This window comes from Miniopterus natalensis, chromosome 9, assembly GCF_054644295.1.
Source record: "Miniopterus natalensis isolate mMinNat1 chromosome 9, mMinNat1.hap1, whole genome shotgun sequence".
NCBI lineage: Eukaryota > Metazoa > Chordata > Mammalia > Chiroptera > Miniopteridae > Miniopterus > Miniopterus natalensis.
This window is the reverse complement of record NC_142089.1, coordinates 58,711,872-58,843,990: the sequence shown is the minus strand read 5'-3', so window position 1 is coordinate 58,843,990 and position 132,119 is coordinate 58,711,872. Positions and strand designations below refer to the sequence as shown.

The following is a 132,119-nucleotide window of genomic DNA, read 5'->3' as shown; positions in this document are numbered from 1 at the left end:
AATACCATTTATAATAGTGTGAAAAATATGATATTCTTGGATGGGCTGGGGCTCCGCCGGCCTCACTATGTCTGCCATTTTCAATTTTCAGAGTCTGTTGACTGTAATCTTGCTGCTTATATGCACTTGTGCTTATATCTGGTCCTTGGCACCAAGCCTCCTGGACAGAAATAAAACTGGACTGTTGGGTATATTTTGGAAGTGCGCCAGAATTGGTGAACGGAAGAGTCCTTCTGTTGCAGTTTGCTGTATAGTGATGGCCTTCAGCATCCTCTTCATGCAGTAGCTTGGAAAACTACCTGGATTTAATTGCCATCAGATTTCAATATAAAAACGGGACTTACCTTGAAAATAATGGAAAGAATGGTTAACTTTATCTCTCAACATTGAATGAGATAGATTCCCAGCTGCTGTTCTCTATTTCATTATTGGAACAATGTTCTGTATAATTAGGATGTAACCATTTAATACTCAATGAGTTTGTAACAATCAATCTCAGTATTGTCACTACAATGTTATATTCTGTAAATGTCATTTTGTCATGTCTGATACCAGTTTTTAATGAGGTATCTCTAAGTCACATAGTAGAAAAAAAATGGTAAATTATTCAAGTTCCTTTCATTGTGATTTGAAAGTGATATATCTTTATAGAATGAGACTGTATATTGGACTAGCTTTTTTTATTGGGAAAAAAGGTTCAATTTATGTTTGATAAGGATTGTGCTTTTTAAATAATACTTGCTTTACCTCTGGTCATACCATTTTGCCCATAAACCAGAGTGAATGAACTCTGTAGTTTATTACATGTTTTTAAATGAACTCTTAATGAACTCTGTAGTTTATTACATGTTTTTAAACTATTTAAAATAAGCCTATGCCATTCTAAAGAGGAAGACAAATGAAATGTGACTTAAGAGTATTGTGGGGAAAGTATGTGTATTTAACACAAAAGGATTTCGAATAGCAGATTGGTGTAGTAGCTTCTGCACCTTCTCTAGTTAAGTATGGATAAGTGTCTTAAGCATAAATTTGACCAGTTAACTCATTCTCTAAATAAAACTACAGTCTTAGAATGAAAAGAGCAAAGTAGAACAATTACCAAATGAAAAAAAAAATGATATTCTTAGGGATAAATCTGACATAAGATGTGAAAGACCTGTGCTCTGAAAACTATAAAGCATTGTTGAGAGAAATAAAAGAACAACTAAGTTAATGGAAAGCCATACCTTGTACATGGGTCAATTCTCCCCAATTTGTTGTAAAGATTCAGTGTAATTCCAACAAAAATCCCAGTAGGGTTTTTTCATAGAAACTGACAAGGTGACTCTAAAATTCATGTAGAAAAGCAAAAATCCTTTAATAGCCAAAATAATTTTGAAAAAAGAAAAAAGAGAACAAAGTTGGAAGGCAAACACTACCTGATTTCAAGGCTTATTATAAAGCTACAGTATTAAAGACTGTGTGGTATTGGGGTAAATATAGACAAATAGATCAATAGGATGGAATAAAGACTTTGAGAAAAAGATCCACACATTATAGACAACTGATTTTCAACAAATGTATAAAGTAGACCACGTGGAACTAGGATGGTCTTTTCAAAAAATGGTGTTGAAACGATTATATATCCAGATGCAAAACAATGAACTTCAATCCACACATCATACCATGTGCAAAAACTAACTCAAAATGGATCATAGCCTAAATGTAAAACCTAAAACTGTAACACTTCTGAAAAAAGGATGCAATCTTTTTTATCTTAGGTTAGATAAAAAAATGTTTTAGACCAAAAGTACAGTTCATAAAAAGAAAATTAATAAAATGGACTTCATAGAAATTAAAAACTTCTGCTCTTCAAAAGATATCATTAAGAGAATGGATAGGGAACTCACTGACTAGGAGTAAACATTTTCAAATCATATATCTTATAAATGACTTGTAGTCAGAGTACATAAGAAGCTTTTACAACTCAATAAGAAGACAAACAATCCAGTAAAAAATGGGCCAAAAATTTGGGGCTTCAGCAAAGACACACAGATGGCAAATAACACATGAAAAGATGCTCATTATTGGTCATTAGGGAAATGCAAATTAAAGCCACGATGAGATACCACTGTGCAGCCACTATAATAAAAGAAGACAGACAATATAAAGTGTTGACAGAGATATGAAGAAACTGGAACTCTGTACACTGCCAGTGGGAATGTGAAACAGTACCAATCAGTTTGGAAGTCTTTTAAAAAGTTAAACATACACCTATCACATGATCCAGCCAACCCCTAGGTATTTACTCAAAAGGAAAGTAAGCCCAGCTGGGCATGGCTCAGCGGTTGAGCATCGGCCTAGGATCCAGGTGATTATGGTTCGATTCCGGGTCAGGGCACATGCCCCGGTTGGGGCTGCAGCAGATCAATGACTCTCTCATCATTGATGTTTCTATCTCTCTCTCCCTCTCTCTTCCTCTCTCTGAAATCAATAAAGATACATATTTTTTAAAAAGTTTTAAAAATTTTTTAAAAAAAGAAAAAAAAAAGGAAAGTAAGCATATGTTTATACAAATACTTCTATATTAATTTTCATAGCAGATTTGTTTGTAATAGCCCCAAACTGGAAGCAGCCCAATGTGTATTGATGGTTGAATGGATAAAGAAATTGTGATATGGGCATACCATGATATACTACTCAGAATAAAAACAATGAACTATTGATACACACAACAGCATGAAGAAATCTCAAAATAATTACACTGAGTGAAAGAATCCAGACCCCCCCAAAAAGCACATATTTCACTATTCCATTTATATAAAACTCTAGAAAATACAAGCCAATAGATATAGAAAATAGATGAGTAGTTACCTGGATAGGGAGTGGCTGGCACAGGGGTACATGGAAAAGTGTGCAGGTGATAAATACATTGCCTGTGTTGATTATGGTTATTGCTTCACAGGTGTATACATGTATCAAAACTTACCAAACTGTACACCTCAAATATGTGCAGATTACCATATATCAATTATAACTCAGTAAATGTGTTTAAAAATTATAAAAGTGATAGTTTAGCAAGGACTTGAAGGAAGTAAGGAAGTTAGCTTTGTGGGTAACTAATGGGAGATTATTAAAAAATCAACCAAATCTTTACAGTGGACGTTCTTTTTCTTCTTTTACTCAGCAACGTTCCCTTTGTCTGGCATAATAGTGCCTCCTGCATCAGTTAGATTGAAACCATTTTGGCTGCAAGTGACAGCAAATTCAAAACACTAGGAGCTAAAACAAGTTAGAGTCTTATTTTTCCCCTCCACAAATTTAGGCAGTTCAGGGCTGGAATGACACTATGATCATCAGGGACCCAGATTCCTTCTAATTTGTTGCTACAGCTTTTGTTTTTGTGATACTGGTTATTCCAGGCCCAGCCAGAACATTTCCATTCCAGGTAGCAGGAAGGAGGAAAGGGACATGTCCCTCCTGTTGAGGACACTTCCTAGAAGTTGCATACACTCTTCTGCTTATATTCTGTTGGCTAGGACTTAGTTGCAGAATCACAGGCAGGCAGGGAGAGCTTGGGAATGCTGTCTTCATTCTAAGCTGCCATGTGTCCTGATAAAAGTCAGAGAAAGAAAGACAATAAGGATATTGAGAGACATTTAATTAGTCCTTGCCGTATGCACCTCTTTTTTGGAGACCCCTTCTCTTCTCTTAAAAGCATGTGGTTCTACTGAGGATTGTCAGTCATCTTAACGCCTCATTAGTCACAGAGATAGGCACATGACCAAAGCTGGACCAACGAGTGTGACAAAGATGGGAACTTGGAAAGTCATGGAACCATCCTCAGGAAAGCCAATATGCACAGGGCAATGAAGAGTGAAAGAAAGGTGCTGAAGGTGTTCAAATCCCGGCTCCGGTTGCACTTGAGGCCTGCTTGGCTACAATACTCACCCCCACTTTTGTTATCTGAGATGATATACTTCTACAGCTCAATTGTTAACCAAAGAAAACACTAAGGGACCAGTTTGACCTTTGAGCTGGCTTCCTGTATTTCTCTAAATAATTAACGTAAGAAATATAAATGGCACCCTGGCCGGTATGGCTTAGTTGGTTGGACCATTGTCCGGTACGCTGAAATGTTGCTGGTTCAGTTCCTGGTCAGGGCACATGCCCAGGTTGATGTTTCTCTCTCTCTCTCTCTTCCTTTCTCTCTAAAATCAGTGAAATGTATCCTTGGGTGAAGGTTTTTTAAAAAAGATATATAAATGGTTAGTAAACATGTAAAAAGATGCACTATCTTGCTTCTAATTAGGGAAATAATTGTTAAAAACAAAGGAGAATACATTTTTGTTTGCCTAGTAGATTGACAAAGTTTCAAAAACTGAATAATACCCAATCTTACTGAGAAAATAGACATTTAATATACTATTATGAGAATGTAAATTGGTACCATATTTGTGGGGAAAAATTTTCCAATACTGCCAACAATGTAAAATGAGTGTATCATTTGACCCGAAATTTTACTTTTTAGAAACTGCACTCCAGAAAACTATGCATAAAGATATTCATTACATCAAATTACATATAATGATATTTATTATAGCCTTATCTGAACAAGTCAAACTTGGAGTCAAAGTGAAATATTAATTAATTTTAAAATTTCAATAAATTATGGTACATTCACAGGATGGCTCATTTTATAACAAATTTTATAACGAGGTCATTTATAACATGTGGTGTCCATGACTATACATATAAAACTATTATAAAGAATAGGATGAATTTAGGTGGTAGCATGTAGGTGATATACTATTAAATGAAAAGAACAAATTGCAGAACAGTATACAAAATACAATTTCATTTATTTAAAAAACACACATATAGAGAACCTGTCAAAATTTGGGATTCCTTAGCTCTCTGAAACCCTATTTTCACTTAAAAAAAAAAATCACAATGACACAAAAATCAAAGGATACCAAGATAGAGACACGTAAAAGAGATTTGTTTTGTTTTACTGCAGGCGATGTGTGTGTGTGTGTGTGTGTGTGCGCGTGTGTGTGTTGTTTTGTAGCCCTATGAAGCATCGTCCTGGTATCAACCGCACTACTAGGCCCTGTCTGTCTGCCAGAAGGTGATCTTGCTCATTGATCTGAAAAGGATTGGGCCCCAGAGTGAGCTCCGCTTGCTAAGCAATGAGCGTCAACTACAGGAGAGATGTTCTCTCCCTCTGTTGAACCTTTGCCAAACCAAGTGAGCAAAGGTTCCAAAGTGGGGGAACGTTCTGATGCCTTCTGTTAATTTCCTCAGAGCATAAATTGTGACCCCATGATAACAGCCACCCTTGGCCTTTTACATGAGATCTGGAGAGACAGACAGATTTCTCCCCAGTCTTTTGTAGAAACACAAAAGGCAAGCATTGCACTTTATACAAAGAGGCTTAAAGCAGGGTATTAATGGATGCTCCATAAATTCTCCTTTGTTGCAGCTATGAGTTCTATCTTTCTGGAATGACCACACCACAGATCTTGGTGTACCTTGCTTAAGAATAATAGATGAGATAGTCTGTTTATCTCATCGGCTCTCCGTGAAAAAAAAAAGTCATTATACAATAGTGTTAGGGGCATAAGGCTCCCTGACCCACCCCCATCCCCCCATTACCCCCTTCCTCCAGGGGATTTCCTTAAGGTTGTACATAGACAAAGGTCTGGAAGGAAACACAAGAAACCATCTCTGGTGGTTACCCAGGGGCAGCAAGAATAGAGAAAATGGAGGTAGGAAGTATTTCTGTGTGGCTTGAATATTTTACCTGTTTATTACTTTTGTAATTAAAACTCTTTTCCCTGCTGAGAATTCATGCTGTATGCCCACTGCGTGTGTGTTGAAATGGAATCCCCCCCAAAATCTGAGGAACATCTTGGCCCTGTTTTCCAGTCCATCTCCAGGGAAAAGATGGGTGGCTCTCTATTTCGGTATGCATACTACTTAGGTACTTTCTTTTCATAAGGGTATCAGTTTTAGGTTGATTATCCTTAATTACATAGAATTTCTACACTTCAAACTCCTCTAAAAAAGTATAACCTTAAATTATCTGGTGTTGAATTATTAGCAAAAATTTAGTTGTAAAAACATGTTCAGGGAGAACTGCCTGATGGGAATGGACCCATTCTTTAGTCGTTCTCAATTTTGTCAGGTTTACAGACAGATCCTATCCTTGGAAAGGTTTTTTGGGCCACATTATCTCAATACCTCTCTCCCCCATGACATGGCCCTTTTCTGGCATACATTTTGGCATTTTGCCTTGGGTCCACACTGAGAGATGTTTTAAGAAACAGCCACATTACAATCACCATCGTATATATTGCAGGATTGTTATTGACAACATTTTCTAGATATCACAACAATATTGGAAAAGCTATGTTTCTTCCAGAGGATCTGGTCCTCTCTTTATCTTATGGACACTGTGAACCTTGTGGTAGCTTTGCTTTCCTGGGGCACTAGAAAACTCTGAGTCAAATTTGTGTGCTTCTCAGTGCCTATATAGAGGTTCATGAATGAATTTTTAGTGCTTAGATATTATATTTTTATGCGTAGGTATTATATTTTTGTACATTTTTACTTTTCCTTTGCCCCCTTTCCTCATTTATACTAGTACATTTTTATTGTTACATTTTATGTACTTGTATAAATGATCTAAAATCTTTTTTTTTTTTTTTGATATAAGGTACTAAAGTACTCACTTTATCTTTGGAGCATATAATTTGCTAAGCCTCACAGGATTCAAACCAGGATTCCAAAGTGTTCTACAAGGTTTCTGATTATACCATATTAACAGCAGTGTCCTGAGCAGTGAACTCTGCTGTCACAACTCGAGAGTGACCATGAGAATTACAGACCTCTGTGAAGTCAACATAGTGTAGTTCAAGCTATTGTGTTTTTGGTTAGTGAAAAAAATCATAAGACTTGAACTCTGTATTATGCTAAGTGAAATAAGCCAGTCAGAGAAAGACAAATACCATATGATTTCACTTATATGTGGAATCTGATGAACAAAATAAACAAACAGAATAAAAACAGACTCATAGATACAGAGAACAGACTGACAACTGTCAGAGGGGAGGGGGTTGAGGGGCTGGGTGAAAAAGGTGAAGGGATTAAGAAAAAAACCAACCTTATAGACACAGACAACAACAGTATGGCCATTACCAGAGGGAAAGTGAGGTGGGGGAGGTAGAAGAGGGTAAAGGGGGGATAAATGGTGATGGAAGGAGAATTGACTTTGGGTGGTCAACACACAACACAATCTACAGATGATGTATTACAGAATTGTACATTTGAAACCTACATAATTAACCAATGTCACCCCAATAAATTTTTTTAAAAGATTTGAACTCTAGACCCGGTTAATTTATTCATTTACTTAAATATTTATTACTGGTTTACTATGCACCAGGCATGCAGTTAGGTTCTGTGGGTACAATGTAAACCAGACATGGCCTATGCCTTCACAGGGTTTATAATATAGAAACGAAGGAAGACATTAATTAAATAATCCCACAGATGTAATTACGGATCATAAATAGGTTCTAGGAGAGTATGATGTGGAATCGGAACTTGTCTTGGAAGTCAGGGAAGATGTCTTTCAGTTGAGATCTGCAGGATAAGTAGGAGTTGGGGGAAAGAATTGGGAGAGGCAAGAAGCACTTGGGGAAGTGAGAACAGAAAGTGCAAAAGCCATGTGGCTGGAGGGAGCACGGTGCAGTGGAGGAACTGAAAGAAGACCAGGGCTAGATGCAGACATCTGAGGGACAGTGGTGCCAGTCGAGGCAACAGCAATAGCAAATGGAATGCCACTAAATCACCGAACCATTTTAAATAATGACTAACCATGTGAGCTATGATAAATGATTCAACCTTTCCAAGTCTGTTTTCTTGGGTGTAACTCTTTGATCCTTAAGCGCATGGTGATGCCAAGCTATCTAACTGAGCTAGCTACCATTAAAGTTACAAGGGGATTTAAGCTAAACTTTCTCTAGGGATCAGCACAGTGACATTTTCTGTTTACTCAAGAGAAAGCCATCTACACAAAAAGGGCTCTTGGGGAATTTGGGGGGGGGGTTGAGAATCAAATTATGCACCATGGCTCGGCCAGTGTAGCTCAGTGGCTGAGCATCGACCTAGGATCCAGGAGATCGAGGTTCGATTTTCAGTCAGGGAACCTGCCCAGGTTGCAGGCTCGATCCCCGTAGGGAGCATGCAGGAGGCAGCCGATCAGTGACTCTCTCATCATTGATGTTTCTATCTCTCTCTCTCCCTCTTCCTTCCTCTCTCTGAAATCAATAAAGATATACTTAAAAATATATATATGCACCATGAAAAAAAGTCTTAGTTGTAAATAGTCTTGTGATGGGTAGCCTAGAGGGACTAATGTCTGCCCCATCACCTTCAGGTACTGGGCTTTTTTTTTTTTTAAATATACCTTTACTGATTTCAGAGAGAGGAAAGGAGAGGGGGAGAGAGAGATAGAAACATCAATGATGAGAGAGTCATTGATCGAGCCCACAACCAGGCCATGTGCCCTGACCGGGAATCAAACCTGGATCGCCTGGATCCTAGGTCGATGCTCAACTGCTGAGCCACGCCCGGCCGGGCAGGTACTGGGCTTTTACTTATCAGTTTTGTTAACATCCACGGAAAGCTTACAAAATGCGTATCACTTTCAGATATATTTAATCCACACAACAAGCCTGTGACTTAAGTATCATTTTTTATTTTTCAGAGATGAGGAAACTGGGGACCAGAGAAATTAGGTAACTTACTCAAAGCCATAGAGCTGGAAAATTACAGAGCTGGAATTCAAACTCAGGTAGTCTGATCCAAAGCCACATAAATAACCTCACCACAGGGGTCTCAACACGACCAAATGTGGCCCAGAATTGCCTATCAGACCTTGTAGTGACTGTGAAGTTTGGTGGGGGGTGGAGGGGGTATGGAAAAACTGGATCCACCAGTTCTCATTCCATGAACCCAATGTAAATGAAATCTTATCTTCTAAGGAAAGGCCTTCAACTTCTGCTATCAGCCCAGTCAGGTAAGGATGAGCAGAAATTCATTTATTTATCAAAGTAACTGCATGGCATGGTCCCCCACTTAAAAGAAGGAAGTGAAAAGACACATCCTTCTGCCCATAGAAATAAAATACTCTGTTTCCACAGATGATCTTTACAGGGGGTGGGTTCTGAGAGACTTATACTTTATAAAAAGAAGCAAAATGTCACCAGACTTTCCTATCAGTAGAATTTTATCGGCATTCTGTAAAGAGGGAGAATATACCATGGTACCAGCTGTCAATAGTTCTGTTTTAGTAAGAAAAACACCTTTGGAACAAAATCAGACCCACATTACAATGGGATAAGATGTCCTAGAGACGGCAAGTTCTGACTTGCTGTGGGATTATTAAGAAGCAAGCTCTCCAATCCTGCTGAGTCAATGGGCAGGATCTATTTTCAGTTCTCAACTTGTCCTGAGAAGCTGTAAGCCTCTTGCCAAATTGAATCAGTGTAGCATCTGTGGGAGCCGATTAAGAGCTCCACATTACCCAGGGAGAGAGCGACAGAGTGCTGTGAACTCTTATCTGGATAAAAGTGCCCCAAAGTGAAGAAATTAGCAAGCAATCTAGTCACGGAGTCAAATCTTTTGTTAACAGAAAGAAAAGAGAGAGCCTGTTCTGGTTGGCCCAACTCCATATTCCCTGAGCAACTAAGGTTTCCTTTTTTCTACTTCTCCTGACAGTTCCGAGATGAATGCCATTTGGCCTGAAAATCAAGGTTTCTTTGTAGACTTCTTTGCCTGAGTGCTTGACTTCTGCTTTCCAGGCCTCTTGCGGAGGTTGTGCTCTCACCTCCTGACCACCCTTTAGCTCACTGGGTTCCTAACCACTTGCCTGGCTTTTTTCATTTCTGGTTTCTTAAAGCATTCCTTTGGGATTTTCAGCCAACTTGGGTGCTGTCTGCTTGCCTAGTTTCTGGCAAGCTCTAAATTCTACCTACCTTTGGCTTCTGAATCACTGATCTTTCCTGTTCTTTGGTTCTTGTGTACGTCTGGACTCCTGTTTTTCCATGCTTGATTGCCCACTGCCTAGCAGATATCCACTGCCAGCTTCCCCTACCTGTTTGACTTTTTTTTTTAAACCTGTTTTTGGAAATCACCACCATTGTTCACAATCCCAGAACTAACATTTTCAGAGCTTAAGGTGGAACAATCAAGAGGAAATACTCCTTTGGAAAGAGGAAATGCAAATTAAAGTCAAGGGTTGCTCTCAGGAAGGCAAAAACAGAGAACATACAGTTTAAAAGATCTACATTCAAATAGAAAACTTTATTGTTGGTAACGCAAGTAATAAAATAATAATCATCTAGGAAGAATTTAAAATAAGAACTCTGATAGATCATTAATTCTTTTTTTTTTTAATCCGCACCCAAGGATATATTTTTTCCATTGCTTTTCACAGAGAGAGCAAGGGAGAGAGAGAGAAAAAGAGAAAGAGAGAGAGAGAGAAACATTGATATGAGAGAGATACATCGATTGGTTGCCTCCCGCACACCCTGACAGGGGCAGGGGATCAAGCCTGCAACCAAGGTACATGCCTGGCTGTAATCAAACCCAGGACCCTTCAGTGCGTGGGCCCATGCTCTAACCACTGAATCAAACCGACTAAGGCAGATAATTAAGTCTTAATAAATTTTTATTTTTCATATAAGGAAAATGTTGTTCCTTTGAAATAAGTGTTTTTAGCTTATTGCCAAATTTTGAATGTGTGAATTTAGATTTTTTAAGTGGGTAAAATATTTTAACATTCACAAACACTTATAATAGAGAATTTATTTTTTAGTGTCCCAAGTTTGAAATCAGTGTTTAATTAACCTAACTGAACTGTACCATTTTCATAGGGATACACTGACTCTTTTTTGAAAGGTTGTAGGAATTTAAGAGATTTAATTCTTAAGGTATATATAGCCAGCTGTTCATATCAACAATATATTTTTCTTATAAATAAATACATAACTCACTCTAGTCCCTTAAAAATTTGTGAATTATGTGACTCTAGGACTGTACAGTTGTAATTTTCCTTGGAATCAGAAAGACATATCCAGACATTTTTATATTTTCTGGAATAGTATGTAAATGTTCCAGTGTGCCTTCTTATTGTTAACCCAAATTCAAACTGCACGGTAACTTCAAGTCTCTGCAAATGCAGTGGGAGCAAGTCATGCAGTAGCTCATTGGATTCCATTATACAGGACTTCAACTTCTTTTTTTTAAATAATAAACTTTTCTTTAGTTTCTTTCTACCCACTCTTTGGCGTCTTCATCTCCTCATTAGCTCCTCCAATAGGACAAAACTGAGGCATGAGGGAAGCTAGGACACCCGAATTCTTTTCTCCACATAAGGTTGGGTGGTGGCGAAGCACCAAATCCACCACCTAAAACACAGACTCGTGAGCAACTGGGTTTCCCAAATCCATGCACTTCTCTAGGACCGGCGGCACTTACCCAGGTCTGTTTTCTAGGTTTGAAAAAGACGATAATGGTTTTTCCTGATTCCCTGACTTCTCTTATTCTCCTGAGGCTTAACATTCTAAGAAAAGAGGCACATTCACTGGGGCTTTTTTCTCCATTAAGAGGGTAGATAAGATAACCCGTGTAAAGGTTTATTGTCGCTGTACTCTATAACCTTTGTTTTATTTTCATGCGAATGGAGCAAAGCAGCAGTAGGGAGCCAGACAGCCTGCGATAAAATTCTGTCTGTGCAGCTTCACAGCATGACCTTGGGCAAATTTCTCAACCTCTTCTCACCTGAGAAAGATTTTTAAACAATTCCAAGCCCACAGTCAGTGACCTATGGTCGAGTCACACTTGACAGTGGTTTCACCTTCATAATAGTCTAAACTTTAGCTCTTTCCATGCCTCCCATTTCTTATAATTACACCTTGACCTTTGTTCCTATTCCAAAATGTATCTTCCAGTTGCCTGTCTAGCACAGATCGCCTCTAGGTTCACACAGGCGGTGGTAATAGGACTGACAGTCTTTGTCCCGACCTTCCAGTTACCACTTCCTACCTGCTCGCCGGATCCCGGAGCGCTGGCTCCCCGCGGGCTACTTGAATTTGTGCCAATTTGACTCAGAGTTCAGCCGCTGCCTCGGGCCATGCATTGACAACTGCTTTGGTGAACTATGGCCTGATACTCTGAAATAGTTGGAACACTCGTTGGCAGGGCAGTATTCCCAAGCTCCAATCCTACCCCACTGGCTGTGTTCAGACTGGTTCTCTTTCCCTCTCTGGTATTAGCAGGCCATACCCAACCTACTCCCAAGTGCCAGATACATGATTCTGTACTGTATGGTCCTATGGCAGCAAGAAATTGTTAAACTCTGTTCACTATATTCTGTTTATTAAGACAGGAACATAGGTGACATTGCTCAAAAAGATCTCTATTAATGTGATACAAAAGTTGGTACGTAAAGGAACTAGTACTGTTTACTAAGAAAACAAATTTGTGTGGAAAAGCTCATTCCCCTAAAACTCAAAAATGAGGTGTGGTTTTTATCATTAATTTTTTTTGAGAGAGAGAGAAACATAGATGCGAGAGAGAAACAGCGATTGGCTGCCTCCTGTAAGTCCCCCAACCGAGGATCAAACCTGAAACCAGGGCATGTGCCCTGATGGGAACTTGAACTGCCACCTTTTGGTGAATGGGATGATGCTCCAACCAACTGAGCCACCCAGCCCAGGCAAAAATGAGTTTTTACCTAAAGTTATTAGCAAAGGCTTGTTGAAGATGGCTCCCCATGAATTTGTTCAATAACAAATTTCACAAGAATGGTAGTAAACCAATCTACTTATCCAGTTACACCTTTGAATTTAAAAAAAACAAAGCTACTTTTATTGTCCTTAAGTTAAAAAAAAGTCATCATACATGCCTTCCAGGATGACATTTTATACATCTGTGTGCGGATAGCGATTACTCTGTGCTAGGCATTATGCTCAGAACTTTATAACATATACCCTCATGTAACCCACACACAGGTTTATCAACCTGTTACTACAGATGAAACTTGTCCGAGGTCACACAGCTAGAAAGTGGCAGACTTAGACAAACAGATGCTGTCTCTGGATAGCTCCTAATTACTACGTGGAAACAAGAAACACTGAAAGGAAGAAAACCACAACAAAACCTCAGGAAAGATAAGGAGTATCTTTCTGCACAAGAAGTTTGAAACCCTTACTACATTTTCTGAATTGGTTGTTTCTAACTGAATTTTACTGGGGGTCATCAGTGAGGAAACATCTGGGCTCTGGAAGATCTCTGTTGTCATCTAGAGAATTGGATGTTTCCTGCATTTGGATGGTTTATTCCTGTGTTCAAGAGAACTGGGAAACATTTAGGGCTGGTCTTCAGAAGGAAGAAAACACTACAAATCACCCAGTGAACAGTGCTGTGGCAGTGCTACCAGATAATTTCTTGCTGCATGATGTCTCTATGCAATTTTCCCCTTGGTGGAGAACATGGCATGGCCTTCTACACAAATTAACAGGGCAGTGAAACTGTATTGTGGAATGCTGTTTGAATATTATGACAATGACAGTTTGTCTACACAAAACCCCGAGACTTTTGTCAGAGGCTGAAAATATACTCAGTCTCGGGACAAATTCCATACCCCACTGTTTATAACCTGTTCATAACCCACTATAATAAAGTAATCCCTTCAATAACTCCCATGTGACAGGTTTTATGTGATCATTTCTGACACATTTGCCACAGCCATTTCAAATTCTCAATGTGAGTCTTTCAGTGCAACATTTTCATTAAAGAGAATTTCAATTTCCAGAATTATAATGTTATGCCTCAAGTCAGAAACAAACAGGTAGATAAAAAACCCAATACTTCTTCAGAACCAATAAGAATAAGGAATGGAATAAAGATTATTATTCATGAAACTGTTTCAGATTTTGAATATTGTTTTTAAGTTAAAAAAATTATTAAAACCTATTCTAATTTTATACTTTTTATCATCTTGGCAGCCTCATTTTTTTTTTTTTTTTTTAAATATATCTTTATTGATTTCATAGAGGGGAAAGGAGAGGGAGAGAGAGAGATAGAAACATCAATGATGAGAGAGTCACTGATCGAGCCCGCAACCCAGGCATGTGTCCTGGCCTAGAATCGAACCCCGATCGCCTGGATGGATCCTAGGTCGACGCTCAACCGCTGAGCCACGCTCGGCCCAGCTTGGCAGCCTCATTTATTCAGTCTTTTATTCTTTCAACAAATGTTTGTGGCCTGGCTGGGCGTGGCTCAGAGGTTGAGCATCGACCCAGGATCCAGGAGGTCACAGTTCGATTCCCGGTCAGGGCACATGCCCAGGTTGCGGGCTCTATCCCTGGTCGGGGGCGTGCAGGAGGCAGCTGATCAATGGCGACTCTCTCATCGTTGCTGTTTCTATCTCTCTCTCTCCCTCTCCCTTCCTCTCTCTGAAATCAATAAAGATATATTAAAAAACACACACACAAAAACCCACAAATGTTTGTGTATTACCTTCTATATATCAGGTGCTATGCTACGTATTAAGGACATAGCAATGACTTAGAATTTGCCCTCAAATTCTAATCATTCCTTTTTTTTCCCTTCTGAAAAATTCCATGTTAAAACCAGATACAGAAAATACCTGCCCTATTTCATATTAAGTTTCTTGTGTTCTACACTCTTAACATCGTAACATTTTGGACACAATAGATTCATAATGTTTGGTGATTGTGTTAGTGGAAAATAGGAGAACCATTGTATTTTTTTATTCAATATCCAATTTGTCTTTTAATAGAAGATAAAAGAGATCTCTGTCTCTCATTTTAGTCTATGTTCTCATGACTTAAAACAGACTTCATTTTTCCTGGGGTGCAAATTCAGTCACCTCCTTGCCTTACCAATACCTTATACTATCTAGTGGATGTAGGTTAAACAGTGTAAAACTTATTTGTCTAGTCTGTTCTTGGGAAAACTTCATGTAAAATGTGGACTCTTTTTAAATGATTCATTAATCCAGAGCCTAATCACTTCTCTTTTATTCTCTTCAGTAGTCCATTTCTTGCTTCCCATTTTGAAACCTCAAAGAAGTTTCCGATTGAGTCAAGTTTCCCAAATCACTCACTATGAGGTTAACTTAGAGGTCACCAAGTGAAATGCCTACAGGGATCAACCTGGAAAAATAAGTAAGTTCTGGGGCCTGGAGCAGGAAAATTAGGGAGTCAGGGGGACTGTGGCAAACTGCAGAGCACAGGCCCCACATAGAGGTGGATGGGGTACTCAATGCCAGCTCATTGTTGAAATTACCCAATCAGCTGACTTTTAAAAGTGTTAGAAATCTTGATCTTTATGTAAACTGTTCCAATCTATAAATGTTGGACCCACAAAACATGCCTGCCTACGGTTGCCATTTGCAGCCTCTGCTTTCATTGGTATTGAACTCGAAGAATGAAAAGCACCATAGGTTTCTGAAATGTTCCTGAAGAATGTGAGGTGAATTCTGTGATCCAACCCCACTACCTAGGGAAAGGGAAAGGAAGGGCTCTTACCAGGAGTGTGATTTGATATTGGTCTAATTAGTACACTTTCATTAGTCTAATTAGTAGATTGTCATTCTGCAGTTTTTTTTTAAAAAGAATGTAGTAAAATAACCCATTTTTTAATATACGAATAGAGAGGTGAAATATATGTTTAATTAAAAAACACATATTAAATTTTGCTTTTATACAAACATACACGCACACACACATATAAAGGAACACTGACACTGGAAAAAATGCATTAAAAATGAACAGAAGTAGCCTTGCTGGCATAACTCAGCAGTTGAGCATCGACCTATGATTCAGGAGATTGCGGTTTGATTCCAGGTCAGGGCACATGCCCAGGTTGCAGGCTTGATCCCCAGTTGGGGGCATGCAGGAGGCAGCTGATCAATGATTCTGTCATCATTGATGTCTCTATCTCTCTCTCTCCCTTTCCCTTCCTCTCTCTGAAGTCAATAAAGACATATTTAAATTAAAAATAAAAGTAAAAGGCATTAAAGTGTCAGTTTATGATATCAGTGGATGAGCACATGCCATAGAGAGGTCCCCACCATAATGTGTGCTCATTCATTGGTATCAGTGTGCCCCAAAAAGGGGAGAATCATCTGGAAAAAATGTCACTTTGCCAATATTGTGAACTTTGTAAACCAACTTGTGCCAAAACAGCAGACAGACAGTGCTATTGCCAGTGAATTGGCAGGTCATTGAACCAGTACTGAGTTTTGGGGTACTGGCAGAGCTATGACTCAGATTCCCAAAGTTCAAGATGGTGGGAGTCATTGTTCTGGCCTAGGTACTTTTGTCGTGGGGGCCGCATATTTGCAGCAACCAAAACTTGGCGCTGTTGGCACCTCAGGGTGAATAAAACACTGAAGAGATATATCATCTGCTGTCCCCTGGCTGCCTCGGCCTTACTGGCACTAATCATGTCTATAGATCATCAAATTGAGGAAGTTCCTAAACTTCCTTTGGTGGTTGAAGGTAAAGTCGAAGGCTACAGGAAAACCAAGCAGGCTGTTTTGCTTCTTAAGAAATTTAAGGCCTGGAATGATATCAAAAAGCTCTATGCCTCTCAGCAAATGAGAACCGACAAGAGCAAAATGAGAAACCATTGTCAGATCCAGCGCAGGGGGCCTTGCATCATCTATAATGAGGACAATGGTATCATCAAAGCCTTCAGAAACATCTCTGGAATTACTCTGCATAATGTAAGCAAACTGAACACTTGGAAACTTGCTCCTGGTGGGCATGTGGACCATTCCTGCATGTGGACCATTCCTGCGTTTGGACAGCCCTCCGAGCACCACACAGGAAGATTCAGCGCAGAGTCCTGAGGAAGAATCCAGTGAAAATCCTGAGAATCATGGTGAAGTGAAATCCATATGCAAAGACTATCACCGGAACACCATTCTTGTCCAGGCCAAGAACCACAGGCTCCAGGTGGATAAAGCAGCAGCAGTGCTAGAAGCCAAATCAGATGGGAAGGGGGTTCCAGGCAAGAAGCCTGCGAAAGGGAAGCAAGAAAGAAGGCTGCTAGCATTATGAAGCAGAAGCCTCTGGTGGTAAAAAAGGCTGCAGCTGCTAAGAACCAGCAGCTGAGAAGAAGCCCACAGAAAAGAAACCCACCACAGAAGAAGCCTGCAGCATAAACTGAAATTTGTTTATTCCGTGAAGGTCAAATCGCTTGGACAGCTAATTTTGAATAAAAACATGATCAAAGAGGCAGTGAGGGGAAAAGAGAGTCAGTTTATTTTTTATTGCAGAGAGTATGGAGGTTGAAAAGTAGATTAAAATTAATGAAAAAATATATAAAAGAATAAAATTCTATAAGGGAAGTGGAATTTTAAAAGTTCAAGAAGAAAATCGATAGTTACAAAATAGTCATGGGGATGTAAAGTACAGCATAGAGAATATAGTCAATAATAGTGTAGTAACTATAGGGTGCCCCCCCAAAAGTATACATACTTTAATAGCTGATTTTATTACATTTTGAAAATGCAATGTATTTTAATAAACACTGCCTTTATAATTATTCAGTGTGTATATATTTTTTTGGGACACCCTGTACATATGGTGCTAGATGGGCGCTGGGTTTATCAGGGTAATTACTTCGTAGGTTAAATAAATGTCTGATAACAAGGTTGTACATCTGAAACTAATATAATATTGTACATCAACTGTAACTAAAAAATAAAAAAATATTTTTAAAAAGTTCAAGAAGAAAAGGGTACAATGTTACATATCTGATAGCTAAAGAATTAATTTTTCATTTACTCTTTAAGTGGTATCAAATTGCCACGGCATTGATATTCCACACTTAAGATTTGTATGAACATTTTATTTTTAAATGCCAATATTTACAACAGAACAATGGAAGTTACTTCCTTTACAATTATTTAATTTTATGAGAAAAATTTTAGATGTTGATATGAAAATGGGGAAGGGATACATGTATTTTTCAAAATTCTTTTAGTAGTATGTAAACAAAATGTTTGAAGACCACTGATCTTGATTTTCATACATTTGAAACCAATGGAGTTACACCTTTGTCCCTGGAAGACCAATGTTACATTACACGTGGCGACTAAGAGGCCACAAATTAGTGCTCTGAACACAACCACGTGGATTAATTTTGGATTAGCTGGCTTTTACTTAGAAAAACAACTTATAAGCTTCATAAGGATGGATGCAAGGTAAATTTGGATGTTTGTAAGGTAGGTCTCACAGGGCCACTGTAACAAGAGTGGAAAGAAGGGACCAAATCAAGAGGTAGAAAGTTTTCTACCTAACTTTGCCACAGGTCAGCCTGCTTGGATCCATCTTGGGATCCACACAGGTGGATTTAAAACCAAAAGTGCAAGTCTACCTATAAAAATGTTCTAAGGCTCCTGGGGCATGTGATAACAAGGGAAACAGCTCAGATTTGAACTGAAAATGATCTAAACCAATTTCCCCCTTTCAAATAAGAAAATTTTAACTACATTTAATCTTTTTTTTTAATCTTCACTCAAGTTTACTTTTTCCATTGCTTTTCAGAGAGAGAGAGAGAGAGAGAGAGAAACATTGATGTGAAAGACGCACATTGATTTGTTGCCTCCCACCAGGCGCAACCAGGGCCAGGGATGGAGCCTGCAACTGAGGTAGGAACTGGGACCCTTCAGTCCACAGTCCGATGCTCTAACCACTGAGTCAAACCGGCCAGGACTTAACTACATTTAATCTTTGTTGATTCTAAATGGAAACTGAACAATCGTTTCTTCTCATTTGGTTGAAACTTTGTCCTTATTATCCATTGATAGCCCTTACCAAAAGAAATCCCAGACACCCATCATCTCCCACCCACTGACCCAGTCAAGGCTCTTCATATCACCCATTTTGAACCCTTTCCCACCACTACCCAATTTCTGAGAGTCTTCCACTGTGTCCTCTGGAATTCACAAGCCATCATCAGCAAAACCCTCTGTATCCTCAGTCTCTCCTCTGAACATTTCCTTCCCCTTTTTGGTCTAAAGCAAACCTGGCTCATTCTCCATGGATGCCGTTGTCTCTGCAGCCTTCCCAGAGCCTCGTACCACTGGACTTGGATGTGGAAGAGGTATGGATCCTCTTTGCTCTTCATTGCTTCTTTCAGGCTATTCTCCCTCTTTTTCTCTTTCATTCTTCCTCCTGACCAATATTTGTTTTTTAAAACTCATGTCCTTTGATGTTGTCACTGTCTTTATTGTGGTAGTCTCCTACTCGCTCATAAATCAATCACTCTGTCTTATTTCTCAAGGACTTCACATTTTGTCTAGTGGGATCCTCTCCAGCACCTCCCTGTCCTAAGCCTTGTTGTTTTCAATATGAGATAGTTAATCCTTTTGACACTCTCACCTTGACTCTCTTCCAGAACCAGATTCCACACTCCTCAGCCATTCGACTGTCATTGTTGCATTCCATCCCAGATTCCATCCTATCTTCATAATCTTAATTTCATGCATTCCACTCTAATTACCATATTGTTGTGGTAACTCTTGCAGAAGGGAGGTGGACTCCATCTAAAATATGGTTTGGATATTGAGACTGATGATGCTACACATGTACCAAGAGAGTACGAAAAGGTGTATCACTCACATAAAGATGTTTCCTGGGAAGAGCAGGGCAGGCTCCAAGATAGTATGAAAATGGCTTGAGGGGACAGACAAAGGAGACATCTTAGGGTTTTATGGTCTTTGGGATAGGGGTGGGACCAGGGTGAAGGTTCCCTCCCATGGTCTGGGTCTTGCATGGTTTGAAATTACTGTGGGCACCAAAGGAATGAGCACCTGGGCTTTCTTACCAGTTTTCCCAGGGTGGGGCAGAGGGAAAAGGGGAGTACTAGGGCTTAAAAGCTGTCAGCAAATATAAAAAATAGATCCAGACTCTTTATTATATACCTCCTATCTTTCCAGATCACTCTGTCTTTTCTGACTCCTATTACCCCTCAACCCCACAAGAACTTGCAATTCATTGATCCTACCACCTTTTCTCTGTCCTTAATCTCTCCACAACCACTCCTTCCTCATCTTAAATTCCACGGTGAGTCATAACCCTCCCTTACACCCTCAACTTCCTTGCTCCTCTCTCCTAGCTCTTATTTCCTTGGTAAAACATGATTAAATAGAATTCTAAGCCTACTCTGAGCCTCCACTTTGGCAGCTGATTATTGCTGGAGTTAAAAAAGTACAATCAGGCCATGGCTCAGTTGGTTACAGTATTGTCCCCATAAGCCAAGGTCGAGGGTTTGATCACCAGTCAGGGCATATACAAGAATCAACCAATGAATGCATAAATAAGTGGAATAACAAAGTGATATTTCTCTCCCCACCCCCTCTAAAATCAGTCAATTAAAAAAAAAAAGCACAATCGCACTGAGTTGTCCCGCTTAAATTTATGACCATGAACTCAAGTGGGCCCTTTATGACACTCAGCAGACATGTATTTTTTCCTAGTCCATTCATCTTTCCATTCTCCTACGTGCTATTTTACACCTTTGCTTCTCTCCCCAAGTTTCCATTGCTCTTCTGCACCTTCTTTCCACTGATGACCTTGCTTCCTGTCTCTGAGGAAACGGAAACAATCAGAAGAGAACTTCCATAGATTCCCACAACCACTTCTACCCAACTGCTTGCCTCTTTCCATAGATGAACAGTCATTCTGTGCTCCTGTCTGCAGATTATTCACTCACTCGTGTGCTGGATTCTAAACTCTTTCCTTCTCAAGGACACCTTTCCAACAATTCTCTCTTCTTGCTCCTACATAAATTTTTCCTTCTCTTCCAGATCATCAGAAACAAATATTTCTCCCAATTTTTTTGTCAACCTACTTTTTAAAAAAATCCTCATTGAGCATATGTTTTAATTAATTAATTAAAAATATATCTTATTGGTTTCAGAGAGAGGGAAGGAGAGGGAGAGAGAGATAGAAACATCAATGATGAGAGATTCATTGATGGGCTGCCCCCTGCACACCCCCAACTGGGGATGGAGCCCACAACCTGGGCATGTGCCCTGACCAGGAATTGAACCCCGATCGCCTGGATCCTAGGTCGACGCTCAACTGCTGAGCCACGCCCAGCAGGGCTAATTGATTTTTTTTAGAGAGAGAAGAAGGGAGGGAGAGAGAGAAACATCGATGTGAGAGAGAAACATTGATTGGTTGCCTCCCGAATGTACCCCCACCAGGGATTGAACCTGGAACCTAGGTATGTGCCCTGATTAGGAATCAAATCCCCAACCTTTTGGTGTACAGGAGGACACTCCAACCGAGCCACCTGACCAAGGCGATCAATCTACTTTTGACTTCACTTCCACTGCCAGTTACTCTCTCATTTGGGGGCTCCTCTTTGCGGGAGAACTTCTCAAAAGAATTGCCTATAACATTAGCCATCTCCAAATCCTCTCCTCCCATTTTTTCTTCAACCCACTCCAATCAAGCCCCTCCACAGACACACACACATCTTGCTCCATTGATATGTTACCATTGGCCTCCACGGTACCAAGTCCAATGGTCAAGTCTCAGCTCTCATTCACATAGGGGACTCACTCCTTGGTACCCGGCCTTCCCTCGGCTCCTGGGCTCTCTCTCTTGCTCTCCTGCTCCACTGGCTGCTCCTTCTCAGGCTCCTTCACTTCTCCCACCTTGAAGTTGTAAGACTTCGCCCTTGGTTCCCTTGTCTCTGTTTACACACTCCCTTGGTGATATTGTCCAGTCTCCTGGTTTTACACATCATCTAAACGCTGGTATCTTTCATAGATCCCTAGCCTGGACCACTCTCCTTAACCCCACACTCATACAGACAACTGCCTACTCCCGATCTCCACTCGGATTTCTAACAAATATCTCAGACGTAAATGCCCCAAAATAAACTCTTTATCTTTCTCCTCAAACCTACCCTTCCTCATCTCTATTGTTTTCTTTTTTCATATCCCCTACCAGCTTTATTATTCTATTTGATTTTTATATTTATTTACATTTATTACTTATTTCCTGTCCCCCCCCCCAAAGTAATTATCTGCAAGGGCCAGATTTTTTTGTGTCTTGTTCACATACATAACCCAAACAACTAAAACAATGTCTGGGCGCTCAATTAATATTTATTTATTGACTCAATGAAAGAATGAATTAAACCATAGGATCCATTCTTAGCTTACTCAGAAATTACTGGTCTCTTAACCCAAACGGAAAAGCAATGAAAAATGGGTTGACCTGCCAGGTGAAACACCCCCCAGGTTTAAAACCTGTGAGCCCCAGACCCAGGCTGAGGGAGAAGCCACTGGGAGAGGTGCCGAGGTTTGCTCCTGGGGAAACCGCCGCCCAGAGCCACGGGCCCTGAGCTCCCGGCCGCCCCAGCCCCGCTGGAACTGCGGGGGCGGGGGCGCGCGGCGAGCAGCCGCACACACCCTCTTCCTCCACTGGAATCACCCGCATCCACAGCTGTCCTCGCGCCAGGGTGTCTGTCGGCTCTCCTCCGGACTTCACCGTCCAGAGGAGGCCACCACGCCCTGCGCTATGCAGCCTCAGCTGCGCGGCTCTGCCAAAGCCCGGGTCACCCGCCTGTCTTCAGGACTCGACTTAATTCAGTAATAGTTTTCTTTTCCACCGGGGTTCCTGGGTGGCGCCAGGCAAACGGTAAAGCTGTTTGAAAGCAAGACAAACAAAAGGTCAGAATTTTTTAAAAGTATATTTTAAAAATAGATGAAGGCCCTTCGAAACAAACTGCATTTGGGGGGTCACGGCGAGTTCAGCACAGAGGAGCGCCGTCCGCATCCGCTCGGCTGTGGGGTGCAGAGCCCAGTCCTGGGGGATGCGCCCGCCGGCGTCTCGGGCTGCGGCAAACGCGCCCTCCCGGGGCCGCACCCGCCGCCGTGCGCGAGGGAGACGGGCCCGTCCGCAGGAAGGGAGCCCCGAGCCGCCCTGCGTGTCCGTGCTGCCGGCCCAGGCACGGCCCGACTGGGAGCGGAGTCCAGAGGGGGCGTCGGGACCGCCGCGCGGGGTGCGCAGAGGGCGCCGCTCGGGGAGCCCGCGGCCCGTTCGACGCCGCCCCGAGGTGGGCGCTCCCAGCCCCGCGGCGCGCGCCCTCGCCCCGCCCGCCCGCCGACACCCCGGCTTCCGCGGCGCCCCCGCCCTCCTCCGCACGCCTCCCCTTTAAGCGCGGGGCGCAGTCGGATTTGTGTCGGCCGAGGCGCGGCGCGACTCCCTTATATGGCGGAGTCCGCAGCGGCGGCTCGGGCGGCCACGACGGCCGGGCGAGCGGCGCTGGAGGCCGGGCCTCGGGCCGCCGGCCGCCGTCAGCGCCGCCGAGCCGGGCGGAGCCGCGCCGCGGCGGGGGCGGGGGAGTGGGCGGGCCCGGCCGGGCGGGGGCGGGAGGCGGGGGAAGGCGGGGAGCGCGGCCGCCCGCGCTCGGGTCCGCCTCTGACTGCGGCGCGGCGGGGCGATGTGTGATTACCATGGCGAGGAGTCTCTGTCCGGGGGCCTGGCTAAGGAAACCCTGTTACCTCCAGGTAGGCCGGGGGCGAGCCCCCCGCGCGCCCTCCGTCGCCGCGCGGGACTTGCCCGCCTCCCTCCTCCTTCCCCGGGTCAGCGCCGCCCGAACCCCGCTGCCCCCTGCTGTCGGCACCTGGCGGCGCGCCCTCCTCGCCGCCCGCGCGCCGCAGCCCCCGGGGCAGCGCTGCCCGCGACCCCCGCCGCCGCCCCCGGGCCGGCCAGGCTCGGAGACCCAGGCCCCCCCTCCCCCGGCCCGGGCTCGCCCTCGCACCCCGCGCACCCCAGGAACCCCGAGACGTGACTGACTGGGGTGCGACCCTGCACCCCTAGCAGCCGGGGCTCGGCAGTGTGGGTTCGGGACCTGCCTCGGTCTCTCCCTGGCCCGGCGCGCTCCCCTTTCCCTGGTGGGCCCCGCAGGTCGGCCGTTCCCGACTCTGTTCCCGGGTCTCCAGTCGTGGGTAGGTGAGGTGGTGTGTCATGCCTCCATATTTTAGAAAATTACGGCAATTTGTCACATCAGTGTTTCCCCAGACGCCCGAGGAGCGGCGTGTGCCTCGTGCTGAGCCCCTGGGCTCGGTCTTTCCATCGCCGGGGATTTAAATGGGAAACAGGGCTCGGAAACCCGAACGAGTCGGAGGGGTGTTTTGTTTTTTAAAAGGACAGGGGACGGTGTCTGGTGGCGATCTCAAATACCCCAGCAGTGCCAGCGTTATTCTCAGTCATGTCATGTGTGCTGTTCGCGTGTTAATTTTTCATGATTTCCGTTCCACCCGCTGTTCGCCGCCGGTCTGTCTTCGAGCCCCGCTTCTGCCTTCATGCGCGGTCGGTCACCAGGGGGACCTAGTAGACATCGTGAGTAGCTGAGCGCAGATCCATCACCCCATTGGAAAAACAACTACAGATCAGTGCCCGGCGTGGGCCGGCAGCATTGTCCTCACTCAAAGGACAGTGTTCTTTCATGAAAAGGCTGAAAGGGATTGATAGATAATTTTGGGACAGGAATTCAGGCTCAGCTGGTGCATTTATAAATTATTTTAAAAGTCGAGAAGAAATCATCGTGGGGCAAGGAAATCTTAACATTTTTGTTTGGACACTGCATGTGTAAGTCAGTACCCTGCCATGAATGATGTGCTGCAGATTGGAAGCATGATTTGACAACCCGTGATATGATGGGTACAGGAGTAAAACTGAGCGCCCTGCATCTTTGTAGCAGCTCCACAAGTAGTAACTGTGCCTTGAGTAACCGTGGAGCAGCCCAAGCCAGGTGGTACCTTTATGTGAGCAAAATAATACCTTTCCAGATTCTATCTCCAAAATACGTATATTGGGTTATTTAAAAATTAAAAAAAAACACAAAAAACAACTAAAATTATTTACTATTTACTTTTAATGTTTTAGATTTCATGGCAGACTTTTAGACTTTGATTTGTTTGGCTTAAAATGTTCACAGATATGGCTGTGGAATTTTTTTTTGGTACCATAGCATAAGAGCTTTCAGATTGGCTGAGTTAAGATTAGTTTCACAAATATTTGTTTTCATTAATGGCAAACATTTGGTATTTCTGCCTTTCTTTTATATTGTGCACACTATTATCTGTTACCAAATTAAGGTAAACACAGATTTTAAGCATTTCAAAAGGATTTGAAGGCATAGTGATATTTTAGTAGGCTATTTCTATATAAAGTAATTATTAAACAGAAACTTTATTGATTATGGGGTTTTTTTTAGATAAATTTAAAACTTGGGAACCCAAGGGACTGGTGTTTTAAACATTGTCTTGGTACTCATATTTTTCTCTTTACGAATTTCCTTGTTAGTTGTTATTTTAACCAGTTAAAATAAAGGCCTTCAGATTACTCAAGTGTCATGTCTTCTTCCGTTCCCCATTGCCTAAATGCCTCACCTTCTGCTTTTTATATTTCCTCTACCAGTAGGTGCTTCAACCTCAAAAATTATTTTGGGCAAAGTCAAAATAAAATATTTTAGCTGAGCCTATTATACAGCTACTCAGTTTTTCAGCCACTGAAGGTTGGTTTAATATATACCATACTACTTTCCTTTCTTATTTTTACTTTATTTTTCTTGAGAATAAAATGATGTTCTTTTAAAAACATGAGGCATGAACAGGAACTGAGTTTTGTTCATTTGTGTATCTCTTTCATTATGACCTTGAAAAAATTTTATAACTTGGTTCCATAGTTTCCATATCCTAAAGTGGATATTGTAGTTCTTAGCTGAATACATTACATGAATGTAATAAGGATAAGCTCAATGAAGTTAAATCTATTACATCTTTACTACATTTTAAATAGAAGAGCATTTGAACTTAAATGGTAAATACATAAAGGTAAATATGTTGAATTCCTTCAACCAAAAGTCCCTGGCTCTCTACTCCCTCCTTCCGTTATTTATTGAGCATTTACTGACCTAGGTGCATGATATAACTTATTTTATTGACTCAGTCAGTTAATAAAGATTTGTCACATGTCAGAAACTTTGTGAGGTGGTAGGGATTCAATGGGAGCTAAGCAAACACCTTTGTGGTCCTTATGGAGCTTAAAGTCTAGTCAGAGGGACAAACATTAATCAGATAGTCTCAGCAATGTGTAGTATTGGGAGATAAGTGTCATTGAAAATAAATGTCTCAGTTAAGTAACATTTTCATGTAAATGTATTACTTTAAAGTGAGGCTGCAACTAGTCAACAGGTATAAAAGAGCTTGTTTTGTTTGAGGATAGGGGAAGGAGTGAGGCATACAGAAGGGATTGTATTTCAAAGATAGAGGGAAGAGCCCAGGCCAATGTGGTTCAGTGGTTAGAGCATCGGCCCACACACCAGAGGGTGGAGGGTTCAATTCCTAGTCAAGGGCATGTACCTGGGTTGCAGGTTCAATCCCCCTGGGCGGGCATGTGAGGGACACAGTTGATTGATGTGTCTCTCTCACAACAATGTTTCTCTCTCTCTCTTTCTCCCTCTGTCTCTCGGTCCCTCCCTTTTATCTAAAATCAATGGGAAAAATATATATATTTTTATATATAAATAGATATATATTTATCTATCTACCAGTGAAGATTAACAACAACAACAAAAAGATAGAGGGAAGAGATGAGAGGCCCAGCAAGAAGAGAGGGAGGTTATAGAGACCAGCTTTGTATACTTGCAGTTTTGCAGCTTGTCTTCAACTGGGTGGGGTCAAAAAAAAGTTATGTCCTCAGGTGTACAGGCCTTAGGGCTTGAAATTAATTGCCTTTTCCTCCTACAAATTGGAGGGGGGAAATTTTAAGCAGTTGACTTAAATATAAAGGAGCTTCATTCCCAGTATTTTCATTAATCCAGTTGTCACTGTGGTAATTGATAACTCTTCTAGAGAACTGTAGTGTTATGCAATTAATAATATCTTTTCAGCTATAATATGGATTAAGTAGGCGTTTATGGACTAATGTGGGACCTAATCACTGTTTATAACTTGGTTTATATAGCAAAAGAGATTCTACTGCTTGTGAAGAGTCTACTGCTTGTGGTATATCCATAGAGTAGAATATTATTCAGTGATGAAGAATGAAGAACTGATACATGCTATAACATGGATGATGCTTGTAAACATTAAATATATGAAAGAAGCCAGTCACAAGAGACCACATGATTATATGGTTCCACTTATATGAAGGGTCGAGAGCAGGCAAATCTGTGAAGACAGAAAATAGATTAGTTGTTGCCTGGGGCTGGGAGGGTTTGGGGGAAATGGTTCTGAAGTTTTTTTGGGAGTAATGGAAATGTTCCAAAATTGATCCTGGTGATGGTTGCACAACTCTGTGAATATACTGAGAACAATGAATTGTATACTTTAAGAGAATAAATTGTACGTTATATGAGTTATATCTCAATAAAGCTGTAGAAAAAGGAACTAAGTTTGTACCATTGATGTGGTCCCTCTCTCTGCCTCTTGTTGCACATTCTACCAATGCCACCTCTTTGGTGCAGGGAGCACTTCTTCCAGAGCGGTGGTTTGCACACTGATTGCCTCTTTAGCCTCTCTCTGAGCCGGGAGGGCTTGTGACGTGCCTGCAGTAGGTCGCCAACAACATTTACCTGAACAACAAGCTTCTCATGGCAAAGCATCCTTCTCGGAGTCTACTAACTTACACTTGCATCCTTTCCAGCAATTTTTTTTGAAACCTTACCAGGGAAATAACACTTCCTAGTTTGGCTACATGTACATGGAACAGAGTAGATCCTGCCTCTGAGATCAGAAATTGGATGTGTTAACCAGGTTAAACCATTTTTAGGCAATGTTTTTCTTCCACTCACCATTATGGTGATACTACTTGTGGCCTGCTGGGTGTGGTAACTGGGACACCTGCATTTGTCTGTTTTTAGCAGTGTATTTTCTACAAATTAGAATTTACTTTGTTTAGGATTTACTCATAGTCTGAGTGGGACTGATAACACAGCAGCCCTATAATTTGTTGGTTTTGGTTTTGAATACTTTCTTCCTTCTCACTGTCATTAAGTCCTGAAGAATGAAAATTAAGACAGTTTAGGGTAATTCTCTATACTTAGGTTATACACATTTTCCATTCCAATCATTTTGCCTGCATGCCCTGTTGCACATCAGAAGCTAGCAAAATTCTCCATTTATGCAAAACTTATAGCCAACATCATACTCAATGGGTGAAAACTAAGAGTGTTTCCCTTAAGATCCAAAACAAAACAGATGTCTGCTTTCACCACTCTTATTCAGCATAGTGTTGGAAGTCCTAGCCACAGTGATCGGACAAGAAGAAGAAATAAAAGGCATCCAAATTGGAGAGGAGGAAGTAAAACTGTCATTATTTGCAGATGACATGATATTTTACATAGAAAATCCTAAAGACTCCACCAAAAAATTATTAGATATAATAAATGAATTTGGCAAAGTAGCAGGATACAAAATTAGTATCCAGAAATCCGTGGCACTTTTATACACCAATAATGAACTATCAGAAAGAGAAACTGAGAAAACAATCTGATTTACTATTGCAACAAGAACAAAAAAGAGTACCTAGGAATAAACAACCAAGGAGGTAAACTATAGGGTATTGAAGAAAGAAGCAGAGGAAGATACAAACAAGTGGAAGCATATACCGTGTTTATGGATTGGAAGAATTAACACCATTAAAATGTCCATACTACCCAAAGCAATCTAGATTCAACGCAATTCCTATTAAAATATCAATGGATATTGATATCCATATCTAACAAATATTACAAAAAATTTATATGGAACTCGAATAGCCATGGCAGTCTTGAGAAAGAAGAACAAAGTTGGAGGGATCACAATACCAGATATCAGACTATACTACAAGGCCATTGTAATCAAAACAGCCTGGTACTGGCACAAGGACAGGCATATAGATCAATGGGACAGAACAGAGAGCCCAGAAATCAACCCACACCTTTATGGTCAGTTAATATTTGACAAAGGAGGCAAGAGCATATAATGGAGTAAAAACAGTCTCTTCAATAAATGATGTTGGGAATATTTGACAGGTACATGCAAAAAGAAAAGGAAAAAAAAGAAAAGAAACCAGACCACCAACTCACACCATACAAAAGAATAAACTCAAAATGGATAAAAGACTTAAGTGTGAGTCGTGAAACCATAAAAATCCTAGAAGAAAACATAGGCAACAAAATATCAGACATCTCATGTAGCAGAATATTCACAGATACATCTCCTAGGGCAAGAGAAACAAAGTTAAATGGGACTACATCAAACTAAAAAGCTGCTGCACAGCAAAGGAAACCATCAAAGTGAAAAGGGAACCCACTGGATAGGAGAACATATTTGCCAATGGTACATCTGATAAGGGGTTAATTTCCAAAATATATAAAGTACTCATACAATTCAACAAAAGGAAGAGAGACAATCCAATTAAAAAATGGGCAGAAGGCCTGAATAGACACTTCTCCAAAGAGGACATACAAATGGCCAAGAGACATATGAAAAAATGCTCAGCGTCAGTACTCATCAGAGGGATACAAATTAAAACGACAATAAGGTACCACCTCACAGCTGCCAGAATGGCTGCCATCAATAAATCAACAAACAACAAGTGCTGGTGAGGATGTGGAGAAAAAGGAACCCTAGTACACTGTTGGTGGGAATGCAGACTGGTGCAGCCACTATGGAAAACAGTGTGGAGTGTCCTCAAAAATTAGAAACGGAGCTGCCATTTGACCCAGTGATCCCACTTCTAGCTATATATCCTAAGAAACCAGAAACACCAATCAGAAAGAATATATGCACCCCTGTGTTCATAGCAGTGTTATTTACAATAGCCAAGATCTGGAAATAGCCCAAGTGTCCATGAGTAGATGAGTGGATAAAAAAACTGTGGTATATTTACTCAATGGAATACTATGCAGCTGTCAAAAAGAAGGACCACTTACCCTTTGGGACAGCAGGGAGGGACTGGAGAGTATTATGCTAAGTGAAATAAGCCAGGCAGAGAAAGACAAATATCACATGATCTCACTTTTATGTGGAACCTAATGAACAAAATAAACTGATGAGCAAAATAGACCCAGAGACGTTGAAGCATGCAACAGACTGATGTATAGCAGAGGGAAGAGATTAACCAAAGAACTTATATGCGTAACCCATGGACACAGACAATAGTGTGGTGAAAGGCTGGGGAGGGGGTGGGTGGAGGGTGGAGGTAGTCAATGAGGGAGGGAAAGGGGACATCTGTAAAACTTTCAACAATAAAGATAAAAAAATTTTTTTAAATCCTAGAAGAAAACACAGGCAGTAATATCCCAGACATCTTGCATAGCAATATTTTTGCTGATGTATCTCCTAGGGCAAGGGAACAAAGGAAAAAAATAAACAAATGGGACTACACCAAATTGAAATGACTGCACAGAAAAAGAAACTATCAACAAAATGAAAAGGGAACCCACTGTATGAGAGAACATATTTGCCAAGAGGTTAATTTCCAAAATATATAAAGAACTTATACAACTTAACATCCAAAACCCAAACAATCAAATTTAAAAATGGGCAAAGGACCTGAATAGACACTTCTCTAAAGAAGACATATGGATGGCCAATAAAAAATGTTTAACATCATTAATCGCCAGAGAGGTGCAAATTAAAATGACAATGAGGTATCACTTCACACCTGCTGGAAAGGCACCATCAATAAAGCAACAGACAACAGTGCTGGTGAGGCTGTGGAGAAAAGGGAACCCTAAGTGCACTGTTGGTGGGAATGCAAAATGGTACAGCCACTGTGGAAAACAGTATGGAGTTTCCTCAAGAAATTAAAAATGGGGCTGCCTTTTGACCCACTGATCCCATTTCTGGGAATATATCCTAAGAATCCCAAAACACAAATTAGAAAGAATATATGTACCCCTATGTTCATAGCAGTGTTACTTACAATAGCCAAGATCTGAAAACAGCCCAAGTGCCCATCAGTAGATGAGTGGATGAAAAAGCTGTGGTACACTTACACAGTGGAGTACTATGCAGCTATAAAAAAGGAGCTCTTACCCTTTGTGACAGCATTGATGGACCTGGAGGTTATTATGCTAAGCAAAATAAGCCAGTCAGAGAAAGACAAATACCATATAACCTCACTTGTATGTGGAATCTAATGGACAAAATAAACTGATGAATTAAATAGAACCAGAGGCATGGATACATGGGACAGACTGACAGAGGTCAGAGGGGAGGGTGTGGAGGGATCTGGATAAAAGGTGAAGAGAGTGGCCAAAGAATATATGTACATATCCCATGGATGCAGACAACAGTGTGGTGAAGGCCAGGGGAGGGCTGGCAGGGCTGGGTGGAGGTGAGCAAAGGGGGGTGGGAATGGGGGACATCTGTAATAGTGTTAACAATAAAGAAAAAAACCTACCAAAATTATAATGATATTTGAAGTGTCAGATACTCGGGTAGTACTTCTGAAGGTTGAGCCCTTTGGATCGCAAAAATTTTAAATTTCTCGAGGTGTTGTCTTCTTAAAAATGACTACTCTAGCAGTTCCATTGTGTGTTCAATAAGGCTGTCATGAATGGATAGATGGCGTGTTCTAATTAGGGTGTTAGCACTTGTTTAACTTTTCTGACACCTGGCTCTTTGGCTTATGTTAGTACTATTTTTCAAACATGACTGCTGTAAATGGTTTGGTTCTTTATGACTTAATGTGGGTATTTTGTCGGATTCAGTGCCAGATAGGATTACTGATACAGATTAACTGGTAATAGTGGCAATGTTGATGAATACTGTAGTAAGAGTAATATGGCTTCTTGCCCATTTTCAGCCTCCAGGATTGTTTTAAATCTAAGGATAATTGGAGCAGGTGGTTGTTTCCTGTTCCCCAAAGGCTTTAGAGGGGGAAGGACTATAGGTGGTGCGGCTCTCATCAGCTTTATCAGACTTGTTCTTCGGAGCTAAGTTTTTGCCTTTGCTTGAAACTAAATCTCCAGAACTATGGTTAGCTTTCTGACACTGATGTGTATGCAGAGAGCATATGCATCCTGTAATGTCTGAAATTCAAGCATAGAATTGTAATGCAACCATTTGATATTACCATTAATTGCTTTTATACCCCTGTTGGAAACTCAAATAAATGGCGAATTCTCAGGCAGATTTCATCCTCACCACAGTTTCAGGCTGGAACACACAGTGAAAGTGTTCTTCATTTTCACCTTCCCAGTGCCCCAGTTTTTCATCTTGATGGATTACAGTATTGCTTCATACTCTCTAGAGAAGTTTTCTTTCTTTGCTTTTTAGTAGTTAGGTATACTTTAAGGTTTTCATTTCTTAAAGTTGACTCTAAAAACAATACTGTACCACTCTGTGAAATACCACCTTTTTATATTATCTGATTAAAAAGATAAACATCTCACATTTTGAACATACCTATTTCTAGACATTCAAATAATTTGTAAATAATTTTCCTTTCAAACTTTTTAATCTACAAAATATATGAGTTTAGAAAAACCAGGATATTATAATGTGAAATGTTTTAAATACCCAAAATATATTTTCTTCCAAAGTACGTAGTTTTTTTATTTTTTGGTTGATTATTTAATGAAATTAAATAATTATCTTTTTTAGATGTGATCATGGTATTGTGGTTATGTTTTTGGTTGGTTTGTTTTTTATTGTGGCCCAAAACACATGTCATAAAGTTCACGATCTTTACAGTTTTTAAGTGTATAATACAGTAGTGTTAACTATATGCACATTGTTGGCAACAGGTTTCTAGAACTTTTTCATCTTGCAAAACTGAAACTCTGCCTATTGAACAACTCCCTCTTTTGCCCCACCCCCCCCCAGCCTCTGTTAACCACATTTTACTTTCTGTTTCTATGAGTTTGACTTCTCTTTAGATAACTCATATAAGTAGAATCAGGCAGTATTTCTTTTTGTTTTTTTTTGTTTTTGTGTGATTAGCTTATTTCACTTAGCATAATGCCCTCCAGGTTCATCCATGTTGTCCCAAATGGTAGAATTTTCTTTTTTTTATAAAGGCCAAACTGTTTGTAAATAATGCTGCAGTGAACATGGGAGTGCTGATATCTCTTTGAGATCCTGCTTTCAGTGTGTGTGTGTGTGTGTGTATATATCTTGAAATGGTATTGCTGGGTCATAGGGCAATTCTATTTTTAAATTTTTGAGGAACTTCTGTACTGTTTTCTATAGTGGCTGCACCATTTTACGATAGTGCATAAGGGTTCCAATTTCTCCATATCATCACCAGCGTTTATTATTTTCTGGTTTGGTTTTGTTTTTTTATAGTGACTTTCCTAACAGGCGTAAGGTGATATCTTGTGGTTTTGATTTACATTCCCCTGGTGCATAGTGTTTGGAGTCTTTGCATGCCTCAGTCATCTTTTTTTGCACTTGTTGGCCATTCTTTGGAGAAATTTCCTTCTCTGTATTACGGTTCTGTAGGTTAGAAGTGTGGGCCCAGCATGGCCCAGCAGGTTCTCTGCTCTAGGTTTCACCAGGTTGAAAATGAAGGTGTTGCTAGGGTTGATTTTTTGTGTGGAGCTCTGGGAATGAATTGGCTTCCAGGCGCTCTCAGGATGTTGTCAGAATTCAGTTCTGTACAGTTGTAGAACTGAAGTCCCTGTCACTTGCTGGCTGCTGGCTTTCTTCATCTTCAAAGCCAGCCTCGGTGGTTGGAGCCCTTTGCATGCTTCGAGTCTCTCTGACTTTCTCTTCTGCCTCATCTCTTGAACTCTTCTGCCTTCCTCTTCTGTTTCAAGGCCTCATATGATTACACTGGGTCTGCCTTGGGTAATCCAGGATAGTATCTCTATTTTAAAAGTCAGCTGATTTAGTAACCTTAATTTCAACTGCAGAGTTCCTTCACGGCAAAACCTAGATTAATGTTTGATTAAATAACCAGGGCTTGGGAATCAAGAGGGGAGACATCTTTAGAATTCTGCTTGTCACAGAGAGAATATGAGTGAATTCTGACAGTTAAAAATCAGTCATTTCCTAAAATATTTATTTGTTTCTTTCCCATTACTCTTAGGTTTAAAGATGTTGCCATAGAAGAGATTTTATAAGAGAATTATTCTTGTATTTATCATTCCAGCAGCTATTGAGAGGAATTTGGGGTATTTATTAAAAGGAAAGAAAATGCAAATTGCTGAACAATCACATGTGGAAATACTTGCTTTTATAATACAGTTGACCCCTGAACCACATGGGTTTGAACTTATCAGGTCCACTTATACGTGGATTTTTTTCAATAAATACAATAAATGTATTTTTCCTTTTTTGTGGTTTTCTTAGTAACATTTCCTTTTCTCTAGCTTACTTTAATGTAAGAATTATACAGTATATAATACATGTAACATGCAAAATATGTGTTAAGTGACTGTTTGTTATTGTTAAGCCTTCCAGTCAACAGTAGGCTATTAGTAGTTAAGTTTTGAGGTTAGTCAATAGTTATATTCAGATTTTCGGGGGCGGGGAGAAGTCAGTGTCCTTAACCCCATGCTGCTGAACGGTCAACTGTAGATGCACTTCTTAAATCTTTTGTACCCTTATACAAACTAGAGTAAGAGTTTGAACACTAAGAAAAGATTCTTTAAAATGTAACCTATTTGTTTCTGTTTATCACTATAATTAATTAAGGTTGTTTTTTCTTTACCCCCTAAAGAAGACAATTCTTTGTTTTAATGAGTCAACTTACAACATTTTCAATCACACCTGATCCAGTAGAACTAAATTTGTCCCCAGTGAAAGCAGAGCCTGCTTATTACCCTGGTCTTGTCCTTTATCCTGAGCATATATACACTGAGGATTTGCAAAATAGGACACATATTTTACATATATTCAAAAGTGTTCTGTAATCACACTAAGCTATTGACCACCAAGCACACACTCCTCTCTTGCATTCGTGCTCTGAATTTACTGTTACTACCACCACACTCACACGGTCCTCATCATTGTCATCATCACTGAGGTCCCTGCCTCTCCAGTTTTCTCTATTCTGTCAGCCTCCTCGGGCTTCCCTCCTTGTTCCGTTTTCAGTCAGGATCCCACAGTCTGTCATTTCAACTCCTCTTCTGTGCTCACTTACCGCTTCCTTGCTCCTCTGACCTTCTTTCATTCTTGCTCCGATACCCCCCAGTTTCCTTTTGGTCTCATCTTCCTTTGCCCCCTGCTTTCTCCAGGACTCCAGCCTTCGTCTGCTTCTCATTTTGTGTATTCTCCTTGGGTGCTGGCATCTCTTCACATGGCCTCCACTGCCACCCAAGTACTGATGGGTCACAACTGTGTGTCACCAGCCCAAACCTCTCCTCGAGAACTTCAGATCTGCGTTTCCAGCTGCTTGTTTTATATCTACTAGCACTTCATAGTCAACATGTCCAAGTTTAAACCCACTCCCCACCTTGCTCCTTTCCCTGTTTCAGTTGGTGAAACTCTCCAGTTACTCAAGAGAGACATATATCTAAATCCTTTTAGATTCTACCCCTTTCCTTACCCTCATATTTAATCCCTCAGCAGGTCCTCTGGTGCATCTCCTAAGTAATACGTGATTGTAGCACTTCTTTCTTTCTCTTATCCAGTGTTATCAACTATAGTCACCACGCCATACATTAGATCTTCAGATCTTTTCTATCTTGCAGCGGAAAGGTTGGACCCTTTTACCAACCTCTTCCTGTCTCCCCCAACCCCTAGCCCCTAGCAACCATTTTTCTACTCTCTGTTTCTATGGATTTGACTTTAAAAACATTTTTCTTGTTTTAGGTTTCACATATAAGTGATAACAGTATTTGTCTTTTTCTGTCCGGCTTATTACACTTAGCATAGTGCCCTCAAGTTCCATCCATTTTGTAGGAAATGGCAGAATTTCCTATTTTCTCATGACTGAGTAATATTCCAGTGTGTGTGTGTGTGTGTGTGTGTGTGTGTGTGTGTGTCATACCTGTTGATGGACACCTAGGTCGTTTCTGTGTCTGGGCTATTGTGATAATGCTGCAGTGAACCTGGGAGTGCACATATCTCTTTGATCTCTTATTTTCATATCCTCTGGATATTTACCCAGAAGTAGGAATGCTGGATCATGTGCTAGTTCTAGTTTTGATTTTTTTTTTTGTAGAACCTCCGTATTGTTTTCCGTGTTGGCTGCACCAATTTACATTCTCACCCACAGTGCGCAAGGGGTCCCTTTTCTCCACTTCCTTGCCCACACTTGTTATGTCTTGACTTTTTTCTGATAACCATTCTGACGGGTATGAGGCGCTATCTCGTCATGGCTTGTGACGTGCATTTGTCTGATGCTTAGTAATAGTGAGCATCACTAAGCGTCAGACAAACCTTTTCAGCCGTTTGTCTCTGCTGGTACCATGATGCTCTCCCTTTGTCTCTGAGGCCCACTGCAGTAGTCTCCAGGGTGTTCTTCCTGCATCATTTACCCCTTTCCTTCAGATACAGCCTTCGCATTGCTTTCCGAGTGATCTTCCCCGGAGTGCAGATTGGACCAGGCCTCCCTCCCTGCTGGGGACAGCCTTCCTCGGCTTCCCACTGCCTTCAGGAGACTGAAGCATGGCCCTCCGTGTCTGGTCCCTTCCTGCCTTGCCGCTTCATTCCCACACAGCATCAGTGTACCTCTTCTGTGCCCCAGGCCATGTGCGCATCACATCCGGCACATACTTTTCTTAACAGCACTTACGATATTGAATTATCACTAGTGGTTTCATGTCCTTCTTCCACCCCAGACTCTGATCTCCTTGCGAGTCGACATGGCAGTCTCCTCTCTCTGTCCCCTGCGCCCAGCTCAGAGTAGACGCTCAATGTGTATTTTTTGAATGAATATGTCAGCATGCACACTTGTTAGAGACATGGAGTTTTATGGAGCCAATTAGATTGCCTTACTCCTTAGTGAGAGAAACTGTGTACACAATAAGTAAAATCTCCCGCCCCACTTCCTCCCTCCCCCCGCCTCTTTGAAACACTTGTCCTTTTGGATGTCCTGGTGGCTACAACTCTGACTTCTGGAACCAGGTATCTAAAGGGACTTGTACACATCCTAGAAGGTGCATAGGATGCTGAATTTGGGTGCTGGAAGAAAATATTTGATATTTTATTTATTCTCATATTCTTTTTATATCTTAAAGTGTTTATTTTTGTCAGAATAGCTGTTGATTTTCTGTTTTGGGTTTACTATTATAATAAGCATTCCTCCCTTAAAATCTATTCAAAATTATTCTTATGTACTTTTAGCTTCTATTTTTGTATGTTATAATATACATGTAACAGATCATTATAGTTATAAGTTTATGTCGAATATAAATAAGTAAATATGTAGATGTTAAGAATTTACGCTTTAAAATACTTTTAGAGAGTTGTACAATAAAAAAGGGTTAGCCCAGCTGGTGTGCCTCAGTGGCTAAGCGTTGACCCATGAACCAAGAGGTCATAAAAAATAATAAATAAATAAATAAAATTTAGGGCCACTGCTCTATATATAATAAACTTTACCTCTATTTCTTGATTTATCAACTTTAGATAATAGCTATTGATTTTCCACCTTTAAAAATGGGTGTTTATCTTTCTCACACTACAGTCATCTTACTCTCTTCCAGTGTTTGACAGTTGTGTCATCAATTTTATTTGTTCTGTTGCTTAACCGAGTAACTTCAGACAGTGACAGCTCTGTTTCTCCTTTCATACACTTTTGACAGTCTTCACGGACTGACCCCCCCTTTTAAGAAGGGACGTTAGGGCACATGCTCGTTTTTCTCGTTTTCCCACTTTGTGTCAGCTTTTACAGGTTGTCCTCTTACCGCAGCCAAGTCTGTGTATAAATTGAATCTGAGAGATGAGACTCTAAATAGGATTATGCTGTTATGACTTACTTGTTAATTCTTATAAAGAAAAATCTTCCTTGTGAACCTGAGACCCATTGACTGCAGCATGAGGTTGTTTTCTCCAGCAGATAGAACTAACAGACCAGTACAAATGCCTCCTGTTATTAAGCAAAGTACTGCAAGGATTTATTCCTTTCCAGAAGCTAAACCATATTTCTGCCAGTAGGGAAAAGAGCACGTGATGTCTGCACACTCCCTATAAAAAGTTCCTTTCTGCTTATAAGTCATGATTGCTTGCTTTTAAATTCCCCAACTAAAAAATAATCATTTAAGGCCGAGCTGGTGGGATCTGTATTGAAGTAACAGAGTAATGATTTGCGATCACAATGGGCCACAGTCTCTCCCGAGAGCAGTCGATACGCATTTTCTGGCGTGGTTACCTTGTTATGCTTAGCTGCCGGGAGTAGGTATTTCTTCTGTCATTCACCCTCCAGTCCAAGTGACTGAGTTTAGTTTTGGGGTGCTGGACCATCTCTATAATGAGAACAACTCTCACCTTCGGGGAGAGCATCGCAGGTAGGAATTGGCTATCATCTGGTGCCATGTTTATAGGAAATAAAAGGAGAGTGAAACACTTTTGGCCCATCTTTCTCTCAGGGTCCTGACATTTGTCTTGAGACCGAACGTATCAAAGTTAGTTCTAGCCTAAGATGAAGAGCGTCTCTATTTTTAGTGCTCCCTGGAATCTTATTCTATAAATACTTGGTGCAGAGCCAGTTTGTGTGCTAGGATTACATTTTCTTGTCTCCTGGGCCAGGGTCATGATTACTGGGCTCTCAAGATTCTAAGTTCAGTGACAACTAGATAGACCCTCTTTTCTCATATTCCATTAATTCCTCTTAATCGGGGTGCGTGTAAGCTTGCTTCATATTTGAAATCTAGCTTTTTTGTGCCATTTGTCTTTTTTCTTTTCTTAATTTTCAGGGAGTTTCTTAATTGCCTTTCTTCGTCTATTTTTTTTTGGGGGGGGGATAATATGCCTTTAGCATGGCCTCACTTTTCCCATACTCTCAGTTATGTTTTCTGTTCTGTGGAATCCCCCTTTGTGACCAAATGCTTTTCTAAGCCACTGCACAGCTGTCTCCCAAGCATTTCCCTCCACTCGTCTCTGTGTCTTCCACTGTCCTGACTTATGCTGTCATTTTACTAGAGTATATCCTGAAATAAGTTCTTGAGAAAAAATGTGTGGGAAGCAAACTTTCTGAGTCACGTCTAAAGCTGTCTTTATTCTACCTTTAGTACTTGTTTATAGTTAGGTTGAGTGTAGAATCCTGGGCTGAAAATAATTTTCTCTAGAAAATGGTTCTCTAGAAAACGGCATGGTTCCCTTGTCTTCTGACATCTTCTCTAGCTGATCAGAAGCCAGTTTGACTCCCAGTCCTTTGTCGGTGACTTGTTTTTCCTGTTCAGAGTCTCCTTTTTATATCTGTTTTGGAATTGCATTAGGAAACGTGTAGAGGAATGTCTTTTATCCGTTGGTTTTATTGAGCAGTCACTGAACCCTTTCAGTCTTAAGGCTTGCTTCCCTTCTTTGCCCTGTTGAATTTTATTATTTGTTGAATAGTTTCTCCCCATCTCTGTTCTGTTTCCTCTTTCTGGGGCTCTTACAAGTCAAATGTTGTACTTCTTGGATTAGCTCTTTGTCTCTTATAGTTTTTCTGTCATTTCTAACCTTTTATCTATATGCTCTCATTCTAGGTTTCTCAGTTTTGGTTTCTAGATCGTCTGTTAATTTTCTTTTTGCATCATCTTCAAATTCTAAGATTTTTAATTTAACTTAAAAGAGTTCTTCTAAATTCTTTGTTCCTTTTTTGTGGGTTCCTTCTCCTATTTTCTATGGATGCATTGCTCTCTTGAATCTTTTTTTAAAAAAATATATCTTTATTGATTTCAGAGAGAGGATAGGAGAGGGAGAGAGAGAGACAGAACCATCAATGATGAGAGAGTCATTGATCGGCTGCCTAGCTCACAACCCGGGCATGTGCCCTGACTGGGAATCGAACCCCAATTGCCTGGATCCCAGGTCGATGCTCAGCCGCTGAGCCACGCCCGGCCAGGCTTGAATCTTTTGATTATTGTAGTTTTAAAAAATGTTTTCTTATGTCCTTTAATTATATTGTTCCCCTCAGGGTTCCTTTTTCTGTATGTTTTTCTTAGCTCTTTTTTTTATGCTGCTGATTTTCCTATGTGCCTGGTAATCCTTGGTTGTTTACTTAAAAATTTTTAAGTAGATTTTTAGAGAGAGGAAGTGGGAGAGAGAGAAGGGAAGAGAGCTGAGAGAAACATGAATTTGTTGTTCCACTTACTTATGCATTTATTGGTCGATTCTTGTGTGTGCCCCGACTGGAATCGAACCTTGGCCTATCGGGACTACACTCTAACCAACTGAGCTACCTGGCCAGGGCCTGTCTATTTATATTTTAGAAAGAAGGACTGAGAAACTGGTGTGGATTTCCTCTGCTGTTTTATTTATTTATTTTTATCATTGCTGTGTTTTTTAAAAAATATATGGGTTTTAATTGATTTCAGAGAGAGGAAGGGAGAGAGATAGAGAGAGAGAGAAACATGAATGTGAGAGAAAAACAACGATTGGTTGCCTCCAGGCACCAAATCGAAACCTGGGCACGTGCCCTGAGCAGGAATTGAACTGTCAGCCTTTCGGTGCATGGGAGGATGCTCAGCCAACTAAGCCACACCAGCCAGGGCTCCTCAGCTATTTTAAAAATCGGTTTCTTGCCCGGCCGGGCGTGGCTCAGCGATTGAGCGTCGACCTAGGATCCAGGCGATCAGGGTTCGATTCCCGGTCAGGGCACATGCCCGGGCTGCAGGCTCGATCAGTGACTCTCTCATCATTGATGTTTCTATCTCTCTCTCCCTCTCCTTTCCTCTCTCTGAAATCAATAAAGATATATTTAAAAAAATAAAAATCGGTTTCTTTTCCCCTTAAATCTGTCACCTGAGTGGATGGCTGACTGAGCCCTCTGTGCAGGGTAGGATGCCTTGGCTGGCTGGCTGGCTTGCTCTGGGGTGAGCCTGTGCTCAGGCTTTGGGGGCCCTTGTGCCAGAGGAGTGCTTTACTCTGGGAAGACTGTACTCCCACCAGAAGCCTTGGCTTTCTCCAGGTTGTTTGTTCCTTCAGCTATCTGTTTTTTTCGGCTGAGGATTAATGCCAGGCTGCCTGTGATCTATGTGGGGGTGGGGGAAGCAGATGGGAGTGCCAGCCAGCACAGTTCCAGGTACAGACCTTCAATTATCCCACTGTCTTCAGCCTGCTTCTCACTGCCACCGTCCCTTGTACCTGCTGGCCCAGAGCCCAGAGCCATCAGGTATTCCAGGGCAGATTGACTCTCTAGATTCCTCTAGCATTCCAAAAAGCAGTTTGGTTTCCATCTCCTTTCAGGTTGCCTTTTGGAGTATTCTCGGCTGTGGCTTCCTCTGCCTGTCTCACCCATCAACACAATTTCATCTGATTTTTCATCCACTGGCGAACCCCCTACTTCCCTTTTCTTTTGTGATTAGAAGATTATTGCTGCTTTTCCTCTCTTAGTTGAGTGTGGTTTTGTAAACTGTATGCAGTAAGCATATATATCCTCAGTCTAGCATCTTGAACTGAAAGTCCTGTAGTGAATTTAAACTACCATCTGTCTTCTGGGTATTTACCGACCTACCCTGTTTATCTTCATGGCTGCAGTGTCTGTTTAAGCATTGCACAGCTAGTAAATTATTTCAATAAAATGAGGCAAGAGAATCAGAGTAAATAATTTCAGAGGCATGAAGATATGATGACACCCTTTACCCCCCCCAGAAAATCTTGTATAATAGCAACAGTTTATTTTAGTTAAAAAAGAAAAAAAAACTATTAAATTAAATATTAATCTTAAATTAGCACCAATTTTGTGCCTCATTGTGGGTTATAAGTCAACAGGATATTACCTGCTATGTACCAGTTAAGCACTGAACTTGTAGCAGGGATGTGATAGATGCCTTCATAGAATGTGTGCGTTGTTTGGGGGGAGGGGCACTGATAGATAATAAATGAATTTTTTAAAAACCAACAAAAATGTCAGGTAGCCTTGTGCACAATACAAATAATTAAAATAGGTAATGTGGTAATGAATGTGAGGACATCTATGTTGGCCATTTGGTTGGAGAACCTCGCAGTAGAGAGGTAGTCACCTGAGACCTAATAAGCAGGAGTCAGCCAGGCAGACACTGGGGACCTGGCGTTACCATCAGAGCGTACCCTTTCCACTTTATTCAGGGCTGCCCACACTTCAGTTTTGATCATACTTCTGTCCTATAAAAGGTTTGTATATTAATGTAATCAATTGCTTAAACATTTCATCAGCCCTTAAATAGCACTTTGATGAAATAGAAAGACTCATGAGATAATTTACTCCCCTAGGACAGAGAAGGGATAAGTAAGTCTTTTTAGTCTGTGATAGCAGAATGGTTTGGTGAATTTAAAGGCCTTAATTATTATGCTTTAAGCAACAACTTAACTTGCTTCAGTCTGATTCTTAGCTTTCAAAGTGGAGTTCTTCCTTTGATACACTGTATTGTACTTTTCCTCATCAAAAAGTATTTACTGTTCGCTTCTATATAGTCCCTGTGCTGATGTTGATGCTGTGGGCTGCAGATGCACATTAGCTTTTGTCTTTCAACTGGGTACACTTTTCAACAAGCAGAGGGCATGGATAGTTTAAGGGAGCCAATTGTAGTTCTTTAAACACCCTATGTACTTTTTCTAACGTCGTTCAGCCTGAGAGTGCGCAGCAGGGTCTGCTTTCCCACCTTCTCTTTTCCAGTTGCTCTTCGCCCATTATTACAAAAGACAGACACATTGCACATCCATCTCGGATCTTACAGAGGTCCCTGGATGTAAAAGCCGCCCGGCGCCAAACAAAAGGCAATTGAAAATATTGGTGCCTGTGTTAAGATAGTGAATGACTAAGTAACACTATCTCGGGGAATAACTGGATAACAGTTTCTTTCGCAATTTAACTACTTTCTAATTTTTTGCTCTCAAAAAACTGAAAGAGAACCTAAGTGGGTTGTTTGCTAATTAACTAATAGATTATTAAGTATATTTCTGATGGTTGATTACTGTTATTTTTGTCACATTGCTCAAAAGATTTCAAAAAATTGAGAAATAATTGCTCTAACAAGACTTCCATTCTCATCTTCTCATTTAGGTGAAGAGGCTTCTTACCACTTAGAGTTATAAAAACAACAAGTAGGGATAGAATTGGTGCTGAGCCCTATTTCATTCTGGCAGTCAGTAATAGTCAGTGTATGAAAGCATGAGCTAATAATATAAGAAAAATTTCACTCATAGCTTTAATAAAGTTTTTTCTTATGTTTAAGAATTTTTTAAATGAAAATTTGCAGTATATTTGTATTTTAATCCATTGGGTAGTAATAATCATTATAAAGAAAACTCAAAACAGAAGAAATTGTTTTAACACATAGAGTACTTTATTACAGAAAATAAAGAGAAATTTATTTTCAATTTATAAACAGATTTTTGTTGAGGAAAATATAATAGAGTAGCCAATAAAAGACTTTCAAACATAGAATATATTATATTAAAAATAATTTGTGTGGGAGGAATCACATTTCCTGATGTTAAGCCTTACTATATAGCTTCATTAATCAAGATAGTGAGATACTGGTGGAGTGATAGACACATAGATCAATGGAATAGAATAGGATGCCCCAAAATAGAGCCCCATAAATATAACAAATTAACTTTTGACAAAGGCTCTAAAAGCAATTCAAATGGAGGAGGGATAGCCTTTTTTTTTAAAGAATAGTTTATTGATTTTTAGAGAGGAAGGGAGAGGGTGAGAGAGAGAGAAAAACATCCATGTGAGAGCAATACATTAATCAGTTGCCTCCTGCACACCCCCTACTGGGGATCAAGCCTGCAACCCAGGCATATGCCCTGACTTGGAATTCGATCAGCAACCTTTTGGTGCATGGGATAGTGCCCAGCCAATTGCGCCACCACAGCCAGGGCAAGGGATAGCCTTTTTATTAAGTGGTGCTGAACAATTGTATATCCGTTGACCAAAAAAAAGAAACTTGGCCTAGATCTTATACAATAATTACTCAGAGTGGATCAAGGACATAAATGGAAAACATAAAACTATAAAACTTCTAGAAAAAAAGGAGAAAACCTTTGGGGTCTAGTACTAGGTAAAAAGTTCTTAGACTTGACATCAAAAACATGATCCCTAAGTGGGAAAATTGATAAATTTGATCTCATCAAAAATAAAACCTTTTGCTCTATGAAAGACTTTTAAGAAAATGAAAAGACAAGCTACAGACTGGGAGAAAATATTTGCAAAAGCCATGTATTTGACAAAGGATTAGTATCTAGAATATATGAAAAACTCTCAAAACTCAACTGTAAAAAAACAAACAACCTAATTAGAAAATGGGAAAAAGACATGCACAGACATGTTCCCAAAGAGGATATGATATGGCAGTTAAGCACATGAAAAGATGTTCAACCTCATTGGCCTCTAGGGAAATGCAAATTAAAACCACAATGAGATACCATCAGAATGGCTAAAATGAAAAAATAGTGACAACACTAAATACTGGCAAGAATCAGAGAAATTGGATCATTCATACATTGATGGTAGGAGTAAAGTGATACAGCCACTCTGGAAAACAGTCTGACGGTTTCTTAACAAAAAACTAAACATGCAACTACCATATGGCCCAGCAATTAAACTCCTAGGCATTTATACCAGAGAAATGAAAATTTATTTCTTGGATTGAATTGTGTCCCACGCCACCCCCAAATTCATCCGTTGATGCCCTAAACCCCAATGCGTAGAATTTGGTGATGAGGCCTTTAGAGATAATTAGGTTTGATGAGGTCATAGGCAAGGTTCTCATGATGGGATTAGAGCTCTCGTGAGTAGACCAGTGCTTTAATCCCTGGTTTTTGGAGAAGTTCTTCAAGGGGGCAACTCCGGGGACCTGTGCACTGACCTCTTCAAGCGCTACCAGCAGTGTGTTCAGAAAGCAGTAAAGGAGGAGATTCCCATTGAAGGACTGAAAATGGACTCCTCAGATCAGGAAATTGAGCACTCTGGATTTTGTCAATTAAGTCTGTGAAGATAGCCATCAATTTAATGAGTTTAGGGGGGGAGTTTTTCCTCCTCCTAGATGTTCCCTCTCACTTGTAAAAGATGACGAACCATCACTTTTTACTTTGGGATGATTTCTCACTTGCTACTTTATTTGTAATAGCCCCAAACTGGAACAATCCAGATGTCTGTCCTTCCAGTGTGTGAATGGTTAAACAAATCGTGCTACGTCCAAACCGTGGAATATGACTCAGTAATAAAGAAGAATGAGCTATTGACACATGCAAATGCTTGGATGAACCTGGAGGAAATTATGATTAGTAAAAAAAACAATCTCCAAAGGATACATACTGCATGATTCCATTTATAACATTTGTGGAATAACATAATTACAGAGGTGGAAAACAAGATTAATGGTGGCTAGTGTATAAGGAAGGGACGGAGAGGAAGGCTGCAGCTATAAAGAGGTGATACAAGGAGTCTCTTGGTGATGGTTACAGTTAAGTATCTTGATTGTGGTGGTAGTTACACATAGTTACATATGTGATAAAGTTGCATAGAGCACACATGCACTTGCACACACACAAAATGAGTGCTTATATACCAGTGAAACATAAATAAGCTCTGGGTTGTACAAATGTCAATTTTCTGGTCTTGATATTATGCTGTTGTTAGGCAGCAAGTTAATGTTGAGGAACACTGGGTGAGGAGTACATGGGACCTCGCTGTGCATTTCTTAGCATCTTCCTATTGATCTATAGATATTTCAAATTAAAAGTTAAAAAAAATTTTTGATGAAAGTGGAAAGGAAAATAAGTTCAAGGAAAAAATATGAGAAAATTTCTGACCACTCTGAACCCGTTGTCCACCACTTCATGGATAATGGTGGCTATCAAATGGTCGTAGAAGTTAAATTCCATTTGATACATTTAAGGTGCTATAAGAGCTTTTAAAAAATATCAATATCCATAATATGTTACAGATTACTCCTTTGTAACTATTTAAACTTAGGATGAAAATATTTAGATGTCAATTTAAAAATGTAGGAGGGGATGTATAGTTGGCAAAATTCTCTTGGGGCCCACAAACAAAAAGCTACAGTTTAATAGCATAATATCCCTACTGATGAAGAGATACAGTCCAAAAGTATATTTTTTAAAAAGCAAAATTTAATTACCAGAAGTAGTTGAAATATTAAATAACTTGGGAGTTACTGGTTAAGGGTAGGATTGTAGTACCAAAATGCCATTAAATAAATAATACAAAATATGGCTCAGGAGAATAAGAAAAAAAAAGGGGTTGTACTGTGTTTAGATGATGTTATTGGCCTTAAATGCCCATTTTTTCAGTCAATACAATTGTGTTCAATACTTGTGTTTTCAACAGGCAAGAGAAGCAAAGGGAAGGGAGGCAGAAGAGGGTTGTGTTTTGAGCAGTCCATGTTAAGAAAGGCAGAGGGTCAAGGGCTATTTACCTCCACCCCCAGCAATCACCAGGAAAGGTCTACGCCAGGTTTGCCTTTAGATAATGCCCTTCAGAATTCCTTTTTCTATTGTCCCGTATCCCCCCCATCTCTTTATATGCTTGATGATGTCGCTGCCTTAAGCAAAGGATTAAGCCATTAACTTTGCCAGCTAAATGTACCAGTACTTGTAGAATTAGTTATAATGTAAATGAATCTCTGCCATTTGATGTATGTAAATTGTGTCTGACCATATTCTAGTTGACCGAGGAGTGGGATGTGGAGGAAGGGTACATTTGGGAAGGTTGGGGGAGCAGAGAGTTAAGCTTTGAAAGCTGCAAACAGAAGCAGAAAATGAGGTATTTTGGTCTTGCTAATGCATTGCTTAACATGATTTATGAATGTTTTCGGTTAATAGTTAAAAATACCGCACACTGCTTTATTAAGGAATTTGTATCTCTGAGGATTAATTAACCTAAAATAGGTCCCATTAAATCAGATTAACATAAAAATGGCCCATAGCTACATCTACCAAGTAAGTGTAAAATTCATTGTTATGTAGACCTCCCTCCCCAAAGATGATAGAAATTAACCATACAAAATGATGGTACTGGGCTATAAATGTCTTATGTAGCAAGTATTTTTATTGAAGTGATTTTGAATTTAAAGCAAAGTGGAAAGAATTCTCATGTTATATGATTTTAAGAGGAGTAATAAGTATACTTTAGCATGAGATTTCAAGCATGTGATTTGATTTGTATCAAGCACTTATCTTTCTTAGCTTTATTTTGTTCATTTGCTGGTGAGATGATAATGATTGAAAGGACAGTTTTTTCTTATCTCCCTAATAACAGTATTTTCTTTTCTTTTTAAATATATTTTTATTGATTTCAAAGAGACGAAGGGAGAGGGAGAGCTGGAAACATCAATGATGAGAGAGTCATTGATCGGCTGCCTCCTGCACGCCCCCTAATGGGGATCGAGCCCGCAACCCGGGCATGTGCCCTGACTGGGAATCGAACCCCGATCTCCTGGATCATAGGTTGATGCTCAACCACTGAGCTATGCTGGTCGGACCTAATAACAGTATTTTCACTATTGAAAGAAGAATGCTTTAGCTTCCTCATGAAATGCTATGATATCCACAAATTATAAATTTTAAAAATACATTTTTTTATTGACTTTAGAGAAAGGGAGAGAGAGAGAGAGAGAGAAACATCAATGTGAGAAACACCAATCGGCTGCCTCCCGCGCACTCCCTACTGGGAATGGAGCCTGCAACCCGGGCATGTGCCCTGACCAGGAATCGAACGGGTGACCTCTCAGTGCGTGGGAAGACATTCAACCAACTGAGCCACACTGGACAGGGCCACAAATTATAAATTTTTCAATAACTTCCAAAAAACACATTATAGCTTTCTATTTAGGACTCTTGCTTATTTTAAGCACTTTTTGAGGTCAAATTAGTGAAATGACCAACTTCTCCCTGGAAATAGATTGTCTATCTTGGTGTCTGTTTATGATTACCGTGGAGGAATCAGTATATTATTTCTTATTGAGAGCTGTTAACATATCTATTACAGCCTGGCCAGAGTGGCTCAATTGGTTGAGCATCACCTTTTGTACTAAAAGGTTGCCAGTTTGATTCCCGATCAGGGCACATACCTGGGTGTCGGGTTCAATCCCTGGTCGGGGCACATACAGAAGTCAACCAATCGGTGCTTCTTTCACACATTGATGTCTCTCCCCCCCTTCCCTCCCTTCCTCTCTCTAAGCATGTCTTTGGGTGAAGATTAAAACAAACAAACACACAAACAAAATATCCATTACATAAGGATTTCTAAAAAGCTCACACATCAGTTATTTTAAAATTTGTCATCTTGAATATAGAAAATTTCATTGTTGTGTATGAAGGTAAACAAGCGCTTTAACAACCTGCAAAGTTACACGGAATTATTTCTTCACTTTCAGTAAGTAAGTAGGAGCATATTTATGTTACCAAATGAAAAAGATTCTTCCAATATTTTCATAGAACTTTGAATATGAAAACAGTTTTCATTTTCATTTGAGGAAAGGGCCCAGATAGGATAACACAGTGGAGATATAAATGGATACTATCTGTATTTACTAAAGAGAGCCACATGTGAATTTTTTCCCCCCTGTAACTAGAAATCCTTTTAAGAAGCAAGTAGTAAATATTTATCTGGATGGGATGCCCTCCACCCAAGCTGATGGGTGTAGCTTGGATTCTAACGTTGGCCTGCCTCCATAGGGACGCTGTGGGGAGTACAGCGCTACCAGGAGGCTGCTTTACCTGTCGATGTTGGGAGGGATGGAAGTGGGAGCACCCCCTAGTTTATATTTTGATTATGACTTTGTATGAAAAACTCTAACAGTCTGTTGAGCATATAGTTCTATAATATAAGCAAGTACATTTTCTCCCTACTATAAAGGGTGGCATTTAAGTTTTAATGACCCTCTTGTTGAGTGGTTCAAAAGTAAACTTTGAAATTTCTTATAAATAAAGGAGGAAGATGGAATTGCCTTCAGGTCAAGGTGCAATTTTTAACTCGAAAGTGGACCTTTGACGCAAACTGACAGTTACCTTTTTTTTTTTTTTAAAGATGCAATTGACTTTACTAAGCAATTCATAAATCAGACAGCATCCCCTCTGGCAACTAGAAGGGTGTTCCTGACTGTTACTTTTTAAGTTTAGGGTTTTCCAAATGAAGTGCCTGTTTCCTCTGAGGCACCATATCTCCAGCTTGGGGAAAGTATCTGCTAAGTGATACTTTTCTGAATAGAGAAATAACTGACTAAAGATCAGGAACTGAGTAAAGGCCAGTATTCCGGTCAATTATATTTTTCCTACCAACCAAAATTTATTAAAGCTTTGTGAGTATCTATATTAAATAATCAATACTTGTTAGCATAACTTTCAGAAATAATAACATTATCTGGAGCAATGCAAACAGTTACACACAATCAAGAACCTTCTCACTGATCTTCGTTTTTGACAGAGTTGCTTAATCTATGTGTTTCTCCCATTATGGCCTGAGACAGTCACTCTGAATTGTCTCATTTCAGACCAGTCTCCTGAGACCTCTAACTAGTTTCCCACTTAGCTAGTTGTTAAAAGCTGTCAAACATTTTTATCATAGGAGGCTGACGCGTGGCATGGGCTATCTTCACTTGTTAATGTCCACCTTTCACTCCTTAACAGTCCAGTGCCTCTATGAGTCTTTATAAAAAAAGGTGTTGGGGGGGGCGGAGTGTTCTGTTCATATATAACTGTCTAATGTAATTAGGCAAAAGCCCAAGAAGATTCTCATCACCCCGTGCTGTGAAGCCCCAGTATGACAATGAGGCAGTGTGAAATGGTGGTTAAGAGTATGAGCTTCACCCTAGCTGATTTGGCTCAGTGGTTCGAGCGTTGGCCTGTGGACTGAAGGGTCCTGGGTTTGATTTGGGCCAAGGCACGTACCAAGGTTGCAGGCTTGATCCCCAGCCCAGGTTGGGGCATGTGCAGGAGGCAACCAATCTCCCTCTCTCTCTCTCTCTCTCTCTCTCTCTCCTCCCTCCTCTTCCACTCTCTCTGAAAAGCAATGGAAAAAAATATCCTTGGGTGAGGATTTAAAAGAAAAAAAGAGTATGAGCTTAGGAGTCGGACGCGCCAGGATCAGATCCTGGCTCTACCACATACGTGCCATTTGCCTTTAGGCAACATGCTCAACCTAAATCTTAATTGTAAAATCGTGCAAATAACTTTTTTATTTCATGGAGTTATGAGGATTAGGTGAAATAACATATGTAGTGTACTTTGCTCATAATAACAACAATGATACGGGGAGGGGAAAGAAAATCATTTTTTATAATGCCCTTTTAATTTTTTTAAATCAGAAAAGAGCATATTCCTTCCATTAGACTGTTACTAGATCTCTAATTCTTTGAAGCTGTGAATTTGGTAAAGGCTGATATGCCATTAGCTGAAAATTAGTTTCATTATTTGCCTTTATAGTGTACTTTGGTGTTGCCTGGCCAGGCGTGGCTCAGCGTTTGAGCATCGACCTAGGATCCAGGCGATCGGGGTTCAATTCCCGGTCAGGGCACATGCCCGGGTTGCAGGCCTGATCCCCAGTCGGGGGCGGGCAGGAGGCAGCCGATCAATGACTCATCATTGATGTTTCTATCTCTCTCCCTCTCCTTTCCTCTCTCTGAAATCAATAAATATATATATTTTTAAAAAATACCCTTTATAGTGTACTTTGGTGTTTTTTTAAGGTGGGCTGATTGTTTTATGTGAAAGGCCAGACCCTTAATATTAAGTAGGAAAAAGTACCGCTTCTTAACTTTTTATTCAAGTATCAAATGCATTGAGAAAAGTACATATATGATCAAAAATAGAACCTGTTCACCCTGAGAAGGAAAATACCTGCCAAAAAGGAACTCTTGTGGTTAACGGGGCCAAATTCACAACCAGTCTAACAGCCATTGTTTACAGAGGCCTCTCAGGCACACCCTGCATTGGGGAAAAGCCTCAGACTGAGCAGCCAAGCCTCCTGCACCGCATTCCTGAAGTCTGAGCCCCACCCTTATGAAAAAGCTCCCAGCCACCCGGTAGCTCAGTTGGTCAGAGCATTGTCCCCATAGGCCAAGGTTGTGGCAGGATCAGGGCACATGTAAGAATAACCCAAGGGCCCTGGCTGAGTGGTTCAGTTGGTTGGACCATTGTCCTGTGCACCAAAAGGTTGCAGGTTCTATTCCCCATCAGGGCACATACCTAGGTTGTGGGTTCAATCCCCTGTTGGGGCACTGTGCTGGAGGCAACTAGTCTATGTTTCTCTCTCACATCTATGTTTCTCTCTCTCTCAAATGAATTTTTTAAAAAGCATATCCTTGGGTGAGGATTTAAAAAAACCCAGAAGACTCAACCAAGGAATGCGTAAATAAGTGGAACAACAAATCGGTATTTTTCTCTCTCCCTTTCCCTCCCCTCCCCCCTTTCTCTCTGTCTCTGTCTCTCTCTCTTCCTCTCTAAAATCAATTAAAATTAAAAAATTGTCAAAGAAGCTTGGGTATTTAAACTAATGGCACTGAGACCATACCCATCCAATAAGAAGCTATATCCCTATTTGCATCTTTTCCCACCAATCATAGTCGTGCCATAACAACTGACCAGGACAATGCAATTAGGACCAATTGCATTTCCATTATTTCCATTAAAGTGGATCAGTTAGTGGCCAGGACAGGAGCTTACTCTGTGTAAGCCAGTTTCCTCTGGAGGCTGTATTACGCTGGTTTGCGAACTGTTTTACCTAAATGAAGTTTCTGGTTTTACTGCACCCCCGACTGGGAACTCCAGTTGGTATTGGATTGGTGGCAGGAACCTTTTGTTGACAACCTTACCAGCATTCTAGAAGCCCCCTTCATGTTCTCGCCCTGTCACTATAATGGTGACATGCAATGGTAAACTACTTATACTGACTTCTAATGGAATAGACTAGTTTTGTCTGTTTTTGATTTTTATATAAATGGACTCATATCTTTTGAATCTGGCTTCTTTTGCTTAGCATTATGTTTGTGAAATTCATCCATATTGTCATGTGTAGTTATACATATTTATTCTCATTGCTGTATAATATTCTGTTGTGTGAGGAGCATACTCCAACTTGTTTATACATTCTACTGTTAATGGGTGTTTGAGTTACTTCCAGTTTTTAGCTCTTACATATATTCAAGCTGTGAACATTCTAGTACCCCTTTTTTGGTGAATATATGTAAGCATTTGTGTTGGACTGGAATTGCTGGATCATAGATATGTCTACACTCAGTTTTATTTATTTTTTCACATTCAGCTTATTTTTTTATTTTTAAAAATTCTTTTTGTAGGTTTTTTTTTTTTTAACATATCTTTATTGATTTCAGAAAGAGGAAAGGAGAGGGAGAGAGAGATAGAAACATCAGTGATGAGAGAGTCATTGATTGGCTGCCTCCTGCATGCCCCCAACTGGGGATCGTGCCCGGGCATGTGCCCTGACCGAGAATTGAACCCCGATCGCCTGGATCCTAGGTCGATGCTCAACCACTGAGCCATGCCTGGCCAGGCTACATTCAGTTTTAATAAATCACAGTTTTCCAAAAAAGTGTACCAGTTTATACCACCTGCAATGTATGAGAGTTCCAGTTGCTCCATGTTACCAATACTTAGTATTGTATGTCTTTTTCATTTTAGATGTTCTCATGGTTGTAAAATGATATCACGTTGTGGTTTTAATTTGCATTTCCCTGATGACTAATGAAATTAGACATCTTTTCAGGTTTATTTGCCATTAGCCATTTTTGGAAAGTCAGGAAGTTCAGGTCTTATGTTTACATTTCTATTGTTTGTTCTATATTTTCTTATTGATCATCCCTATGATCAATCTAATCCCTGTATGTCATTTTTCAAATATATTATTGTTATTTCTTCCACTTTTGCAGTTTGTCATTTTACTCTATTAATGTTGTTCCTCGATGAACAGAAATTCTTAATGTAATTAAATTTATCAATTTTTTTCTTTATGCCGAGTTTTTATGTCCAGTTTAAGAGGAATACAAATACTTCAGATGCCCTAAGAACACTGATGGAGATATTTTAGGTTTTTCTCTGAAAGCTTTATTGCCTTATCTTTCACATTTAGAATTGTCGCCCACCAGGAACTGATTTTTGTATATGCTGTAATTAGAGGTTAAGATACGTTTTTTCCTTAGTTGGACATTCAGATGACCTTTGTTGAGATTTTTTATGAAGCAGCATGAATACTTTGGTAATAGTTGGGTCATTCACTGCTAGAATGAGTTCTAATCCTGCACAACGGAGGCTGAAAGAGCATTTTAAGACCATTTTCTCTTTCCTGGTTCACCATGTGGTTTCCAGCACAATAAAGCAGGAAGGAATTTCTGTCAAGATATCCATAAGCTGAAAGTCATGTCTACTGGAATTTGGTAGAAGTGTTACATGCAGTAACTGCACACTAATACTTGTAAATTATTCATGATGGGTTAGTTACCAGTTGTTAACATTCTGTGAGGAAGTTGGGGTGATTGGAGAAAGACATAGATTTGATGTATGAAAGGTTTTTAAAAAATTAAGCTTAGTAATAATATTGCCTTATATTTATAGAAAAGTTTGCACAGTACTTTCATTCACACTATTTCATTTTGGTCCTTATGGTAACTAGCATTGCAAGGTTTTCAAGACAGATACTGTTGAGGAAGAAAACTCAGGTCAGTTTATTCGCTTTATCAATAATGTGATAAAACTGATAACCTAGGAGTCTTATTTCTCTGACCCAACCATCTTTACAAGACTGTTCTAGGGAAATTGAACCAGAGATACAGATAACCCCAAAATATGATTTATTCTTTCAAGGGATATAAAGCTTCAGTGTTTAATAAAAACAAAATATTTTAGGTCTGACGAATGAGCTGGAGCTTGGAGGGGTTTCGGCTCAATCACGGAGCTTGATAATCTCACATTTTCTTATTGTCTTTTTACACCCATCAGTTGAATTAGCCCCTTATGATGCCTTAATCTCTCTCTCTAGCACTTTACAAAATGCACTTTGTGTTTGATGTCTGCTAGCAAACAGACGTAGAACCTAAATGCAATTACATAATAAAGTGGACATAAAAACTGGTAAGAGTTTAATTCTAACAGTATAACTCAGAGGTCATAAAATTTGTATTATCCTGCTCAGCTCCTGGCAGTTGGTGGGTAAAGGGACTGTGTATATGATTTTTGGTTTTCCCTAGAATAGCCTACAGTGAGTTGCATATAATGAACCTCTGTAGTCTGTATGAACTAATAATTATCTCAAGTAGAAAAGTTAAAGTTGCTTCTACTAATGGTAGATTTTTAATAAAAAAGATCTAAATTACCTATTCATTAAAAGGCTCAAAGTTAAATCATCCAGGGCCATATATAACAGTATTCAATAAAGTAATAGATCAAAGTTCTTGATATCTGACAGAGGTGCATGGTACTTGCTATGGTGGTTCTAGCGGAACTGGACTAAAGCAGCCACTCCGAGCTGCTTTTATGTTCTCCTTCACTGTTCCCTATGGGGTTTTGTAAACTACTTGGGTTTTTAAAACTACTACTACTACTTAGCCCTGGCCGGTATTGCTCAGTGGTTAGAGCGTCATCCCTGAGCACCAAAGGGTCATGGGTTCAGTTCCCGATCAAGGGCATGTACTTGGTCGTGGGTCTCTGCCCCCCGTTGGGGCCTGTGTGGGAGGCGACCAGTTGATGTGTCTCTCTCACATTGGTGGTTCTCTCTCCCTCCCTTCTACTCTCTCTGAAAAACAATGGAAAAAATATCCTCAGGTGAGGATTGAAAAAAAAAAATTAAAAAACAAACTGCTATTACTTAGTTAAATGAATGCAGAAAGACGGAATCTAAATCGCCATCACTTCAGCTGTGTACTACAATTTTCTAACAATAGTGTTCTTCTGACTATACAGAACCAAATCTTTTTTTTTTATAGTAGAAATGATAATTCCTGTGTTTTAACCTGTTTAATCGAGTATGGAATGATGTGTTTATATCTATGCTCTATTATTTGAGTAAATTATAAGATAATGGGGTAAGATAAAGATCTTTTCCTCCAGTTATCTAGAATCGTATAGCAAATGATGGAATTAGATTTAGTGATCCTGATCCAACCTGCTTACTTGTTTTATAGGTAAGGAGGAAACAGGCTCAAGTCACAGCTAGTCAGTAACAGAGCTAAGGTTTAATTTCTGGTCTTATGATCCTGACACCAGTGCCCTGCCACTTTTAAATATATTAGGCCATAAGTTTTAAAGAATCTTACCAAGTTTAAAGATACAGAATTTCTTAATTTTGTTTTAATAGTTTTTAATCCATTCCTAACCTCATTTTACTTTGATGACTCTGGAACTTAAAATACACAGTCCATTTATTTATTTGTTTGTTTATTTAAAATATGTCTTTATTGATTTCAGAGAGAGGAAAGGAGAGGGAGAGGGAGAGAAACATCAATCGTGAGAGAGAGTTATTGATCAACCACTTCCTGCACGCCCCCTGCTGGGGAATCAAGCCCGCAACCTGGGCATGTGCCCTGACGGAATTGAACCGTGATCTCCTGGATCATACGTTAATGCTCAACCACTGAGCAACGCCGGCCAGGCTACACAGTCCTTTTAAAAACTATTATGTACAGAGTTACAGAATAAAAGTATATTGCCATTTATAGCAAAATATGGATTGAGAAAGAGCCTATGCCTTTCAAGTTTTTGAAATGGCTTATATAATAAGAGTTTAAGATACAAGCAACATGATCTTTTTAATTTTATTTGGGAAGGCAGTACTGCTCCATAGAGAAGTTGAAAGATTATTGAACTGGGAGTCTTGAGACCTGTATTTTGTGCCGTCACCAACTAATGTGATTTCAGACAAATGACCTACCTTCTCTGAGCTTTGGTTTGCTTGTCTGTAAAATATGGAAATAGGGCTAAGACTGTAACTGTCTCTTCAGTAATTACTGTCATTAATGCAGAATGTGAGAAGTTAGGCAGAGCACATTTGTTGTCAGAAGTCCTTGGACATGAAAATGATCTGTGCCTAATAGTCTTCATCTTGACATGACTGAGTAACCACAGACCAGCCAGCCAACGATCAATCTCCATCAGTAGAACAGCCACTATTGTCCATGTATAGAAGTCTGGGGAAGGGCCAGATTTTATTTTTGCCAGAAACACTCTTGGCAAATATGTATCCCTAGGGATATCTGTTTAATTTTGTGGTGCAGTGCATGGTTTACTGAAAAAGAAAAGGAATGCTGAGTTATTTCATTCTAAATGCTCTCAGAGATAGCTCATGTTCATTTGTTTCCACACCGTCTATGTTCCAAGATGCTTTGAGGGTGGAGGTGAGCCAAAATGAAATGAAAAGAGAAAGGTGAGGAACTTTCCCTGTATTTGCTGACTCTGGAAATGAATTTGAACTGTGTAAGTTATATGTGTGTTTACATATATTGCAAACTTCTGATATATGTATATAGTATTAAATATCTTGCCAGATTTGTTGTTTTAGACTTTCTCGTGCTATATATCTGTTTAGAAATCTTAAAACTTCTTAATTCAATTCTCAGTTCTGTTAAGCATTTAATGCCGTCTCTATGTGGTCCTTTCTTCTCCATCCAGCTGAATTAAGTCATAAAATATTGTTTTCAGCATCTATGTGTGAGACACTGTGCAAAGGTAAAAGTAAATAAAATCTAGCTTCTTGCAGATGTATAATATCAGTGTTACTGTTAACTTGTCCAGGATTTTTTTCCATTTAGAAACTTTTTCTACTTTATTCCATTTCACTTAAACTGTTCTTGCTAAGGTTATCAGTGATCTCTTTATTGCGACATTCCTCAGGCAGTTTTCAATCTTTCTTTTTTAAAAAAAAATTATATATATATAAATATAAATATATATATTTATTATTGTTGGCATTATTACAGATATCCCTCATTTCCCCCCACTTGCCCCCCTCCACCAAGCCCCTGCCCAATCCAGCCTTCACCACACTAATGTCTGTGTGTATGGGCTATGCATATATGTATATAAGTTTTTTGGTTAATCTCTTCCCATCTCCCCATCCCCCTGCCCTCTGAGACTTGTCAGTCTGTTCCATGCATCCATGCCTCTGGACCTATTTTGTTCTTCAGTTTATTTTGTTCTTTAGATTCCACATATAAGTGAGATCATGTGATATTTGCCCTTCTCTGACTAGCTAATCCACTCAGCACAATATTCTCCAGGTCCATCCATGCTGTCACAAAGGGTAAGAGATCCTTATTTTTTACAGCTGCATAGTATTCCATTGTGTAAATACACCCCAGCTTTTTTATCCACTCATTTACTGATGGGCACTTCAGCTGTTGTACTTTACTTTTTTATGACATTGGGTACTGTTGACCGTACCTGCTTTCTTGACACTTTTTCCTTCCTTAGTTTTATATTTTCTCTTTCTTCTTGGAACATTTTTTTTTTTTTTAGAAACAAAGTGTTCATTTTGTTGATCGTCATTTTAGGTCATTGTCTATTTTATTAGTTTCTGCCTTTATTATCACTTTCCTTCTACTTCCTTGGTCCTCCCCCCCCCCATTTTGTTTATTAGTTTTGCTGTTCTTTTTATAAATTCTTGGCATAGAGGTAAGAAACAGGATGGCATGAACAGGAAATTACAAAGAGTTCTTTCCTTTGTTATAGGAAAGATTGCATCTGGAGGAATGTAAATCATTAAAGAGGTGGATAATATCATGAAGGGCTCTGTATATTAAATGAGTTAGAATTTGTACTTTACCCTGAAGGCTAAGGAAGGTTACTTAAGGTGGATTTACTGATACGAGAAGATCCCTCCTGCTTTCTTCTCCAAATACAGTGGAGAGCTCAATAAAATATAAACTCCCTTTCCCAGTTTTGTGTTTTTTTAAAAAAAACACATAATAGAACTTGAAAACAAGAAAAGGAAATCTTTAGATACCAGAAATTAAGAGGAAACTAAAACTCAGACATGAAAGAAAGCTAAAGCAAAATGGACCATGTGGAGTGGGAATTGTCCTTTATAAGGGCTGCATGAGGTGAGGAGAGAAGGCTTCAGTCTTGTGATAATCAGAGAATTGGAACTGACCTATGTGTTTAAAATTGGGAGCCACAGAGTTTCTTGAGGAAGAGAATACAGCAACTACACCCCCACCCCCAGCTTAAGGAAACAATAAAAGACTTGGAGCTGGGGTTTTAGGCCTTTGAGGAGTCAGAAATAGGAGATAGGGCTGAAAGGAGGAGATGGCCAGTTACCCAAGCCTAAGACAATCAGCTCACGGTATTTTACTGGCCACCGTGCTTTGTCCAAGGGTGGTTATGTGTTCTCAAAATGTGTTCAGGTAGAGTGAAGCCCAGGACCATATTTGATGATTAGATAGTGATAACCTCTTTCTGTTTCTCTGGATTTGGAGGTGGAAGCATGTAACTCTGAGAGCTGTTGGTTCCATTTTGTGACAACTTAGAAAATCAGCCTTAGGATGAAGGTGAACCTCTGGAAGAGGGAATAGAAAATCAAAGAAACTGACTTTTGGCTGACGGTTTTGAGATGCTGAATCAAAACAACACTAAATACTTTCATCTCCTGATAATGGCATAATATATTATTCACACTAATCTTCCACAGATGTGTGTGTGTGTGTGTGTGTGTGTGTGTGTATACACTAAAACAAGTATTTGAAGGCACTGCAAAGGAACCAAAGAAAAGAGAATCCTGGAAGGAAGGAAGGGAGGGAGGGAGGGAGGGAGGGAGGGAGGGAGGCCTTTGAGGGCACTCCCCAATTCACGCCTGGTTCTATAGGGAAAGGTGGTCATGGATAACAGGATTCAGGACCAGCAGAGCAACCAGGAGCTTTGGGAGAAAATCTTGGAAGGGAAGGCATTGCATAAAGATTAGTTCCCAAACCTGCATTTAAAATCTGCCTAACTCCTATGTATACATGGGATGGCCCCAGGGATTGCAATGAGAAAACAGCACTTGGAAGCTAAAAGGTCTGAGGAGAGATTTCATCAGTTGCTGATGTCAGGTGAAACAGAATTGGAGAACTGAGACCAGCCAAATTAACTGCCTGCTAGGACAAAGATCAGTCTTCAGAGGAACATAACAGAATCCAGAGTCTTGACAACATATACATAATGTATAGTATCTAATAAAAAAATTACTAGACCCATGAAGAAACAGAAAAATATGATCATACTCAAGAAAAAAGACGTCAATAACAAACCATCTCCAGGAAAACCCAAATGTTCAAATTAGAAGCCAAAGACTTAAAAAGCAACCATTATAAATATGCTCAAGGACTAGAAGGGAAAATATGTTTGTATTGACTGAACAGATGGTAATCTCAGCAGAGAAAGAGAAATTATTTTTTAAGTGAAAACTAGAGAACAGAAAAGTACAGTAACTAAAATGAAAAATAAACTGGATGGTCTTAATAACAAACTTGTGTGTCAAAGAAAGCCAGTTAACTTGAAGACAGATCATGAGAATATATTCAAATTGAAGAGCAAGAAATAAAAAAGATTCATAAAAACTAGACAGAGCCTCAGAGACCTGTTCAACAGTAGCAGGTGGTCTAATATACATGTAATTGCAGTCTCTAAAGGAGAGGAAAGAGAAAACGAGGCAAAAAAATATTGAGAAACAGTGGTAAATTTGGCAAAAATATAAACATACAGTTCCAAGAAACACAGCAAATCCCAAGAAGAATAAATTACAAAGATAACCACATCAGGTACATTTTAGTCACACTGCTAAAATCTTGGCTGCTCTCAGAGAAAAACAACACTTTACACACAAGGAATCAATAATACAAAATTACAGCTGATTTTTAGCAGACCTGTACTAAAGAAGTGCTAAAAGAAGTTTTTTCAAGCTGAAAAGAAAGGATACTAGGTGGTAACTTATATCTTCAGAAATGAATGAAGATCAATAGAAATGGTAACTATGTGGGAAAATATAAAAGATTAAATATTATTATTCTCTTAATTTCTTTACAAGAAATAGTAGTGGTTAAAGCAAATATTATCGCACTGTATTTTGGAGTTTATACCAATAGCACTAATGATTGAGATAAATAGAACTGCTTTTACAAGATGTCAGTGTTTAATGTTTAGTAGTACAATATTAACTCTAGATAGTGTTGTGTTAAAAGTACATGTTTTAGTCTCTAAAGCAACCAGTAAAAGAAAATGCAGTGTTACAGCTAAAAAGTCAATGGGACCACAGTAGATACCAGTTTACACCCACTAAGATGGCTATAATAAAAAAGATGGTCAGTAACAGGTGTTGGCCAGGATGTAGAGAAATAGGAACTTTTATATATTGCTGGTGGGAATGTAAAATGTGTGGCTCTTTTGGAAAAAGATTTGGCAATTCTCCAACAAATTTAACATAGAGTATTTATGACTCAGCAGTTCCACTCTTAAGTATATACCTAAGGGAAATGAAAATGTACAGCCATATAAAAAGACATATACATGAATTTTTATGGCAGCATTATTCATAATAGTAAAAAAGTGTAAACCGCCTGTGTCTATCAACTAACTAATGGAAAAGTAAAACGTGCTATGTCATACAATGAATTATTGTTTGGCAATAAAAAAAAAGTACTGATACATGCTACAACATGGATAAACCTTGAATGAAAACATTACACCAAGTGAAATAAGCCAGTGAGAGAAGACCACATACTGTATGATTCCATTTATATAAAGTATCCTAAATAGGCAAATTTATAGAGAGAGGAAGTTGATTAGTAGTTGCTTAGGGTTGAGTCGATGGGGGGAGGGGAGGACCAGGGAAGGACACCTAATTGGTTATGATGTTTCTTTTAAAGGGATGAAAATGTTCTAAAATTAGATTTTGGTGATGGCTGTACAACCCTAAAAATATATACATATATTTTAAAAACACTGAATTGTTTTTCCAAACAATTCCCTTTAAGTGGGTAAATTGTATGGTGTGTGAATTGTGTTTTAGTAAAGCTGTTTTTAAAAAGTCAATGGAGAAATACAAATGGAATACTAAACACTTTTTCCAGTTAATCCCAACAGAGGAACAAGGAAACAAGCAAAGAGATGCAGAAAAATCATTTGACAAAATTCAGCATCCGTAATTGATGTATGGGTCCTGGAATTAGAAAGGTACTTCCTCAGTCTAGTAAAAGGCATCTACAAAACACCTGCAGCTAACATTCTTAATAGTAAACCACCTCTGTTAAGACCGGTTACAAGGCACAGGTACCCACTCTCACCACTTCTACTCAACATTTTCCTAAGTGTACTTGCCAATGCAATAAGGTAAGGAAAGTCAAAGGAATAAAGATTGTAGAGGAAGGAAGAAGTAAAAACTGTCCCTATATGCAGATTATTTATATAGAAAATTCTAAGGAATCAAAAATTTATTATAGTCAATAGGTGAATTTAACTTAGCAAAGTCTTAAGATACAAGGCTGATAAAAATATTAATTGTATTTTTACATGAGATTTAAAAACCAATTATATTTCAATAGCATCAACAATAAAATACTCAAAAAATAAATATAACATGCCCAGTTCTACACTGAAAAGTACAAAATAATGCTGAGAAAAATTAAAGGAGATATAAATGCATAGAGGTATATAGTGTTCATGGATTAGAAGCTTCTATTTTGTTAACACATAATTTCTTCTAGATTAACCTATTGATACAATACAAGCCAATCATAATCCCGGCCAATTTATTTTGCAAAGAAAAACAGATCAGCTCCTTCCCTGGGAGCTACACTCAGCATCTCAGCATCAAGACACCGTATCTTTGAACTGTGTCTGTGAGCATCTGTGCTTTATCTCAGTTTATTTTGTGCATCTGTTAATAAGATGTGTCCTTAGGTAATGAATTGCTTCTTTGCTTTATGCCATTTTAGCTTGTGAAGGGTTTCATAGAAATGCTCTACTTTTGGGTAGCTGGGGGAACCTGTATGCTACGGAAGACCTGGAAGGCTTCCCAAAGGACTACCATAAGCAGAAGGCCATCACGAGTCCTTAGGAGAATCCTCATCCTAGCAAACCACACTGATGGAACTGAGCAAACTAATGAATCTGCAGGAATGGAAATGTGTATGTGTGGCATCTGGGGATTAAATTTAAAAGCAAATAATTTTCTTACGAGTCGTTATTCCCCCAGGACAAAATTGTGTAATTAGGCACAGCAATCCATTAGGAAAATCCTGTTCTCAGGCACTGTTGACCACAAGATTTAGAAGTTCAGCTAAATAAGATTACAGTACAATGTTTTAGAAAATGAAAGAATAACTTCTCAGAAAAAAAACGACTGAAAGGAAATACTAAGTAAACAAAGTAAATGATTACTATGAGACTGTTTTTTTTTAAATCTACTTAAATTTTTCATTTTTTGAAATGAACATATATTGTTTTCAGTGAAAAAAACTAAAGGAAAAATGGGTGAAATGCTATTAGTAAGCAAAAAAGGCCCACAAAATAGTGGGACAAGAGTGAGCCAAAAACAATTAGGATTTTATTAAACAGTGAAATGAAAGAGTACAAATATTATTCAAAGTATAGTATTAGCTAAAACGATGTAAAAGGGAACATTTAAAGCATTGACCTTTTTTAATTTCAAAATTCTTAAATTTTAAAAGCAGACCATAAAACAAGTGTGAGGTCTTAATACCCTTGTGCAGTGTCCTCTAATTGGAGGTAAACAATAAGACATCATTCTAATGGTCTTCAAATGTGATGGGTTTCCAGGTTATTAGAGAGCGAAGGGGCTGAGAACAGAACTCTTGGTCTCTTGCCTTGTACTCTTGTAGAGGACTTGTTTGTGCTTTTTAGTGACTACTCTGGTTCCATACTTGAAAGTAGAGGCAAGATCAAACTTTTAACCACATTCACACCTAACACGCCCCGCCCCCCTAGCAAGTAGTAGCCTACCTGATCACCCCTCCTCAGATATCTGAAGAGAAAAGCCAGAAATCTACTACCTTGCCATCTCTGGACAGTTCCACATGCTTATTTCCTGCCTTCCAATGCTGGGCAATACAAGGCGATTAAATTTGAGCGGTTTTCTGGGGAGCCTCCTGTTTGTTAGCACCTGGGGACCATTAACAACTCACCTGTTGTTTGAGAATTCCATGGATAATTCTGAGTATATGCTACTTCCAGCTCAGGAAATCTTTCCAGACACCTCCCCTTACCTACTCGACCATCAGAATCTTGTAGGTCCTTCACTTGGATCCAGTTCTTGGCTACTGTGAAGCCCTGAGGAATTGATCTTTTCCAGCCTCTGTTTTTACTCTTGAAACATCCTACCCAAGACTTTGCCCCACAGCCGCTCTGTCATCTAAGTCTGGTTCCTGGGTTCCCACTCTCCCACCATCCTCAAGGGCACTTAGAATATAGGAAATTGTTTTTTTGTTTCTTTTTTTACTCACTACCACCACACTCTGCTCTGTAATTAAGAAGCCTGTATATGCCACCTTATTTCAAGTTTTTTTATACATACTTGTTAAAAAATGTCCTCTGAACTTGGTCTGATATTCTCATATTTGCATTCTACTTTTCATTCCTTCCTTTTCTGGGAATCTTTCACATTTTTTTCACCCTAAGTATGTTTTTGTAGCACTTAAAAACCAAAACACAATTGCTTTCTGAGCACAACTGTAAATTCCTATGGGCTAGAATAAATAGTGTCTCATATTTTTCTTATGCAACATAGGACAGAGCAACCTGATACTTAAAAATAATAATAAAACGTACATAACAGCAGCAAGTAAATATTTCTCTGGCTCTGCATTAGCCCCTCAATTGTGGAAACTCTGGCTTCCACCAAACTCTTTCTCAACTAGTTCAGAGTCCCCAAGGATAGCTCCAACCTGCCTTCGAATACAGTTCTCTGGGTTATGTTGTGGGTAGCTGTTTCCTCAAGCCTGTGTTCCACCAGTGTTTGTCTCTCTGCCACCACATCGCCCACCTCCTTTTTTCCTTCTTACACTCTGGCTACTATGATAAAATCTTCTGCCACCCCCATGCTCTGATGCTTAATGTTCTCTGAGACCCAGTTCCTCTATTTGGTTCTTCATCTGGTGCAGTTCAAAGCACAGTATCACTGGCCTGTCCAACACCGACCCATTGTCTGCACTCTAGCTTATGTGCTAGGATTATCTTTCCCTTAGAATCTCTTCTGGGAGAATATTTGAGCCATAGAGCAAGTAATCCCCTTCATGGACCAACCAACCAACCAAACACATTAAGAAATGTCTTAATCTGAGATTAAGCCCAGGGCCCATCTCCTCCAGGAAGTCTTTCCTGAATTCCTTACCATCCCCCTGACCCGTCACTTCCAGCTAGGTAATATATGTCTCTTTGTCCTATGGTATTCTGAACATGTCCTGGATATAATTTTTATCATGTCACATGATAATTATCATATATATATATAATTTATTGATATGAGAGAGAGACATTGATGTGAGAGAGACACATCAGCTGGTTGCCCCCCACACGTGCCCCTACCGGGGGTGGGAAACAAACTCGGAACCCAGGTACGTGCCCTTGACCAGGAATCGAACCTGAGACCCTGCGGTGCTTGGGCTGATGCTCTAACCATGCATCCGCACTGGCCAGGGCGGGAGTGGTAGTCTAATACAGCTGGTGGTAATAGTCCAAGTGTGAAGCCATGTATTGCAGTTTTCCGTCCTCTCCGTCACAGAGTTAAGGCTCTGTGGTCATCTAGCTACATTTTAGTGTTCATTGTATGGGTGGGTAAGAAGGAAAGGAAGACGCTCCCTGGAGTTTATGGTCTTATTGAGGATGCAGAATACATTCACACAGTTTCTGCAAACCAGTGCAAGTTAAAATCGTAAAGACAGCATATAAGCACAGTCTGGACATTGGGTTATAAAAATGATTAGGAAAGCCCTGACCGGGTAGTTCAGTTGGCTGGAGCGTCATCCCTTACACCAAAAAGTTTTGGATTTGATTCCTGGTCAGAGCACATACGTAGGTTGCGGGTTCGATCCCCCATTCGGAGCAAATACAGGAAGCAACTGATCAATGTTTCTTTCTCTCTCTTTCTCCCTCCCCCACCTTCCTCTCTCTCTAAAAATTGTGAAGATGGAGAACTGATTAATGGCCTCTCTGGAAGGAGAGGATGGAGATGGAGGGGGATATGGTTACAAAAGGGCAATAAGGGTGTCCTTGTAGTACTGAAACTGTTGTGTACTTGACTATGGTAGTGGATACACAAACCTACATGTATAAAATTGTATAGGACTCAATACATTCACACAAATACACACAGATGAGAACAAGTAAAACAGGAAATCTGAGTAAGATCAGTAGATTGTATCAATGTCATTATCATGGTTGTGATATTATAATTTTACAAAATGTTTCCATTGGGGAAACTGGGCAAAGGGATCTCTGTATTCTTAAACCACATTTGAGTTATCTCAAAATAAAGAAACAAACAAAAACCTAATAGAAATTCATTTTTTTAAATTTATCTTTATTGTTGAAAGTATTATAGGTGTCCCATTTTTCTCCCCAATTGACCCCCTCCACCTCATTCTCACCCCCTTCCCCAGGCCTTCACCTCATTATTGTCTGTGTCCATGGGTTATGCATATATGCATATAAGTTCTTTGGTTTTAATCTCTTCCCAACCCCCTTCTCTCTTCCCTCTGAGATATGAGTCTGTTGCGTGCGTCAGTGTCTCTGGGTCTATTTAGTCAGTTTCTTTTGTTCATTAACTTCTTCTTAGAGAAGATCCTTCAACATTTCACGTAGTACTGGTTTTGTGGTGATGAACTCCTTTAGCTTTTTCTTATCTGTGAAGCTCTTTATCTGACCTTCAGTTCTAAATGATAGCTTTGCTGGGTAGAGTAATCCTGGTTGTAGGTTGTTGCTTTTCATCACTTTGAATATTTCTTGCCACTTCCTTCTGGCCTGCAAGGTTTCTGTTGAGAAATCAGCTGACAGTCGTATGGGTGCTCCCTTGTAGGTGACTAATTGCTTTTCTCTTGCTGCTTTTAAGATTCTCTTTGTCTTTAACCTTTGGCATTTTAATTATGATGTGTCTTGCTGTGGGGCCTCTTTAGATTCCCCTTGTTTGGGACTCTCTGTGCTTCCTGGACTTGAAGGTCCATTTCTTTTACCAGGTAAGGGAAGTTTTCTGTCATTATTTTTTCAAATAGGTTTTCAATTTCTTACTCTCTTTCTCCTCCTTCTGTTACCCCCATAATGCAAATGTTGGGCCATTTGAAGTTGCCCCAGAGATTCCTTACGCTATTTTTATATTTCTGGATTCTTTTTTCTTTTTGCTCTTCTGCTTGGGTGGTTTTTGCTTCCTCGTGTTCCAAATTGCTGATTTGATTCTCAGTGTCCTCTACTCTACTGTTGATTCCCAATAAATTATTCTTCCTTTCAGTTAGTGTAGCCTTCCTTTCGGACTGGTTCTTTATTATGTCACTGATGATCTCACTAGTTTCTGTAATAGTCTTACTAATATCCTTGAACATCCTTATAACCATTATTCTGAACTCTATGTAGTAGCTTGCTTGGCTCTATTTCATTTAGTTCTTTTTCTGGAGATTTCTTTTGTGCTTTTATTTGTGACATTTTCTTTGCCTTCACATTTTGGCTGCTTCCTGGTGTTTGTTTCTATGTATTAGGTAGAGCTGCTATGTCTCCTGGAATTTGTAGAGTGGCTTTGTGTAGTAGGTGACCTGTAGGGCCCAGTGGCTCAGCCTCCCCAGTCACCTGAGCTGGGCCTTCTAGGTGCTCCCCTGTGTGGGCTGTGTGCAGTGTCCTGTTGTAATTGAGCCTTGTTTGCTGTTGGCATCACTGGGAGGAATTGACCCCCAGGCCAATCGCCTGTGAGGACCAGCTGCAACTACAGCCAAAGAACTGCTGTGCTGGAGACACCCCTATGGAGCAGGATTTACTTCAGTGTGGTTTTGGTATTCACCAAGTGCGCCCCTTGAGTGTGTCACTCGTGGATGTGGTAGGGTTGTAATCCAGCATGGCTGAGGCTGACCACTGGGTGAACTGTCTCTGGGACCTCCCAGGAAGTGCAAAGTCAGCCTCTGCCAGTGCCCTGCCCAGGGCCACCCAGCATGAACTACACAGCAATCCATAGATGGCTGCTACTTGTGCTGGGCTTGGAGGTATCCAGGAGAGGCCAAGCTATGAACCAGTGCAGGCTCCCGCTAGTGCCAGGCCTGGGGCCACTTTTCGAGAGGTATGGGGCATGCTAAGGCCAGCTGCTGCTGTTTGAGAGATTTTAGGAAAGTCCTATGCATGATGCTAGAGAGGCCACTTGCATAGAAAAGCCACTGGAAATGGCTTGGATAAGCTTGCAAGTAGGGAGGGGAGGGGTCTCTGAGAATCACCGAGGTGGGGCAAAATGTGTAGTCAGGCTGATGGATATTCAGAGAAGGTACTTGCCTGTCGGCTCTTGGGGGGGGGGGGGGAGGCTCACCAAAGGAGCAATGGCCTCTGCCTGCTCCTCTGTCTGTGAGAAAGCTGCCCCTCCAGCTCTTGTCCAGATTCCAGGCAAGTTAGTTTCTCCCCAGATGTCCTGGGTTCCTTTCAAGCTGCTGCCCGGTGCTGGAGCTCAGAGGGCATGTGTCTGAGTAAGTCCCAGTGCCGACCCTTTTAGAGGAGCTGCCTGGGACTCCAGCAGCCTCTGTGTCACTCAGCCACAATCCCTGCTGGTTTTTACAGCCTGAAGTTGTGGGGACTTCTCTTCCTGGCACTGGAACCCTGGGCTGTGGGACTGGGACCCCTCGCTCCTCTGGGAAACCTCCACTGACCAAGATATCCCTCCTGGCTTTAAACCGCAGCACCTGGGTGTGGGACCCCAGCCTTGTCTCCGTGATTTAGCCCAGATTCCACCGCGTGTCCACCCCTCCTACCGGTCTCAGTGCTTCTTCAGTTCCCTAGTTGTAGGACCTGTGTTCAGGTAGATATCAGGAGGTTCTGAATGATAGTTGTTTTGTATTTTAGTTGTAGTTTTTATGTTGTGGGAGGTGGCGGGTACTGCGGTTACCTATGCCACCATCTTCTAGAAATTCAATTTTAAATAACTAAATTATTGGTTCATATTTTTAAGAGCTATAGCATATTCATTTTATTAGTAATGCTTTTTGTTATTTTTTAATGAATCATTTATTATTTAATGAAATCTTGGAAAGGAGGGGACCTTGAATGATGCATTCTAAGCCTGGCCCTGTTGCCAGTAAACCACTTTTCAATATAATCTCATTTTATGTAACTAGACAGGGATTTTGTGAGAGGTTATTATTTATATATAACTCTTCCCCCTCAGTTTAATATGAATAATATGGGGGATTTTCAAAATGCATATTCCCAGGCTTTATCCCCTAAGGATTCTGATTCAGTAGGTCTGGAGGTAGGTCCTGGCAATCTGCATTTAAAAAATTATATAGGCTGATTTTGATTCAAAAGATCCATGGCTTGTACTTCAAGAAATATTAAATTATATTTTAATTTCTTTTTTTTTTTAATCCTCACCCAAGGATATATTTCTTACTGATTTTAGAGAGAGGAAGGGAGGGAGGGAGAGAGAGAAAGAGAGAGAGAGACATCAATGTGAGAAAGAAACACTGATCCATTGCCTCTGGCACGCGCTCTGACCGGGTGTATGCCCTGACCTGGAATCGAACCTGCCGCCTTTCAGCATACACGACGACACTCCAACCAACTGAGTCACACAGGCCAGGGCTTAAATTTTAATTTTTATGATGAATAAATAAGAGCCCTTTAAATTCCTTTGTGGCACACAGGATTTGTGGTTAGGTGAGAATTTTAAGAGCAAAGCACTGATAAAATTTTTCAAACACCCACATGTTGAAAAAAGAATGTTTGACCAAATCGAGTATGTACTTGCTCTGAATCAACAAGAACCTTGAACAAAAAGGTTGCCTTTGGTTCTTACTCATGTTGAAGGAGTCCTGCCCGGTCTCTTAACTCTGTGGCCTGCCTACCACTCATGATTCATTTGGTTCAAAGAAGGCGCCGACTCCTGCTTTGGTTACAAAGACTGTATAAAGGGAATGTGCTGCTAGGGCAAGAAATGCTGAAGCGCTTTATAAGCTCTGAATCTAATGTACTCATTAATTCCTTATGTTTTGTAAATGAGGTTCCAACTAAAGTCATTGACGCGTCCTTATTTTTTCCTCCTAACTCTAGTAGTCAAGTCATTTAAAATGGTTGTTGTCATTGAAAAACAGACACAAAGAAATTATCCTATTCTACCTTTTGGGGCAGATCAGCTCTACCCCTCCCTTGCAAGAGAATTCACAGCAGAACAATACATCTCACCAGAGAAACCTCTGCGAATCCGCCCGCCTCTTTACCCGAGATCTGACTCGGAGTGGAGTCAGAGAACCAGCCCCTAGCCTTTTTCATGGGCCTGTCTTCTCCGGCAGCTCACTTTGGTATGCGGCTTTTATTGTATTTTTGAGACTCAGTACAAAGCACATAGCACCGTGTATTACACACAGCGTGGTACTTTACGTAGTATAAATACAAAATGGGAATGATAAATAACCGGTTTCCTCTGAGGATGAAGGGAAGGATGCAGAATGTAAGGAGAGAGGGTTTAGGTCTGTTTGTAACATTTTATTTCTTCTTAGAAAAGTTTTAAATAAATATGGAAACTGTTGATATCAGTTTACATTTAGTGGTGGGTACAGAGCTACTTTTTATATTACTTTCTCTAATTATACAGATATTTTTTCTGTGTGTTTGAAATGTTTTATCATTTAAAGATAAATGGAAAAAATGAATCAGGGTTACAGTAACTTTTCTGCTTTAGGTTTCTCTCTTCCTTTATTCTCAAAGACAGAGAAAACAAAAGTCATCTGATAGAAATTATCCCAACTCCCCACCCTCAGATATGCATATGTGCACCTGTCCCCTTCTTCCCTCTAGGTACAGTGGAGCCACTGTCTCTTCATCTCTACTCTGGACCCCTTCCCTCAAACCTTCTCAGGAGCCTTGTGCTGTTAATCTCTCAACCCCTTACTCCCTTCAACCTGTCTCTGTCCACTTCCTGTCCACATGTAAATATGTGCTAATTACTCTTAGCTTTAAAAAAAACTCTGCCTCAAGCCCAGCTAATGCCCTGTGTCTTCCTTCCTCTTCACAGTCGGACTTCTCGTAAGAGGTGTTTACTTAGTTGTCCGTATTTTCACACCTCTTACTCGCCAACCTACTCCAATCTCGCTTCTTCCACAAAGTTGCTCTAGCCAAGGTCAACAGGACTTCTGTGTCACTAAATCCAATGGGTGTTTTTCAGTTCCCAGCTCTGTCACCTCTCAGCAGCATTTGACAATCATTGGCCACTCTCTCTAAAATCCTCTTTCCATTATTTCCACGTTACAACGTTCTTCTGTTTTTTTCCAACCTATCTGCTCCTCCATGCTCTCTTATATCAGTTCTTCTTTTTTTCAAATAGTACTTTATGCGCCTTATTTCAGCTGTGAAATACTGAGGATTCCCAGGGCTCAGTCCTAAGCCCTTTTCTCCCTCTGAGTTTTTTTCTGTGATAGCAGCTACTCCCATGGTTTCTTTTACTTTCTCTGAGTCTCCTCTGAGCCTTCCCTGTCGACTCCCAAACCTCTACCAGAGAGACCATTGTTAAGGATAAGAGGTCATTTAGGTTTCACACAAGTAACTCAGGCCTTTATCTTCACAGCTATGCTGGTTTGGGTCTTTACATTGTAGATAGCGACCCATAGTACAGTGAAAAGAGCAAGAATGCTAGACCCGACCCTTGTTTTGGAGAAAAGAGCACCACCAGGACCCACGTACAGGTCACTGATCTTTGCACTTTCTTCATTGTGCATCTCTACTGGGAAAAGTTTCTGAGTATATGTGCCTGATCTATGCGTCACTATTAGTGTTATACACATTATACTTCCACACACAGGGACTTTTAAGTATAGTTGTCTTTTGTCCATGATTTTGTTTAATTTTCACAACATCAGCATTTTGTGGATAAAGATACTAAAGCTCAGGGAAGTTTAATAACTTGTCCAAGGTCACAGAACTTACTAACTGGGTTATATGTAACAAATCCCAAGCCATGTGAAGCCTCAGTTACAAAATTATAGATTTCAGCTGTGATCTGCAAGGCTTCCAGCTCCGAACAACCCCTGCTCCTATGCTGTTGGTAATACTCACCTACCTAAGATAGAATCTCTGATTTATAGTTATATTAATATTTATACTATTTTAGCAGATAGTATGTTATGATGATCCATTTATTAATAACTAGAAATTTTAGCAATTAGTGGGTGTTGAAGAGAAACTAAATACTTAAAATAGTGTCGAGTTAGTTTATAGCCACACGCCACTTAAGAAGGCGATACGGCCCAGCCGGGCGTGGCTCAGCGGTTGAGCGTCAACCTGGGATCCAGGCGATCGGGGTTCGATTCCCGGTCAGGGCACATGCCCGGGTTGCGGGCTCGATCAATGACTCTCTCATCATTGATGTTTCTATTTCTCTCTCCCTCTCCTTTCCTCTCTCTGAAATCAATAAAGATATATTTTTTAAAAAGAAAAAGAAAAGAATGGGGATGCATCCTGAGAAAGGCATTGTGAGGCGACTTGGCCTTTGTGCAGACATCAGGTAGTGCACCTGCACAAACCTAGATGGTGTAGCCTATTCACCCAGGCTGTATGGTCTAGCCCATTGCTCTGAGGCTACAATCCTGGACGGCATGTTACTGTATAAAACAACACGAGGTTAAATTAAGAACAAGAGAAAATGATGCTGTCAAGAGACTCAGTAAACACGAGATGTATGAGGCTGCTGCTGGCGTAACATGACACACAGTTTTATAGCGAACTTTTTTTCGATAAGTAGAAAGTGTACTTGAAAATAACAATAAAAAGTATAAGTATAGTAACTACGTAAACCCGTAATATAGTCACTTATCATCATTATCAAATATTAGGTACTGTATGTAATTGTATGCATTATACTTTTTTATGATTGGCAGTGTCATAGGTTTGTTGACACTAGTCTCACCACAATCATGTGAGGAATGCTTTGTGCTACAAAGTTAGGGCCCTAACTTTGGGAAATTTTCAGCTCCATTATAATGTTTTCAAACATTAAAAAAAAAATCCCTTTTTTTAAAAATTGATTTTAGAGAGAGGAAGAGAGGAGAAAGAGAAACATCGATGTGAGAAACATTGATTGGTTGCCTCCTGCACCTTGACCGGGGATCAAACCCCCAACCCTATGTGCCCTGACCGGGAATGGAACCCGTCATTGGCTTTTGGTGTGCAGGGTGCTGCTCCAACCAACTGGGCCACACCGGCCAGGGCCAGCTCCATTATAATTTTATGGGACCACCATTGTATATGTGGTCTGTCGTTGACCTGAGCATTGTTATGTGGGCACGACTGTAATTTTAAAAATCCACTGGCACTTTCTGCTTACAGGTGTATGTTGCATAGAGTAGTTCCCCTTTATCAGTGGGGGATAATTTCCAAGACCCCCAGTGGATGCCTGAAACTTTGGATAGTACCCAATCCTATATATACTATTTTTTTCCTATACAGTCATACCTATGATAAAGTTTAATGTATAGTTTAGGCACAGTGAGAGATTAACAACAACGAATAATAAAATAGAACAGTTATAACAATGTACTGTAATAAAAGTTATGTGAATGTTGTATCTCTCCAATAATTTTCATATTTTTCTGTCTAAACCTATTCATTAGTCTGTGTTACTATCCCTTACTTGTAGTAAATGTCTTGGTGTCACTCATCTCAGGGGATCCCTTGCTAAAGTCTCTGTATGGGCTCATGCTTTCTGGAGAAACACATTGCCACCAATCCGATCACATTTTCTATGCATGTCTTCCACCCACAAATTTAATGCTTTTTTCATCTTAACTAAGCACTTATCATCCACTGTGGCCTTAACTTTTGCAGTTTGAGTTGTGACAGCAAAACTAGCACAAAATTTCATTTTCCTTCACAATTTCATGGATAGAAGATTTGTTTTTATGCTTGATCTTAGCAACCTCAGCATTATTTTTTTTCTTTCCTTGAAAACTTTTACCTTTTCACTTAAAGGAAGCACTTTACAGCTTCCCTTTTGCATACCCGAATTGCCAGTATCATTATTCTTGAACTTTGGGGTCATTTTTAAGTAAAATAATGGTGACAAGCACTGCCATACCCTGACTGTTGATCTGATAACCTAGGTGGCTACTAAGTGACTAACACGCTGGGAGCATACACAGCATAGAGATGCTGGACAAGACTCATGTCCCAGGTGGGATGGAGTGGGATGGTGCAAGGTTTCATCACACTGCTCAGAACGGCTTGTATTTAAAAACGTATGAGTTGTTTATTTCTGGAATTTTGCATTTAATGTTTTGGTACCATGGTTGGCCACAGGTACGTGAAACAGCAGAAAGTGAAAACACAGATAAATGGGGAACTGCTGTATTTAAAAGATTGTTAGCAATTGTCGCTTCAACCATTATTTACAAGATATCCATTATCTTAAACACCATACATAATTCAATGAGTGTATTTTCATGGGGATTTTTAGGTACTTTTCAGCATTTTCCTCTGCAGCAAAGTGAAGCCTATTATTTCTCTAAGTACTTGGGCTGCAGTAAATAACTGCCAATGTGGTAAGCACCTCTCTGTCCACAATGTCAGCAAAAACATTTTCACTTAGAGTCTCAGTTCAGTGCATTTGCTTTATGTCAGCTCCTTTTCTTCTTTACAGAAGAAGAAAATAGCTGTGATCAAAATAGCTGTCATTTGCCTCTGAAGCATTTTTTATAGGTTTTGTTTTGTTTTTAGCTTTCTTTGGAATTTAAAAGAGAAATGGGAAGACAATTTTAGATTAACACCTGTCTGAGACAGTCCAAAATTAGAGATGGCCATCTGCTTTGCATGATTCATGATATTTTCAAACTAGGATATTACCATTCCAAATAGATTCTTAGGCTATTGTAAAATCATAATTTATTTTAAAACTGCTACACTGATCAATGTTTTACTCTTAAACTGGAAAGAGGATAGTTAGATTGGTGATGTTTACTGTAATGAGGAATGCTTCTGTAACCTCTCTGTTCTCTAAGAGACTGATATGGGCAGTGTAAGGCTATATTTCTCATTCCTGGAAACCCACATAATCTGAAGCCTAGATTCCTCTGTGCTTCTCATTATTCTAGGTCAGGCCTAAAGTAATCAACCACCGCAGCTCTTAAGATATCTGAATTTGATGGAGGTCATCCTTGTGTTGGGGGTACTTTAAAATTTGATGAGCCTCCTGCATCCTGTAATCACTTTGAAATAAATCTCCTAAATACATCCATGAAATTCTACATTTTAGAAATTCTGAGGTTGCCCTGGCAGGGTAGCTCGGTTGGTTAGAGCGTCATCCCGATACTCCAAGGTTGTTTGCGGTTTGATCCCCAGTCAGGGTACGTGCAGGAATCAACCAATGATGCTTAAGTAAGTGGGACAACAAATCAATGTTTCTCCCTCTCTCCCTCTTCCTTCCTCTCTCTCTAAAATCAATAAGTTAAAAAAAACTTTTTTAAAGAAAGAAATTCTGAGGTTATTGTTCATCCGCGCTATTCAGTTTTCCACGGGTCTAGGTATACTAGGACTTTTGCCAAATCTAGTGCTAAAGATGCAAAGAATATATAAAAAGCCAAGGCCACTGCCAAAGAAATGAAACTAAAGCTGTAATTGCCTATAGAATTGGATGCTGGGGAAGGTAAAAAAAGAAGCGCATTGGAAAAACCAATGAATGTTCATTGTTGCAAACATTTTGGAAAGCAGTGTAACAGCGTAAACCTTTTAAAACCATATAGGCTTTGACCTAGAAATTTCGCTTACTAAAATCCCTCCTGAAGAAATAGTCAAAAGCTCAGGCAAATATTTATATATTGAATGCAATAGACAGTGGAGTAGAGCAAGTACAGGCTCTGAAGCCAGGTTGCCTCAATTCAAATCCTGGTCCTTCTGCTTCTTGTTAGTGTAGCCTTGCTTAATTCCTGTAGGCTTATCAGTTTCTCCATCTGTAAAATGAAGAAGAGCTCCCTACTCATAGAGTTCTTGTACAGAGAGTGCAGTAACCCCCTCCAGGATCTGTTAGCCACCACAGCAGTGCCCGAAACTCAGTGACATACAAGGAGCATTTATTTCTTACTCATCCATCTACAGGTCAGCTGGGAATCAGCTTTTTTAGGGTAGGCTTGGCTCCAGGCCATGGGTTTGGTTCAGGTGGGCTATAGTGTCACTTACTCTTCTGGGACCTGCTCTTCCCCAAGCAGGGTCTGAAGTACAAGAAATCCAGTTGTATACTTTTCTTTGCATCACATCTATTAACAAACATTGACCAAAGCAAGTCACATGACTAAGCCCAACAACAGTGAGGCAGGGAGAGCAGGGCAGGGAGAGTGGGGCAGAGGGAGGGAATGAATATTTGTAATCCAAGGTTCAGCATATTTTTGGCTTTGCTGGCCATCTGGTCTCTGTTGCAGGCACTCAGCTCTGCCATTATAGCATGAAAGCAACTTTAGACAATACATCAGCGAATGGGGTGGCTGTGTTCCAATAAAACTATTTACAAAACCACGTGGCAGTCTGGATTTGGCTCGTGGGCTTTAGTTTTCCAACCCTGACCAATTTACTACATCAGATCGTAGATCATAGATTCTTTATGAAGGTTAAGTAAATTAATATGTAGAAAGTGCTTAAAATGGTTGGTACCAAGTAGCACTAATAAATATTGGCTCTCATTAATAGTATTGTTAGTATTATTGTAGCACAATATTGGAAACAGTAAAAATGTCCAACGATAGAGATAGGGTTAAATAAATTGTGCCACACCCATAATGTTAAATGTTATACATCCATTTAAATATTTTTTCAAATATCAAGACTATTTATTAGCTTAGGAACATGTTTATAGTATCTTAAGTGAAAAAAGAGATAAATGATACTTATTATATGATCCCAATTATTTTCCTTAAAAGATAATGTGTTTTCCATATTTATACTAATAGAAAACAACTAGAAAAAATATACCACACTGCATCATTTTTTTACGTAACTTTTTTGTCTTGTTTTTTATTGAGATATAATTGCTATATAACATTTTACTAGTTTTAGATGTATGACATGGTTTGATATATGTATATATTGTGAAATGATTACCACAGTAAGTTTAATTAACATCCATCACACACATATTTATAAATTTTTTTTCTTGTGATGAGGACTTTTAAGACCTACTCTCTTAACAACTTTCAAATATACCAGATAGTATTGTTAGCTGCGCTGTACATTATATTGTTGGACTTATTTATCTTATAAAATTACATAATACTCTATTGTCCATTTTTTTCTACACTGAACATGTACTGTTTTCTGGCATTAAAGCACTTTGATGAGAAAAAAGTAAAATTGAGATTCACTGACTCTGATGTAGTTACCATTTTACACGTCACTTATGTTTTAATTGCTTAACGAATTAAGAGTTTACCTTCAGAAATGGCTGATTCAATGGACACATCCCAACCTGTTGCATTCTTTTTTTTCTTCTTTAATTTCAGAGAGAGGAAGGGAGAGGGAGAGAGAAATAGAAACATCAGTGATGAGAGAATCATCGAACAGCTGCCTCCTGCACGCCCCTCCTGGGGATGGAGCCCACAGTCCGGGCATGTGCCCCTGACTCCCAATGGAATCGTGATTGCCTGGTTCACGGGTCCACGTTCAACCCCTGGGCCATGAGCCACACCAGCCGGGCCACCAACCTGTTGTGTTCTTAAAGTTGCTCTGGGGCCCCTGGAAGTCCACGGCAGGATACCAACCGATGGAGTAGAATCTCCTCCCTGACTCTCAGGCCATAGGAACAGTCGCTCCTTTGGGATCACATTTCCTGAGCAACCACAGTGTTTTCAGTGACAAAGGCAGAGTGCTGTTACACAGAGGTGAATAGCCTCCCCCACCCCTTCTCTAGCCACCCCAGTATTTGAACCTACACATCCGTTTTTCTTGTGTATGAGAAGGAGGTTAGGTTTCAATATTTAACTGCCACTGTGTCTAGAAGTCACCCGAATGAGGGGAAAGAAGCTTTGGAACTCAGCAGCCTCCTCCATTAACCTCACAGAATATTAATTAAAATTAATTTCTTTTTAAAGTGTCTTTACAATGATCGAGTTTAATCTAAATTATAATCAGTTAGCCTCTGGATACTCCAGGATTCAAAACTGTGTTGAAAATTATGTAATGTTAATTAGGTTGTACCACCTTATAAGTAGCTATTTCAAATATATTTGCCCTAAAATATGCTTTAGAAGCCGAAGGTTAAAGGGACTATGCTTTTTAATCTAAGTTTAGGTAAAAACGTAGCTAAACTTTATTTCTGGTAAGTGAATTGTTAGTGAATTTAAGTGCCAACTAGGATTCCCGTGTAAGATTTGCATGTGGCTATTGTATGTTTTAGCAAGTTTTAGACGTGGCATGGTGCCTCTGGCCAACTAAAAGGAGAAACTGGACACTCGACTTGCCCCTTTCTGGGTGCCAGAATCTAAACTGAAATAAGATGATGTGACTCTGATTCAGAAACATATCTGTAACCACATCCCAAGCAGCTGTTTAACTCGAGACTTTGAGTGTAGAAGCTAAAGATTTGTTGATAGTGACTGAGCCCATGATGGAAGGAGAGCTACATTCAGTCAACTTTAAACATAAATAGATACAACTACACATACTATTAATTAATTTTAATTGCAATTTCCGGTTCTTCCCCACTAAGGAAGAAGGAAGAACCCTTCATCAGAATGCCCAAGAAGATTGTCTCTGTTTGGCTGGGACCTCCTCAGTGCTTCTCTCCACACCCCTAGACCCTGCTTTGCTGACCCTATCCTGGAGTGTAGCTAGTCTCCAAAGATGACCCTTCCGTGAACCACGCCTCCTGGTACGCACACCCTACGGAGTGCCCCCCGCATTCAATCTGATGTGGCCCCCTGTAACCACAGGAGTGTGGCAGAAATGCTGCAGCCCCACCGTGGTCAGTGGGAAGCCAGCAATGGTGTAAGAGGCCCGGCTTCCCTGAGCACCGGTCTCTGAAGAAGTTTGGCCCCATGAAGCAGTTCCAGGCATCGCAGCCGAGGGACTGGGCATGTGAATGAAGAAGCCATCTGCAGGTCTCACCCAGTCTGTGCTTCATCACATGACTCCAGCCCTAGCCACAAATGCATGAAAAACTTGAGATAACTGATGAGCTGAGTCCAGCCAACCCTCAGAACCATGAAAGACATAAATTATTGTTGTAAGCCACTAACTTTGGGGATAGTTTGTTATACAGCAAGAAAACTGGAACACTTAGCTTTCTTAACCCCTGTCCTTGTGCACTGGGTTGTTGAAGAACCCGATGACAGAGTTCTTATCATTTGCTGCCACAAATGCTAATGTTCCTCCTAAGTAGAGTGCTAATAGAGGCTGCACCTGCCTCCCATATGCTCTGTAAAATGCCAGCTGTCTACTTGTTCATTAGAAGCCTTCTGCGTACCTTCTCTTTTAATCCTGGGGTAGCTTTGATGTTTTCTGGGCCTTGCAGCACTCTGAAACATGTGCCTGGACTGTGTTCCCTAAAGCAGCAGCGAAGTGAGGACTACAGACTTCAGCTTTTGGTGGGAAAAGTCATTTCCTCATTGGCTAAGAAATAAAGTTGCACACATACCCCCAGGGAATTCTATGACATTTCCCATGTGATGCCTTTAGACTTTCTCCTGGCACACCTGACTTAGGGCCAAAACCGTTTAACCGTTCTGGGCCTCATATCACCTCAGCGTATGGTTGAACTGTATGTTCTTACTGTCTCTTTTTGAGACTTTCTGAGTCCATAATTTCTAGGAGCAGTGGATAAAGTATATGAGACATACAGAATGTCTCTCATGGAGTCAGGCATAGATTGTGGCTCTTTATTATGGGATATTTTTTTCTGACAAGTTGAAGAAAAGGGTATACATTTTAAAATTTATATATTGATTGTGTACAAAATGAAGTAAATTGCTTAATAAAAAATTGGGCAGGGGCCCTGGCCAGTTTGGCTTGGTGGTTAGAGTGTTGGCCTGAGACTGAAGGGTCCCAGGCTCGATTCCGGCCTGGTTGCAGGCTCAATCCCCAGCCCTGGTTGGGGTGTGTGCAGGAGGCAACCGATTGATGTGTCTCTCACGTTGATGTTTCTCTCTCTCTCCCTTCCACTCTCTCTGAAAAGCAATGGAAAAAATATCCCCGAGTGAGGATTAAAAAAAAAAAAAAATCAGACAGTGGAGTATTCCATAGCAAAGAAAATGAACAAACTATGGCTATATGCAATCAGTGTGGATGAATCTTAGTTTAATGCTGAAAAATGCTAGTCAGTAAAATATATGCTGTATGCTTCTATTCTGTAAAGTTCAAGAGCAGTGGACATCAGATATTTTAGACAGACATGATCAGTGATTAATCTACTTTGAAAAGCGCATAAATGATTGTCATAGAAGTTTCAAGCATGTTAAAATTAACCCTTTATTGGCAAAGGGTACATGGGGGTCAGTGAAGGCACTAGAAAAATTTTATTTCTTAACCCAAGTACTAGTTACATGGTTATTTGCTTTCTAATTATAATTTAAGTTATATATTTTAAATAATTCTATATGAATGACATTTTATAGTAAAAAAAATCTTTAAACAGCAACCAGGAGACTTCTAGATCCTAGAGATATATTTTAAATAGATATGCAAAGCATCTATATACAAAGGTCATTTTTTCCCCATTAAAAAAGTAGTACATATTCATTATAGAAAATCTATGTAATAGAGAAGAAAAGTAGAAATCACCGATAATCCCACCAGTATACCATGAGCATTTTTGCATACTTTGACACTACTGTTGAAACTAGCCACAGGCTTAAGGATGACCCGATACAACTAATTCCCCAAGTGCTCTTGCATTTTTGATGCTGCCAATCTCTAAGCATAAGAAATCTGAACCAGGATTCAGAGAAAATGTGAAAATTATGTGCTCCTCATTGGAATTTTAATTCTAGAGTTTCAATAAAATCAAAACAGAGAATATGCTCGTACAAATAAAACCTTTAGAATTTAGATCAGAGAACAGCTAGGATTCTTCCGGTAAATGTGAAAATTCACCTGTTAGAAAGATGAAGAATGCTAAAACTCTGACCAGGAGACCAATAATGCCCTTTGGAATTTCTCTCTAAAGTCTTGTGATAAAAAAGTGTTTTCATGTTCAAGACAAACTAGGGAGTGTGTACAATTTTATAACCTTTATTTTCATTTTTTTTTAACATATAAACTTAAAGTTTTCCTTGCTAGCTTGGAATGGCATTAAAGTTCTTTTTCTATGTTTCTTTGATTATCACAAGTGGTTTTTGATGTTTGTGGAAATTATCAGTAGGCTAGTTTAAATTTGGTACATTTAGATATTCTTCTTAATAGCCCTCTAACTAGCAGTGAAGCATTCTTTAGGGAAGCTGGGTCCATTTCAAATAAAATTTATCAGCATGTGTTGTGATATACAGTAAATATTTACCTTATTAAATGGTTTCCTCATATTTTTTTATAGCTAGCATCGTTTTCAAAATTATTATTGCTGTAAATATCTAGAATTTATTTAAAGAAAGGGTAAAGTTATATTTGGGGATATGTGTCAATAATTGTAACTTTAGTTGTGTGTGTTTTTTAATTTTGGGGTTTTTTTAATATGTCTTTATTGATTTCAGAGAGAGGAAAGGAAAGGGGGAGAGAGAGAGAGAAACATCAATGATGAGAGAGTCACTGATCGAGCCCGCAACCCGGGCATGTGCCCTGACTGGGAATCGAACCCCGATCGCCTGGATCCTAGGTCGATGCTCAACCGCTGAGCCACGCCCGGCCGGGCATAACTCTAGTTTTTGCAGCCGGACTACTTTTAAATATACTGTAAAACTCATCTAGCTGCAATGTTGTCAATATAACAATAAGAAATAACTGCTAATTTAAAAATTTGAATAAAATGGACAAACATGTCTCTCAGCTTTTTCTATGAAATGATGAAATGATTTTGCATTTAGCAAGTAATAACTTTATCAGTTGTGTTTCCTGAGTTTTTAAGTCCACTAAATATGTTAAATTATTTGTGGGTAAAAGTAGAAATATGATGGATATTTTTCTTCCATACTTAACATTAAGAACATCCATGTAGGGAGTATTTAGGGGTAAAATAAATGGGACTTTGTGTTTTATATGTTTATGAAAGATATTGAATATGAAGTAGATAAGTAATAGCCTTAAATGGCTAAAATTTGATGTGTTGTCTCTTTATGCGTATTTTTGAAACTTGTAATGTAAGTAAAACAAGTGTTACTGTTCTTTAGAGTGGAATTGGTAAAGAAAGTTTGTTTCATCATTTATATCTTTTCCATCTCCAGTGATTTTTTAAATTTATAATAAGATATTGCTACACATTTACTCGTTATAAAGAACTGCTTCTAACTGTTATTTCCAGACAGATGTTATATTTTTATAATTAGCAGTACTTTATGCTTTAAAGACTAATTTAAAATAAAATGATAGTGTCATATAAGTTTGATTCTTTCAACCCATAATTTTTTTCATTTTATCACGTAACCATAATACAAGGCTTCTCAACCTTAGCACTAATGACATTTGGGCCAGATAATTCTTTATTGTTGTTGGAGGTGAGGTGGCTTTTCTGTTCATTGTGGGATGTTTAGCAGCTTCTCTGCCCTGTACCTACAAGATTCCAGTAGCACTCCCCAGTTGTGAAACAAACATTATCTCCAGCCATTGCCAGGAGTTCCCCAGGAGACAAAATTGACTCCAGTTGAGAATCACTGCCGCAGTATATTTACTAAAATTCTTAGCATGCTTTTCAGGATCCTAATTTGGAATAAAGCAGTGCACCATTAGTAGCTAACACAAAATCAGCAGAATAGGAATGCTGCTAGGCAGTATTTTGGGTAGTTCAATAGTTGAACATAAATAAAAAGGTCAGAAACAATAACTGCATTTCTTAATCAAAGACCAAACTGTCTAGGTAATTGGTACGGAACAGACCACTGGAAACATTTTAGTGAGTGCCACACAGGGCAGTAAAATTAGTTAATAGCTACATATGTCATTTATGGATGTTTTTCTTCAATCAATGAACTAGCAGGATCTGTAGACATTAGAGGACACCTGAAGGTCCTTGTTACACCAAAATCCTCGTTATTTTCCATGGCATGCTGGAATAAAATTACGTTTCACTCCTTTTGTCATTATGTCTACAACAGGTGAGGCCCAGTGCCCTGCTGGGAACGTCATTAATCTAACTTCCTCTCCAAAATTTTTGGCATTCTGTATCATGACGAGCACTCAGCGGGCAAGCCAGTTCACAGGATGTTTTCCAGTTTAAACATGCCAGAGTAAATAAAAGTGTAGCTATTTGAGTTTTATAGAAAAGCAAAATGATTTCAGTTTATTAAATTAGATACGCAGGAGAGAGAAATGTAAGTCTTAGCTTCAAAATCTACTAAGCTTACTATGCATTAGAAAGAATTTTATGGTAGTTTTATTGAACATTTGTACAGAAACCGAAATAAAAATTATTGATGGAGAATCTAAAGGGCATTGGACATCACTAAACTTTTTTAGGTGGGTGTCTAGAAGAAGGTAAGAGAGGGCCAAATCTTGAATACTGAGTGAGAACCCTGCTCACCAGTAGGATCTGTGTTGTTTTTCCTTTACTCAGTGACTTATTCCTGCTGTGGAACAAGGCATGAGGAGGAAAAAATAAATAGTGTCATGTTTTCCCTGGTTGTTTTACTAAATGAATTGAAATTAATCTTGTTTTAAAGCCCTGTCTCAAAAAAATTCTGTAAAATATTAACTTAATATAAGATTGGACTTCTAAAAGTAAAATTATGCCATTCTGTGGTCCTTCAAATTACACTTTTAACTATTTAAAGGGTACTTGTGCCCAGCCTGTGTGGCTTAGTTGGAGGTCACTAGTTCGATTCCTCGTCAGGGCACATGCCTGGGTTGCAGGCTCAATCCCCAGTAGGGGGCATGCAGGAGGCAGCCATTGATGTCTCTCACCGATGTTCTTACCTCTCTCTCCCTCTCGCTTCTTCTCTCTGAAATCAATTAAAATATATATATTTTTACAATAAAAATAAAGGACTCTTGTATGGTAGATTTGTTATGTGTTTGTTCCTAACTGGAGATGCGCTGAAAGTGCCCAAGGCAGTACCTGGCACCTAGTAGACAGTCAGTAGATAGTTGCTGAATGAACGTGTGCGAAGGTGGTGTCCTGGTGTGGCAGTGTGTTTTATTGTGCAATATAAAGATTTTTAAATCAGTAGAGAAAAACATACAAAAGAAGGCATGAACCCATCACCCAGCTTGATCAATTATCAACTCATGGCCAATTTGTTTCAACCATACTTCCCATACTTTTCCCTTCCCATATTATTTTGAAGCAAATTCCAGATATATCAATTCTTTGATAAATATTTCAATATCTATCTCTGAAGTATCAGGCCTCTTTTCTTTAAACATTACCACAGACCCTTATCATACCTGAATATTAAAATGATCCCTTAATATCATCAAGTATCCTATCAGTTTTCAAATATTTATCTCATAAATATCATTTCCCCCACATATTTTCATTTGAATCAGGACTAAAAAAGATATACATATTGTGATTATTTGTTTTATTTCTTAAATATTTTTTAATCTTTAGTTCTTCCCATCCTCTCTTGATTTTCCACCTTATAATTTATTTCTTGAAGAAACTGGGTTGTGTGTTGCAGCGTTTCCCACAGCCTGGAGTTTGCTGATTGTATCCTAATAGTGTCACTTACTTAAGTTTCGCTTATGTTCCTCTGTCTCCTGAATGTCCTGTAAACTGGTAGTTGGAGCTAAAGGCTCGATCAGATTCAGATTCAGTTTTCTTCTTGGCAAGTTCAAAAAAGAAGGTGGTGACCAAGTCATAATGACAGCATTATTGGCTTTTTGCTTAGTGCCTTGCATGTTAATTTAGCTAACATTTGTTGAGTATTTTTTTATGTGCCTAGGAATGTACTTATGTTCTATAGGTATGTCATTTGGTCATATTTAAGACTCATAATACTATTATGTATCCATTTCTATCTGATGACCAGACCTCTAATTAGGGCCAAATAATCTTAAATGTCTTCAAAACAAACCCCTTGGTATATGCCCCCTATTGTCCTTTATGTGATGTTAAGTTGGAATTTTCTGAATTTTCTTTTTACTGGATTCATTTAGAGTATACAAAAATACCTTGCATTAAAAGACATTTTTTAATATTTTAATAAAATTAAAATAATAAAGCTTAAAGACCTATTTTTTAACTGTGAATTTGTTGTACTTGAGCTTTTTGGTAATGGGATTCACCATCTGTTAACCTGACAAAGACTGATATCTAAACCATAAATAGGGCCAACTGAATTCAGTATTTCCTGAGTCTCTTTTTCCTTTGCACTCATTGTCTTCTGCAGGTGCACTTTTATGTCTCTTTCATCTCTTTCTGCTTTCATTGTATGCTCACAGTACTCACAGTATCCTACTGTTGCCCAGTGTGAGAAACTGGCTTGTGATTTTAAAAGCAAAACTAGCTTTTTGTTGTTTGTTAACATATCTTTAATTTATTCTGCTCAGTTCCCCCCATAGTCCTAAATTTTAATGTATAAAACCAGACCATTGGAACTCCAGACCAAAAAAGAAATGTCAAATTATCTTGACCAACTGCCAATAGAAGATTAAACTGTTTGATATGTGATTTGTTGACCCCAAGAAGGAATGTACCTGCCAAAAAGGACTCCTGTGGTTAACAGGGCCCAAATTTATAACTGGAGTCTAACAGCCATTGTTTGTAGAAGCCTCTCACTGCACACTGTGTATCAGGGAAGTGCCTCAGACTGAGCTGCCAGTCTCTTGTACTGAGTTTCTGCTGCCTGAGCTGTACCTTATAAAGAAGTTTCTGGAATTATATTTCAACCAACAGCAGACAGCTGCTCCATCCAGTTGGAGCTGCACATTTGTAGCCTCCTTTACATCTTTTTTTTTTTTTTTAAATATATCTTTATTGATTTCAGAGAGAGGAAGGGAGAGGGAGAGAGAGAGAGAGAAACATCAATGATGAGAGAGTCATTGATCAGCTGCAGGCCTCAACCCGGGCATGTGCCCTGACTGGGAATCGAACCCTGATCGCCAGGATCCTAGGTCGATGCTCAACTGCTGAGCTACGCCCAGCTGGGCTCCTTTGCATCTTTACTGACCAATCAGAGCAGCTCAATAACAACCAATCAAAACTCAAGATTCCAAACAACCAGAACACTACTATTTGAACCAATCAAATAGCAAATTTGGGTTTCTCATTTGCATAAAAATGGACCAATCTAGAACTAGGGCAAGCACATGCTCTATATAAGCCAGCCTCCCCTTTGTGGTAGAGGGGAACTTTGGATTTCCACTGGTGGCTGTGTTTCCCTGGTTTGCAAACTGTTCACCTGAATAAAGTTTCTCCTTTTACTGAACCCCAGACAGGGACACCTATTAGCATTAGAGTGGTGGCTGCAGTCTTTTATTGACAGGTTGATGGAGAAAAGGTAGCAGCCGGCCCAAGTTGCAATTAGATACCAGAGCACTGGGAGCAAAACAATGCAAAGATGATCCTATTGTGCAGCTTTACAAGCCGACATGCAAGAAGTAATGTGTTCTTTATCTGTCCTAACTTTTCTTCTCCATTCATTTCTCCTTTAAAAGTTGTAACATTCTCAACTTTCCGGAATATCTATTAGGTGAAGCATTTGGCTGGTTGAATAGAAGGAACATAAGGCTTTAGTGAATACAGTAGGGAAATAGTTTAAATAGTTACACGACTGTGAGGCATTGGACAACTAACCAAATTCTTACTTCTTAAAAACAATTATTTTTATCATGATTATCCATAAATAACTTTAAGATTCTTATTTGAAACAGTCTTCTGTAAGTTTGTAGTAAATAGGAATTGTGTCTCTCTTTACCTGACCTTACAGGGTGCCCAGGATAGCATGGTGCACGTGCTTGTGCTTAATAAGTAGCTTTCAATACTGGTGGTATTTGAAAGGTTATACATTTTAAAGGGTATTTTGTTCCTCTTTTCGTTGGCAGGACCATGGAGCTTCCTTTTCTAAGACCAGACTGTTTGAACTCAGTGAAAGTACACTTTGTTCTAGGAGAATTGCCATATGAAAGCCTAGAGTATATAGTGAGTTCTTCTAAGAAGTGGGGAAAAAATCACGTTTTAGGACAGTGAATGCTGACTTGGTGCTGAATGAATGATTGTTATGTGCTCTTTTACTCACAGGCTCGCTTCTCATATGTGCGGATGAAATATCTCTTCTTTTCCTGGTTGGTGGTTTTTGTTGGAAGCTGGATTATATATGTGCAATACTCCACCTATACAGAACTATGCAGAGGAAAGGACTGTAAGAAAATAATAGTAAGTATTTTTTATTTCCTGGTATATGGAAAAACCTAGATTGATAGGTTATATTAATAACATTATATTTACTTCTAATATATTTAATAATATTTTCAAAACGTAAAAGTTAATTCGACCTTAGAGTTTTGCTGAACTTCTTAGCATTTTGATATGACAAAGTTAGTAGGACAATTCCCCACTTAGGAAAATCTAATATTCAGAAGTCCAAATATATAACACAGACTAGTGTGAGAGCATCCTCATTACAAACAGGGTATTTTATTTTTCAAATATACTTGAAGTTTGGTTTACTCTAATCAGATGGGGTTTTTATAATGCTTACAGTTTGAAAGTGATATGTACAGGCAATTTTTCCAGAACACATCTTTCAAATAAATGGAGTCATTCTTGAATACAAGAAATTTATCTATAAAGCATATAAGTTTATTTATTATTTAATTTCTATCCTAATGTTTGGCTATATCTCAGGAAGATCGCTCTATCAGTCTAAGATTTCTAGTAGTAATTATTGGTACCATAGCACTTATATTTTAAATGTTTGAGGATAAGTAAATTTAATTCCTTGTTTTATGGTAATATATTCTGATGTAAATAAAACATTTACCTGAGAATTATATTTTTGCTAATAATGATTTTTGGGGTTCCAATTATTATAACTTATTAAGGGTTATATAATTATTGAGTGGTTACTCTTAACCCAGGCCAGTGGTGCTAAGTGTGTGCATATAGCTGGAGACAAGACATCCTGATATTACAAACTTATAGGAGGGAAGAAAATGAGTAATAACAGTAAGGTAATATAAGCATTACAATAGGAAATGTTACAAGAACATAAGACAGGGAGATCTGAGCTTTCCAAAATTGTAAAAAAATAAAACTCAATTTTACTCTAGGTACTCTATCAGTCAGGATTTAAAAAAAAAAAAAAAATTACTCCTCAGGAGTATTACAGCCTCTTAACTAGACAAGGGAGGAATTACTAATATAAAAAGTATAAGAAGCAAGGGAGGCCCTGGCCAGGTAGCTCAGTAGCTAGCACATCCTCCCAGTGCACCACAGTTGTGGGTTCCATCCTTGATCAGGGTACAGACAAGAATCAACCGGTGAATACATAAGTTGGTGGGATAAAAGGTCGATGTTTCTCTCTCTCTCTCCCCCCTCCCCTTACCTATCTCTCTCTCAAATTAATAAATAAAATTTTTAAAAAGCAGAGGACTTCATTAACAAAGGAGTGTCCCAAATCAAGGTTCAATCTTATGTCCATTCCAACTGGTCAGTCTAGATCCTTGAGAAATTTTAAGATAGGAGGAACCTCTGGGGTCAGACCATGTAAAGTAACATAAAACTATGAAAGACCCCCACCCCACGCCCATTTTACAAATAAAGAAATGCCACTCAGAGGGAGAAGAATCTGCCTCTGATGGTGGAGCCAGAATTTGATCCTAATTCTGTCTCTATATAAAGCTCATACTCTTTCTGCTACCCCATGTCAGAAAAGGCTGACAAAGAAAGTTAAAGTTTGATAAAGCTAACAAAAAAACGTACGAAACTCACTTTCAATGAAGAAGAAAGAAGCAAAAGTTATATTATCAACTATAATAACAAATAACCAATACTATTTGAAATGTTTATTTCCCTTCTTTAGGCGACCTTTCTCAAACTAGGTGCCTGGGGGGCACATTAAAAGACATTTCGTGGATAAAAGGTTTCCATCAGGTATATTTGAAAAAAGAGAGTTAAACAAAGGTAAATAGCGGACTTCACTAAGGACTTCTCAAGATCTTTAATATACTAATGTGCACTGTGCATGTCCAGAAAAAGCAAATACTAATGTGCGTTGTGCATCTTGATTAGGGAAAAAGTCTATCCCCAACACAACCCTCCCAGGAAGACCTATTAACATCACCTGGTGATGTTGGAACTACTGTCCTAACAAATTAAGCGAAAATGAAATAGCTATGTTTTTATCTTACATAAATACAATAACCTTTAAAAATGTAAGGTATATGTTGGTACATGTTGTTATGAGTGAATTATAGTTGAAGTACCTCATTTTTTTCCTTTAATTTTATTTTAATAGGTAAGAAATAGAAGTAAAATATAATTCTAGCATAATAATGCTTATCTTACTAAAAGTTGAAAATGAAAAATTATTCCTTTTCTCTAAGGCTGGTTAAAAAAAAAAAGAGTAGTTTCTCTGCATTTGGGAATTATGTTTTTAAAACTTACCAAAACTGGTAGTACTAAAATCAGTAGTACTAAGACAATACTAATACTGCTTAGGAATTGTCTGATTAGAACTAAAAAAAGCAAGCAGAAAAAATATTTTATTTTTATTTTCTATTTTATTTTATTTTTTTGTTGCTTGAGTCATAGTATTTTATTTTTTTAATTTTTTAAATTTTATTTTATTTTTTATTTATTTGTGTGTGTGTTTATTTTTGTTTAAAATGTTACAGATGTCCCTTTTTCTCCCCAATGACCCATTCCACCCCTTCCCATCTTCCTCCCCAGTCCCTCTCCACACCATTGTCCATGTCCTTGGGTTGTGCATATACACATATAAATTCTTTGGTTAATCTCTCTCCCTACACCCACCCGCCCTCCTCCATCCCTCTGAGATTTATCAGTCTGGTCCATGCTTCCATGTCATTGAATCTATTCTGATCATCAGTTTATTAAGTTCTTTAGATTCCACATATAAGCGAGATCATGTGATGTTTGTCTTTTTCTGCTTGACTTATTTCGCTTCGCATAATATTCTCCAGGTCCATCCATACTGTCCCAAAAGGTACGAGGTCCTTCTTCTTTATAGCTGCATAGTATTCCATGGTGTAAATGTGCCACAGCTTTTTTATCCACTCATCTACTGATGGGCACTTGGGCTGTTTCCACATCTTAGCTATTGTAAACTGCGCTGCTATGAACATCGGGGTACATATATTCTTTCTGATTAATGTTTCAGGATTCTTAGGATACATTCCTACGAGTGGAATCACTGGGTCAAAAAGCAGCTCCATTTTTAATTTTTTGAGGAACCTCCACTATGTTTTCCATAGTGGCTGCCCCAGTCTGCATTCCCACCAGCAGTGGACTAGGGTTCCCCTTTCTCCGCACCCTCGCCAGCGCATGTCGTTTGTAGATTTGTTGATGGAGCCATTCTGACAGGTGTGAAGTGATACCTCACTGTGGTTTTAATTTGCATCTCTCTGATGATTAGCAATGTTGAGCCTGAAAAAATATTTTTAAAGTCTAAATGAAAGCTTTTTTAAAACCACATATAAGTGGACCTGTGCAATTTAAATTCATGTTGTTCAAGGATCACCTATAGAGTAGTTCCCACCTTTTGGCTATTGTAAATAATGCTGCTATGAACATTGGTGTGCAAGTACATGTTTGAGTTCCTGCTTTCAGTTCGTTTGGGTGTATACCTAGAAGAGGAATTGCTGAATCATACGGTAATTCTATATTTAACTTTTCGAAGAACTGCCATATTGTCTTCCTAATTCTCTTAAATATGTTTCAATTCTCTATTGAAATTTTATATTGTTTTATTTATTTTCTCTACCTTTTTTCAAGTTTACTTGAACATGAATGTAGTTATTTTAAAATACTTTTTGGATGACTCCATTATCTGGATCATCTGTGGATCTGTTTCTGTTGTCCATATTTATCTCTTGGTTTTGGTCTTGTCATTTTGTGTTTGGCGTGCCCTGTAGTTTTTTATATATGCCTCCAGATAGTTTCCCTTTCTTCTAGTAGGTAGTTATAATGGTAGCTGATCATCTTAATCCGACCATGGGCTTTTCCGACTGGAGGCTGGGTTGCACCTCTAGTAAAGCCCAGGCTATTTTTGGCTCATCCCCATTGTACAAGCCTATCCCTCTCGGGACTTTAACTGCGAGCCTGGGAATTCATTGGGGTTTCTCACTCTAGCAAGTTCATAACTCTAGTCTGTATCTCGTGAGACTGCCAAAAAGTCTGCTCTGCTTTTCAAAGGCCCTCCAATGAGATTTTTAGCCTCCATTCTGTAAAGTCTCAGGACTTGGCAAATATCCCAACAGGATAACTGTCTGTACGCTTGAGGCTCCCTTAGTTTCCTATAAAAGCTCGCTGGTTTCTTATCCCCAGCAGCAGCTCTGGTTCTCAGATCTCTGCTCATGCCCAGTATCAGCAAAATCCCCAGGGAAAAAGAGGCTATGAGTCAGCTCACCTCTCTGAGGTTCTTTTAGTTCACTTTTACCCCTGAGGTTCGGCCCTTCAGGGTCTCAGCCTAAAGCATGGTGAGCCAGGACCCCAGCCTTGGTAGGGACTGAACTAGATTTTGATCTTCCGTAAGATCGAAATACACAGTCTTATGGAGGGCAATTCAGCCACAAAATCTAGGCTCTTCTTCCTGGGATCTTATTTCCTCCCAGATCTTGATCAAGTACTATCTTGCTAGCTCCTTGAAGTTTTAATGTATACTTTAAAAATATTTTTTTCTGGCCCTGACCGGTGTGGCTCAGTGGGTTGGAGCATCGTCCCGTACACAGAAAGGTTGCAGATTAGATTCCCCGTCAGGGCACTTACCTGGGTTTCGGATCCCATCCCCAGTTGGGGAGCATACAGGAGGCAACCAATTGATATTTTTCTCTCTCTGTCTCCTCTCTTTCTCCCTCTCTCTTCCTCTTCCTCTCTCTCTAAAATTAATAAACATATTCTCAAGGGGGGGTAAAAAAATTAAAAAGAAAAAGATGCACTTTAGGCTCAGAAAATTTTTTCATCATTTTCACATTTTAGTAAAATTAGCATTAAATTATGCTAGAATCATGTTCTGCTTCCATTTCTTATTAATTAAAGTGAAATTAAAATCTCCAGAGGATTGCTGTGACTGTCCCATTCAGAACTTTGCCTCCAAACTGAGATTGTTGTTTAGGAGTTAGGAATGACAGGCAATCAACAGATGGTGATAAACAGTTTACCTGCATTTAAAAATCATAGTCTGCCTGAGCTTACATAGCTTTCTTCTCCGTATATGTGTCTCTGTCTTTTTTCCTCTCTCTCTCCCTTTGTGTCTGTGAGGGGTCATATTTATTGTAGTGGTTAAGAGCATAAGCATTGGAATAAAAGAGCTTCAGGTTTGAGTTCTGCCTTTGCTGTTCCTTGGCTGTATAAGCTTGGGCAAGTTATTTAGCTTCTGTAAAGTGAGGATTAATAATACTACATGTCTCATCAAATGGTTGTGAGGATAAATGACTTCATGTATTAAAAGGTTAATAATACTGTATTGTATATTTGAAAGCTGCCAAGAGAGTAGATTTAAAAGTTATCACAAGAAAAAAAATGTAACTGTGTATGGTGATGGATGGTAACTAGACTTACTGTGGTGATTATTTCACAATATAGATGGTCCCCAACTTATGATGGCTCAACTTAAGGTTTTTCAACATTATGATTGTGAAAGCAATGCACATCATAAGTTACAAGATATTCAACACTTTATTGGCTTTTTGTTAGATGATTTTTCCTAACTGTAGGCTAATGTAGTGTTCTGAGCACGTTTAAGGTAGGCTAGGCTAAGCTTTGATGTTCTGTAGGTTTGGTGTATTAAATGCATTTTTAAAAAAATATATCTTTATTGATTTCAGAGAGAGGAAGGGAGAGGGAGAGAGAGATAGAAACATCAATGATGAGAGAGTCATTGATCGGCTGCCTCCTGCATGCCTCCGACTGGGGATCAAGCCCGCAACCCTGGCATGTGCCCTGACTGGGAATCGAACCCCAATCGCCTGGATCCTAGGTTGATGCTCAACCGCTGAGCCTCGCCTGGCTGGGCAATGCATTTTTGATTTAATGATATCTTCCATTTACAATGAGTTTACTGGGATGTAACCCCATCGTACGTTGAGGAGCATCTGTATATACAAATATCAAATTATTATGTTATATACCTGAAACTAATATACTGTTATATGTCAATTATATCTCAATTAAAAAAAAAAAAAGAGAGAGAGACAGAGATTTAGTACAAGGAATTGGCTTACCCAGTTGTGGGGGCTGGCGAGGCCAGTCCAAAACCTATAGGGTAGGCTGTTAGGAAAGACAGTCTGGAACTTCTGGGCATGGGCTGAAGTGGCTCCCCACAGGTAGCATTTCTTCATTAGGGAAGCCTCAGCAATTCTCTTAAGGCGTTTCAACTAATTGAACCAGGCCCATCCAGTCTATCTAGGATAATTTCTCTTAAAGTCAGTTGATTATGGACTTTAATCACATCTACAAAACACCTTCACAGCAACACCTAGATTATTGTTTGCTTCAGTGACTGGGGACTGTAGAGTAGCCAAATTGACACATCCAAAAACCATTACATCAGGTTAAAATTATTCAGTTTGTGCTATAAATATTTATACTACAAAAATTTATAAAAAGAAGGCCTCAATGAATAGAGAGATCACTGTGGGTAGAATAATAGAGAAGGGCTTCATAGAAGACATAGAACTTCGGCAGGGCCTTATAGAATAGAAGGAGTTTGGAAAGGTGCTGAGGAGCGTCTTTCTCCTTTCTATTACGAACCTGGCTTGCCTTAGCCTTTTTATCCCAAAGAGCAAGATGCTGATTAACATGAGATCGGAGAATTCCCAGATCCATGCACTAGTAGCCACTGAACTACATACAGCCTTTTGGCTGCCTATAAATTAATATACTTTCCTCTTTTGTCCTTTTATTGTAAATTTAAAGAAAACAACTTAGAATGTTGAACAAATCAGGTATGTATTTCATATAATTTATGATCTCTTGTGTATTAGTCTCTTTTAGTAATCAAGTCTATTATAATTTCAACATTGGCAATCACTATAGACTATTACTATAATTTCTCTGAGACGTTTTCTCTCATAAGTGGATAATTTTTGTTAAAAGGTGTTGTAAGGTTAATGGGATTCTTAATTTATTTAAATTTCTGGGAAGCGAGGAGCCAAAACTGGGATTAGTGCTGCACATTGTACCTTGATTTGCAATTGGAATTCAAGTTTCTTGTTTTCTGTTTTTAATAAAAGTATGGTTAAACTTTCCACTGTCGTATTCATTACTTAGACCTTGATTAGTGAAATGTTTAATATGCTTTTCAGACTTCCGAGAAGGGAAGTGAAGTGGGGGCGGCACACCCCAGGAAGCCCAGGTTGACCTGTGGACGTTGTAAAGAGAACCATGTTCTGCTCTTTGTTTCAAGGCAGATCTGTGAGGCTGAGAGCAGCCACTGACTAACCCTAATTAGATATGCTCGGAAGGAAGGATCCATTTTTTCCTGTTGTGCTTTTCTCTCTCTTTTTTTTTCTCTTACCAACCTAATTATAATGTTATATAACTCATTGCACTGTACATTTTCTCTGGTCATAGATATCTCTAACTCCCTCATTATTTCAGCAAGTCCTATTTGGAGCCTAATCATAAAGAAATTTTACGCAGTTTGACTCTGTAGTTTGCTGGGTTCTTTAAAAAAAGAAAAGAAAGGGGAGGGAGGGAGGGAGAAATTTTCCTTCTATACATTTTTCAGGAAAACATTGATTAATTGATATTTCTGGCACATTCCTCTATGATCAGAGTGAGGTTCTACCTGGGTACTAATGAGAAATCTCGGTGCCATTCTGCTGAACCTTTGTGGCTATTATATGAGCACGTGCTTTAAAATTGAAGCATTAAGAGATGAAAGAGCCTCTAAATTTTATTACAGTCTCTTTTAAGATATAATTTCTAGAGATGATGGTTTGTTGCTTTAAACAACTAGCGTAACTTAGCTCATAAATTTAACTATATTAAATTTATACTAAATTTAATACATTGGAAACCATGGTCCAGTTAGATAGTAGTACATAACTAACACTTTCATTTAGGTTTGCATCTGCTTAGGATCAATTATTATTTGACTCCAAAGGTTCATTTTGTTCCATTATCCATAATTTTAAACTATATGGGACCAGTCCACTTGGAACTTACTGTTTTTAAAGTACAAGCTTAATTTTTTCCTTGGAAGAAAAGTATAGTCTTCCTTTGTGCCATCTTGAGTTAGGCTACCAATCTTTTGTGAATTTATAGAAAAATATTTACTGAACAAGTTTACTTCAAATCTTAACAAATATAAGCTTTATTCTAAGTATGATCTTACTGGTTAAATTATAACTGCATTTCTGGTGGCCTTCATGTGTTACGCTGCACTCTTATGTCATGTGATAGTCATGTGATCCTGAGACAAGTGGTATCATTGTAATCATTCGCGTTATTCCTGAGAAGCAGTAAAGGGACTAAGTGAGCCAGGCCGGCGTGGCTCAGTGGTTGAGCGTTGACCTATGAACCAGGAGATCAGGGTTCGATTCCCGTTCAGGACACGTGTCTGGGTTTCGGGCTCAAGCCCCAGTGGGGGGCGTGCAGGTGCCAGCCGATCAATGACTCTCTCATCATTGATGTTTCTCTCTCCCTCTTCCTCTCCCTTCCTCTCTCTGAAATCAATTAAAACATATTTTTTTAAAAAGAGAGAGACTAAGGAGGAAAGCCAGTTTAGAAGAAACAAACCAGTATGAAAACACCATGCCATTTTAGTTCTGTGCTTACCAGCCCTGTGCTAGAACCTGGAGATACACAATAAAACATGTCCCCTCCCTGATGATGCATACAGAGTACTAGAGGATATGGAAAAATAAACAAGAAGCACATGATTGAGACTAGAAATAATGTTGCTAGATTTAGCAAAAAACAAACAAACAAAACAAAACCAGGATCTTGGCTATTGTAAATAATGCTGCCATGAACAGGGGATGCATTTATCTTTTTGAGTTAGTGTTTTCATTTTCTTCGCATAGATATCCACACGTGGAATTGCTGGATCATAGGGTAGTTTTATTTTTAATTTTTTGAGGAATGTCCATACTGTTTTCCATAGTGCATCTTAATCATTTTAATTGTACAGTTCAGTAGTGTTAAGTATATTCACATTGCGTGCAACCAATCTTCATAACTTTCATCTTGCAGAACTGAAACTCTATACCCATTAAACAACTTCCCATTCCTTCTCCCTGCCAGGACCTAGTATCTACCCTTCTACTTTCTGTTTCTATGAGTTTGACTACTTTAGAGACCTCATAAGTGGAAGCACACAGTATTTGTCTTTTTGTGACTGGCTTATTTCACTTAGCATAATATCTTGAAGTTTCACCCATATTGTAGCATATGTCAGAATTTCCTTCCTTTTTAAGGCTCAACAATATTCCATTGTATGTATATGCCACATTTTGTTTACCCATTCCTCCACTGATGAAGCCTTGGGTTGCTTCTACCTTTTGGCTGGGAATTTAAGTTAACCAAATCCATTTTGGTCATGCATGCTCCTTAGATTCTATTTTGAAAGATAATGGCAACCACTGAAAATGTTTGATATAGGTGAGTATTAATACTGCCATGCAACCAAATAATATGAAAGTGATTTCTGCTGCACATATAGGCATTTATTCAGCACATATCTTTTTGCAAGCAGTCACAAAACATTCCATATAATCAGTCTGTAAACTCATTGAAGTTCACTGTCATTTTAGGAGCTCTGTCAACTTGCATGAAAGATTTGCTCAAGGAGAAGCAATGACACTCCAGAGGCAAGTGTGTTACCCTTATAAGAGCACCAAGGAACTAGAAATTCTGAACCAGTGATTCTCAAAAGGTCTCTCTTTGACCAGCAGCATTGGTATCACCTGGCAACTGGCTACAAATGCGAATTTTCAGCCCCACCAATGAGTCAAAAACTCTGAGACTGATGTTCAGCTGTCTGTGTTTTAACAAGACCTCCAGGAGATCTGAAGCTACCTAAAGCTTGAGAACCTCTGTGTAAAACCTCCCTAAAAAAGGTTATAGCTTCAACTGGTTCTTTTACCCTTTTTGTAAAAGGGTAGGGAATATCTCATATTTTAGCCAACTCACATATCTTAAATACCTTTAATTGCACCAATAGCCATTTCTAACATTCACCATGATATTTAACGGGCCACAGATTTCACCAATAATTTGCTAATTAGCAAATCTTAGATCAGTCTTTTTAAAAATGTCTTTTATTGATTTTAGAGAGAGGAAAGGAGAGAGAGAAAAAACATCAGTGAGAGAAACATCAATCAGTTGCCTCCAACATGGGTCATCCAACCAACTGAGCCATACTGGCCGGGGCAGAAATGGATCAATCTTGACCAAGACATGGAGCATGGGTTTCCTTTACGTCATTAGAGCGCTAGCTGAGCACCTGTCCATTGCTGCGTCCCTGATTAGGCCACAGAGGCGCCTGACTGCAAATTCACCCGCACACACCCCGCCACCGCCACCGCACTGTGTATGCTGAAGAATTTTAAAGTACACTAGAGACATTGTAACAGAAGGGAAGGAAAGAGTGGAGAGGGTGTGTGTGTGTGTGTGTGGACAGGGAGAGGAAGAGAGAGTGCAATAAGCACTCTGTTAATGGCCAAGAAAGAGAAGTCAAGAGAGAGGGCGGGGAAATGAGACATTGCAGATGCAGTTAAGAGTGCAGAGAATGGTGACAATTTTAAATCGCTGCTGTAGGGCATGGAACAGGATGCTGACTAGAGACTTGGAATATTTTCAGGCTTTATTGAGAACCCAACTCTGCTGTTTTTTTCTAAATAAGGAGAAATTGATAAGATTGCCTCAAATACATTATTAGAACATGAATATTATAAAATTATTTAAAACCCAGTACTATGCATTTGTTCATTGCCATTGCCCCTGTGGTACAATTTCCATCCTTCCTGAAGTTATTCCTTCAGTTTAGATGGGTTTTGTAAAATTTAGCCAAAGGGTGCCATCTTCTGGCACTACAAGATATGTGCAAGCAAAGGAGGGTATATTGTAAAACTGTAGTAATAAAATAATCTTAGGGAAGGAAAAACCTTTTACGTTTTCTGCTGAGTTTCCTTTTGTAAAGTTGAACATTCTTTGTCATCTCTGTGTCTTTTTAGTTGGAAGATCAGATTACTGACAGTAATTATAGTTGGGTATGGCCCTGTCTGACAAACAAAACAAAACAGTGCGTGGCTAACCATCCTTTTCATACAAGCATCAGGGAAATTTGCTTTTGGTCGGGGATGGAAGCCACAAGTTGAAGAGCCTGTTCTTTGTGACTGCCTCTTTGATGCAGCTTGGCTTGAGGCCTTCTCAAAACAAGAATGTGATTCTTGTAGCTGAAAGCCGGACTTGTCTTCGCTGCTTAACAGTGTACTGATAAGGTACTGGTTAGTTTTTGTTTGTTTGTTTTTAAATTTTATGGAAAAGTATTAATTTTATTCTCAATGAGGTTTTAAAATCAAAATCACTATGTTCTTTATGGTGGTTATTTAATAAACATTTACCAGACACTGCAATACCAAACTCTGCTAGAGGGGAGAGGAAGTTCAGATGAAACTTACACGCCCGGCTGGGACGGCTGCTTAGCCTGCGCGCGCCCAGACACACGCAGTGAGGTGCCCAAAGGTGAGGGGAGGACTCACACCTCGTCTCTGCCTTCAGATCATCTTACTCCCTACCAGGGAAGATAACATGAACATAAATGATGCTAGGTTTGGGGACATAAGGAAAGAAGGGAGGAAGAATATAGGCTCAGGCAGGAAACACACAACCTAAAGATTATTCATTGGAAGATGGGTAATGTGGGAAAAGGGTCACATTTAAATCTGAACCCGGGCAGAGTTAGGGATAAAGTGTTGCTCAGGACTCAGGGGCCACAGATGAGCACAGTTGAAGGGGATAGTTGTTCATAATAAAATGCCTCGTTTCTGGATAAAAACCCAGAATGCACTTCATTCGTCCATCCATTCAGCAAGTGCTCTTTATATGCATTTGATTATGTCAGACATTTGTGTAAAGTCCTGGCCCTGCTTGGAGTTGCTTGTGCAGAGGAAATGAGTGTGACCAGATCCCCTTCGTAGGAGCACTGGTGACAGCATCTGACCCAGCCCTTATTAAGCCTGCTCTTCATGTTCCTCTCCAGGAGAAGGAATTCTGGGGTTTTTTACCTCAATGGTCCAAAAGCTCAGGCTCTGGAGGCAGACTGTCTGGGCTAGTCAGATTTCAGTACCACTAACCTGCTCTGCAAGGTTCTTAACCTCTTCTTCACCTCTCTTGCCTCAGTTTCTTTATCAGTAAAATGGAGATAATGCAAATACATCTTTCATAGGGAGGTTGTAAAAATTAAAGAGATACACATGAAAAGCTCTTAGAACAGTGATGACATATAGAAAGCAATATGACAAATACCCACGTACCTACCATCTACTAGCAAATGTTAACCTTTCACCATATTTGCTTCCTTTTTAAAATGAAGAGAAAAAAAAATCATTCATTGCAGTACAGTTGAAGCTCTCTTTATCTCCCCTGATAGCCTCCTGCCTCCTCCTCAGGGTAACCCCCATCGTGAATTTGGTGGGAGTCCTTGCCATCACCTTTTCATAACTTCACTGCGTGTCTGGGTGTATAAATATGTGAAAGGTAAGGGTCGGTGGTACGCGGGCAGGCTAAACAGCGATCTCAGACGGTGGATAAAGAAAATCAAATTTATGAAGAGGGGATGGGATATCCAAAGGGAAGGGCTACCCAGCACTGAGTCAAAGGGTATTGGGTCCATGGTGGCGGAAAAATATACTTGGGACAGTGAGACAAGGAAGAGCATAGAAGCAATAGGAGAACCGAGGCTGGGCTGCTCTGGCTCCCTGAGAAGTCAGAGAGAGAAGGGGCCTTGGGACAGGTTCAGGGGGTGAGCCCCGGACGAGCTGCCGCTGCCCATTGCTCCCCTGCTTGCAAGTCTCCTGGAGATGGTGCTGGCTGCTCCCCTAGTAGGGAGCGCAGGCTGGCTCCTTTCGCCTGCCCTGAGCGTATTTATCTCTTTCTTGCAGGTGGGAATCTTAGGGGAGGCCTCAGGGGAGGGTCTCAGTAGAATATTCCTCAGCTTTCCAGGTGTGCTCTCTCAGGGTTGAGGTCTCCACTGATTGATCAGTGCCAGGGTAGGAGCCATTAGTTAATGTATCTTATCTGGTCCTGAGTCAGCCATTGACTGCTTATCTGGGCCTGGAGCTAAAATACAGCTGAGGCCTAGATGTTACCTTTAGGAAGGAAATGCTCAGGGCTCAGGGGGTCTAAACAGCAGGACCAGCGATATGCTAGGGGAAGATCGGTTACCCTGGGGGACAAGGTTCTTGTTTTCCCAGGTTCGTCCCTTGCTAGGCATCTGGGGCTTCCTGCCCTGGTGAGTTTCTGTACCCTAGTTTTTGTACCTGGGCTTCTATACCTAGCCCATCTAACAATATGTAGTATTGTTTTGTATGTTCCTAAACATTAATAAATGATACTAAACTGCACATATTCTCCAACTTTTTCCATTTGAAACTATTTTCAGCATTTTTCCATTTGATGTGTATAGGCCAAATTCTTTCATTTTAAATTACTGTATAGTATTTTATTGTATAAGTATACCACAATTTATTAAACCATTCTCTTGATAGACATTTATGTTGTTACCTGGTTTTCACTCTTATAGAAATCTTCTATTGCACCTTGAGGTCCTCCTAGACTGCACCTTGACCTGATATTTTTTGTTACTGATTCAGTTTTTTAAAAATGTTTATTAGTCTTATTCAGATTTTCTGCTTCTTCTTGCATCTTTTTTATTAGTTATATTTTTCTATGTCAAATGTATGGAGTTGTTTATATTATTCACTGTCATTTACCCTTTCTTCTCTAGTCACCTTTGTTTGTGCCTCTTTTTCTCATGATCACTCTTGCTAAAAGGTTTATCTCTTTTGTTAAAGTTTTCAAAGAACTAGCTTTTGGTATCATTGATCTTTTCCCCCCATTAATTTCTGTGGGTTTGGGGGAGGTTACTTCTTTTGGGGGCTTACTCTGTTATTGTTATAATAACAATGGTTTTTTTAAGCCTCTGTAGTTGAGTGCTAGCTATATTGTCTCTTGTTTTTTCTTTAGTGTTTTTAAGGCTGAAAATTTCCCTCTAAGAACTGCTAGCTGCATTCCACAGGTTTTTAAAAGATATGTTTTTATTGATTTGAGAGAGAGAGGAAGGGAGAGGGAGAGGAAGAGAGACAGACAGACAGACAGACAGACATGGATCGGTGCCTCCTGCACGCCCCCTACTGGGTGGGGATGGAGCCAGAAACCCCAGCATGTGCCCTGACCAGGAATGAACCAGTGCCTGGGACAACACTCAGCCAACTGAGCCACACCAGCCAGGGCTGCATCCCACAGGTTTTGAAATGTATACCTTTGTTGTTGTTCAGTTCTAGATATTCTGCATTTCCATTGTGATTAGTCCAAAAATTATTTAGGAACATGCTTTTTAGTTTTCAAACATGTCTGTGTTTATTTTTATAAGATTTTTAGTGTTGATTTCTCATTTCTTTGTGGTCAGAGGATGTGGTGTATGCCATCTTAATTCCTTGGGAACTCTAAACTGTATCTGCAGGAGGTGTCACCCCAGCTCCTAAATAAGGCCTCAAAACTCCCACCGCCTTTGCCTCAATAAAAACAACATGCCAAAGAAATTGATGGACATCTGGTACCAAGCAAAAATACCCAACAGATGGTTCTGCATTTTCTAAACATCACTAGAAGTTGACCTGGGGGAGAAAGTATTGAGCATCTCTCTGTGTGGTCCCCCTAAACTTGAGTCTAAGAACTATCTCTCTGCTCCTCCTATGAAGATGAAACCTAATATTCTTGGTTGCAGCCAGGTCTGAACGAGAAAGCAGGCATGGTCAAGAGCTCACCTAGGAACCTCTCTGCTGATGACAGCCAAAGGGCAACAGTCCTGAGGTGTTGGCACTTAACTCTGCACATGGGCAGGGCTCTCATCTCTATCAGGGCTATTCTATCCACACAGCAAACTTGGAAGTGCTAGACCCAAACCTTAATATATTTCACTTAGTGGAAATGGCAGAAACAATATTTTCCAATCATAATACAATAAAACTTGAAATAACAAAAATCTATCTGTAAAATTTTAAATATTCTTTTAATTGAGTCAAAGAGAAAGTGCAAATTAAATTTTAAGTATGTAGGAAATAACAATAATAATATGTATTTTAAAATATATCAGAGCCCAGCTGGTGTGGCTCACTGGTTGAGAGTTGACCTATGAACCAGCAGGTCATGGTTTGATTCCTAGTCAGGCCGCATGCCAGGGTTGTGGCTGTATCCCTAGTAGGGGGCATGCAGGAGGCAGCCCATCAAAGACTCTCACCATTGATATTTCTATCTCTCTCTCCCTTTCCCTTCCTCTTTCTGAAATCAATAAAATAAATAAATTTAATTTAATTTAGTTAAATTTAGTTTAATATATCAGAGCCCTAGCCAGGGAGCTCAGTTGGTTAAAGTGTTCTCCCAATGTGCCAAGGTTGTGGGTTCGATTCCCAGTTGGGACACATACAAGGCTCAACCAATGAGTGCATAACTGAGTGGAACAACAAATCAGTGTTTTGCTGGCTCACTTTCCTTTCCCACCTCTCTAAAATCAATAAAAATAAAATGAATCAGAAACTAAAGCTAAAGATAAAATTGAAGAACCGTTTAGAGAAGAATATAAAATCTTAATTACATTAATAAATGGCAAAGAATAAAACAGATGAATTAAAAACTCAAGAAATTAGAAAAAAAATGCTAAAGAAAGCAGAAATAGGGAATTAACCAATGTAAAATAAAAATAAAAGGTTGTGTTCCTATAACTGAGAGAATTCCTCTGATCTTCATCTTCGAATCTCTGCTTTTGGCTGATGTGTCTGTACCATCTTTTATTTTCAACTTTTTTGACACTGTTTTCTCAGGATATTTTTATTTAGGTAAGCTTATCCCATTGACATTTATAGATATGATTTACTTCTGTATCACATTTTGTGACTTACTTTCTGTTTTTAAAGATTGGTTTCTATCTTTCTCCAGAGGCTGTGTATTTTAGGAAGGTTTGTATTGTCTTTAGCTCTTCTAGTGATTAGCTTTATATTATAATTTTTTTATTGCTTTTAGAGAGAGGAAGGGAGAGAGAAAGAGAGAGAGAGAGATCGATTTGTTGTTCCACTTACGCATTCATTGGTTGATTCCTGTAGTGCCCTAACCTGGAATTGAACCTGCAACCTTGGCCTATGGGGACAACACTCTCACCAACTGAGCTACCCGGCCAGGACTGTACTATAACTTTTTAAAATGTGCTTTATCCCCTATTTCTTTAGACCACATCTGTTTATTCCCTATTATACGCCATGATAAAATTATACTTGATTCATCCCATCTTCTTTATTCCACCTAATTTTAATCAACATATTATTGTTAGTTCTTCTAGTGATCATCTCTGTACTTTTGAATATAGTATTTCTGTCTCTGTAAATTGATTTATTAGATATAAATGCTATCTTTTGACCATGGATAGTACAGATTAGGAAATCAACATCCTTTTGCCACACTCCATCTTCTTACATGTCCCCTTTTTTATTTTTGTTAATTGTATTACTTTTACTAGCATAGTTTATAATATTAACATACTGGGTTTTTTTGTTTTTGGGGAGTTTTTTAATCCTCACTCGAGGATATTCTTTCCATTGCTTTACAGAGAGAGTGGAAGGGGGGAGAGAGAGACATTGATGTGAGAGACACACATCGATTGGCTGCCTCCCGCACCCGCCTCTACCAGGGTCGGGGATCAAGCCTGCAACCAAGGTACACGCCCGTGGCTGGAATCGAACCCGGGACCCTTCAGCCCTTGGGCTGATGCTCTAACCACTGAGCCAAACTGACTAGGACAGCATTAGCCTTCTAAACAGTATACAGCAGTGCTTAAGAGAATGAGCTCTGGAACCAGAGTGCCTAGGTTAGAATCTTGGCGTTACCATTTTGTAGCTGTGTGACCTTGAGCAAGTGACTTAGCAGGTATTTCTGTTTCCTTATTTTTACAGTGGATATAATAATAGGTTCTATGGGTCGTTGCCATCATCATAAAAGCATAGCACTAGAACAGTGCCTGACGCATAGCATCTATAAGCATTTTTCCGGAAAATGTATTTATCTGACACTTGCTTTTCCTATTCCTTTCCTCCCTTTTCTTGTAGATTTGCTGTGCAAATCTTATGCTTGTTTTCTTTTTGTTTTTTGTTAACCCTTACCCTGGAATATTTTTTCCATTGATTTCCAGAGAGAGTGGAAGGGAGGGAGGGAGAGGTAGAGAAAGAGAGAGAGAGAAACACTGATGTGAGAGAGACACATTGATTGACTGCCTCCCCCACACTCCCTGACCAAGGCCAGGAATCTGAACCTGCAACCTAGGTGCGTGCCCTTGGCCAGGAATAGAACTCTCCACCCTTATGTGCAAGAGGGCCGACGTTCTAACCACTGAGCCCTACCAGCCAAGGCCATGCTTGGGGTTTTTTTATTATTACTCACTACCAAGTATTTGTAGGAAGCAGCTGGTGCAATGAACCGAGCCTGTAGTGAAGCTGCTTTGCCTGGAGTTTGTGTGTGTGTGTGTAGTGTGTGCAAAACAAAAAAAAGGTGAGACAGAGGGACAAAGACACACAGATTGGCTTAGTCTGTGTATCTCCCTAGCAACTACGGAGATGCTCATGATGTAGTGTTTTTCGGCCCCTATTTTATTAAGAGACTACCTCCAACGTAGATAACATTTTTCAGAATTTTATCATTTGGCACTGCCTTGCCCTGCTGCTTCAGGATGCCAAATAGTCCTTGGAAGTTTCACAGCTGTGCCCCTGAAACCTTCATTACAAACCAGAGTGATGGTTCTCCTCACATGTATCACCTGTGCAGTGTTTTGCCAGCCTTGAGAACTGAGATCAGAGCAGGTATTTCATCACAGCATTCTTCTGGACTCTGGTATAATTTTCACTGAATTTGGCAGGCCATCTTCATTTATTGTGTCTTAGGGTTACATTGGTACCTTATTTTATCAAAGATAGTGTTTGCATTTCTTTTTTTAATTTTAGCTCTTTTCCCTTCTTTTTATTGACTTTATTGGGGTGACACTGGTTAACAGAGGCCTCAGGGGCACAATTCTAGAACACATCATCTGTACACTGTATTGTGTGTTCACCACCCCTAGTTTATTTCTTGGATTTGGATGAGCTCAAGGATGACAGAGGTAACTTTATTTTGTTATTTTAAAACATTTTGATAATTTAAACTTCATTTTAAAATTTATTTTAAAACCAGAGCCATTTTAAAAAATAGTGTGTCCCACTCATCTACTGATGGGAACTTGGGCTATTTCCCGATCTTGGCTATTGTAAATTGCACTGCTATGAACATAGGGGTGCATAGGTTCTTTCTAATTGATGTTTTGGGTTTCTTAGGATATATTCCTAGACGTGGGATCACTGGGTCAAATGGCAGTTCCATTTTTAATTTTTTGAAGAAACACCATACTGTTTCCCATAGTAGCTGCCCCAGTCTGCATTCCCACCAGCAGTGTACTAGGGTTCCCCTTTCTCTACACCCTCGCCAACACTTGTCATTTGATGATATGTTGATGGTAGCCATTCTGACAGGTGTGAGGTAATATCTCATTGTTTTAATTTGCATCTCTCTGATGATTAGTGACTTGGAGCATTTTTTCATATGTCCCTTGGCCATCTGTATTTCTACTTGGGAGAAGTGTCTATTTAGGTCCTTTGCCCATTTTTTTAGTTGGATTGTTTGTCTTCTTAAAGCTGTGGGACATTTATACCATAGGATACTATGCAGCTGTAAAAAAGAAGGATCCCTTACCCTTTGGGACAGCATGGATGGATCTGGAGAATATCATCCTAAGTGAAATAAGCCAGGCAGAGAAAGAGAAGTATCACATGATCTCACTCATATGTGGAATCTAATGAACAAAATAAACCAATGAACAAAATAGATAGAGAGATATAGAGCCATGGAGCATTCAGATGAATTTCAGAGAGAAGATGGGGGTGGGGAGTGGGGGGGAGACATTAATCAAAGAACTTATATGCATATATGCATGGCCTATAGACATAGACAATAGTGTGGAGAAGGCCTGGGGGGGCAGGGGTGGATGCCGGGTGGAGGGGATCGATGGGGGAAAAGGGGGCATCTGTAATACTTTCGACAATAAAGTTGAAGTTAAAAATAAATAAATAAATAATAAGTTAATAAATAAATAAAACAGAGTATCTCTATTTTTTTTTTATAACATATCTTCATTGATTTCAGAGAGAGGAATGGAGAAGGGGAGAGAGAGACAGAAACATCAGTGATGAGAGAGTCCTCACTGATCGGCTGCCTCCTGCACCCCCCTGATTGGGGATCAAGCCCACAACTCGGGCATGTGCCCTGACTGGGTATTGAACCTCGATCTTCTGGATCCTAGGTCGATGCTCAACCGCTGAGCCACACCCAGCTGGGGCGGGTGTCTTTATCTTGAAGAGAGTTGGTGTTATACCATCTCAGACCATGTTAAGTGGGAAAAATCGTTTCAGAGTTCTGTGTGCACCCTAGTCGCAACAAGGTCTCTCATCTTCATATAGTTGGTAAGGAACAGAACTTGGGTTCACATCCAGATCGCCAAATCCAAAGCCCGAGTCCTTTTTATTGTGGAACCTTCTCTTAAAGAATGTAGATATCTCTTTAAGGTGTCTTTATTATGTTTCTTCGTGTGCACATTTTTCTATTAACTACCTTCTTATTTCCTGTTTTTAGTGTGACAAGTACAAGACTGGAGTTATTGATGGGCCTGCATGTAATAGCCTTTGTGTTACAGAAACTCTTTACTTTGGAAAATGCTTGTCAACGAAGCCCAACAATCAGGTATGGACATTACAAATAAACATTCCAGATTGATGGCACATGCTAATTTTACCTTCAACTAAAGCATCATTGAAAGAATTCTTGAGCCAGAGCTTTAGGGCATTTTATATATTCCAATTTTGTATGCTTTGATCACTCATCCCACAGATGTTTATTAATCCCCTATTCCCAGTGTAGTCCAGGCACTGTTTTAGTTACTAGGACTACAGTGGTGATTAAGATAGAAAAGATTACTTCCCTTGTGGATCTTACATTATCCCAGAGGGTTGTAAAATATAAAGTTCATAGATAAGCAAGATAATTATAGGATGTAGTGTGTTTTATAAGGATATACATAGGGCAAATTGATGGAGAATGCAGGGGATGGGGCTGGTACAGCAGGTGATCAGGGGAGACCTTTCTAAGATAACATTTGAGCTCATACCTGAATGAAAAATTAAACTACAGTCATGGGCTAAAGGACAGGATGAGCTAAGTCATGAAAGAAGAACTGTAAGCAACTGATAAACAAAATGGAAAAAAAAATGTTCTACCTCACTTATCATTCAAAGAAATATAAATTAGCACGGCCTGCATGGCTCAGAGACTGAGCATCAACCTATGATCCAGGAGATCGAGGTTTGATTCCCAGTCAGGGCACTGGGCAGATCAGTTAGACAAGAAAAAGAAATAAATGGCATACAAATTGTAAACGAAGAAGTAAAATGATCTCTCTTGACAGATGATATGACCTGATGTAGAAAAGCCTAAAGATTCTTGCCCTAGCCAGTTTGGCTCAGTGGTTAGAGCATCAGTTGGAGGACTGAAGGGTCCCAGGTTTGATTCCTGGTCAAGGGCACATACCTCGGTTGCAGGCTCGATCTCTAGCCTCAGTTGGCATGTATGCAGGAGGCAACCAATTGATGTGTCTCTCTCACATCGATATTTCTCTCTCCCCCCCCGCCCCACTCTCTCTGAAAAGTAAGGAAAAAACATCCTCAGGTGAGGATTAAAAAAAAAGAAAAGAAAAACTTAAAGATTCTGCACACAAAAGTTGTTAATAGCTAATAAGTGAATTCAGCAACGTAGCATGAAACAAAATCAACACGCAAAATTCAGTTGCATTTCTCTACATCAACAATGACCAATCCAAAAACAAAATTAAGAAAACCATTCTATTTACAATAGCATCCAAAAGAATACTTAGTAATTAACTTAACCAGGGAGGTAAAAGACTTGTACAGTGAAAACTTCTAAAAGAAATTAAAGACATAAATAAATGGAACACATCCCATGTACATGGGTTGGAATACTAAATACTGTTAAGTTGTTAATATTACCCAAAGTGATCTACAAAGTCAGTGCAGTCCCTATCAAAATCCCAATGACAATTTTTGTTTGTTTTTGTTAATCTTCACCCAAGGATATTTTTTTCCATTGATTTTTAGAGAGAGTGGAAGGGAGGGGAGGAGAGAGAAAAACATCAATGTGAGAGAGACACATCAATGGGTTGCTTCCCGCACGCACCCTGACCAGGACGGGGATCGAACCTGCAACCCAAGCACATGCCGTTGACTGGGAATTGAACCCGAGATCCTTCAGTACTCGGGCTGACGCTCTAACCACTGAGACACGCTGGCCAGGGCCCAATGACAATTTTTGCAGAAATAGAAAAAACCATTCTAAAATTCATATGACATTCTCAAGGGACCCTGAAAAGCCAAAACAACCTTGAAAAAGTACAAAACTGGAGGACTCATGCTCATGATTTCAAATTTTACTATAAAGCTACAGTAATCAAAATGGAGTGGTGCTGGAATAAAGACCAACATACAAACCAACAGCATAAAATAGAGAGCTCAGAAAAAGCCCTCACATGTATGGCTAGATGATTTTTTTACAAGGGTGCTAAGACCATTCAACAGGGAAAGGACTGTCTTTTCGACAAATGGTGCTGGGGAAACTGAATGTCCACCTGCAAAAGAACGAAGTTGAACCCTTACCTAACATCATATGCAAAATTAAAGATCAAAGACCTAAATGTAAGAACTAAAACTGTAAAACTCTTATATGAAAACATAGGGTAAAAGCTTCATGACACTGGATTTGGCAATGACTTCTTGGGTATGACACCAAAGGAACAGAAAACAAAAGTAAAAATAGACAAATGGGACTTCATGAAATTTTAAAATTTTGTGCGTAAAAGGTTGTATCAGTAGAATAAAAAAGCAATCCACAGATTGGGAGAAAACTTGCAGATCATGTATCTCAGGACTAATATCCAGAATATATAGACAACTCCTAAAATGCAACAACAAGAAGCCAAACAACCAGATTCAAAAATGGGCAAAGGACTTGGATAGATATTTCTTAAAAAAAAAAAAAAAAAGACAAATGGCCAATAAATACATGAAAAATGCACAATACTGCCTGGTCAGTCAGGACACATGCCTGGGTTGTGGGCTTGATCCCCAGTAGGGGTCGTGCAGGAGGCAGCTGGTCAATGACTCTCACTGTTGATGTTTCTCTCTCTCTCCCTCCTTTCCTCTCTGAAATCAATAAAAACTTTTTTTTTAAGCACAACATCAATGATCACTAGGGAAATGCAGATTAAAACCACAGTGAGATACTACCTCATACCCATTAGGATGGCTACTATAAAAATCAACAGAATAACAAGTGTAGTGAAAATATAGAGAAATTGGAGCCCTTGTGCACTATTGAAAGCAGAGTCTTTTAGAAATATTGGACACCCATGTCCATGCCAGCATTATTCACAATAGCTAAAACATGGGAGCAACCCAAGTGCCCATTGGCAGACGAATGGAAATGCAAAATGTGATATTATATTTATAAGGGAATATTATTCAACTTTAAAAAGGAAGGAAATCCTGACACATGCTACAATATGGACGTAATCCTAAGTGAAATAAGCCAGTCAAAAAAAGACAAATTCTATGTGATTCCATTTATATGAGAGAGTAGTCAAAATCATAAACACAGAACATCTGGGAGAAAAGGGGTAACAGAGTTATTGTTAATGGGTAGTTTCCATTTTACAAGACGAAGAGTGCTAAAGAAGATGGTGGTGATGGTCGCACAACTTCATTAATGTAATACCACTGAGCTGTAAACTAAAAATGGTTGAGATGGCAAATTTTGTTTTTGTCATTTTTACCACAATTAAAAAATGGAAAAATAAAATTGATCATAGTTAAAATATATATATTTAGGCATACATTACTTCTATAACTTAAAAAATTAAGGGGAAAAAAGCTTCAGAGTATGATTTCCAATTTGCAATTTAAAAAGAAAGTCACAATCTCAGTGTTTTGTTTCTTGTTTATGTGTGTTTTTAGATGAGGAGGACACTAAAAATGTAGTTGGTAGTTTTCTACTTAGCCTAAAGCATAACTTGCCATTCTTTTCCACATAGATGTATTTAGGGATTTGGGATAATCTGCCAGGGGTTGTGAAATGTCAGATGGAACAAGCACTTCATCTTGATTTTGGAACTGAATTGGAACCAAGAAAAGAAATAGTGTTATTTGATAAACCAACTAGAGGAACTACTGTACAGAAATTCAAAGAAATGGTCTACAGTCTCTTTAAAGTAAGTATATCCATTCACATGTTGCTAGTGTGAAGCACTACACTCTTCAGGAAGAATTGGCAGGACCTCATCCTAAACCACAAGAATGTTGCTATTCTTTGACCTTTATCAGGGACTATCTTGAGAGAAATAATTCAAAGAAAAGAAAAAATGTGTGCAAGATGTTTAACATTATAATGGCTAAAAACATCCAGATATGAGAGGGGAGTTCATTAAATAGATGTGCTTCTAGTTTGACATTGTAACTGATACTTTTTAAAAGGTGAAATAAAATCAATCAGTGCATCCTGATTTGTGAATTATTTTTAACATTTTTGAAGAAATACTCAGAGATGAATAAGTATTAAAAGATGAAAATAATTACTTTTAGAAATAACTTATTTTTATTGCTTATATTTTCACTCATAATCTTTTTCTCTGGAGTTTATATTTTCAGATTACTTTATCCCAGGGAACCACTTTTCAACCTTCATTATTGGAATAATGTAACTTAAAATAATTATGTCAATGTGATAACTACAAAATAGTAATTTTCAGTTGACCCTTCTTATAATTGGATATGAGCACATTACGCTGCAATTTTGCAAGTAAATATATGAATAAGAAAAAGAATAGTTGTCTTGGTTAACTGTATGCAGAGTGTAAGAGGGTTGTAGGACTTAGGGTGGCCATTTCTTAATAAACAGACTTAGCCAACTTTTACTGCAATTGAGTAAAACATGGTTCTCAGTCACTTAGCATCATAAATATTTGGAGATGCTTTAAGTTCCTTATGGGGATTCAGTAGCAAAATTACTACTTAGCATGGTAATAATCTCCATAAAGGTAGTATATTTTTCATTCCTTCTATATAATTAGCTAACTTATCTTTACAGGCAAAATTGGGTGACCAGGGAAACCTCTCTGAGCTGGTTAATCTCATCTTGACGGTGGCTGATGGAGACAAAGATGGCCAGGTTTCCTTGGGAGAAGCAAAGTCAGCATGGGCACTTCTTCAATTAAATGAATTTCTTCTGATGGTGATACTTCAAGATAAAGAACATACCCCCAAATTAATGGGGTTCTGTGGTGACCTCTATGTAATGGAAAGTGTTGAATATACCTCTCTTTATGGAATAAGCCTTCCATGGGTCATTGAACTTTTTATTCCATCTGGGTTCAGAAGAAGCATGGATCAGCTGTTCACACCATCGTGGCCCAGAAAGGCTAAAATAGCCATAGGACTTCTAGAATTTGTGGAAGATGTTTTCCATGGCCCCTATGGAAACTTCCTCATGTGTGACACTAGTGCCAAAAACCTAGGATATAACGATAAGTATGATTTGAAAATGGTGGACATGAGAAAAATTGTGCCAGAGACAAACCTGAAAGAACTCATAAAGGACCGCCACTGTGAGTCTGATTTGGACTGTGTCTATGGCACGGATTGTCGAACTAGCTGCGATCAGAGCACAATGAAGTGTACTTCAGAAGTGATACAGCCTAACTTGGCAAAAGCCTGTCAGTTACTCAAAGACTACCTATTGCGTGGTGCTCCAAGTGAAATTCGTGAAGAATTAGAAAAGCAACTTTATTCTTGTATTGCTCTCAAAGTCACAGCAAATCAAATGGAAATGGAACATTCTTTGATACTAAATAACCTAAAAACATTATTGTGGAAGAAAATTTCCTACACAAATGACTCTTAATTCATTTGGACATTGTGACCACTGTAGGAAACTTACCACTTGAGCATCTAAAAAATGACTTGATTGAAATCCCTTCCGGTTATACAAAACTACTCTCCTATTCTAAGAAGCCATCATCTTAAAATACATGTCTATTGCTGGATGGCAGGATATAAAGGATCAACAGATCCCCCAAAATTTCATCCCTGCTTTCAGAAGCCCTCGTACATTTTCCAGTACATTCACTGTGTAACTATTTTGACTTAAAATAATGCTGTGAAGCCTCATTTCATAATCAACAGTGAGAGTATTTTGTAGATGTTAGCCAAAATACCACTGCTGGAAACATTTGTTTGCATTGAAGCTGCTGTTTAAAATTTATACATAAATTTACTAATGTCTTAGCATGGTAAAGTTTGCACATTAACAGAAATGAAGACTGCAAAGCAGATAAATTAAAATTACTGGTTTATAAACAGATGTTACTAGTATGCTTTGTATTAGACTTAAAACACATTTTAACTCAAACTTTATGTGGCTTCAGAATGTTTCAAGTGGCTCTTACCAAGCCTCTTAAAATTCAAAACTTACCAGTAAATGTTTTATTTAGCAACATGTAACTACCACTTTTAAAGGCTGAAAATGGATGAGCTTTTGTATCTTAGATCCAAATGGTCCATCGTGGTATTAACCAGCCAACTTAACATGACAGGCCCAATCCAGAAAGAGACATTAAGAGGAGTGTGAAATCAGCACTTTTTTGGTAATTTGAAATTTTCAAACAGTATTTCCTGTTGGCCAAAGGGCCATGTTTAGAGGCACATAAATTTACCCATCTAATATTTTCTCATGTAAACTTGATATACAAAGATTTGCTCCTTTCAGGTTTATTCAGATCTGGCACATACCTTTCAACGTCTCCATAAGATTAAACACCTGTTTCAGATAAAAGACCCAGTATTTTCTGCTCAAAGATTTCACATGATTCAAGTATCTTAGCTATGTGACTGTCATTGGACAGCTTCCTCTCAAAAATTAAAGCCATGGCTCGGCTGGGAGTGGCTCAGCGGTTAAGCGTCGACCTAGGATCCAGGCGATCAGGGTTTGATTCCCGGTCAGGGCACATGCCCAGTTGCGGGCTGTAGCTGATAAATGACTCTCTCATCATTGATGTTTCTATCTCTCTCTCTCCCTCTCCTCTCTCTGAAATCAATGAAGATATATTTAAAAAAAAAAATTTAAAGCCATGGATTAGCACCAGTTTTGCTTACTTTAAAATGATATACTTCGAAGGTACCTTTTCTTCCCATTAATCATCTGGTTACAATAAACGGACGAAAAATATTTCCTAGTGAAAAGCTATGTTGCTTGCCAAACTTTTAAGGGAGAGCTGTACATCCTACAATTGGAGGGATAACTCCTGTCAGGGAGAACAGAAACCCAAACAGCAGGCGTGAACTTTGAGTCAATATGCAAGACATCTTTTTCTGGAAAAATCTAGACTTGTTTCTTGAGGGAAAACTGTCAATTTCAGGGCATTCCTAGTGTTTCATTAACAAGAGCTTAACACAGAAACAGCTGCTTGTCCAATAACTTTATTGTCTATATGAAAAATCTTCATAGGAAATTGTTGTTTGGTTTATTAGCTCTCAGCAGCCCGTTCCTGAGCTCTGAGGAAGCTTGCTTTTTTCTGAGCTACCCGATCTTTCTTCTGGGCAAGAGACATTTTGGGACGATTCCACCTATAAAACAAAGGAAAGAGACAGGAATGTTATTTTTAAAAACCACAGCTGAAGAGGATAGAGAATATTTAATTGTAATAAAAAAGACAAAAACTTTGTACTAGCATAGAATGAACCACCTCAGTAGCTTCTGAGGCTAATACATTTCTATCACTACAATTACTTTAGCAAACCTGGTTCCCTTCACTTCTGCAACATCATGCAGAGTTAGTGATCGAGTTTGCACTTGATTCAGAGGCTAAGTAAGATGAAACAAGGCAGGCTCAGAACCCCTCCCAACCACTTTCTCTTGAAAAGACAACAGTAAGATGCATACCTCTTCTTTTTAACTTCTTTCTTAGGCTTCTTCTCATAGACTGGATTCTCTCGTATAGCAGCATGAGCTTTCTTATACATCTCCTCCATCTGAAACAAAGCAAAGCAAACAGTACTTGGTTTCATTTCATATGCCCTAAATAATACAACATACTGTAATCTATTACTCGCTCTATTCTGTCTTTCTAAGCCAGATTCTCAGAAGGCACTCAACTAGGTCAGTGGTAGTATCTGCTTAAATTTCTTTTTTCAAAAAATATATCTTTATTGATTTCAGAGAGGAGAAGGAGAGCCTGCAACCCAGGCATGTGCCCTGATGGAGAATTGAGCCATAATCTCCTGGATCACAGGTTGATGCTCAACTGCAGAGCCACACCGGCCAGGCTATCTGCTTAAATTTCTAAATGTAGTATCTAAATTTCTTTTCCTAAGAAATTCCCAATTTTTTACCATAGGTAATGTAAGTTGACATTATCCACAAAACTCAACTCAAATGTTTCTTGAAGAAAAATCTGCATGCATTTCTGATGACTTCGGCTATACTTTTTAAGTCATTAAAATTTAGAACAAAGTGATTTCTGTAGAAACATGTTATGCTCATTTAAAATACTGTCTGACCTAAATTCTTTTATTGAAGTGAGGATATACACCAAAACAAAGTTTTTAAGATGATAAAATTAAGAGTGTATGGGGCCCAGACCAGGTGGCTCGGTTGGAGCATTGTCCTATAAACCAAAAGGTTGTGGGTTGGATTCCCAGTTGGGCACATAGGGGAGACAACCGATAGATGTTTCTCTCTCTCCCCCTTCCTCTCTAATATCCTTAGGTGAGGATTTAAAAAAAAAGTGTATGGGGCCAAGTAGCAATTGCCAAGTTAATTTGTCCCCAGATTTACATTTTCCATTTGTATCTGATAGATCTTTCAAAGCCATTACCAGTACCACATACCAGGGACTTCTTACAGCTATTACTACTACTATGAGTCACTGGTTTCTGGCAGCAATATTAGGCCTCTGGAACCAGAAAGGTCAGAATTTCTCTAGAACATCCTGAAAATCTATCCAATTAGGTATCTTAATGAAAATTTTGTTCTAAAATGTATCAAAAAAACCCACAATGTTGCAACTCTCTGAATTGTTTCAATTACCATCTCCCAAATACAGTAGACCCTGGAACACAGGTTTGAACTGCACAGGTCCACTTATACACAGATCTTTTTTCAATACACAGTTGGCCCTCAATATACATGGTTTTTGCATCTGTGGATCAAAAACAGTTTATTTTCAAACCAGAGGGCAGCTGCAGTTGAGTTTTTGGGGAGTCAAAGGTTGTATGTGGATCTTTGACTGTGTGTGTGTGTGTGGGGTGTTGTCGGTGCCTCTAACCCCCGCACTGTTAAGAGTCAACTGTAAATGACTTGATCCTGTGCAAGATCACTCATGAAAAGCAGCTGTAAAATACCTGAGTGTTCATTATCAAAATTTAGTAAAAATTACAGCCCTCTAAAAAATTAATCAGGTAATCAATGTGGAGAAGATTGTGATTACTACATGCACTTGTGTAAAGCTTAGCCAAGAAAAACAATGCAGAGCTTTTCACTACATGAGACCTCAACCACCACAATCCCTTTTCAAAGTTAATTTCTCTACCTTTTTTAGCACTCTATTATAGCTCTCCACTGTAGTTAACAAACCTATTTGATGAATTCACATGTAGTAATTAAAAAAAAAAAAAAAAAAAATCTACGCAAGTTCACTTTTCAAGAGATCAGACAAGAGGGGAAATACAACCATTTATGTAGGTAACGCCGTGAGTTTAGGTAAAGACCACTTCCTGTTGGAGACATGCCAAATGTCTGCATAGAACTGCAGTATGCATTCGTAAGGAGAGATACCTCCATAGATAAAATTAATGAGCTAACTAGAAACTACAGTAGCCAAACACTGGTCCCAACTGAAGCACAGAATCTATATAGGGGAAGGCATTAAGAAACAGACATCTGAAAACACAGACTGAGAGCTGGAAAAGTCTTGATTGTGACATGACCAGAACAAGAAGTGGTTCAGGAAAAAAAGGAAAAAAAAAAAAAAAAATGCAGGTCAAGTAGAATCAGTCAAAAGTAAAAGACGTTTTTAGTAGGGAGAACAAGGATGGTACCAGTAGTAATATAAGTAATACACCTACATAGCTAATATAAAACTACCTTTTCCCTAGTTAAAAACTCAACCTATGTGTTTATCCAGCCCTAGACTGTGTACAAAGCGTTAAAAAACAAAGTAATCTTTTCTCAATAAAACTCTATTTAAAAAATCATTTTCATAACCAAAGCTATGCCAAAAATATATACTAACAGGAAAAAAAAAAATAACAAAATTACTTAATATAACCCGCCCATTTATATATAATTCTGTATTTGTAATATAGCAATCAGTATGATTTTTTTTTTGTTAATCCTCACCTGAGGATATTTTTTCCATTGATTTTTAGAGTGTGAAGGGGGGGAGAAACATCCATGTAAGAGAGACACATCAATTGGTTGTCTCCTTTTCACACCCCCACTGGGGTGGGGATCAAACCTGCAACCAGTGACCCTTCGGGTACAAGGGCCGACACTTGAACCACAGCCACACCAGCCAGGGCTCAGTGTGATTTTTGTGTTCTATGCTGTCACTACAATTTCAAAACAGGTACTATCATCAATTACTCCAATGCATTAATAGAGACAGACCTGGAGACTCAACTTTAGGAGTGATCAATTTCCCAACATTAAATTCACTTTTGCAAACATCATTCCCATTAATTACTCAGCATCATAAAGAACTGTTAGAATCTGTACATCTCTCTTTCTATGTGTGTGCCTGAGAAATTTACAAAGTCCAAAACATAGCACTTGTTTGCTTTGAAGAAAAAAACCTTTCTTCCCCATGGCCTCAAAATGAATGAAGTTTGGTAAATAGCACCTCAAACCAGAGGGTAGATTAGAACTATGACCACAGGAATGAAATCTATAAATACAGAACAGCCAAATGCATAAAAGCCACCAAAGGTTTGGACGCTTAACCTGCCACCTTTAGCACCTAAAATTCCTATAAGCATGCTGATGAGTCTAGCTCATTATACTATCTCATCCTTTAACCTACCCCAGGTCCAACATCCCAATTTCATGCCATTTCATTTTAAGCCAAGGACAGTTTATAGAAGTCTGTCTGTACCTATGAACATGCCCATATTAAACTCCTATTAACCTTAAATAAAACTATATAATGTACCCACAAAAAACAAGTAGTGAACCTGGTTCCATAAATGAACCATACATGCATTTTTAGTTAAAATTTTTACCATGTCTGGAGTTACGTTGTTCTTTATGTACTGAGAGAACTGTTTCTTGTAAGCATCTTCATCTTCCTCCATTAGATAACGCATATAATCTGCAACGTTCTGACCCATGATGTGCTTCCGATGTACTTCTGCATTGAATTCCTTGCTTTCTGAATCATAACCAGGGAATCGTTTGGTGCTAAAATAAAGTTTTCACATTTTAGTATATATTGATTGAAATTAGTTCACTAGCAGGAATTCATTTCAGTAGCTGCCATCAGTCCCGTCTTGAAACAATTAATTGCATCATATGCAATCAAAGGACCAACTAGTGACTGCTCAGTTGGTGGGGTATCATCATTCAGCAGCTAATCTCTGAATTCCAGTATAGAAAATCACAGCACAAATACCTTTAAATACCATTATATGAACCAACGCTTTTCACCACTATAAAGTTAGTTCTCCTTATTGTCATAAAAAAGGGCTTCAAAATTGCTCCCCCCCAAATCCTAGAATTTCTCAGTGGTGCCTCAGGGTACATGGGAGTGATCCAGTCACATAGGTGCCTTCCAATGTAACTGCAGATCCTCAAAAACAAACAAAACCCCCCTCCCCAGGCTTACAAACATCTAAATATATACATACGTACACAAAAAATTTTGGTTAACTCAACAATCATTAAAATATTCATAAGAAGCTAATACATCACTTTAAGATGTATCTATTCAAAAGTAACAAAAACCATTAATTCGAACTAAAGGAACAACCAAACTAAAACCACCTACTTAGCTTCTAAGAACGACCTACAATCTTATTTCCAGTTGAAAAAGTTTAGCCTTTCTCTCAGACTTTAGTATCTAGAGTCTACTTTTCCCCATAACTCAGTAAAGCCATTTTCTTTCCGAATGAAAAAAAAAAAAGACAATGCACTGGAAGGGAAGAGGGAGTGGTAGTGAAACCAAGTTGCTCATTTCTAACCATAACTAAACCACACATAAAAGATATTAGTTTCAATCCCACCTCTTCCACTTACTGGCTCCAGAAGCTTGGACAAATCATTTACCTCTCAACCCGTCTCTTCACTTGTAAAATGCATTACCAATTCCTTCTTGCCCTGCCAGGTTCCTTTTGCAGTGCCTGGCATATAGCAGGCACACAATGATAGCTACTGTTATTTTAAATAATTCAGTAATCTCCACTGTTAGAAATAGCAAAGTACTGGAGTCTAGGCAATGAGGACTTGAATGCAATATTACCTGTGAGGGATAGATAAGCCTCCATCCACAGCTCCCTTCAGGGCCCCAAAAACTTTATTTCCAGTAGTAGTTCTGGCAAGACCTGCATCCAAATAGCAGGTGAAGGCACCAGGTTGACCATCAATGCTTTCCACGTTATATTCATCTCCAGTCACCTCCACCTGACCTTCATAGATCTTGTCCATGCCAAACCTATTGAGAAGCTATTAACAAAGAAGCCAGTCTTAATACCTGTCTGAATATATTCCAACAACTCTAACAGTAACTCGTCACAATTTTAATGACCTCTGACAAAATTTCCTTCCAATTTATTTATCCCTAATCCCAATTTACTTTTAAATATAAATTTTTAAATGCTACAAAAAGAAACTTCAATTTCTCCATTAACTTTATTCAAAAGCCTCTTAATCTGCTATATGTCCCTAGTTGATTTATGCAGCAATCAATTAGGATGTACATAAATCTGATTCTTAAATTTACTGAAGGGAGGTAATCACATCACTTCAGTCATATTTGGCTATAATTCAACAACCAAATATTAAATATTATCACACGTACTTTTGAGGAATAGGATCCTGGGTTGAAAACACCATCTTTTGTGGTTGTCTCTAATACATTATAATACACACCACTCCTCTGCTAGTACATATCATCTTTTCACAAGCAGTGCCCTTGCATCAAGTTACTCTCATATATAAAGACAATGTTACCCACCCCCACTCAAACATGTTAATGACCAATGAAGATGTGGGTCCCCAACAATGATGCATGCGTAACAATTCCACTGCAAAACAAGGTCAGCAACTGAGAAAAAATAAGGTAAAGTCACATTTTCATCTTTTCTGCCTATTATAAAAAATGCTGCCACCCTCAGGCAAAGATGATTAAAACAAAAGCCCCTCCCCCCGCCAATGCTGCCCCAACCACAAGTTTAAAACATTGCTTCTCAAAATTTAACATGCATATAAATCACTTGGACATCCTATTAAAACATATTCTGAAGGTCTGGAGTAGTCTTCATTTTTAATGTACACTATGGTCAGAAGATAATTTCTGAGATCTGTCCAATAAGGTAGCCACTAAGGAACCACAAGCGGCTATTCAAATTTAAGTTAAAAATTCAGTTCATCAGTAGCACTAGACACATTTCAAGTGCTCAACAAGCACATGTGGCTACTAGCTACCACTGGCTACAGCAGACAGCACAGATTACCGGTATCACTGCAGGAAATTCTATTGGTCTAGATATACCCAATAAACTGGGCAGAAAACAGGAAAACTGCTCCCCCAAATTATTAGGAAATGCACTGCTGTCTCAAACCTTGTATTTATAAAATTATCTTTCCTAATGATGCCCCTGTAAGCCACAGGGTAACATCAGGCATTCTCTTCACCCAAGAGCTGAAAATATCTTATCCATTGTGAACACTCATCTTTCAGACAACTTCAAACAATGAGCGAATTCCAAAATACATCAAGTAATCCTGTACATACCCTGCGGGCCAGCAGCAGGCCAGTACAATATGCTGCAGCATAATTTGTCAGGCCAACCTTCACACCGTACTTTGGGAGTTCGTGAGCATAAGCTGCACAAACTATCATATCTCCTTCTATACGGGCATAAGCAATCTATAGTAAGAAAAAAAACAGGTTAGTAATCTGCTTTTACTGTTTGTCCTAAGTGCCTTTGTTTTCTAAGAACTTGAAGAAAAAAACCGGAACACAGATCTCCATCACTTAAAATCTGTCTTTGTGAAACCTAGTCACTTCCAAGTAGTTTATGGCTTGGTCAACTATAGCAGGAAGATTTATGAGTCTAAGTCTATTTGACTAATGTCACAGTACATAAGGCTAAAATTACCACATGGGCACTGAATATTGAAATGCCTTTGGAATAAATTATACTGTAGTTCCTTACTTCTAAACACTGCAAAGACTTAGCTAGGTTAACTGGTGAATTACAGGCACTCTGAAAAGTCAAAGGAATTCCCAATTATGTCAAACATCTTTTGAACTAAGCATATTTAAGTCTAATAATGTTCCAGACACCTGGTGTTTTGTTATCTGTACTTAGGTATGGAGGAAGACATTGCCTTCACAACCACAAATTAGCTTGCCCAGAAAATAGGTGTGCTTGCCCCCTGCAAAGCCCCAAAAATCTCAAGTAAAAAAATCTTCCCCAGTTGTAAAGTTCCAGAAAATTATCTTCTAGGAGCACACTGCCTTTCTGGAGGTCTGTTATGTAGAAGCTAACTTTACACATAATAGTTAAAACCTATTTCAAGACAATCAGCAGGAATAACAATCTTGAGAGCATAATTTAACCTTCGCAACCACCTCCCTCTTCAAAGAGCAGTGGGTACGTGGCAAAGCCACACAGTAAAAGCTAGGACGCAGTCCACGACAAATTCTACTGGAGTTGGAATGTGCAAAAACCTTCCACTTGGTCTCAAATTTATCCTTCCACCCATCCACCATCACAAAATATCGGCAGTAACATAAACTTCTCTAATACCCTTCTGCACCCCAATTTAAAAAAATAAATGTATTAAACTGGGTCAGGAATGCCAAACATGGCTGACCTTCAGAGTATTTTTTAAAGTACCGATTTCCCAGGCTCCAATTTAAGGCCCACAAAAAACGAATTAACTCAATGTTTTTGGAGTGCCAGGCTCCACACTCGATGGACCTTCTAATGCAAAAATGTGTTTTATTTCCCAAGTCCAACTTCTCTAACACAGCGAGTCAAGGGGAGGTGGGGGTTTTGCCATCATTGCTTCAGTCTCCATTGCAACTTACCTGACAAATAATATCTCTGTTGGTCACACGAACGATCATTCTGTACTTAGGTGTGTTGTACTTATTTTTATCCTGGATCACCAAGCGTTTCCGGGCATAGTAATCAGTTTTACCCTCTGGGGGGGAGGGGGAGAAAAAAAAGGAAAAAAACCTTAAAGTCTACTCCATTGCAGAACAGATCCCTTTAATATTATGAACACGAAAACCTGACCATACCTCGTCGTCTTCGGAATTTCACCTGGTATCTCTTGAAGTAGGCCTTATTTTTGACAACTTTCACAAACCCCTTTAGAAAAAAGAGTGTTATTAATACTTCTGATAGAATTTGAGTTGTAAGAAAGTAACATTTGAACCTCAAAAGTCAATCTAGACAACTGCCACTTCCGTGGAGTCCAGCCTTTCTCAAACCATCCAGGGTAAAAAATCACTTTTTCTACTTTCCATCTGTCAAGACTGATAAGCGACTTCTCCAGACCCACGAACGGCACGGGCTTTCGGAAACACCCTGCCCTCTCCCGGAAAACCTACGAAGCAGTCAGGGCTGGAGCTGGGTCCGAGGAGCCGCAGCCCGTCTCCAATCGGCATCCTCCAGCTGGTCTGAGACCGACTAATGCCACCTCCCCGCCCGACGCCTGACGGGGCCCCCTTCGCACGAGCCGGCAGGATCCCCACAACCTGTCTACTAAACTCGCCGCCCCTCACCTCCTTCATCTGCCGCCTCAGCTTCTTCTCTCCGTCAACCCCCTTGCCTTGCAAAAGCACCAGGCGGCAGCCATTAAGGCCACGCTGGGAGAGGCTCCTGGACCAGGACAGAGCCTGCAATCTAATGCCATCCGACCCCTGCGCCGCGCGAGACCAACCCTAGGCTGGCATTAGGGCAAGGCGAGGGAACCCCCGTCCATCTGTAGTCCGAGATCGGGATACCCACTCACCATTCTGCAGAAGACAGACCGCCGTCCGCGGCTCGCCACAGACCTGCAGGCCTAGCCCAGCTCCAGTGGGGAGAAAAGGCCGCAGCCCTTGCGCAGGCGCAGTATGTAGCGGCGGCAATCACGCAAGTGGCGCGTAGAAGAGAAATCCTTCTGCGGGCGGGCGTGCGGCATGCCGCCCCCTGCTGGTAGGAGGACCTGTGCGGGCCTTCGCCTCGTCGCAACAGCTCCTCATGCTCCCGGCTGACGATCCGACTGGGAGGGACGGTAAGCAGAACGGGGAGGATTCTGTCCAAGGAAGTCGTTTTATAACAAACGCAGATCACTTTTGTAAGGAAAAAAGTTTGAAAAGTAAATAGAAGGAATTTGCTCTGGAGCTGTTCCGCCCCCTCTCGAAGGCGTCTAGCTCCTGGACTGCTGCTCCTCCCGGTCCAGACAGAGTCCTCCCGGGAGGCTCGCTTAGCGCCCCCAGCCCGCGTTAGGAGCCCCGCGTCCGCCTCCCCACAGCCCCGTCGTACCTGCCTCCGCCCGCCCTAGGTTGTGAGCATCCAGAGGGTGGGCCTGGTTGTTAAGTTCACCTTTCAATCTCCAGCACCTAGCACGGTGCTGACAGTCAGTAAAATTGGAAGAGAACTACTGCCCTCTCCGTCCTGCCTCTTTACCTCCATCGCCTTCCCTGATCCCTGACCAACTCATTCCTTTTCCCTCCCTCCATCCTTGTGATCTAGCCAGGTTAACTTTTTTTCTGTTTGTCTTTTTAAAAACTTATTCTTTTAAAAGGAATTGTAGTAAGTCGTTTTCTTATTCTCCACATGGAGACTGAGGAGATCCAACCAACCAAACAAACAAAAGCAACTCTAGAGAAAGTATCCCTCGCCTGACAGTGTTTCGAAGGTGGTCTTTGGGCTATTGCATGGGAATTATTTGGGTACTAGTTAAAATGCAGGTCTATGAATATCTACCACCTCTACTGAATCAAGCTCGCTGGTTCAGAGACTAGGAATCGGCCTTTTAAATTTGGTTTCAATCTTAATCAAATCAAGAGGTCTGGGGAAAGTAGAAAACAAATCCCATTTTGCCCAATAATGGAATTAACTGAGTTTACTAGGAAAAGAAGACAAATTACTTTGGTTTCAATTTGTAACTCCTCATATAAGCGGGAAAATGTACATTGAATCCACTCTGGCCAGTGCCAACAGAGCCATCAAGGAGAAATGTTAAAACACCCCTCATAGGCCAGTATGGTTCAGTCTTTGTTGAGGGGCTTTTGGAAGTGTGAAGAAAGAGGCATACAATTTGTATTTATTGAAAATACTTAAAGACCTTTATTTTGGTGGTTCATCAAGTTATTAGCCTACCGCAGGTGCCACATGTCTTGGTTAGGTCCTGCTTACATTGAAGGTGGAAGCATCAGGAAGGAAAGTCTATATGGAAATAGGCCTACCCCTAACTTTGCATGTTTTAGGGGAAGAGTACATATGAAGGCCACATACCTTTCATCTGAATATGAAGCAAGTTAACACATTGTTGAATTAAATATGTTTTATTCTCTTTAGCCTGCTTCTTCTTACCTTATAAATATTTATAACAATAAAATTTATTTTAAAAAAATTTTTTAAAAATATCTATTGATATCAGAGAGAGGAAGAGAGAGAGACAGAAACATCAATGATGAGAGAGTCATTGATCCAGCCCGCAACCCGGGCATGTGCCCTGACTGGGAATCGAACCCTGATCGCCTGGATCCCAGGTCGACGCTCAACCTCTGAGCCATGCCCGGCCGGGCAATATAACAATAAAATTTAAAATATGTGTATCTATTCCCCTTGGTTGCAGCTGGGGGTTTGTGGTTAGCACAGCTGGCTCAGCCCATGTAGTTGGTGACGCCAGGAGCCAGGAGCCAGGGGAAATTTGTCCAGCACCCTTGACTGACTAATCTTGTTCAACTGGTAAAAGTTAAAAATCACCAGTAATGGGACAAGTCAACTTAGTGTTTTTACTGATATAATATATTGAAAAGAACACAGAAGCATTTTGTGCCAAATTTATGTAATCTAATCTAATTACATAAACTATCTAATCTGGTACATGATGAGGCTGCATTCAAACCCAAATTGAGGGACATTTTACAAAGTAACTGTTCAGTATTCTTCAAAAATGACAAAATCATGATAGATGAGGAAAGACTAAAGAAATACTCCAGATTGAGAGATCAAAGTGATATGACCACAGTACACCTAGATTGCATCCTGGACAAGAAAGGAAAAAGAGGAAGGCTTTTTATTTCCTTTGTACAAAGGACTACCTCAGGGCAGTCAGTGAAATCTGAATGGAGTCTGTGGATTAGATGGTAGTAATAGATTAGTGTTAATTTTATTTTGATAGGTACACTATGGTTATGTATGAGTGTTCATTAGCAAATACACTAAACTCTTTTGGAGTAATGGGCATTATTTCTGCAACTTACTCTCAGCAAATGACTCAGGAAAAAATTGCATATACAAGTTGTCCCCCAAAAACTGTATACACACTTTAACAGCTGATAGCTCAATTTTGAAAATGAAATGTATTTTAATAAACACTGCCTTTAGCCCTAACCGGTTTGCTCAGTGGTTAGAGCACCAGCCCTCAGACTGAAGGGTCCTGGTTTTGATTCTGGTCAAGGGCACATACCTTGGTTGTCAGCTCAATCCCCAGTCCTGGTGGGGGCATGTGCAGGAGCTACCAATCGATGTTTCCCTCTCTTGCTATCTCTCGCTCTTTCTCTCACTCTCTCCCTTCCACTTTCTCTGAAAAGCAATGGGGGGAAAAATCCTCAGGTGAGGATTAAAAATAAATAAATAAATAAATAAACACTGCCTTTATAATTATTCAAAGTGTGTGTATACATTTTTTGGGACACCCTATGTATGTGTATATATAGATACACATATGTGTGTGTAAAAAGAAAGAAAGTGATAAGGCATGTGTTAAAATGTTAACAGTGTGGAAGTTTTTTGTACTGCTCTTATAAACAATTTGTGATTTTGAAATTATTTCAAAATATGACCGGCCGGGTGTGGCTCAGAGGTTGAGCATCGACCTAGGATCCAGGAAATTGTGGTTCAATTCCCGGTCAGGGCACATGCCCGGGTTGCAGGCTCGATCCCCAGTAGGCGGCGTACAGGAGGCAGCCGAGCAATGATGTTTCTATCTCTCTCTCCCTCTCCTTTCCTCTCTCTGAAATCAATAAAGATATATTTTTTAAAAAAGAAAAGAAAGATTATTTCAAAATAGAAAATAAGCCCGGCCGGGCGGGCTCAGCGGTTAAGCGTCGACCTAGGATCGAGGTGATCAGGGTTCGATTCCCGGTCAGGGCACATGCCCGGGTTGCGGGCTGCAGCCGATCAATGACTCTTTCATCATTGATGTTTCTGTCTCTCTCTCTCCTTCTCCTTTCCTCTCTCTGAAATCAATAAAGATATATTTAAAAAAAAAGAAAAGAATAAAGCATTGATTTTTGCTGGAATGGGAAATATTTCTTTTATTATTTGAAATTAAAGTAAACTCAGTTTTATCAAATATGTCAAACATAGATTATAAATAGAAAATAAATCAACAATTTTTAGTTCTGGTAGTGATTATTTAACAACAAAATATAAAAAGATTTCTGTGATGTTGCCCATATGTTATGATTTTGAGAGACCTGCTTATTGTCCTAATCAACAGGTTCTGTATTGCAACCACTAACTTTCGTAACGATACTCTAAAAGTATCTTGTTATTTCAAATTTTTTTTCTTCCCAATTGCTTTTTGCTTTACATTAGTTTATGGTTATTCATGAAGGGTAGCAAATAGGGGGAACTATCTTATTGTTGGATCCCCTTTATTGATATTAATCCATTAGAAACATTTTAAACCTGTACTTTTATCTAGGAAAAAAATTAGCCTTCAATGAAAGAATAATCTTTGTTTCTTTAAAAAAAAAAAAGTGTAAAGCTATGGTGTGATGGGACCAAGAGTCAGAAGAATGTCAAGGACAAACCGCATAGCTATGACTGAGCAGATCTGGGTGTTCTTTGTGTTAGGCTACTGATGTCTAACTGATGAAGACATACACAATTCATTATAATATATTTATTTCATAAAAATTTCTTTTTGGATCTCTATTTCAGCAAAATCTCTATGTTGTTATCACCAAGATATCAATCATACCATATGTGTTCTACAGATAGTAATGCCAAATTGGACAACCATTTTTTGGTCATTGTGGTTCTTAAATAATTTATACTCATTTTCTTTAGGAGAAATTTTGCTGTGCTGAAGCAAGATAAACTGGAATTTTAAATAAAGTTCATAAAGCAATACTTAGATTTGGAAATGAACTGTAATTTTTCTATATCAAATTCAAACAACGTATTGGCGTCATATATAATAAATTACTGTTGTCACAGAAACTATTACTAGATGTCTGATATTGTCATATAAATCACTGTCACTTTTATTGTTGTTTTCACTCTGTTACAGTAGTATCCACATCCATGCAGGTTTTGTTATTCTTCCAATATTTAAATGCTGGGGTATGTAAAGGAAACAAAAATAGCAGTATGTTGCTCAATTTGTTCCAATGTCTTTTCAGTCAGACTATACACTGGTCTATCAGGGTCAGAAAACAATTTCTATGGAAATTAGTTTTAGGTTTATTTATTATTTAAATTAAATGTATTGAGGTAACATTGGTTATTAATGGTTATTGGCTATATAAGTTACAGGTGTTCAGTTTCATAAGATATCATCTGTATATTGCGTTATGCACTCACCACTCAAAGTCTGCTCTCCTGTCACCATGTATTTGACCCCCTTTACCTTCATCATCCTTCTCCCACTCCACCACCCCCCAGAAATCACCATGCTGTTGTGTGTGTATGAATTTGTTTTTCTTTGTTGCTTTTTATTTGTTTCTCTTTTATTTCCAACATATGAGTGAATCATATGGTTCTTGTCTTTTTCTAAGGTATTTTACTTAGCATGATATTCTCAGGATCCATCTATGTTGTCACAAACAGCAGTATTTCATCTTTTGTGATGACTTAGTAGTATTCCATTGTATATATGTACCACATCTTCTTTATCCAACCACCAATAGAAGGACACTATGGTTGTGCCCATGTATTTTCCACTGTGAATAATGCTGCAGTGAACACAGGTACATACATCTTTATGAATAAATGTTCTCCATTTTTTCTGGGTAGATACCCAGAAGAGGGCTTGCTGGGTCATATGGTAGCTCTATTCTTAATTTTTTCAGGAATCTTCATACTGTTTTCCATAGTGGCTATACCAGTTTACATTCCCACCAGCAGTGGACAAGGGTTCCCTTTTCTTCACATCCTCTCCAACACTTTTTATTTCTTATTGGTAATAGCCATTCTAATAGGTGTGAGGTGGTATCTCATTGTGGTTTTGACTTGCATTTCCTTTATAGCTAGTGAAGTTGAGCATCTTTTCCTATATCGGTTGACCATCTATATGTCTTTTTTTAAAATTGACTTTAGAGAAAGGAAAGGGAGACAGAGAGAGAGAGAGAAAGAGAGAGAGAGAGAGAGAGAGAGAGAGAGAGAAATTAATTTGTTATTCCACTTATTATGCATTCATTGGTTGCTTCCTGTATGTGCCCTGACCTGGGGTTGAACCTGCAACCTTCCTGGATCAGGACAACACTCCAACCAGCTGATCTATCCGGCCAGGGCCATCCTAAAATTTTTGATATGTTCATATAGTCATTTTCATTAGTATCTCTATATTTTTAAAAATTATTTATTTATTTATTATTGATTTCAGAGAGAGGAAGGGAGAGGGAGAAGGAGATAGAAACATCAATGATGAGAGAGAATCACCAATCGGCTGCCTCCTACATGACCCCTACTGAGGTTGAACCCAAAACCTGGGCATGTGCCCTGACTGGGAATTGAACCGTGACCACCTCGATCATGGGTCAGCGTTCAACCACTGAGCCACACCGGCCAGGCTCTATGTATCTTTTGATCTCTTTTATTTCTTCTTTGACCCAATATGTGTTCAATAGCATGTTATTTAATCTACATATATTTCTGGGTTTTCCAGATTTCTTCTTGTAGTTAATTTCCAGTTTCATGCAGTTGTGGTCAAAGAATATGCTTAGTATGATTTCAATCTTCTTAAATTTATTGAGACTAGTTTTGTGCCCCAACATATGGTCTATCCTTGAGAATGCTCCATGTGCACTTAAGAATGTATATTCTGTTTGGGGGAGAGGGAAATCTCTATAAATATCAATTACATCCATTTGATTGAATGTGTAACTTAAGGCCAATATTTCCTTATTGATTTTTCTATTTGGATGATCTATCCATTGCTGTCGATGGGGTATATACATTCCCTACTATAATTGTGTTTTTGTCGGATTCTCCCTTTAGGTCTGTTAGTAATTCTTTTACATATTCTGGTGCTCCTTGGTTGGGTGAATATATATTGATGGGTTGTCTTCTTGATATATTGTCCCCTTTATCATTATATAATGCTCATCTTTCTCTCCTGTTACCTTTTTTATTTTGAAATCTATTTTGTCTGATATAAGTATGGCTACATCTGCTTTTCTCTGGATGCCATTTACTTGGAGTATCATCTTCAAGGACTTTGAGTCTGTGTTTGTCTTTGTCATAAGACAACATTTTGTTGGGTCTTGTTTTTTAATCCGTCCCACTACTTGGGGCCTTTTAACTGCTGAATTCAGTCTATTTACATTTAGGATGATTATTGATATATTAGGAATCACTATAGCCATTTTATCTTTTGTTTTCCAGTTGGTCTTGTATCTCCATTAATTCTTTTCCCTTGTGTTTCTGTCTGCTATTTTAATTTGGTGGTATTCTATGATTTTTTCCCCTGTTTATTCTTTTTTATTTTTATTTTGTGTCTCAGGTATAGATTTTGTGTGTGTGTGTGTGGTTACCATTAGGTTTATGCAAAAAAACCACAAACATTTCATATGTACAATAGTCCTTTTTCTTCTAATTATATCTTATCTTCATTCACCTGTGCAAGTTCAGTTCTTTTCCCCTTCCCTGATTATGTTTTTGTTTCCTAAATTATCCCTTTTTATGCTGTGTGTTCATTTCCAAATTTCAGAAGCTATAGTCTTTTTTAAAATTTATTAAATTTATTGGGGAGACATTGGTTAATATGATCATATAGGTTTCAGGTGTGGGTTTTTGTGTTACAAGATCTGTATATTGCACTGTGTGCCCACCACCTAAAGTCAAATAATCTTCCATTACCATATATTATACCCTCTTCATCACCTCCTTTCCCTCTGGCAACCACCACACTGCTGTTTGTGTTCACAAGTTTCAGTTTTATATCCCACATATGAGTGAAATCATGTGCTTCTTAGCTTTTTCTACCTGACTTATTTCACTTAGCATAATATTCTCAAGATCCATCCATGTTGTCGCAAATGGCAGTACAGTAGTACCTCGGTTTTCGAACGTCTCTGTTGACAAACATTCCGGTTTATGAACGCTATAAACCAGAAGTAAATGTTTTGGTTTTCAAACACGCCTTGAACATGCCACAGGGCTTCCGCTGAGGGCAAGGTCCTGAGGCCCAGCTTTCGGCCGTTGATCCCTCGGTTTTCGAACGTTTCAGAACTTGAACAGGCTTCCGGAACAGATTACATTTGAAAACTGTATTTCACCTTTTCTTATGGCAGAGTAGTGTTCCATTGTGTACATGCACCACATCTTCTTCATCCAGTCCTCTATTCAGGACACTTTGGTTGTTTCCATGTCTTGGCCACGATGACTAATGGAGTGAACACAGGGATGCATATATCTTTCCAAATACATGTTTTCAAGTTTTTCAGGTTATAGTCTTTTTAAAAATATATATGGTTTTATTGATTTTTGAGAGAGAGGAGGGATATAGAGATAGCAACATTGATGAGAGAGAGACATCAATTGGCTGCCTCCTACAAACCCCCTACAAGGGATCGAACCCGCAACCCCAGCATGTGCCCTGACCGGGAATCGAACCAGGGACCTCTTGTTTAATGGGTCAATGCTCAGCCACTGAGCAACACTGTCCAGGCTTGGGTTATAGTCTTTTAAAAAATGCTTTTACCCCCTTTTACCTTTATGTTATATTTGTATTTAATACTCTCTTCTGAAAAAGAGTTGCAATTTCTTTAATGCAGGTCTGGTGGTGGTCAATTCCCTTAGCTTTTCTTTGTCTGGGAAAGCCTTTATTCCTCCTTTATATCTAAAGGATAACTTTGTTGAATATATTATTTTCAGCTGGTGATTTTTCTCTTTCAATATTTTGACTATTTAATTCCACTCTCTCCTAGCTTGTATGGTTTCTGCTGGAAATATTGATGATAATCCAATGGGGTTTCCATTGTACATTACAGTCTTTTTCCCCCCTGGATGCCTTGAGAATTCTTTCTTTGTCATTAACTTTTGACAGCTTTAATATAATATGCCTTGGAGAAGGTCTTTTTGCATTGAGATAATTAGATGTTCTGTTAGCTTCTTGTATGTGAGTTATTTCCATAGGTTTGGGGAACTCTCATCAATTATTTGTTTGAATAGGCTCTCTGTTCCCTTCTCACTCTCTTCTCCTTTTGGTATACGCATTATTCTTACATTGTTTTTTCTTTTTCTTGTTTTTTAATCCTTACTTGAGGATATTTTTTCCATTGTTTTTCAGAGATAGTGAAAGGGAGAGAAAAAGGAAAACGTCGATGTGAGAGAGACACATTGATTGGTTGCCTCCCGCGCATGCCCTGACCAGGGCTGGGGATGGAGCCTGCAACCGAGGTATGTGCTCTTGGCCGAATCAAACCCCGGAACCTTCAGTCAGCAGGCTCATGCTCTAACCACTGAGTAAAACTGGCTAGGGCCTTACATTGTTTTTTTTAATGGAGTTCTCACAGAGTTCTATCTTTCTCTCTCTCTCTTTTTTTTACTCTCAATTCTCTCTCTTCTTCCATTAGAGTCATTTCTAGATTTCTGTCTTCAAGATCACTAATTCTTTCCTCCATCTGGTCTGCTCTATTTCCTAAATTCTCTAATTCATTCTTTATCTCACTTACTGAGTTCTTCTGCTCCAGGATTTCTGTGGTTCTTTTTATAGTTTCAGTCTCTTTTGTAAAGTACCTCTTCTGTTCATTGATTTTATTCCTGAGCTCATTGAACTCCCTTTCTGAGTTTTCACATACCTTGTTTTTTTCAGAACTGCAATCTTGAATTCTCTGTCCTTTAAATCACAGTCTTCCATGTCCTTGAGTTTATTTTCTGGAGACCTTTCCTCCTCTTTCTGAGCTACCTTGTCCCCATGGTATTTATGGTACTTCATAGATTATTTCTCTGCCTGGGCATTTGAGAAATGGAAATCTTTCTGTTTGCTTTTAACCATTTAGCAGTTTGATAATTAGAAGACTTTCTTTTTATTTCCAGTAGATGGTGGTATAGTGCAAGTTTTTGTTTTCTCTTACCTGCACTACTAGGACTTCAGGATCTCAGTGGCGCAGTGTCTCGCAGTGTCTTCCTGGCTGAAAATGCCCCATATTCCCTGAGGGGGTGGGCATCCCCTCTATGGCGAGGTCTTCTGGGTCTCAGGGCACCCCCCCCTCCCCATGGTGGGATGTGGCAGGTGTTGGGGCTCTGGACCTGTAAGTTCCAAGTACTGCTACCCTGCAACCAGAGGCTGCCAGCTACACTGTACTATGTGAGCCATCCCAGTTGCCTTTACTGGGTTCTGGCTGTGATAAGCTGGGAAGGGAGAGTGGGGGAGCGCTTTTGTGCCTTTGCGGCTTTGTTTTTCCCACTGGGTTTAACTGCAATGTGCACTGGCCACTCGGGCTGGAATGTTGCCCCTCTGGCC

The 132,119-nt window shown here is 39.4% G+C and overlaps 3 protein-coding genes, 2 non-coding genes and 1 pseudogene across 7 annotated transcripts; 3 read left to right on the top strand and 3 right to left on the bottom strand.

Annotated features, from left to right (window-relative positions):
* The first annotated feature begins 64 nt into the window (after positions 1–64).
* On the top strand, positions 65–286 carry LOC107525133 (protein kish-A). Its single transcript, XM_087820020.1, has one exon. The coding sequence runs from the start codon at positions 68–70 to the stop codon at positions 284–286; it is 219 nt and encodes a 72-aa protein (XP_087676146.1). The 5' UTR covers positions 65–67.
* A 15,871-nt stretch (positions 287–16,157) lies between these two features.
* On the top strand, positions 16,158–17,256 carry LOC107525123 (large ribosomal subunit protein uL4 pseudogene; annotated as a pseudogene).
* Positions 17,257–23,536: 6,280 nt separating this feature from the next.
* DIPK1A (divergent protein kinase domain 1A) lies at positions 23,537–112,590 on the top strand. 2 transcript variants are annotated; one of them, XM_087820591.1, is made up of 5 exons: positions 23,537–23,623; positions 86,622–86,756; positions 106,491–106,598; positions 110,014–110,190; positions 111,066–112,590. In XM_087820591.1, the coding sequence occupies exons 1-5, from the start codon at positions 23,570–23,572 to the stop codon at positions 111,876–111,878; spliced, it is 1,287 nt and encodes a 428-aa protein (XP_087676717.1). In that variant the 5' UTR covers positions 23,537–23,569; the 3' UTR covers positions 111,879–112,590. The 2 variants fall into 2 exon arrangements, with proteins under 2 accessions (XP_087676717.1, XP_087676718.1); XM_087820592.1 differs by lacking the exon at positions 110,014–110,190 and having other exon boundaries at positions 111,066–112,589.
* An 846-nt stretch (positions 112,591–113,436) lies between these two features.
* RPL5 (ribosomal protein L5) lies at positions 113,437–122,314 on the bottom strand. 2 transcript variants are annotated; one of them, XM_016197186.2, is made up of 8 exons: positions 122,220–122,314; positions 121,504–121,573; positions 121,288–121,403; positions 119,983–120,117; positions 118,489–118,691; positions 117,254–117,431; positions 113,916–114,004; positions 113,437–113,599 (listed from the first exon to the last, which is right to left on the bottom strand). In XM_016197186.2, the coding sequence occupies exons 1-8, from the start codon at positions 122,220–122,222 to the stop codon at positions 113,500–113,502; spliced, it is 894 nt and encodes a 297-aa protein (XP_016052672.1). In that variant the 5' UTR covers positions 122,223–122,314; the 3' UTR covers positions 113,437–113,499. The 2 variants fall into 2 exon arrangements, with proteins under 2 accessions (XP_016052672.1, XP_087676719.1); XM_087820593.1 differs by having other exon boundaries at positions 117,257–117,431.
* LOC148092481 (small nucleolar RNA SNORA66) lies at positions 113,693–113,825 on the bottom strand. The gene has a single exon (XR_015715082.1). It is a non-coding gene; the product is annotated as a small nucleolar RNA SNORA66 (small nucleolar RNA).
* LOC148092480 (small nucleolar RNA SNORD21) lies at positions 117,503–117,598 on the bottom strand. The gene has a single exon (XR_015715079.1). It is a non-coding gene; the product is annotated as a small nucleolar RNA SNORD21 (small nucleolar RNA).
* Positions 122,315–132,119: the final 9,805 nt, after the last annotated feature.

What these genes read in the sequence shown, in the direction of transcription:
- LOC107525133 (XM_087820020.1), top strand. Translation starts at nt 68, where the DNA reads ATGTCTGCCATTTTCAATTTTCAGAGTCTGTTGACTGTAATCTTGCTG.
- DIPK1A (XM_087820591.1), top strand. Translation starts at nt 23,570, where the DNA reads ATGGCGAGGAGTCTCTGTCCGGGGGCCTGGCTAAGGAAACCCTGTTAC. An exon ending in AGGACTGTAAGAAAATAATA is followed by an intron (nt 86,757 to 106,490) that starts GTAAGTATTTTT and finishes TCCTGTTTTTAG; the next exon opens with TGTGACAAGTACAAGACTGG. An exon ending in TGGTCTACAGTCTCTTTAAA is followed by an intron (nt 110,191 to 111,065) that starts GTAAGTATATCC and finishes TTATCTTTACAG; the next exon opens with GCAAAATTGGGTGACCAGGG.
- RPL5 (XM_016197186.2), bottom strand. An exon ending in GAAATTCCGAAGACGACGAG is followed by an intron (nt 121,404 to 121,503) that starts GTATGGTCAGGT and finishes CCTCCCCCCCAG; the next exon opens with AGGGTAAAACTGATTACTAT. An exon ending in ACAACGTAACTCCAGACATG is followed by an intron (nt 114,005 to 117,253) that starts GTAAAAATTTTA and finishes GCTTTGTTTCAG; the next exon opens with ATGGAGGAGATGTATAAGAA.